Consider the following 144,179-nt stretch of genomic DNA (forward strand, 5'->3'; position numbering starts at 1 on the left):
CCAAGCATGGAGTCGTCTAGTTCACCAGAAAACGTTCTATGGTGTCAGCACAAATGACGACGGACACTTCACTAGATCCCCAGAAAGGCCTCCTCTGACTCAGAGCCACAAATTGTGCCTGTTATTTTCATTTTATTTACAGATGAAAGGGCCCCTAGAAACCATTGCTTCTTGGTGTTGAAAGGAGATTAATCCTTTCCTATAGGGCTCACCCCACTCTGGTTGAGAGTGTTGCAAAATCTTAGTTTTTATTTGCATTCTGTTTAAATATATGTGTAGAAAAAAAGGCTGAATTTTTCTTTTGTACCATTATGAATGAATAATCCAGGAAAGATGCTTGTTGTCAGTCACTGTTACGCATGTAGGTTCTCTGTATGTGCATTTGTGTTTTTCCCCTCCTACTGTTTCCCCAGGTGTCCCTTATATTCCTGATTCTGCTCGTTGGTGTTACGGGATTCGTAACAGTCACGGTGTAAGAGTTCCAACAGACCATTGCGTAAAATGATAAGCTCATTCATATTTGTTTTAACAATTTGAATTGCGCAGTATAATAATCACATTTCATTATTTTAGTATGTTTTTACTAATTATTTATATCTCATACCTAGAGAACGCCTCTCATTACGGTTATTGGTTGCACTGATTTCACAACCTTAAATAACTTAAAGGCATTAATATATCCCCATGTAGGGTGCTAAAAAGTTCCGGAATTATTTGAAATTATATGGGAGTGACTGTGTTTATCAGTTTCCAATAGTCATGACAAATCTTAAAAAGCTATGTTTAAAATGTATATTATGCCATTATTTAAATAGGTGACGTTCAAGAAGAGGAATAGGCTACAGCAAATGTCAACATTAACGGCCAATTTCACTAACGAATATTTCATTCATACGCGGAAGAGATCAGGGTTTATTAAATGCTAAGTTTCCTGTACGCTAGACAACAACCACTTAAAATACATCCGAAATTGTATTGGGTGTTAAACTGACCACAATGATTTCCACGCATATTGCTGTGTTTTCCATTTTATTTATAAGGAGATTCTCGACTTTGCTAAATACCAGATAACGATCGTAGGATTTGTGTATAAGGACAACACCCTATTTGTTAATAAAGACATAACTTAAATAAAAAGTAAACTATAAGTTAAGGGGAGTAAAACATTCTTATTTTAGCAGCAGGTTTCTAATAATATGGCCTTTGTGGTTCGGCAGTAGTATATTTGGTGTGATAAATAACGTACTTGTTGATTTAATCAAGCGAAAGCTATTAGGTAGCACTTATAACATCACAAAGAAATGTAAATAAATCAGCATTTGCTTCTCATGAAAGATGTATTGAACTGTATTTAATAACAGTCTATAAGTATTTATTATGAGCACATATATAAATAAAGACAAAACAAAATGGCAGCTGGTTTCTATTTACAACGCATGTTGCGCACTGTGCAAACTGAACGCATTCGCGTGCGTGTGGCCGTTAAAAAAGTTGAAATAGTGATGGTCAAGTCCTTGAACTGGTGATAGGTAGCCACCGTGGTGTTGTTGCGTTGGCGCGGAAAGCGGCACGGTTGGATACGTGATGGTTGGGCTGCGCGCCGTACTGTGCCACGAGAAGTGTCCAGGTGGGCTCTGCTGAAACACGGAGTCGCTGGGACTGTGACTCTGGTGAGATTCCGGTGAGGAGTGCAATTGGCACAGATAGTCTGTGGGGTCAGGCAACGCACCCAAGGAGCCGAACACCGGCTCTGTGATAAACCGAGACTTGGACTGGAGAAAGGCCAGGATCCTTGCGTACTTGATGTCTTTGGTCTCGACCCTTTCCTCGGTGGTCAAGTAGTGCACCAGATTTTTCATGCACTCATGGTAACCGTAGTGGAAATAGTTGGCAAATTCCGCTAGTAGCTCACCTGAAACGAGAAGGAAGAACGAACAATGAAAAATGGACTACAGTCATGATTGATATTCCAAGCATTAGCATTTGTTAACATGACAGTTGGACTATAGAAAAATATGATAGGGCCATGGCTAGATCGGGGTGCACCATGGCAATGAGAGCCCGGAGTCAGTGCGCTTTGGTTAAAAAAAACTGATAAGCACCTTTTTCTCTGCCCCGGGGGAAGTCCGCGGAGTGTAGCGCACGTAGATACTGAACTGTCATCTCCAGAATCTCGGCCTTCTCCAGCTTTCCCGAGTTCTATCATGAGGAAAATAGCAAACTGTAGAAATAGCATATAACTTAAAGTAATTTAAATAGCCTACACTAAATAAAATATCAGATAACAGATGGAAGACCTTCCGTAGAGTATTGACTCAAGCGTAATAAGGATTCAAAAGTAGTTTATACCTGTTTCGCAAGAGCCATTGGCACAGTTTTCCCCAATTCGTTTAGGCAGCGGTTAATACGGTCTCTCCTTCTTTTTTCTATCACTTTATGGGAGATGGGAGTTCTCTGTTGAAAAATAAGAAAGCTAATTATAAGACAAACATAATCAACCAAGTGGGACAGTTTTAAAGTGTTTTGCTTTGGAAAGCTAGAACCACATTTTTAATGAAACGAAGACGAAACTATTTGGAAACCGGACTGCAAATAGACGCATAGCTGGATGTACGTTTGTACCATGTTGCGCATTAAAGCCAAAGCGCATCATTACCAGTTCAAGGCAGGTGCAGTTGCTTGGACCCGACCATGGACTATAACATAAATTGGCTTCAATTCAAAACAGTTAATGTTATTATTACAGTCATAACTTAACCCACAATGTACTATTATAATTGCATTTATTTTGTATCTCATGTTGTATATCTTGTAAACTCCAAAGTGTAGTCTACTGTTTTCGCTTGAGCGCACAAAAAACAATTGTCTATCAATTTCCATGGAACCAGAAATTGCATTTGACCACAAATATACATAAGGAAGATTAGGAGAAGGAAAGTAAATCCTTCCAAATAATATTGGATGTACGGTTTCCAAATTGGTTTCCTTCCCAGAGCGCAGCATAAGAGCACCTACCTTGCGGTCCTTCATCTTGGATGCCATCCTTTGACAGTGCTGATAAACTTCTTATTCAAAATAGTTGTGCCGGGAGCCAGTTTGGATATGTGTTCCTCAGCTTGTAGACTAGGTATACTGATAGATGAATGAACAAGCTGATCCTTATAAAGCGATCCTGGGCATGGTCTAAATTATTCCACAGGATAAAAAGCAAGCTTTTGGTAAATGTGTGCCTTTAGGATGAGTTAAAGAAATTGTATAAAATCTGATGCCATGGGCTAGCAGGGGGCAGACCTGCTTTGTTAATCCACGTGGCTGTTCAAAAGACACGTGATTACTTTTAGAATATTATTTGCATAGTAACAACCCAGGCGGGAAATGTGAACTGAGCGTTGGGTTCGCCTGATCCGACCGGGCGCAGTGCGCGCACTGAAAACAAAGCCTCCAAAAAAAGACTTCTCTTTCTTCCATCTCGCGTTTGTTATACATCGCCTGTTTACAAATCCCAGCAAGCGATCTTAACTTCCATCCAAGCCCTGTCTGAGTTTTAAGGCCTGTCCAGTGCCATTAGAGTAATTAAGTAAGCCTTTAATAGGCTGTTCCGCCAAGTTCAAGGGAGAGCTTTTGGAGACGGAGTCCCCCCGTTTGTTCTCCGCCTTTCTCACACGACTTGGTGACACGTCCATCTTTTATGAGAGATGGCAAGCTTTTTGTTTACATTCTTTATTTGGTGGGAGTCCTCGGCAGGTGTGTGATGGGCTTGGCACACGAGCGTCGCCTGCGTCCCGGCCGGCGTCTCCAGCAGTTTTTGGCACACGAGGGTTACCCACCACCGGGGACTCTTTGGAGAGGCTCAATTTGTATCCTATTATCCTATAAGAAAATGTCTATTGAGTCGAGTGAATAGTTTCATTGGCCTAAATTTTAATAATGCTGTGAAAGAAAAGGGACAAATAAAGAAGAATGCAGCTGGCGTGAACGTGCATTATCCCCCGTCACCTGCGCGAGGGGTAGCCCGGAGACCCCTATTCATGAGTCTAATTTCGGTCAACTTAACAAACTTTGGGAGAAATTATTCTGGTATTGTTGTGACGGGTGAAGCTTTCTGATCGAATTAACAGCATGTTTTGATCCGGTAAATGTCATTAGAAAGAAAGAAACAATCGCGTTTAAAGGGGCCTGGGTAATGCGCCAAGTGGAGACGCCAAAGCGCAAACTTGACAAAGGGCTCTAGTAAATACCACAGGGGACTTTTGTACCCTCACATTGCTCAAGTTTTCCCCAACAAAGGGCATTATTTTATACTTGAATACATTTCGTTCAACAATTGTCTATTTTCTTCAAACATATTTTCACAGCAAGGTTAACAACAGGTTTATTGTGTACGCTCCGTCTCACAGATTCAGCCTTGGGTCTCATGCGCCAAAACCTTTTGCTCGTCTTCTTTTTTTTCCACCGGGAACGTTTTAATCTCGAAAGTTTCGCTGTGTTTCATATAATTGATCCTGTTTTGCAACTTAGAAGAGGAAAAAAAGAAATAAAAGAAACGGAGATTAAATAAAATATAAAGGATCCCAGGACTTCTAAAGATTGGAGACTTTTATAGCACCACCAGAGAAATGCGCCTGTGAAGAGGATTGGGGCATTAAATCCCATTACTTTCATTGTAGATTTTTAACACGTCTTTATACATATGGTCTTTGAAATAAGAACAACAAAGTTGGTATGACTTTTTGTGAAGTTTTATAGTGTGACTTTATGTAAAACGTCTAAAACACGACTAAAAGAAGAATAAGTGGTTAAAGACGATGCGCCATAGCGTTTTTCATCGACCATCGATATGTTATGTTGCTATATTTTTTAATCCAAACTTTAAATTACATATTTTGTCATTACCGTCTGTAAAATCCACTAAATTGTATACTAAATGTCGTAAAGCATTGTGTACCATGTGTATAGATGTAAAACAGCCATGGTGCACTAGTGGATGTTTGGTTTCACATCCTGAAGCTGTACTCCATAGTTTATAGTCCCACTACCACAATGCTTTATTGTACACATTTGTATGTTCCGATCACGTGGGATGATTAAAATAACAGTAAATGCATTCTGAGGGTATTTATACCAAGGGTCTTTTCACCACATACAACATTGAAAAATTAAGGCCAGTTCAGATGAGCTGTTCTAATTATGTTGGTAACCAGTTTATAAAAGCAATGAGGCACCTTGCGGAGCTGTACAGCCGGTATACTATGGGCCTGTATCCTGTAATGTCACAGTACTGTTTTAAGTTGAATGACATCCCAGTGTCCATTTTAAGTCAATCGCTTAAATACAACGTTTAGGCTAAAAACGTAGATACACGTTATATATTAACGTATGTTAAAGTATATTACATTTGTATACGTGTAAAAACCGTTAGAGTGAAGTGCAAAGTTTAAAATTGATTCGGTAGGTCTAAGGAAGAAAATGTATAATAGGTCTAAACCAGACACCCCTATTCTATTTTCTAAAAAAATCACAACGGCAGTGGTTACATGCATGATAACAGCTCAATTTCAGACACCTCAACAGCACAAAACATAAGATAATGTAAAATATATATATATATCTGTTGGTTTTTTATCACTTTATATAATGCCCATGCACAACTTTGTAATCATCCTACTTTTGCAATAGTGAAAAATAAGAATATGTCATCGTATTCTACCAAACAAAGCAACCACAGCAGGACAAACGTAAATAATCCAATTTATAGCCTTTCTCCAAAATCCATTTAAAACACTTATTAAACAATGGTAGTACTAGAAAATCCACAGAATATGTATTTATTTATTACAAAAATAGCACATTTGACTAATAGGATACAACCTCATTCTAATAACTGCCTATATGCCCATAGTTTAGTTAAATGTTTGGTTTTTGTTTGCCTTTGATCAGTACTTTGCAGTTGTAGGTACACTATACATTGACGATTCTGGAAAAAAGTGAGAAAAAAAGTACAATGTAAACCCATATGGTAATTAATGGGCAAGTGTCAACCACTAGGCGCTGTGTTGTCATGCACTGCGCTATGACCCGCGATGACCTGTGTTGAGTCCCAGACACAATCCTTTAGCTTCGCGCGCCACCCTGAGTCTGATCTGCCTCAGTTCACACGCTCGCCATTGTGTGTGAAAACGGAATAGACTATCGTTAAAATAATTGTAGATATTTGCAAATCACTGTAGCCTACAGTAGGCTTACGAGTGCATTAGTGTCCACATGAAAATGTATTACACACTTACGTCCAATGTGGTCCCATAGTTAGGACAAAAATACATATACAAAAAATACATAAACTGACAATACATCGTAAAAACAAATTATTTGCATTATTATTATAAGTTAGGCTCAAGCATTTTATTGCAAAAATAAAAGAGATTTGTGTAACAATTTAAATTTGGACATACATTTAAAAACATTAAAATGCCATTTGATGACCTACCATCATGATCTTTAATGTTTTAGGATTTAGATGAAACAATTTAGTCTTTAATAATATATTAAAATATACAATGTAACATCAAAGAGTCTCACTTATTTGTCTGATCAAATGAAATCATGAGCAAAGCAAATTATGGATTTCATCATTATGATATCAAATCATATTATGATTTAGTGTTTCCCATAATATAAATCATGGTTTGAAATTAAGGCAAAACAAATGCTTGTATTTAATGCATTAAAGTTTATTAAAAATAAACAAATGGACCAATTTTATATGAAGTGCAAATATTATGTATATGTATAAACAGATTTCAGTTCTAACCACCTTATATACACTAGAAGGCATGAATAGCCAACATTGCAAAGACAGTGGCCTCCACTAACACTGGCACCCTCGGTATATATGAGCAAAACTGGCTGAGGAAAAATGTGTGCTGTTTATCCTCTTGGTCTTTCATTCAAAATATTCAGAAAAATCAAACCTTAAATTTAAGTAAAATCATTGAAAATAATAAATCAAATACATTTTTTACTCCAATACATTTAAGTGCTGAGCCATTATTTCCTGATTCTCTTAAATATGAGGTGACACACCGGCAAAATTCTTATAGTAATCCAACACAATTGGAAAACCCCCAGAAAATGTTAACGTTGTTCGACAAAAGTTTGTTGAACTGCACAAATCAGGAATTGGTTTTAAGAAAATAATGGTTGAAAAGGCCCATTTCCACTATCAGGGCAATAATAAAGAAGTTTAAGCAACTGGAAATGTTGACAATCGGCCTGGAAGGAGGATGTTAGTCTATATTGTCCCTATGCAAAAACCACCAAAGATCCCAACTGGAGAATTGTCAACGTTAGTGGGGTCTTGGGGTCAGAAAGTCTCCAAAACTGTGATCAGATCACAACCACACATAGTTTGGGAGGATTGCCATAAAAAAAACTAATAATCAAACAACAAACTCAAGCTCCTACAGTTTGCCAAATGTTAAAAGAAATTTCACTGGGAGTGAGTTCTATAGTCCGATGAGACCAAATTAAAGCATTTTAGGGGAAAAACACCCCAAAGGTGGGTTTGGCATAGACAGAAACATGCAGAAAAGTGCCTCATATCCACTGTGAAATATGGGGGTGGCTTTTTTATGTTGTGGGGCTGTTTTTCTTCTTTTTTTGTTACCTGCACAACTTGTTAGAATACATGGTATCATGGACTCCATCAAGTACCAGCAGATATTATATCAAAACCCGACTGCATCTGCCAGGAAGCTTGAACTGTACCGTGGTGGAATCTTCCAGCAGGACAATGGTCAAAACATGCCTCAAATCAACACATAAATGATTCACTAACCACAGAATAAAAGTTTGCTATCATGGCTATCTCAGTCGGAGACGATTCAGAGCTGATTATCTTGGCCCAGAGTGGTTGCCCTTCAAGTATTATAGGAAGGGGTGACCATAACTGTGGCACACATGTATTTGAGAAAAGTATTTTTTCTACAATGACAATGTTTTTTTTCATTTCTTTCAAAAGGATAAAAAATAAAGAGATGTTTTTCACAGCCTGTTTTGCTCATATTTACCAAGGGTGCCAACATTAGTGGAGGGCACTGTATATCATCACATATTATCAAAATGTACACATTGTGGTAAGTAGAATTCAAAGCAGTTTTAGCATCTTGTGGGAAAACAATTGAAATCCATTCCATGTGCATAGTGAACCAACCTTCAAAAATACACCGCTATAAAAAAAGATTGGAAATGTTTACTGCAGTCACACCCCTCACCCTTTTAGACACAGAATTTGGTACATATATTAAAATGATTTGCACTTGACATGCTACATCAACAAAAAACAATGCAATAGATTTTTTGCTACTGCCTAATGAAGATTCAGGTGGGCACAGCCTGCCGCATCAATTCATATTGTTGCAGATTTACATGTCGCAAACACTGTCAAATCTTCACATATGCTAGAACATCCATATTGACCACACGGGGATGCTATAACCAAAACCTTTATCTGTACAGTACCAGTAAAAGATTTGGACACACCCAATTCAGAATAATTACTTATTTTCTATATTGTAGAATAATAATGAATACATAAAAACTATGAAATAACACCAGCTTCATTAGGTAGTCACCTGGAATGCATTTCAACAGTTGTCCCTTGTTAAAAGTCAATGTGTGGAATTTCCTTCTTAATGAGCCAATAAGGTGTGTTGTGACAAGAGTGTTTGTATGCAGAAGATTGTCATTATGCCAGTACTGTAAAAGGCCACATTATGACAACAACAGCTCAAATAAGAAAATAGAAAAAACAGCCCATCATTACTTTGAGTCATGAAGGTCAGTCAATCCGAAAAGTTTCCAAAACTGAAAGTTTGTTCAAGTGCAGTTGCAATAACTATAACCAGAGTAAAACTCTCATCATGTCTCATGAGCACCACCACAGGAAAGGAAGACCCAGAGTTACCCCTGCTGCAGAAGATTTTTGGAATCAAAAACTGCTATGTATTTGTGAAGCACAGAATGGTTGAATGGACGATTGTTGCATGTGTGGATCCCACTGTGAAGCATGCAGGAGGTGGTGTGATTGTGTGGGGATGCTTTGTGCTTTGCTGGAAACACTGTCGAACATATATTTAGAAATCACCGGAACTTAACCCAATTGAGATGTTTTGGGATTAGTTTGACTGCAAAGTGAAGGAAAAGCAACCTACATGTGCTCAGCCTACGTGAGAACTCCTTCCAGAAAAGCACACCAGGCACACCTCATTAAGCTGTTTCAGACAATTTCAAGAGTGTGCAAAGCTATCATCAAGACAAAGGGTGGCTACTTTGATGAATCTGAAATATAAATGTATTTTGATTTGTTTAAAACTTTTTTGGTTACTACATGATTCCATATGTGTTATTTCATAGTTTCATGTTTTCACTATTATTCAACATAGTAAAAATAAATACTGTTGAATGAGTAGGTGTCCAAACTTTCGACTGGTACTGTATATATATATGATGATCTGACTCAGTGTTGAAATTTTTGTGTTGAAAGGTTTTGTACAATGCATTCAGAAAGTATTCAGACACCTGGATGAAGAAATGTAGACATCATAAGCACGACCATCAGGATTTATACAATAAAATATCCAGTTTATATGAGAAATTAGGTTGGTCAATTTAATTATTCTCTGATAACAACCAACAACAACAATGTCCTCAAATTCTTGGCTGCATGATAATTGCTATGATAAAGACTTTATTACGCTTGAACAAAAGTGTACTCTTCTTTGTAGAGCAAGCATCTTTAATAATTAATTACAAGTTGCTTGACATCTTAACAAATGTAATCTTAAATATATTTGGTGATTAAATAGCTGTTTAATTATGTGACCTAAAATAAGTGCCATAGAATGTGCAAAAAAAGTATTATGTTAATCCTGAATAGAGAAAATCGACCAATGAAAACATGTGTTACATAATATAATGGCACTTGTCTTTTTACGGCATCCCGGATTGGACAAGCAGCTGCATTACGAGTTGTATGCACTGTAAAGCGCCACATCCTTTAAGATTCTGAATGGTTCACTGCTAGGAGGCTGCCTAACACAGGTTTGTTGAATGTTTAACTTTATGCTTTGTTGTTTAATTACAGTATTTTAGCTTTTGTGTCAACTGTGTAAGGATTATAAACGGTTTTGTTTTCGCATTTACATTGATAACTGGGTCATTAAAAGAAAACATCCGAGATGAACCAGAAATTGCCCACCTTTGAAAAGGAGTACACGTCTTGTGGTGTTTTAAATCGTTTAAATGTAGAGAATATCCATAATTTCATATGCCCAGATTACTTGCATTAATCCTGGATTGTCTACGGATGTTAAAACCGTATAGCTCACATCTTGAAAAACAACAATTATCTTCAAGGCGTTCCCTATTTCGTACGGTGCTTCGTGAATCAACACGTAGCTTTAAAAAGATGTGCTGTTGAGCTTTTTCCTGTACTACCAGCACATTGCGACTGACAATGTTAAATATATTACAGTTGCATAGCAGTTTGATTGCAGAGGTCTAAATCAATGCTAGCATGTTGGGGTCTGAACGGAGTAGCCTACGTTTGTGTAACACTGAACTTTGTTTAGAAACGATATTAGCTTGCTGCGCGCTTTTATGGCTGGTGAAAGGGGCCGGATGACGCCATTGATAGTCAATTAGCTAATATTGTAGTACATGTTTAGAAGGAGACAATGTATCCATTGTCAAACTCGTGTTGTGACATCACTGTCTTACCATTTCACCTAAATACAGTTTGCTGAGTTGCTATAATTGATTCAACTTAATTTGAGAAATATGCAAAAATATGTTTTTATATTTAAAACTATTTCTTTAAATAAGTAGTTCAAAGGAGACCTGATTCTTCATTATTAAAGGAATAAGAAGATGTAGAGCACAAGAAAAAAACTGGAAGTTATTTAAAAAATATATTATTTTGACTGAACAGTGACTTAATGCGATAAGTTATGCAAAGTTATGTTCGAATTTCTATGTAGTCAGTATTTCCCTAGAGTAACTCAATGTTATTACTCAAGTTTAAGATTCTGTCTGCTTGTTGTAGCTGTAAATCTGAAATCTTCTTGGCTCAAAGTTGTATGCAAATGTTTTGTCCCTACAAGTTCAGCTCAGGCAAAATGTCAAGTTCAAATCAATGTCAAACTTGTGCTTGCTTCCACTGCTTTCAGCCTTTTTATAAGGCAGCAGTACGTACTTATGGCTTATGAACTGGATTATTGAAACTTGGTTTGGTACATCACTATCATTTGAAGAAGCCCTCTGGCTTTTTCAGTAACTTTTTGTGTTTTTAAACCTCACATTTTGGGCTAGATGTGAAATATATTTATGTGCTTGATCTAGCAGAATCGCTATTATACCTCGGCCATGAAATTCAAGTTTGAAAACGAGTGGTTTTGATAACATGGGGCACATACTGGCACATGCATGACATTACACAATTTTGAAGGACCCCTTTTATGTGTCAACTGCACCACTTTCACAACCAGTGGCCAACATTCTCAGAATCCCTCTTTAAGGAAAACCTAAGACTATATAATTCATATTGCAACTGCATTTACACCAGCAGCACGATTCCAGACACATCAGATCTTCTGGCAGAAAATTACTTAAGTGGGTGGCTTTTAAACAATCTACCTGTCTCAATGTGGTACAGAAAAGACTGTGGCCTGGATTCTGTTTTTGACAAATCCTAAGGTTGGTCTACAAAAAGGGGATGAGAGGGTTATTGAAAGATAGCCATTTGAAAATTGACATCCACGCTCCCTTACCAACTGTCACACAATAACAGACACAAACAAGTGATTGTGATTATCATGTGGAGCATGCGTGAATTCTTGTCCGTGTCCTGTCAGCTTTGAAGTACAATGACAGCATTCATTCCTGAGCCATTCAAGGAAATCTGGAAATGGAGGCTTGTGGTGAGGGGGAAGGAAACTGTTGGTCATCTCTCTTGTCTTGAATGTTCAGCGTCTCTCACATGAGAATCTCTAATTTTGACAACAGATGACAGTTCTATCTCTCTCGTTCTCTCCCCACTATGTGGAGCAGAGCCAAAAGCACACTGCCTCCCCAACCGCAACATGCCTGCTCTACTCATCTTCATTAAGGGTTACTAACGGTCGAAGCCCTGAGGCCACAGAGTCGGTGAGCCTTTATTTACACAACACTTCCAAGTTGTAAGTCTCTGACCCGACTCAGTCAAATAGAGAATCAGCATTCTGAGCAGGGGCAAAGAAGGTATTAGTGCGTCTTTACCAAGAGCCTCATTCAGTTGAGTGGAGAGCCGGAGCTTAAAGCTGCCTCTTTATACGGCTAAACATGCTAAATCTGAAAGGCCTTTAATGCTTGCCGCCAATGATTAGATGCTAAATGGATATTAGTACAAATTGTTTTGAGTGTGTAGCCCTTTGGCATAAATGACATAGTAAAGGACATTTGCAGAATATTCAATATATTGTCCCATTTTTAATGCCGACACTTTATTCTCTCCTGTAAATAAGTGTTGATTTAAAAAAATAGATTTGAGTTATACTTTATAGTCAAGACAGCAATTTTGGTACTCAATGTGCTATATAAAAAGTCAGACAAATTACTTTATTATGCTCATGATGATATTCATGGTTTTAACAGAGTCCGCATTTTGACTTTTCTGGATCCCTTGTCCCTGGGGCTAAATGTCCTAACTCTTCTGCACATAGTCCGATGAAAGAGATGGAGATCAAATGCTTGGCAGGCATATGATATATGGGAATTGCACTGTTAAATATTAATTCCTGATTTTTTACAGTATTCAGGGGCAGAATAAGGCGGATATTTGCAGATTGTGGGTTTTAAATGGCCGTTTTATTTTTATTTCAAATGTATTGTATCTAACTTGGTAGATATTTGGTATAATTTACTTTAGGGAATTGTCATGTTTTTGCCTAGACTCATTACAACACACTAGTCAGGTGTATATATATAGTCAAATATTTACTTTTGTTGCTCTGTTCATGGTGGTGGTGGACCTTGGCAAATAAGGGGAATTATATTCCCTTTGTCTTAAGTTTTGAGGGGATTGCCGTAAAGAAATTAAATGCATTATTATTGTCAGTTTGTAGCTGTCAGTGACTGTCATTAGTGAGAGTAGGCCTAATTGACTCCAGCATGCAGAGTGATGGTGAGCGCTTCAATCTAGGCAGAGTAGGTTAGGTTTGGTCAGTAGTCTAGGTTTGGTTAGTCTGGTTTCCAATTGGTTTGTGCTGCATGGCTGTGTTTTGGCATGTTAGTGACCATGAGTTTACAAAACCTGCATAAACATCTGTAAACAGTCTAATTCTTGATACTCCTCTAGATACCCCTCAGTGAACTGCACACAACACACCATAGGCCAGTAAATGAGTTAGACCGTTTTGGGGTGACCTCCATCGAAATTGACTTCTACCGGAATGCAAATTGTTTGTCCTACCAGAATGCATGCACAGTAAGAAAAGGTACGTATAAAGATCTAGTCTGGAGGTTACTCTAGCAGATTGTCATTTAGTCACCATTAGGTCTTATTGAAAGATTGCATAAAGGGGCTGCAGTCTCAATGCCATGCTTGCAGTGCAGGTGACCTTTGCTCTATTTCTCGGTACCCCCCCCCCCCCTCTCCTCCAGCATCATAACCATTGTAGAGTCACCATACTTTCCAATTCATAATAACAAGAAGAGGAACCAGGCAGGCCTAGTTTTGCCGCCCTGTCATTAGAAGGGATGAATGTTGTTGCCCATGCTGAATTCAATCCGCGGTTTACAATGTGACTGACTGCATCTTTAACCACTACGCTATTTAAACACTGGGTGTGTGTGCAGGTGATACATGTGTAGAGATGTGGTATTGTTTACTTGCATTGTCAGGTATAACAGGATCGCTACACTACATTCAACACGTTAAATTAGAAAGACATTACTGTAGATGATTAGTTAATAGCTATATAGTACCTATAATGAAAATGATGACTTGAATCACTCCATGGCTGATTTTTTCTTTAGACAACAAATAGACAGTTGAATGGCTAACCACTACGACACGTGAACTACACTTTAAAATGAAAATGAGAGCATTATGAACACATCCCAATGCCTTACCAATGTGACCGTCCACGTCTCTAACGGCTACGCTATTTTAGGGATGGCTCGCTATAGCTACGTCATTTGAACTACGCTATGTAAGTCGAAAACAAGAGCACTTTGTTCATCGCCAGTGCAGTTATCCATCGCAATATAATGCTAAGTTCTAGTCTATACTGAACAAATCCTAATGCCTAATTTGTTTGATAATGTCATTATAAAGTTCATTTTGTTCCCATTTTAATTATGCTGCTGTGTAAAAAACCAAAAAAAAACACCATTCATAGATGTTTGCATGTCAGTCTTTTGAGAATGTGGGTAACTACAGTAAGACTATTTTAATTTAATGGACCACACATTTGAATAGGCCTAGTACCACTGTTTTCAATGCAAACATATATAATCCCTCATCACGTGATTCATTGGTATTACATGTGTGAATGCATTGTGATTGCTCAGCCTAAAACAAATCTTGTTTGATAAGCAGCCTACTGACAACAATCTAGCAATTGAATGGGGTCAGACCTAGTAAACTGTTTACTTTTACCCACCTTTCTGTTCATGACCTTGTACAGTGAGGCCATAGAGGCCTTTGAACAGCATGTTTGATTTCCTCTCAGGGGTCACTTGGTTCACACCTTTTTGATGCTTTTGTGTCCACAGCGGAACACCAGAGTGTGGGGGGGGGGGGGGGGGGGGGGGGGGGGTGGTGGCACACCAGCACAAATCCACACCAAAAGTATACAAAATGTTCTGGCAGCAGACTACAGTGTCTATTTTCTAATACAGGAGATAATTAATATGCTACAGGGATTGTGCTACTGCTCTTCTCTTCCGTTTAAGTGTACCTCATATATCACTATATGATTGAAACTAATTATCAAGTTCTCATTGAGGTTAATTGAATGTGCTTGTCCAGGGCTATAGCAGAAATGTGTGCTTTTAGGGGTACTCAAGGACCGGTTATATTTATTAAGTATATATAAGGTGAGTTCCTATTTGAACACTTATATGGTGGGGTGATCGCTCTTAAAACTAACAAAAAAAAGAAAAAAACATACCTTTCTCCTTATAGGGTATGTGATAATTCATCTAAATTCTGTACTGGTTTTTTAGTTTTTATCTGTATCTTGCAGTATGTTCATAACATGAATGGTTAAGATTTTTCATTCAGAAATGCTCCCCAGTGATGCAGTTGTCTTACACTTTGCATTGCAGTACAGCAGAATTATGGCAGCCATGTTTTCAAATCCTCATCATGGCCCTTGGTTCCCAAAGAGGGCAGTGCAAAGGATTATCCAGGGGGAATGGGTAGGATGCCAAACAGGGCTTCTTTGTCTCGTTACTCTATATCAACCCCTTGTGGTAGGTTTGGCACTTGCAAGGTCAACTGTGGTTGTTGGTGACCGAATGAGCCCTTCACCAAGTGCGTATGTGCCAGCGAGCAGTGTTAAGAGCAGAAAAGCACAGGAAAATGTAATTGAAGGACATATTTGGATCTTCAACTCTTCCAGACACAAATAAATAAGAATTTGTGAAACAATTAGCAAAATGTGGTGGGAAGCATTTGTTTCCCACCCCATTTTAGTTTGGTGTCATTAGCAACGTTATCTGGAAACAATGGAGCAATATTAGCTTCCTAAGGATTCTAGAAATAACTTTATTTTTATTGTGTACAGTGTGCTAACTTCGCTTCAACCTGTTACGACAATGGCAAGTAAATCAAAGCTTGATGATCCTTTTAGAAATGTCTGCTGGACCACAAGTGGAGCAGGCCAAGAAGAGTGAATGTTTTACTGACTGAGTGAGTGACTGACTCCCCCTTGTTTAATTGCGTAGTGGTTAGAGACGCAGACTGCTGTGTGGGCAACCAGTGTTCGATCTATTCCACCGACACAACAAAGTATGCATAAGGATTTGTTCAGGATAGATAAACTTTGTTGGCTACAAGCTTCAGAAGCTACGTTAGAGTAAGCCTAAAATAAAACTGTTTACGGTTATATTGCGTCTGTTATTGGTGGATTTTTGAAGTACGCATCCGTGCATGATTTTTGTGGTAATATAGACCACAACCCCTTGCGCAGTAATAGAGGAGGGGTTTCTGCGATTCTCATGGACGACCATCTACAGTAATTCTTATGGACAACCATCTACGGTAATCTTTGTACAAGAGTACACTTTAGTTCCGTTAATATATTTTCTGTTGCCAACATTTCAGCAAGAATGGCTGGGATAAAGGACTATACAGAGGTAAACTCACTGCCTGCAAACCCTGTGGTCTTGTGGGAACATCCCCGACCTTCAATATGTTGACCCTGATTCAATTGCCCTCTCAGATGTTAAATATTTTGTCTCAGAAATATTTATACACTCTGTGCTTTTCAGCTGTTGCACAACAATATGTCCACTCTGTTATACCATGAATCTCATATATTTAAGATAATATTTATATTACATGACCCTTTTACATTATTGTTTTCTAAAAAAAGAAACCAGCCATGGAGTGATTGGAGTCATTGTTTTCATTGTAGGTACTGTGTAGCTATTAGCTAGCCATCTACAGTAACCTTTGTACAAGAGAATCCTTTAATAAACGTTCTGTTTTCCATGTTATTTCAGCAAAAATGAGATGGCTGAGGTAAAAGTTGCATTCCCGCTGTTTAAATAGCGTAATGGTTAAAGACTGCCACATAGAAAACTGCGGATCGAAACCAGCCAGTGAAACAACATTCAACCCTTCTGATCGCGGGCCGGCTGAACGAGACTTGCCTGGTCCTTTTTCTGGTTATATCTAAGTGCCTGGAAGTTATCATTAATCTTCATATTCATCATTCAGTGAATCTCAAATAGTGTTCGGGTATAACCGCTCGAATGTCCAACTACAGGCACCTGTCTTGATCTGTAGTGACTGAATCCCATCACCCATCTACTTTTTAGCTGTTGGCAACACTTTATTCTTAGCATTATGCTATGTGTCAAACAGACCAGCTGGATTTGAGCACTCAAAACGCCCCCCCCCCCACCCCCCACCACCCCCTTTCGTTTTTCTGGACGAGTGGGGTGACTTGTTGCCGAGCTCTGCCATTGGCCTTCATCTTCCCCATGCCAAGTATGGAGGTGCCGGCTGTTGGAAGGGGTAGCTGTGGAGAGTTAACTTTTGCCTGGAAACAACAACGAGCCAACCCATCTGGTGTCATTGCCGTGTCCTTTCTCCCTGCTCTCCCCTGCCATCTGACATGAGATGTGGAGGGGTATGACCATATGTGCAAAGACTCATGCAATCACTCACACCTGATGTGCTCATGCATGCGTGCATGCATGCATACATACATACATACTAACAAACAAACAAACAAAAACAGTAATCTCTAATTAAAGACAAGCAAAAAAAAAAATCTAAGTGTGCTATGAACAATGAGCTACAGTGCTGTAAGAAATAATGGGTCCCTCTTCTGATTTATCTCTGTTGTGGCCATTGACATCTGACAATCTGATGTAGACTTGCTTGTGTGTTTTGGATTATTGTCATGTTGAAATTCCCGGTGTGCTTCAGCTTACGTTTGGATTGCCTGACATTCTCTTTTTGAATTTCTTGATACTACGCAGAATCCAATTCCACCCTGCTGGATATTTGAGAAGTGGTCAATGCTGTGGAATGTAGCTACAATTCTGACTTGTCTGTCCATAGAACTTTCTTCCTAAAGTTTTGACGAATGCTTCCAGGTGCGTTCTGGAGTTTTGAACTTTTGAACAACACAAATCTTGTTTTGTCTGGCAAATCCGTACTCTGCATTCCACAGTACTGACTACATTTTCTAGTTAAGGAGCTGGTTTTAGATTAATGTAATGGACTGAGCCCTGTTCAACCTGTAGTTGTAACCCCAATGTGTTTTCTCAGGTGTGCATGTATCATTCTTGTGTTTACGTGGTACATGAGGTTCGCTTTAAAAATTCTTAAAAAAAAACATTACCTGCACTTTCAATGAAAAAAAAAAAATAAAAATAGAAATTTGACTGGTGTGGCCACAGCATCTGACTTTTTCATTATCATTGTTGTCAAATAGTTGTTTATACAATGTTATTGATAGCCTAGCGGTTAAACATCTGACCAGTAACCAAAAAGGTTGCTAGTTTAAATTACCAAGCCAAGGTTAAACAAAAGGTTAAAAATGTGTCTTTGAGCAACCCTATCTTCTCTTGTAATTCTCTGGCTAAGAGCTTTTGTTAAATGGCTAAAATTCAGTTGGCTACATGCATACAGTCTACATGGTACAAAGACGTGCATTCCAGGATTTGTGAGCCTGTTACAAAGCTCCCCTTGTTAGTCGTAGTATTAAAAATTCAACAATTTGGTTTCACCGGCGAGGTGTCATGCATCTGGAGGTTGTTCAGTAATTCAGGAGCATTTACTGTTCTCAATTCTCTTTTTAAAAATATCACTGGAGGGGCCCGTCGCAGGACAAAATCGCACCCTATTACCTACAATAATAATTTGTGTACATTAATTGATCAGAAATACAGTGTAGATATTCTTAATATTGTAAATAACTATTTTAGCTGGATTCGGCCGAATAAAAAAAATATGGAATATCTACACAGGTGTACAGAGGCCCATTATCAGCAGCCAGTCAGCAAATCAGACCCGTGTTCCAATGGCACGTTGTTTGCTAAACCAAGTTTAACATTTGAAAAGGCAATTTTTGCAATTGTTTGCACAGCTGAAAACTGAACTAGAATATCTGGAACATCAGCAATTGTTGGTTCGATTACAGGCTCAAAATGTCCAGAAACAAATAACTTCCTCTGAAACCCATCAGTCTATTCTTGATCTGAGAAAGTGCCAATAAACCTAAGCTGTCGTACATCGCTGTGTACTACTATACCTATAATAGAAAGAGGAGTGTGAGGGCCCGGTGAACAACTGAGCTAGAGGACGATAACATTAGAGTATCTAGTTTGAGCAACAGACGCATCACAGGTCCCCAACTGGCAGCTTCATTAAACAGAACCTGCAAAACACCAGTGTCAATGTCAACAGTGAAGAAGCTATGCTGGCCTTCTAGCAGAGTTGCAAAGAAAAACCCATATTTCAGACTGGCAAATGAAAAGAAAATAATTAGATGGGCAAAAGAACAAAAACACCGGACAGAGAAAGATCAGAAAGTGTTATGGACAGTCGCATTTAAGTTTGAGGGGTTCGGATCACAAAGAAGAACATTTGTGAGATGCAAACCCAATGAAAAGATGTTGGAGGAGTGCTTGACACCATCTGTCAAGCACGATGTAGACAATGTGATGGTCTGGAAACATGGGGTGAAATCTCTTCAGATTATCACAACACATTGCCAAATGTCTGCAAGGCTGCAGAATGGAGGATTCTTTGACCAAAGCAAAATTTGAAGGACACTTTCAATTAAAAATCATTATTTCAAACCTTGTCAGGTACTATTTCCTATAAATGTTGCTCCTATTCAAACTTGTATGTTTTCATGTAAAACATGGACATTTCTAAGTGACCCCAAACTTTTGAATGGTAGTATCAATCTTTATCAATCAGTGTAAACTCGTTAAGAGTGGGTTTAAATAAATGTATGCTTCATTGGAGTGGAAAGTTGTAGAGAAAAGTTTTTCTGAAAAAGCAGTGGACCATGCTGAACCAATGCTACAGCAGTGGAATAATTTCTTCAGCACTTTTCAGTGCATGTGCAGAACCCTTTTTGCACCTGTATCTGTTGTATCTGATAATGATAATACATTTATATGATAGTTACTGAAAACACAAAGAAACACAGCATTTTTGTCTCATGGTCAAAAGTCAACAACACGTTACTAGGCAAAAAACACTGTTAGGCTTTGCATCAGTTAACACCATCTAAAATGTGCTTAACTACTGTAGGCATGGGGTTGTTTTTCTGTTCATGCATTCTCATTTTAATTTCAAACCTGCCGTTGGTGTGCATTACCAATGAGCTAGAGCCAACAGTAGTGGGTTTGGTGTTGTAATGAGATTGCATGAGCAGAAAGGAGGAGGTTGACACTTCAACCTGAGGCACATTAAATACCACTAGGGATGTCACAATACCAGAAATGTTGTAGTCGATTTCAATACTAGCAAAATTCCATGATCCTCTACCCATGTAGAAGTGTGTATGTAAGCTTGTTATGTAACACCCAATTCGATACTACAGTAAAAGATTTAAACAAAACAATCCCCTGTACTTAAGAAAATAGCAGAAGATACAAACACACACACACCTCTACTCTAAATTTACTGACATGGTGACAGACCTTTAGTCCGGAAATATTTATTTAAAACGCTAATGTTATATGTTGATGACACCGACTGTATGGTAAACCTACTACTACAAGCTATGGTTATGTTACGTTAGCCTTTTACCATTTTTTGTCTCGTGAGGGCCACACCTCCAATCTTGTCTGGCCTCCTTGGTCTCCTAGCGACATTCTAGGCCTGGTTTAAGAGGTTTAAGCCATTGCAATTGTCGTATAGAACCTAGTTGGCTAAACTACACAGCAATGTCAGCTGTCTCAAACAAAAATAATGGTACCGTGTATTTCCGCATAAGAATAATACTTTGGATACATTGTTAATGTATTGTGAATTGAAACTCGCTCCCATTGAATTCTTCAAATAAATCTGGATGTCTGTCTGAGGTGCTTCGCTACGTTGGAAGTGTTTCCTCCTTTAGTGTCAAGTTTGAAGGCACGGTTTGCATCGTGGTTTTTCGTTCTCGTGACATCCCTAAATACCACATAGAATATGTTCACTGGCAACCTTGGTCACCGGACTTGAAACCCAGGGAAAATCTGTGGTTTGAATTGAATTGGGTAGTCCATAGGTGCAGACCAAGGATCACGTATCTGCAGGGGCGACTGGTCCTTAGGGGCAGGTGGGGCCCTGCCTTGCTGCTTCAGACTGCGTTCTGCAGATTCGAGTTCGCAGTAGTAGGCCATAGGCTAAGCGTGAATGTGGGGCTAGCCCCTCTCTCACAATTGTACGTTTGAAAATATGAATGCGTATGTTCAATGTTACAGTGAAAATATGAATATGCATGCTCAGAATGTTAGTGAGATCAAAGTAGATCACACAGATTTGATGCCAAGTGGGGCTGACAGCCGGTAGCCCCACTACAGCGTCATTTCATATTTCAGACCTGATTGGCTGTCTGTCTGGCGCCGACATTAGTCGGCAAGAAGAGCGATGAGGGTAGATTGTCTTAGCTAGCTTGTTAGCTTCACAAACGCCAGATAACTTGAGAAAATGAATAAAGTGGATTTCATCCTCGAGCACCAATTTGAAACCCTTTATTTGGAGGAGAAACTTGAAGTAAAGCGACTTGGTACCCATCTGCCACGGGATATTGTCATCACTCAAACTGCTGGTAAAAGTAACTGCGGGTTTAACGTGGAGTGGTTTTTGAAGAAAAGGTGGCTAACGGTTAGCATACAAAAGAAGGCACTCTTCTGTTTTCCATGTGTGCTATTTGGTGGAGATGGTACTTGGTCGAGGACGGGTTACAAAGATTTGAAACATGTTTTGCAATCGTCTTAGAAAGATGAGAACAGCGGGAGTCATCTGGACAATGCTGTGAAATTGGGCTTACTTGGAAGGGTAAATGTCGCAGCCCAGGTTGACAGTGCTTACAGGCGCTATATTGAGCAGCATGGAAATCAGATACATTCTCAGTCCGATCATAACTTGTATTCAACATGTTATGATCGTGTTAGGGTGTGCAAAATGTGAAATGAGTCGGTGGATTCCCTGAATCCTGGAATATTCAGATGCATTTTCGACACTGTGTGAGGGTGATTCGAGACTTCAGAGGCACTATGACGCTCAGCCCATCTTCAAAGGGACATATAGCACTGTACAAAACAAACTGTTAGACTATGTATGAAGTGTACAGGGAGGACATAGCCAAGCAAGTGGATGAGACATAATTTGTTGCCATACAGGCAGATGAGACAACTGATGTCTCCTGTAAATCACAAATGGTGGTTGTGTTGTGATACATGTTGCCTGACAATACAGTGACAGAGAGTTTGTGGAAGTCAAAGATAAAACTGGACTTGGCCTCTCTAATCGCACCAAGGGGGTGCTCCCACTGAAGATGGGAGAAAAGCTGATCGCTCAGACTTATGATGGTGCGGCTGTAATGAGTGGAAACATACGTGGCGCTCCAAAACTTGTTGCGGCACTTGTTGAAGCAACACAGAGATGCATTCCAAGGCCACCCGCTGTACGATCAAACTTTAAAAGTAGAACTGTCAATGCAGTTTGGGAAACCCGTGCTGCGTTGCTCCTGTGTATGGAGGACATACGCACACAACCAGGATGGGATGAGGCCACCATAAGTGAGGCATACGGCCTGTCAAAAAAACTCCGGGACCGAGCTGCTGGATTTTTTTCTTTCTTCCTTATGCCAGAAGTTTGTTTTATACAACACTCTGCAAAAATGGAGCATCGATGCATCTGTGTGCATTAGCAGTGCGCTCATCCGTTTCAAGGAGAATGTCCAGAATATGCAGAAGCAAACCGATGAATGGGCTGCCACCGTTCACGATGGAACAGGTGATCCAGGCCGACAAGTAACCAACACAGCGCCGGTGATGAAGGAGGCATACGACACAGTAATCTCCCAGGTGGAGCAGAGGTTTTCACAAAGTGACCACCTGATCGCTGCCAAGCTGGTTGACAGCTCGCTCATCCCACAATTTGTCCTTTCATTCCCTACATCTGAGTTTGACTGTGCAGTGAAACTATGGAAACGAGGAAAGGTTGAAGTCTGAGCTGACCACTCTGTACCGCCACACTAAGCTTCACACTGGTAAGACGGCCCTGTCTCTGTTAAGATCCATCCATGAGAACAACCTAGAGGAGGCTTTTTCTGAGACCGTCACTCTGCTGAAAATTATCATAACTCCTATGACGACATACGAGTCAGAGAGGAACTTTTCCACCTTGTCATAGAATGGATCTGTATCCCTAAAAAGTTGTCTTTCCACTCAATTGTGGCCTTCAGTGGTGTTGAGCTCATTGCTGTTTGCGTATGGCCCTGTAGGCACCCTGGTTCTGAGCTTGGTTGCATTCCTAATTTAGGTGTGTGTGTGTGTGTGTGTGTGTGTGTGTGTGTGTGTGTGTGTGTGTGTGTGTGTGTGTGTGTGTGTGTGTGTGTGTGTGTGTGTGTGTGTGTGTGTGTGTGTGTGTGTGTGTGTGTGTGTGTGTGTGTGTGTGTGTGTGTGTGTGTGTGTGTGTGTGTGTGTGTGTGTGTGTGTGTGTGTGTGAAGGAGAGCAATTACACAAGAAGGTCTCTCTCTCTCCAGTATGTGTACTAAAACACCTGGTAGAACCAAGCTGCTCTGTCGTTAAGTGTTTTGTGGAGCCATGCTGTTTGTTGTTGTGTTAAATAAGCACATCAGTAGCAATACAGAGTTTTGTAGCTTTACTGATATCTATCCTATATTTTGAAATGGTTTGTGCCTCACCAATGTTTTACATATGAAAACGCCACTGCGTATCTGGAATGATTCTGAGCGCAGAAATGGTCTACAGTCCTTCCCAATGTCATCTTAAAGTCAAACCCTGTTTAGAAATTGTTCAGTATCAAATGTGCCTCTATTTTTGAACCAACAAAGGTGTACCTAAGTTTGACCTCTACTTTTTTGAGAGAAAAAAATTACTACTCTAAGCAGTTATGTGATTGTTTTTAAGCTTGCTTCAAATACTGAGCAAAATTGTATCTTTTTAATCACTGAGTGGACCATTAGCAAAATTGTATACTGTCAAGTATGTGAAACAACAAACACATCCACTGATGTGGTTTCTTATGAGCCCGTCTCTCCAAGCTGAGCTCCAATGAGCGACCCATGAGGTCAGAGCCTCACGCGCTCCTGTTGCTGTTTGGAAAGGAGGCGTTGGCCTTGCTATTCATAGTTGTGAGAACTAAGAGGTGTACTGTAGGTCAGTCCCACACAGAGCTACAGCAACTACTATTGCCATCAGGAATACAAGGTATGACTAGGACAAGCTGTACCGGCATGGAACATGTCACGTTTTTGGTTATCATCTTTCGTCTTGCTATTTTTATTTGATTGTTGCTTGATATGAGTATTAAATTGGTCTCTGCAGTACTCGAATATCAGCATAGCGCCTAGTATTATATCCCCAAAAAACTGCAGTTTTAACAACTGATGTCTCCTGTAAATCACAAATGGTGGTTGTGTTGTGATACGTTGCCTGACAATACAGTGACCGAGTTTGTGGAAGTCAAAGATAAAACTGGACTTGGCCTCTCTAATAGCACCAAGGGTGTGCTCCCACTGATGATGGGAGAAAAGCTGATCGCTCAGACTTATGATGGTGCGGCTGTAATGAGTGGAAACGTACAAGGCTAATGTTTTAGTACACATACTGGAGAGAGAAAGTGAGAGACCTTCTTGTGTAATTTAGACATCTCGCATGCCATTGAAGTTGTGTGCTGATGCAACCAAACCATGTGAAATGTGAAATTCTAATGCACTATAGTTTATAAAGGGCCTACATACAATATATACTTTGATCTTGCTCTGTTGGCCTACTTTGATATTTTTTTATATAAAATGTTCTTACCAGCTTAAAATGCATTATCATCACTCATTTATTCAATGAGTAAGCTATTTTCAGGTTACATAATGTTCTGTTTCAAGTGGGCATTTTCTGAATATTATGGGACATGTTGTGCAACAATGCAGTCTGGCACTTTTGCAATTAACAAAATATATTTCAAACAATTTTGGCTGTGTAATATTGTTTCTATATTCTATATGTACAATCACTATACCTCAGTTAGCCAAGAATTTCCCATTAAGGAGGCGAGTGGTTTTGCCTTGCGGCAGGCACAAATTGGAACATAACATTTTTGTGGACCCTTTTTCTCTAGACAGCCTCACTTTTAAAACCAATGACCAAAAATTACAGACTGTATCTTTAAGAGATATTAATAGATGTAGGTGAGAAGTCAATTGTAATGGCTGTTGGCAGTGGACTTTCGGTAGCAGGCTGTGGACATTGGGCCAAGGGTGGCTGAACAGATTTGTTCACTGAGGTTTGTAATTATTTGGAGTGACAGGAGTCCTCCACTTTAAACCTTAAATTACAAAACAACCTTATACATTGACTTTGTTTTTATATTTAATTAAAATACAGATCAAAGTATGAGTCAGTGTCGAATCAATAACCAATCTGATATTTATTAACTGAACATTCATTATATCAAAATTATAATTTGACCATGTTTTTAGGCTGTAGTGTTGACATTCAATTTCTTTACAAACAGTTGTATAACCTAAAATATCAGTATACGGGTGAAACCATTTAAGTTTCAAGAAATATCAGATAAAGAAAATCTATGGCTCAAAACGGCAAGAAATGTGAATTAAGATAAAAACTGAATCAGGAAATATGCAATGTGTACAAATACACAACAGCGTATGTTTGTATTGTATATTGGGGGGGGTCGGGGTCAATGGATCCCAGGATTCTCACTGTTTTCTAGGAGGGTCACATTGACCTGTCTGTAATATTATATTTCTGTAACATTGTCCTGCCCCCCCATTCTATGCCCATCCACATACATTAGCAAAACTCTGACAATATTTGGATAATCAACTTTTGCAAGATGTAAGATATTTGACTGAAATTTGATGGGTTGAAGTGGAGTCATTGTGTCATGTCTGACTTGAAATGACTCATTCTTCAACTGTGGCAGGCAGGGCCAGTCTAGGCAAGTGAGACTATTCACTGTTTTTTTTCTCTCCCTCTTAAGATTGTCACTACAGCGGTTTTGGTTTTTAAGAGAACAGGATAACTCAGATTTTTAGACAGCTATGCAGTGCAACTGCTTTATTTGTTATATATACCTCTCCATGAATTGCCACCTTAACGTGGTGGAGGGGTTTGAGTACCCGAGTGACCCTAGGAGCTGTGTTGTCTGGGGCTATATGCCCCTGGTAGGGTCTTCCAAGGCAAACAGGTCCTAGGTGACGGGTCAGACTAAGAGTGGTTCAAAACCCTTTAATGATGAAAAACATTTTGAGGACCATGACGTTGCCTGGTATGGCGCAGCCGGGGCCCCACCCTGGAGCCAGGCCCGGGGTTGGGGCTCGAATGCGAGCGCGTGGTGGCCGGGCCTTTCCCCACGGGGTCCGGCTTGGCTCAGCCCGAAGAAGCCTGAGATCGTGCGTGAGGTTGAGAGGTTCCTACTAGAGATAGTCGGGATCACCTTTACGCACGGCTTGGGCTCTGGAACCACACTCCGTGAGAGAGGATGGACTCTTCACCACTCTGGAGTTGCCCATGGTGAGAGGCGGCAGGCTGGTGTGGGTTTGCTCATAGCTCCCCAGCTCTGCCGCCATGTGTTGGAGTTTACCCCAGTGAACGAGAGGGTCTTTGCCCTGCGCCTACGGGTTGGGGATAGGTCTCTCGCTGTTGTTTGTGCCTACGGGCCGAACGGCAGTGCAGAGTACCCGACCTTCTTGGAGTCTCTGGGAGGGGTGCTGGAAAGTTCTCCGACTGGGGACTCCATTGTTCTACTGGGGGGACTCCATTGTTCTACTGTCGTTGCCCACGTGGGCAACGACAGTGACACCTGGAGGGGCGTGATTGGGAGGAACGGCCCCCCTGATCTGAACCCGAGCGGTGTTCAGTTATTGGACTTCTGTGCTAGTCACAGTTTGTCCATAACGAACACCATGTTCAAGCATAAGGGTGTCCATCAGTGCACGTGGCACCAGGACACCCTAGGCCGTAGGTCGATGATCGACTTTGTTGTCGTTTCATCTGATCTGCGGCCGTATGTTTTGGACACTCGGGTGAAGAGAGGGGCGGAGCTGTCAACTGATCACTACCTGGTGGTGAGTTGGATCCGATGGGGGGGAAGGAAGCTGGACAGACTCTGCAGGCCCAAGCGTACTGTAAGGGTCTGCTGGGAACGTCTGGCCGAGTCTCCTGTCAGAGAGCTCTTTAACTCCCACCTCCGGCAGAGCTTCGACTGGATCCCGAGGAAGGCTGGAGATATTGAGTCCGAGTGGACCATGTTCTCCACCACCATTGTCGAAGCGGCCGCTCGGAGCTGTGGCCGTAAGGTCTCCGGTGCCTGTCGAGGCGGCAATCCCCGAACCCGCTGTTGGACACCGGAAGTAAGGGATGCGTCAAGCTGAAGAAGGAGTCGTATCAGGCCTGGTTGGCTTGTGGGACTCCAGAGGCAGCTGACGGGTACCGACAGGCCAAGCGGACTGCAGCCTGGGTGGTTGTGGAGGCAAAAACTTGGGCCTGGGAGGAGTTCGGTGAGGCCATGGAGAAGGACTAACGGCTGGCCTCGAAGAGATTCTGGCAAACCGTCCGGCGCCTCAGGAGAGGGAAACGGTGCACTACCAACGCTGTTTACGGTAGAGGTGGGCAGCTGTTGACCTCAACTGGGGATGTTGTCGGGTGGTGGAAGGAGTACTACCCGCCGTCACGTCTTCCATTGAGGAAGCAGAGGATGAGGGCTCAGAGGTGGACTTGTCCATCAACCGGGCTGAAGTCACAGAGGTAGTCAAGAAACACCTCGGTGGCAAGGCACTGGGGGTGGATGAGATCCGGCCTGAGTACCTCAAGTCTCTGGATGTTGTGGGGCTGTCTTGGTTGACACGCCTGTGCAACATCGCGTGGCAGTCGGGGACAGTGCCTCTGGGATGGCAGACCGGGGTGGTGGTCCCTCTTTTTAAGAAGGGGGACCAGAGGGTGTGTTCCAACTACAGGGGGATCACACTTCTCAGACTCCCCGGGAAAGTCTATGCCAGAGTACTGGAGAGGAGAATACGGCCGATAGTAGAACCTCGGATTCAGGAGGAACAGTGTGGTTTTCGTCGAGGCCGTGGAACACTGGACCAGCTCTATACCCTCTACGGGGTGCTGGAGGGTTCATGGGAGTTTGCCCAACCAATCCACATGTGTTTTGTGGATTTGGAGAAGGCATTCGACTGTGTCCCTCGCGGCATCCTGTGGAGGGTGCTTCGGGAATAGTAAGTCAGACTTGTTCCCAGTGCATGTTGGACTCTGGCTTTGTCGCCGATTCTGTTCGTAATTTTTATGGACAGAATTTCTAGGCGCAGCCAGGGGCCGGAGGGTGTCAGGTTTGGGGACCACACAGTTTCGTCTCTGCTCTTTGCGGATGATGTTGTCGTGTTGGCCCCTTCAATCCAGGACCTTCAGCATGCACTGGGACGGTTTGCAGCCGAGTGTGAAGTGGTGGGGATGAGAATCAGTACCTCCAAATCTGAGGCCATGGTCCTCAGTCAGAAAAGGGTGGCTTGCCCACTTCAGGTTGGTGGAGAGTGCCTGCCTCAAGTGGAGGAGTTTAAGTATCTAGGGGTCTTGTTCACGAGTGAGGGAAGGATGGAACGGGAAATTGACAGACGGATCGGTGCAGCTTCTGCAGTAATGCGGTCGATGTATCGGTCTGTCGTGGTGAAGAAAGAGCTGAGCCGCAAGGCCAAGCTCTCAATTTACCGGTCAATCTACGTTCCTTCTCTCACCTATGGTCAAGATCCCGGATACAGGCTGCCGAAATGAGCTTTCTCCGTAGGGTGGCTGGGCGATCCCTTAGGGTTTGACGCTCGGTCACCCGGGAGGAGCTCAGAGTAGAGCCGCTGCTCCTCCACATCGAGAGGGGTCAGCTGAGTTGGCTTGGGCATCTGTTCCGGATTCCTCCTAGACACCTTCACGGGAAGGTGTTCCGGGCCCGTCCCACCGGGTGGAGACTCCGGGGAAGACCTAGGACACGCTGGAGGGACTATGTCTCCCGGCTGGCCTGGGAACGCCTCGGTCCCCCCCCAGAAGAGCTAGAGGAAGTGTCTAGGGAGAGGGAAGTCTGGGCATCTCTGCTTAGACTGCTGCCCCCGCCAACTGGCCCCGGATAATCGGAAGATGATGGATGGATGGATGGATGTAGTCAAAATGTTTTGGTATTGGACACCCTACACCCACCCAACATTTTGTATTCCTTGAGATTACCATTCTATAGGCTGTGACTTGTGATAAGGGAAGTACCTAGAGCCCAAGGTGCCTTGTCTTTACATTTCTTCCTTCATCACTTATTTCTTTCCCTTATTATCTTTAGTTCCCTCTTTCTTTTTTTCATTCTTTCCTTTTTATTTCTTTGCAAATTTTAGGTAACGTTTTAGGAAATGTTATTCTACATTGTCTGTAGAAAGTTCCCACTCCTCCTGGCATAGTTGTCACATACTGGTGCCTCACGACATGGACAATCAAATTATTATTTGTTCTAAGTAATCAAAATGCATAAATGTTGACTTCAAAGAAGGAAGTTTGTTTCATATTTGTTCCAACATAACGGTGAATAGTTTGTAGGGGTGAAAAGGGAGATTCCAGTGAGTTCTGGCAAAGCAATTCAGACAGGAAATGTCACCATGTTTTACTTCCCCACTAAATCGACATGTGGTGTTTGCGGGTCTCCTGAAATCACCATGGAAACCTGTTTTCAGGTTCACTTTATGGAGACTGAGTGTTGGATTGCCTCCCCCAGGGCGTTTACTAGATTTGCAACAGAAGTGTATGGTATTGAAATGTAATAAGTTGCATGAAGCCTTTTCTCTTTGGTGTGTTGTTGCACTAAAGCGTGTGTCATCTTTACAATTACAGTTAAGTCTCCCTTTTAAAATAATATCGACAGATATAAATGTGGAATGTAAATGGCATTTTTGTGATTTTATGTTTGCAGGGCTCTACGTTGGGATTTTTTTAAATGCTCAACTGAAATAAATTTAGGAGGAGTTATTTTTTTGGATTCTTATCAGCTAGACAATTTCAGTTATGTCCGACTAAATAAAAAAATGTTGGCCTGGATTATTCATTTGAAATTGTGCTTGTACATCTGTCCCTTTCATTGTGCTTCTAAAGAGTAATCTGTGGTCATTGATAAATGTAGCCTACTGCTGCTGTCTTAAAGGAGCCAAATGTAAAATGTTTTATACTATTTTTACAACTAGTATAAATACAAGCATGAATGACCAGAAGACATCTGCAGTAAATGTTTTACTGCAAATGTTTTACAAAATTGTTTCTGATTGCCTGAGATATTCCATATTTAAACTTTATTGCCGGTCCATCTCTTAGTTTACACTGACCTGTAGTTACTGTACCTCATACTCACATTTGACACTTGCAGAACTCCCCCACCCTAAATCACTCTGGACTAATTTCTATATCGGTCTTGTTCGGTAAGGTTGAGAGGAGACTAGTTGTGTTATTGTTAAAATTCATTCTTGTAAATGTTTGTCAGAATTCTACATAGTGTCCCTTTAAACAAATAACAAATGGGTGCAAATTATGTTATAATTCTGTGCACGGATAGTTGAATAATCGAATACCCAATATTGTGTGTGTGTGTGTGTGTGTGTGTGTGTGTGTGTAAAATTTCCATATATATATTTTTTTTTAAATAAATAGACTTTAATGTTATTTTTCTAAATACTTTTTAAATTTCAATCTAACATTTTTACACTTGATATACCATGACATTGGAAAAAAAAGTAGAACGTTTTTATAACATGCCCTCTTTCACACTTGTTTCTTATTTATGATCCTCAATCAAAGCAGTAGTAGTATGGTCGGGCCCAGTCAGTCAGAACGACAAAATATATACTTCTTAACCTACTGTTAGACACTCCTACTTTGTCTTGGCTGTGTGGTTGGGGTTCTTGTCCTGTTGGAAGTGCAGGTTGACCGATTTAATTCTTTGGCCGATTAATTGGCACAGATTGGACATTTTGCAAGCTATTGCTATCGGCAGAACTTTGCTCCGATTAGTGGCCGATGGCTTGCACAGCCTCAAATGGTCACTTGCACAGTGTTGCCAACTTAGCGACTTTGTCGCTAAATTTAGCGACTTTTCAGACCCCCTTAGCGACTTTTTTTCAAAAAAGCGACTACTGACAAATCTAGCGACTTTTTGTGGTGTTATTGGAGACTTGTTCTTACTCTTCTCAACAAGCAGCGGGTGCCGCCATGGGCCCATCCCCCATCTGAAAGCACTCACAGGCGGCCCAGTCCTCGCACAGCAGTTCCTCCGAGCTGCAGTCAGAACAGGAGATGTTAACTCCTCCATGTCCAGACTGAAAATTAATCATGCATGCCAGAGTGTCTCTTTTGGGTAACTTTTGCCGGTCCCAAGCCCGGATAAAGGAGGAGGGTTGGTTTAAAAAAACAAACAAGAATCGACAGAAGAAAGTTAATTTGTAGTTCTAAACATATTTAGGGTGTTTTTACTCACTTTTTGTCTCTCCTACGACGTTATTCCTCTCCTACAGGCAGCGTCCATCACGTGCAGTTCTCTTAATCCATGACCATGATGACATCGCCCCTTGTGTGTTGCTCTAAATGTATATATTTTTCTTCTAGCCTTTTGATTTTGACTTAAATAGCGCCCCCTGTTTTGATTTGTTCTTAGTTTTTTTGCTCAGGTGATTATTTTTTGTACATGGACAACATTTGTAAATATGCATGTATATTATTTTCCCCAACGAGAGTTTTGTATGTTAAAAAAGAAAATCCATTCATGATGCTGATGGGAAATTATGCAAATTAGGGGATGACATCATTTAGCGACTTCTAGCGACTTTTAGGACAGCCAATAGCGACTTTCCTTACTGAGGAGTTGACAACACTGCACTTGCGACTTACATCACCTTGTGATGAGCAGGATGCTCCATACATGAAGTCATGGTAATGTCACTGTAGAGGACCTGAGAATTTATATTTAAATGAAAGTTAACTTAAAAAATGTATAAGGCCATCTTAATGACCATGATAAGGTTGTTGGTTATAGGCTGATAGTATTAATGCAATAGACTGAAGATAACTGCTGCTCTGCTGAAAGCATGCTGGTCTCTGATTTGCTAGCAAGCTTGGCTGTTAGAATTTGGCTAGCCATAATTGCAAGCCTAGCATAGCTATAGGTCAATAGCCATATCTGATCATTTATCTAATCTAATGTCAGTTCTTGGTGCCCTGATGGCAAACTCCAAAAGCCGTTGTTTGGAAAGAATTCTGCACTGTAGTTTGAAATCGTACAGTAGTATATACAAAATTATACTGTATTTTAGTATATTGTGATAAACTGTACTGTATTGTATTGACCTATGCTTATCCTTATCTTTACTGCAGTGTTTCCCAATCCTGGCCCTCCTTTGGGTCCCGAGGACCAGGATTGGGAACCACTGCTTTACTGGACTGCACTTCTGTACTTTAATCTATTCCTTATAAAACAGACATTGTGGTAATATAAAAAGTCATTTTTAAAATCATGGCCAAATGTTGTGTGTATTTTTTAATCCTTTAATACAAAATTAATTAAAATGCAAAAGTGCTTGGATTCAAAATGTGGGAGGGCTCTGTGTGCAGGGTGGTTGAATGGGATGGAGCAGTAGTTCTCCTAGGCTGAAATTAGTAACAAAATGTATTGTGCATTGACTACAAATATGTTCGCGTAATCTCCCTTCCCTTTCTCATTTGCTCTCTGTCTCTACAGAAATGTTATTTCTCCCCCTTTTGCCCAAAGACTACTGATGTGTTTCACTAAATGCCCCTCTCTCCCTCCAGACGGCAAAGAGGTGTCATACAGATGCAGACCCAGGAGTTCTTGAGACAGCTGCGGATCCCTGAGCTGGAGGATCTACGCCAGTATATTCGCAGCCTGCCCGCTAATGCTTTAATGGGCATGGGCGCCATTGCCGCTCTGACTACCTACTGGTATGCCACACGACCCAAAGCACTCAAGCCGCCCTGTGACCTCAACATGCAGTCAGTGGTCATGCCGGTAAGAGAAATCTTCTGCCACTTTACTCCTGTGTTCATTCTTAGACATTACAGGCATTTAGCAGCCTTTGGGACCAGTTAGAAATGTCCTTGTTTTCCATGAAAACAAACATGAAATGGGTTTGAATAGGAAATATAGCAAAATGAATAGTAAATATAATAATTAACAAGGTTAGGAATAACAATTGTGTCCTTCAAACTTTGCTTTTGTCAATGAATCCTCCATTTGCAGCAATTACAGCCTTGCAGACCATTGGCATTCTCGTTGTCAATTTGATGAGGTAATCTGAAGAGATTTCACGCCACGCTTCCTGATGCGCCCTCCCTCAAGTTAGATTGGCTTGATGGGCATTTCTTTTACTATGCGGTCCAGATGCTCCCACCACAGCACAATTGGGTTGAGATCCGGTGACTGTTCTGGCTTCTCTGTTATAGACAGAATTCCAGCTGACTGCTTCTTTCTTAAGTAGTTTTTATGTTATGTAGTAGGAAATTGGCTCCAATCAAGTGCTGTTCACATGGTATGGCTGGGCATTGCAAAATGGAGTGATCTTCCTTTGTCTAGACCACAGCGATATATGAGATCTTCAGTTTCTTGGCAATTTCTTGAATGGGATAGCCTTCATTTCCCAGCACAAGAATAGATTGATGAGTTTTCAAAGAAACCTCTTCGTTTCTGCCCATTCTGAGCCTGTAATTGAACCCACAATTGCTGATGCTCCAGATACACAACTAGTCTAAATAAGGCCAGTTTTATTGATTCTTTAGTTAGCACAACAGTTTTCAGCTGGGCTAACAAAGGGTTTTCTAATGATCAGTTAGCCTTTTAAAATGATAAACTTGGATTAGCAAATACAACATGCCTTTGGAACACAGGACCGATGGTTGCTGATAATGGGCTTCTATACGTCTATGTAGATATTCCATTAAAAAAATAAGTCTTTTACAGTTACAATACTAATTTACCTCATTAACAATGTCTACACTGGACAATTTTTTTTATTTCTTTCAAAAACAAGGACATTTCTAAATTACCCTAAATGTTTGAACTGTAGTGTATGTCCTGTGAAAATGTAATAAAATGATTCTACTAAACAAACAAAAAAGTTTGCAAATTCATCAATGTTTGTTCTTAGCTCATTGGCCCAAAAAACTTTGATGTTTTAATCTATAGATCTAAAGATGTTGTACTGCCATGCATAGCTGATTGATAAGGACATTTATCTGCATCAGTATGTTTTCTGTCTGCAGTGTTTATTTCTGTTTGTATTATGTATGCTTTTACTTAATTGACAACGAAGGTTTTTTGATTTGCCTATGTACACAAATAAATGACTAGTCTGTATGTATTCTTGAAGATGGTTCTCTACATTAGGTGTTGCCTTGATGGCATCAAAGAGCAACTGGCTAGAAAGTGAGAGATTGGACCAGATGAGCAGTTCATCTGCATCAAAACACATTTCCTTTTTTTTTTTTTTTTTTTACTGCTGTCATCACATCCTGTAGCTAGCAAGACTTGTCCAGGAGCCACTTCAGCATTATCTGTCTGTATGCTTTGGGTTGTTGTCATGGTGAAAGATGATTCTTTGCCCCAGTCTGAGATCTTGTGCGCTCTTGATCTTTAAGGACCTCTGTATTTTGCTCTGTCCGTCCTGCCATCCTCATCCTGACCTATGGAGATAGAAATCTATCAAAATGTTGTAAAATTGTAAGTAGCAAGTTACAAATATATACAGCTAGTCACAAATATATAATTCAACTGTCAAATAAAAGTCACTGTCAAGAAATATGTTTCACAAACATATGTCAAACTCCAAAAACAAATGATGAGTCGTTGACAAAACAAGATTTTACCTGCATTTTACATGTTTGTGACTTGCATTCAATTTGTGAGTAGTCTTTCATATTTCTGAGTTGCTCCATATATTTGTGAGGGCCGCTAGATATTTATTGTGTAGCGTTGCATATTTGTGAGTCACATTTTATGCATCAGTTTTATACGGGATCCAGATTAGGACCTTCTTAGTTCTGGTTATGCTTAGGCTCCAGAACCCCTACATGTGGCATAATTACTTGAATAAATAATGTTGAGTAATAAGTATGATTTGTTTACACATTTTACAATTCAGCATAATGTTAGGCTGTACACTCACCTAAATGACCCCCTTTCGCCTTCAAAACTGCCTTAATTCTACGTGGCATTGATTCAACAAGGTGCTGAAAGCATTCTTTAGAAATGTTGACCCATATTGATATGATAGCAACTTGCAGTTGATGGAGATTTGTGGGATGCACATCCAGGGCATGAAGCTCCTGTTCCACCACATCCCAAAGATGCTGTATTGGGTTGAGATCTGGTGACTGTGGGGGCCATTTCAGTACAGTGAACTCATTGTCATGTTCAAGAAACCAATTTGAAATGATTCGAGCTTTGTGACATGGTGCATTATCCTGCTGGAAGTAGTCATCAAAGGATGGGTACATGGTGGTCATAATGGAATGGACATGGTCAGAAACAATGCTCAGGTAGGCCGTGGCATTTAAACGATGCCCATTTGGCACTAACGGGCCTAAAGTGTGCCAATTAAACATCCCCCACACCATTACACCACCACCACCAGCCTGCACAGTGGTAACAAGGCATGATGGATCCATGTTCTTATTCTGTTTATGCCAAATTCTGACTCTACCATCTGAATGCATCAACAGAAATCATCAGACCAGGCAACATTCTTCCAGTCTTCAACTGTCCAATTTTGGTGAGCTCATGCAAATTGTAGCCTCTTTTTCCTATTTGTTGTAGAGATGATTGGTACCCATTGGGGTCTTCTGCTGTTGTAGCCCATCCGCCTCAAGGTTGTGCGTGTTGTGGCTTCACAAATGCTTTGCTGCATACCTCGGTTGTAACGAGTGGTTATTTCAATCGAAGTTGCTCTTCTATCAGCTTGAATCAGTCGGCCCATTCTCCTCTGACCTCTAGCATCAACAAGGCATTTTCGCCCACAGGACTGCCGCATACTGGATGTTTTTCCCTTTTCACACCATTCTTTGTAAACCCTAGAAATGGTTGTGCGTGAAAATCCCAGTAACTGAGCAGATTGTGAAATACTCAGACCGGCCCGTCTGACACCAACAACCATGCCATGCTCAAAATTGCTAAATTACCTTTCTTTCCCATTCTGACATTCAGTTTGGAGTTCAGGAGATTGTCTTGACCAGGACCACACCCCTAAATGCATTGAAGCAACTGCCATGTGATTGGTTGATTAGATAATTGCATTAATGAGAAATTGAACAGGTGTTCCTAATAATCCTTTAGGTGAGTGTATATTGTTGATTTCTACACCTCACCAACATTGTGTGTTATTTTGAAACAATCAAGACACATTGACTTTGATCATGAGAGATGGAAGTCAGTCGCAGGTGACTTTCAAGTTTCCATCACCAAGTTAGCCTATTGATTATTGCCTGTCTTTCTACTCAAGTCACCAAATTGACAATATAATCTTTAGTGTATTATGGTGATGCACCAAGTGAGATATTCAGACAATAATAATAGAGAATTGCTTCTACGTTATTGCAAATGTGCAGACCACAATTTACAAATGTTTATTACTGATAAACTGATAAGCTGTTTACAAAACGTTAACTGCTTTATGTACTGTTAGCTATATTGCCTTATAAATTTCAATGATGGCTTTTATTTTGAAAAAATAAATCTGGGTTAGCGCTGCTGGCATTATATCCTGCTGCTAGAAGAACGGTAATGAAGCCTTGAATGGCCATCACTAGTGCTGACCCTGTGAGTTCTTCGCTGCCATCTCCTGCTGGCAGGTGCCTGCACATTCCCATGCCGGCAGCCACGGTGGAGGAGGGAGAGGGACATCTTTGAGGCTGCGCACTGGACAGCGTTAATGGAGACGTTGGTGCGCCAGAAGAAGGACCAGGAAGAGCGTCTCGGGCTGGCACCACTCTTGTATGTGAACACTCCTGACTGTGCCGTCTTTATGCTTTGCTCCTGCTGCCATTACGGATTACCCAGGGACCTAGTGTTCCAGAGGGAAGGCACACCGTCGTGCACTGTATCGCCGTGCTAGGTCAGCTGCATCAGAGTCTGGCCTGTGCATCTTCCTCTCCTTTTCGGCCTGGCCTTCCCCCTTAGGTGCGGTAGCTACAGAAGTGTACAGTCCGTGGCAGGGCACGGCTCCCCAGCTACACGCTTGACCACTCTCTCTGTATTACTCAGAGTGGCGTCATCTGTGAATGCTGGCGGCCTGGTTAGACATAACACTGAAGGGTTATGCATTGCATTTTCGTTGCCCGCCTCCACCTTTCTCAGGAATAGTGGAGATGGTGATGGCGTCCCCAGTGAAGATCTCCAAGGGGAGATTGCAGACCTCCTGGAAAAGGAGGCAGTGACGCTGGTCCCATTGGAACAGAGGGAGAAGGGGCTTTACTCCCCTTACCTCCTATTGCTTCCTTATTTCCTTGGAAATATAAGGCAGATTTTGGATCTGCAAGTTTTGTACAAATACATGTCCAAGAGGCCGTTTCGCATGCTCATGACGCTCACTTTCATGTCCTGATTCTGCCACTTTTACAAATTGGTGGAATTGGCTCGTGGTCACTCGTTTAGGTTGGTGACTCAGCTCGCTACTTTGTGCTGTGTGGTGTGATGCTGAGCGGCGTCACTGTGCGCTTCCCTGTTTTGATGTTTAGGGGTGCTGGGAACCCACCTTTGGATCATCAACAGGTATGTTCCTTTGAGGCGTGTGTTTGTCGGTCCTGCTTTTGTGCAGCGGTAGCAATGTGGTTAGAGTGTGTGCCTGATGTGTGCCGGGTTCGGGACTCTGCGTGTTTTTGGGCTGGCCTTGAGCGCTCCGATTCAGTTTTTACTGATTGAGGAGGTGTCAGGTGTGTTGCATTCATTTTGTCAGAGTTTTCAGTCCACATTCGTTTGTTCCAGCGGCGGAGCTGAATGGAAGTAGAACACAAATGTATGACTTAATTTTGGGAAGTAATACATACAGTTGCGCAATAATCCCTTGACAAAACTGAATCATGTATTTACCTATTTTTGAAGTTTAACAACATTTCTGCATTGTTATAGTGACTGAAACTTAACCGACCTGCTCATCAGTTGCATCTCTCGAAATGAGGAGCAGACGGCACCAACATGCAAATAGGGTAGATCACAAAATGTACAAACTCTTATATCGGATAAAACGATTGTATCCACCTATATAGAACGGTACATTTAAATTTTTTAACGCTACTGCGTTTATTAAAAATATTTAATAAAATAAAAGTTAGAGAAACTTTTGATTGCCCATCCCTCTAATGGAATGGTATGGTCTTCATACAGCAACACCTTTTTACTTACAACGTGATGTTACCTACCTGTCTACCTGCCAAAGTTTTTCGAATTTACTCTATATAAACTAATTGCTTAAATTTTACTTTAAGAGTTTACCAATGCAATATCTTTATCTGTTGACCTTTTACCCAACTCACCCCTGAACACCCGACGCTAAATACCATTACTATGCCTTATCACTGTAATAGTTGTAGCTACAACACAGAGGAGAGTTAGAGGCTTGGCTTCAGATACAAATGTCAGGCAAGGATTATGTTAGTGTAGAAATTGAAAAAACTGTCTGTGCCATCAGGAAGAAACGACAGTGTTGTTAGCCCCCCGGCATAGCTCATGCTGCCAGGCCAGAACTTTATCTTGGTCACTGGGAAGAAATGCCATCGACCAGTTAAACCTGTGTCGCTGCTAAAGCCAACAGACTTTCAAGAGATTTTCCCCACTGGAGTTGGAGTCATGGCCCAAGCCATCTTCGGAGGGTAATGATTGACAGGCATGTTCTACCGGTGGCCTGGAAAAACTGAAAACCTTAGTCATCGGCGATTCCATTACCTGCAGTATTAAACTAAAGAATCAGCCGATGATCGTACACTGTTTACCGCGGGGCAGAGCCACCGACGTAGCCGCAGATCTGGGGTTGGTGCTAGTGAAGTCTAAAACTGGCAAGTATAGAGAGTACAGAGATATTGTTATTCACGTTGGGACCAACGACATTAGGATGAAACAGTCCGAGGTTACGAATCAGAACATCAGCGTGTAAACTAGCTAGAAAGATGTCGGCATCAAGTAATTGTCTCTGGCCCCCTCCCAGCTAGGGGTAGTGGTGAGCTCTACAGCAGACTTGCACAACTCAATCGCTTGCTGAGTTCTGCCCGTCTCAGGAGGTAGAGTTTGTAGATAACTGGCTCTCTTTTTGGGACTCTCCCAGATCTTCTGAGGAGCGACAGACTCCATCCCAGCTGGAGTGATGCTCTTCTTTTATCTGATTGAGGTGAACAAAAACACCTAAATCAAAAACTCCTCAGCAATCTTCTATACAGTTGCAAAGTTAACAAAATGCAACGCTCAACAAGTGAAGTGGGACTTCACTTTAGTTGTAATAAATACATGAGCTACTTTGATGAAAAGATCACCATTAGAAACAAATAACTGACTCTTCCTTAAATGGTTATAGTCCCCAAAATGTCAGTTGAGATTGTACCTGACCATTTGTCAATGGGGAAACTTTTTATATTCTGTATCACTCGACGTATGTCAGTTCGTATGTGTGGATGGCATATCCTCTGACAAATCAAAGGTATGTTTTGGTGTTCCTCAGGGCTCGGTTCTGGGCCCATTATTGTTTTCACTATATGTATATGCTGCCTATGGGTGATGTAATCTGGAATCACAATGTCAATTTTCACTGTTATGCTGAGGGGAGTTGTATATTTCAATGAAGCATGGAGATGCCCCAAAATGTGTTACTTTGGAAGCCTTGGAAACCTCAGCATTACCCTTCACCCTGACCTCTCCTTTGGTGAACATATGAAATATGTCTCAAGAGGTGCTTCTTTTCATCTTCGAAACATTGCAAACAACTGAAACGTTCTATTAAAAACTGATGCAGAAAAACGAATCCATGCGTTTTTTACTTCTAGTTTAAATTACTGCAATGCTCTTCTTTACGGTTACCCTGACAAATCAATAAATAATCTTCAGTTAGTGCTGCACACGGCTGCTTGAATCCTAACTAGAACAAAAAAAATTGATAACACTACTCCTGTACTAGCCTCTTTACACTGGCTGCCTGTTAGGGTTAGGGCTGATATTAAGGTTTTACTCTTAACCTATAATCAATACGTGGACTTTCTCCTTCTTACCTTGCTGAAATGATCCAGCCATACATACCTTCACGTAACCTTAGATTGCAAGAGGCAGGCCTTTTAATTGTACCTAGAATTTCTAAGCAAACAGCCGGAGGCAGGGCCTTCTCTCATAGAGCTCCACTACTGTGGAATGATTTGCCAATTAAGGTTAGAAATGCATACTCAGTGCAAACTTTCAAGTGTGTACTAACGACTCATCTCTACAGCATGGTCTGTGATTAAGTGTAGTCTTGTCCAGGGGCGTGAAGGTGACCAGAAAGGCTTAATACTGTCCACCCTTGCTGTCTTGCCAGGTAGACTCTCATCGCCACTGGGATGCCCTCCCTCCAGTGCAATTCGGGGGCAGTCACTGGCTTGTTGTTGTTTCTCGGTTGCGCACTTTAGCAATTGGGCTGTACTCTGCTAGCAATACTGTTTCCTCATTCAGAGTGGTTGCGGTTGGTGAGGTGTCCCTTTGGTTGATGCTTGGCAATGTGGGTGGATTGATTTCCTGCCTTTTGGGCCCTGTCTGGGGCCTCCCCCAGATAACGCCACAGTGTCACTGGACCCCACTGTCTCAGCCCCAAGGTCTTACGCTGCTATATTATTGTGCTGGGGAGTCGGGTCAGTTTTCCTTCTCCACTATAAATCCTTGTAGATCTAAGGAATGCATTTTCAACATTTTCCCTGTCTCTTGCCCCCTGCCGTTTTAAGCTTAGGAGGACATGAGGTCCTGGCCCTTACCTGAGGAGTACCAGGCTTGAAAGACCCGTTGCTGTTCCTGTCCAGTCATCCTGCTTGTGTTGCAGATCAAGACGATACCTGACGATTTCAGATGCCACTGTGCTGACACCTCCCCCGTATTGTCCCTGTCCTTGTCCATCTGGTCATGCTTCCGACCTGGACTAAGTTTAAATAGACTCTGGCCTCAGCCCACATGCATTTATTAATTATTACAATTTGTACTCTTAATATGGTCACCCGGCACAGCCAGAAGAGGACTGGTCACCCCTGTGAGCCTGGGTCCTCTCCTAGGTTTCTTCCTTTATTTCGTCCCTTTAAGGGAGTTTTTCCTAGCCACTGAAATTCAACACTACTGTTGTTTGCTCCTTGGGGTTTAAGGCCGGGTTTTTTGTAAAAGCACTTAGTGACAACTGCTGATGTAAAAAGGGCTTTATACATACATTTGTTTGATTTGATTGATGGACTTGGCAACTACTGAAACACTTAACATGGGTTGATAGGATGCTTTACCATTTCACCCTATTACACTTGACTGAGTAGAAAGACTGGCATTGTTCAGTTAGCTAACTGGGTGATTAAAAACTCAACCTGCAAGTGACTTCCCATCTGCCGGTGTTCAAAGTCAATGTTCATCTTGATCATTTGAAAACTAAAATCCACAAAATGCTGTGTGTGGCAGAAATCAGCAACATACAGCCTAAACTTTTGATGAATTGTAGCAACTCACAAATACGAAAGGCCTCTCTCAAATGTAATGCAAGTCACAAATCTATAAAATGCATGTGACAAATACTGTAACATTCACAAAAACATTCAAACATTAAAACGGCCTTACATTTATTTGCTAATCATCCTTTGTTTTTGGATATGAGCATATGTTTGTGAAACCATATACAGTTCAAAAGTTTGCATACCCTTGGAGCATTGGTAATAAATGTACCATTTGTTAAGAAAACATGAGTGAGCAGGCAAAACACATATTTTATTTCCTATGAGATTCACATTCAACTGTAGGTCATCACAGAATTGCACAGTCCTAAAACAAAACATGGCAACTGACCTTTCTTCAAAAGTCTGCATACCCTTTGATCTCAATACTGTGTGTTGCCCCCTTTAGCATCAATGACAGCATGCAGTCCTTTGTAATAGTCTATGAGGCCCAGAATTCTTTCAGGTGGTATTGCTGGCAATTAATCTTGGCAAAATGCCTCCAGGTCATGCAAAATCTTTGGTTGTCTTGCATGAACCGCACGTTTGAGATCTCCCCAGAGTGGCTCAATGACATTAAGTTCAGGAGACTGTGATGGCCACTCCAGAACATTCACCTTTTTCTGCTGTAACCACTGGAAGGTCAAGTTGACCTTTTACTTAAGGTCATTGTAGTGCTGGGAAGTCCAAGAGCGTCCTATGTGCAGTTTTGAGCAGATTAATGCAAATTGTCTGCAAGTATTTTCTGATAACATGTTGCATTCATCTTGCCATACTTTTTCCCTATGCCTTTAGAGCTCACACACCCTCAAAACATCAGTGAGCCACCACCATGCTTCACACTGGGGATGGTATTCTGTTCGCTATTGGCCTTGTTGACCCCTCTCCTAACATATACTGCTCATGGTTGTGACCATAAAGCTCTATTTCGGTCTCATCACTCCAAATTACAGTGTGCCAGAAGCTGTGAGGCGTGTCAAGGTGTTATCGGGCATATTGTGACCAGGCTTTTTTGTGGCGTTGGTGCAGTAAAGGCTTCTGTCTGGCAACTTAACCATGCAGCTCATAGTTCAAGTATAGTTGTATTGTGGTCCACACAACCACACCGTCTTTTTCCAGAGCAGCCTGTATTTCTCCTGAGGTTACCTGTGGGTTTTTCTTTGTATCCTGAACACTTCTTCTGGCAGTTTTGGCTGACATCTTTCTTGGTCTACCTGACCTTGGATTTTTCCACTTCTTAAGTGATTGAACAGTACTGAGTGGCATTTGCAAGGCTTCGGATAGCTTTTTATATCCTTTTCCATCTTTATAATGTTCCGTTACCTTTTTATGCACATCTTTTCTGCTCCCCATGGCTATGTATCAAGCCTGCTCAGTGCATTTCTTGACAGTGATTTTTATTTGACTCTTGCATAATGTATTTATGACTCGCTGTGTAAAGAATTTAGGGGAACATTTTAGTCACAAGTCGGGGCTCGATGAACGAAATGTATTAAGGATCATTCACTTTACTGTACATTGTGTAATTCGTTGAGAATGAAATGACATAACAACGGTCAATGGAAACCAAAATCACCAACCAATTGTGGGCTGGATTCAAACTCACACCAAAAATCTAAGTTAACAATTGAAATCACAGGCTGTTCCAACTTGTGTGAATTTCATCACTGCAAATCATAATTTGATGTTTGTAGTGTGACTTTAGTTGTGTGTATGGCCTCCATGTACCTGTATGCACTCCTGACAACGTCTTGGCATGATCTTGATGAGACGGCGGATGGTTTCCTGGGGGATCTCCTCCCTGACCTGGATCAGGGCATCATTGAGCTCCTGGACAGTCTGTGGAGCTACTTGGCAGTGTCAGAACCGATACATAACATCTGAGAGGTTCTCAATTGGATTCAGGTCTTGGGAGCGTGAGAGTCTGTCAATGGCATCAATGCCTTCATCATACAGGAACTGCCTACACACTCTGGCCACATAAGGCCGGACATTGTCCTACACCAGGAGGAGCCCACGGCCAACTGCACCAGCATATGGTCTGACGATGGGTCTGAGGATTTAATCCCAGTACCTAACAGCAGTCAGGGTACCGTTGGCTAGCACATGAAGCTCTATATGACATTCCAAGGATATGCCTCCCCAGACCATCAATGACCCACTGTCAAACCGGTCATGTTGGATGATGTTTGCAGGCAGCATAATGTTCACCATGGCATCTCCATACTCTCTCACGTCTGTCACATGCTCAGAGTGAACTTGCTCTCATCTCTGAATGAGAGTAGGTGGCTTTCGCAGGGGTAAGTTCTCACCCGCCTGATTGAGCAGTGTGAAGTGTGTTTTCCTGATTGAGTCTGGGTCCCAACTTGCGGCCCATCTGACAGATCGCAAATGGTTGGTAAATCTTGTATATATTCAACAAACTTAATGTACTTAACTCATCACTACAAGGCACAAATACAAATATAGGCCTTTTGTCATTGTCTGATAAAATTGATGCATTCACAGAAATGTTGGCATAATCGATGGGCAAGCTAAAGGCAGCATTGTTGGAATGTTTCCAGAGCTGGAAGAATGTGTGGAGGGCAATGAAATGGATTTCAATAATATGATGGAAATTATCACTTCACATCTCCAAGGCCTCCTGGATCACTTCATAAAGTACTTCCCAAACGAGACAACTCTATGGCAATATGACTGGATACTACAACTATTCATGGTAACTGGAGATCACTTGTCATCCAACTTGGAGGACGCGCTGATGGAGATGTCCAGTGATCGGACCATAAGGGCAATGTTTGCCACAATGGCACTTGCTGATTTCAGTTACAGAGGAATGCCCATGACTATCCAAACCAAAGCAGCGATGGATGTACTGATTCTGTTTGGATTTCCCTACTTATGTGAGGCAACATTTTCCACATTGACAAGTTAGGTCTGAAAATAATTTGACACTGACACAGTGTTCATCAAAATATATTGATGTTACGTTAAATAATGAAAATGGGCTTAAAGTACGGTATCTCAGCTTTAAGTTGAGCATATTTACATCCAAATTGGAGGAAGGGTTTAGGAGTTACAGCCATTTTTGATCACCCCCTCGTTTTCAAGTGGCCAAAAGTAATTTGACTCAAAACTGTTTCATGAAGAGGTGTGGGCTATTCCTTCATTATTTTTTCTTTTAAGCAGGTAAAAGGTCTGGAGTTGATTCCAGGTGTGGCATTCACATTTGGAAGCTATTGCTGTGAACCCACAATATGTGGTCAAACAACAGTGGTGTATGATTGTAGGATCCTTTCCCTGATAAAGAAAAACCCCTTCACAACATTCAGCCAGGTGAAGAACACTACAGGAGATAGGCATATCATTATCCAAATCTACCATTAAGAGAAGACTTCATGAGAGCAAATACAGAGGGTTCACCATTCATAAGCCTGAAGTATAGAAAGGCCAGTTAGACTTTGCCAAAAACATCAAAAAAAGCCAGCCCAGTTCCGGAACCGCATTCTTTGTACACATGATACTAAGATCGACCTGTACCAGAATGATGTGGAAAAAACTATTGAGAAGGCTTGGAATGGCTCATGATCCGAAGTATTCCACATCATCTGTAAAACACAGTGGAGGCAGTGTGATGGCGTGGGCATGCATTGCTTCCAATGGCACTGGGTCACTAGAGTTTATTGATGATGTGACAGAAGACAGAAGCAGCCGGAATGGATTGTGAAGTGTATTAAGGATATATTGTCTGCTCAGATTCTGCCAAATTCAGCAAAATTGATTGGACGGAGCTTCACTTAACATATGGACAATGTCCCAAAACATACTGCAAAAGCAACCCAGGAGTTTTTTAAGGCAAAGAAGTGGAATATTCTGCAATGGCTGTGTCAATCACCTGATCTCAACCCGATCAAGCATGCGTTTCACTTGCTGAAGACAAAACTGAATGCAGAAAGACCCAACAACAAACAAACAAACTAAAGACAGTTGCAGTAAAGCCTGGTAGAGCATCAAATAGGAATAAACTCAGCGTTTGGTGATGTCCATGCATTCCAGACGTCAAGCAATCATTGTCTTTAAAGGATTCTCTACAAAGTATTCCAAAGTATTCCAAATTAAATAAATGGTTTCATATATATTTTTGTTCAACCCCTTGAATTAAAGCTGAAAATCTGCACTTCAGTTGCATCATGTTTCAACCAATTCTCCTTTGAATCATTCAGATGTTCATTGGCAAACATCAGACGGGCCTGTACATGTGCTTTTTTGAGTAGAGGGACCTTGCGGGTGCTACAGGATTTCAGTCATTCACGACGTAGTGTGTTACCAATTGTTTTCTTGGTGACTATGGTCCCGGCTGTGTTGAGATCATTGACAAGATCATCCTGTGTAGTACTGGGCGTTTTTCTGGATTTTTTGTTGTTGTTAATCTGTCTCTTACTGTTCAAATAAACCTACCATTAAAATTATAGACTGATCATTTCTTTGTCAGTGGGCAAATGTACAAAATCAGTAGGGGACAAAATAATTTTTTCTTCAAATACTGTATCGCTGTAACAGAATACTAGGCCTGGCTAGACCTTTTCATGTCTGAGCGTGTAGCCTATGACTCTATTTACATTTCTGAGTGAGTCACAGAATGTGTGTGAGTGCCAGTGCAGATTGAAGCATCTGGAAAAAATACTCCACTTAAGTTATTGGACCTTTTATGTGTTTATCCTAAAGGTTGATGGGTCCACATGTGAGGGTGTGTGTGTGTTTGTGCTCGTCAGTGTGAACGCATGCATTTAGTGGAAGGAATTAAAACCTGAGGAACCTGTTTTTGCCATTGTTTTTTTTTGTTTTTTCTGATTCAGTAGACAATTTCCTGCCTCTTTTCTTCTCTAACAATGTGCACGAGACACACGAGACACATGAGACAATAGCTACTAATGACATTTGCATCAACTACAAAAAAAGTGCATATAATCAGTAACATTAATGTAGATAACATGTAACATTAATGACTAGCCAAATCTAGTTTTGGGGCCTGGGTTGGTCTTGTGGTCTAAGCCACAACCTCTGGTGCCCATACATTGCCCACTATTTAAAAAATATGAATAACAATTACACCCCTTTCTTTCCCATCTGTTGTGTCCAATAAACCATAAAATATGGCTGAAAACAAATAGCAATTGACTCAATTGACATGGTTCTGTTCGATGTGTGTGTGGTCTTTGGTCAACACCGATGGCACCAGTTCAGAAATGGAAGAAGGTATATTTTCTCAGCTTTTTGGGCTTGCTTAGCCTTTACATGCACAAGAGGAAAGTTTAGATCCCATCTAGGCTTAATTGAAAATGAACCGAACAACCCGCCCATGTGTGCGGTCTGTGAGCATCTTTAGTGTTCTGGCCTACTTAAATACTTTTTTCTATACCTGCATTCCTCCGGTTTTCATCTTGTATTTTTTCGGTTTGTAAATGCGTGTATTTGTAATTGCCATTTGCCTGAAAGGCCATCAGCCTATTCACAATGGAAATGTGTACTGGAACTGGTTAGTGTGTGTTACAGTGAAAGACACTGTGCTTTCCGCCTTCTTTCAGACAGGCTTTTTCAATGAAGACGCTCATATAACTTACCTAAGGCACCTCATTCAAAGCTTTTTTCTCTCTCTAGATTAGAATCTACTGCAGTTCTTTTTTCTCGATTCTTTAAGGTAGTATGTTTTTCCACCTTCCACAAAGTACACAAATTTAAACATACTCTAATCTTAAATATTATATATAGCAACTCATTTTAAACCCAAATTCAATATGAATAAAGGAAGTAAGTGGGTGTGAGCCCTGACTAAATTGAAGTGGCCTCACCCTGTGTTGCTTTCATCAATGTGCAAAACCAAAATAATAGTTTTATCATTGGACATGGGGGCTCTCTGTTCCAGGCTATTGTGTTGATTAGCATATCTCCACATTTGCTTGAGGACCAAATAGCGAGAACACAAGGACGTGACTTGGATGGTCAGCATGGGCTGTTCTTCATTATAGCAAAGAAAAGGCTGGGTTCCATTCCAAATAACTTCCACTATATGCCTCCACACCTTACTATGCTTTCTGTCCTTAACTTCACTTTCAACTGAGATGCATTCATTCTGCCAAACAATTCTTCTAGGTTCCTCTTCAAATTTTGTCACGCAGAACGAAGCAGGGAAGGACTTGATTTTGTCTAACATACTCTTGCTATACTTGAAGTGTTATTTTGGCTGTTCCTATGCCTAAAGTATTTTAATTCACACCTGGATTAGTGAAAGGTATTTTTAACATTTGTTAATCAGATCCTCTATCTTTCCTACACACACTCACTATTCCCTACCCATTTGCTCAAAGGACATTTACCCTTTTCCACTTCTTGTGAGCTTGATTTTTATAGCTTTACCCTGACTTTTTCTTACCCATGTTTGGTCATTTCAGTCATCAAAATCGAGTGAGGACTAAGAAGTTTGCTGTTCTGTCTAGTGCAGCTGCTGACCTTACTTAACATAACATTGTGTCCAATAGAGTAATAGAGCATTTTATTTTCGTGGCTGACCACTGTAGAAATAGAGTTGAATTCCCAATGTCTATCTTTAGCCCATAGTTCTATCAGTTTTTTTCCACCGGCTGAAAAGTTTTTTTTCCTTGTGGGGCAAGTGTAGAGTGAGTAGGTTGGGAGGTAGGATAAATACAAATGACCTAATAATCAGTCTATTTTGTCTCCGTGTACACCTATTCAGGTTTTTTACTCTGAGGCAAAATAGGTGTATAAAAGTCTTTTGAAGACTGATCTAGGGGCCTGGGTCCAGGAGGAGGAAATGGGCTTGTCTGAATGTTTTGGTGGCACCAACTTGCACTATTATGATTATATTTATTAGTATAGAATCAAAAGCCTTTTTTCTTATGAATCATAATTGAAATAGTTGCCTAATATTAAGATACACTCTATTTGGGAAGCCATACAAAACATACATTTACGTAAAATAAGTATTTATATAGTAGCCTGTGATGCCTCTGTCGCCTCTGTCGCCCTAAAGACGTAATGTCTTTCATCTCGGAACCAGAGGCATGCTCAGAAATGTTAGTGGGTGGAAATTTGGATGTGAGGAATTTTATATCAATAAATTGTCATATAAAGCAGTGGTTCCCATTCCTGGTCCCTGGGACCCAAACGTGTGCACGTTTTTGTCTTTGCCCTAGAACTCATACCTGTTTCAAATGTCGCCCTACCACTTACACACTCGATTGACATAATCAACTTATCATCAAGTCTTTAATTTCAATCAGGTGTCTGAGTGCTAGGGCGAAAAACTAAAATGTGCAGCCCTTTGGGTCCTGAGGACCAGGATTGGGAAACACTGATAAAACGCATAGCATACCTTAATTACTAATTAATCACAGTATTGCACACAAACCATTCCACACCTTATTTTGCTGACATAACAGTGATTTATTAATGTAAAGCTAATTCTCCTGTACTTCACAAGTAACAAACTGATAACTAATTATGGGATGTATTTTGCAGGGTTAAGATTCTAAATTGATTTGTCTAACTTTGTCTATACTTGCACAACGGAAACAGGTGGATCTTCAGTTGGCATCACAGCTTAATGATTCAACAGGGTGCTATTCTCTTCATAATAGGTGTTGAAATATACACTGATCAGCCATAACATTATGACCACTGATAGGTGAAGTGAATAACTGATAATCTTGATATCATGGCACCTGTCTGTGGGTGGGGTATATTAGGCAGAAAGTGAACATTCTGTCCTCCAAGTTGAAGTGTTAGAAGCAGGAAAAATGGGCAAGCATAAAGACCTGAGTGAATTTGACAAGGGACACATTGTGATGGCTAGATAACTAGGTCAGAGGATCTCCAAAACTGCAGCTCTTGTGGGGTGTTCCTGGTCTGCAGTGGTCAGTACCAATCAAAAGTGGCCCAAGGAAGGAAAAGCGATGAACCGGTGGCGGGGTCATGGGTGGCCAAGGCTCATTGATTTATGTGTGGAGCGAAGGCTGGCCTCTGTGGACCGATCCAACAGACCAGCTACTCTAGCTCAAATTGCTGAACAAATTAATGCTGGTAATAATAGAAAGGTGTCAGAACACAGTGCATCACAGTTTGCTGCATAAGGGGCTGCGTAGCCACAGACCAGTTAGGGCGCCCATGCTGACCCCTGTCCTTTGCGAAAGCACCTACAATGGGCACGTGAGCATCAGAACTGGACCACGGAGCAATGGAAGAAGGTGGCCTGGTCTGATGAATCATGTTTCCTTTTACATCACGTGGATGGCCAGGTGCATGTGCGCCATTTACCTGGAGCACACATGGCACCAGGATGCACTATAGGAAGGAGGCAAGCCAGCAGAGGCAGTGTGATGCTTTGGGCAATGTTCTGCTGGGAAACCTTGGGTCCTGCCATTCATGTGGATGTTACTTTGACACGTACCACCTACCTGATCATTGTGTCAGACCATGTGCACTCTTTCATGGCAACGGTTTTCCCTGATAGCATTGGTCTCTTTCAGCAGGATTATGCACCCTGCCACAAAGCAAAAATGGTTCAGGAATGGTTTGAGGAACACAACAACGAGTTCAAGGTATTGATCTGGCCTCCAGATTCCCCAGATCTCAATCCAATTGAGCATCTGTGGGGATGTGCTGGACAAACCGGTCCGATCCATGGAGGCCCCACCTTGCACATTACAGGATTTAAAGGATTGGCGGCTAACATCTTGGTCAGATACCAGAGCACACCTTCAATGGTCTAGTGGAGTCCATGCCTCGACAAATCAGGGCTGTTTTGGCCTACACAATATTCGGCTGGTGGTCATAAAGTTATGGCTGATCAGTGTCCAGTTATCTATAGTTCACAGCATCAGGAAGTCAAACATTTCCCTTTTATCATTTAGGTACTCTGGATTTACCACATGTTTTGGCCTGTGTTTGCGATTTTAGTGTGCAGGCTATTGTTAAACATGAAATCCAGTAATCGGTTTTCCTTAATGCCTTTTCCAATTGGGCACCTTATGGGGACATAAACGGTACATTATCACTAGCAGTGAGCAAAACTGAGCCGTCTAATCCCTCTTGCTCGCAGAGAAGTTCTTGCACACCACTCCCCCCTTAACCTCCATATTCCTGTGCGCAAAAAAAATCACTCCATTCCCACAGATTTCTTTTTGTACATTGTTTTGTTTTGGAAAACATTATTTAGCAAATACCCCATCTACTTTTGTAATTATTTACAGTGCCTCTCAACCGTATTCACAGGATTTGGACTTAAATTTAATCACTTAATTCACAACAAATGTAACCGCTGATCAATACAACTTAGTTAATTAATAATGCAAAACAGAAAACCAATGGATTGCAGAAGTATTCACCATCATAATTAAATCATTAATATTTGATGTCACACTATAAAATGTGGAAAAGTCCAAGGCTACCATTTCATTTTCAATTAGACTATGCAAAAAGCACTCAAGATTGAATATTTAAACAGCATAGCATATGCCTAAATATATAGAAGGGTGATGAAGGAAACAAAAAATGCTGGGCAGAGCATGGTCAGAACTCATTGCTGAATGCTACTGGAGTGAAATTGGAGCAAGACAGATGGGTACCTTTCCAACATTTTGGGAACCTGATCCGTGCTCAAACCATCTATGCTCGCTCCGCTCCTTGCTTCCTTACATCTCCACTCCGCACACAAACTCTGTTCATGACAAATTGTTCAGTCGGCCTGTCAGCATGGATACCCTATTATACATCTATCCTATCAGAAAAGGGTCACATTCGGTTTTATACATAATAATTTAATAACTGCTGCTCAATCTGCGCAGGCAACCTACATATGTAGCCTTCTTGTTTGTCTGTCTCTGCTGCCTTCACAAAAGGGTTCTTGTCAAATAAAATTTCTTACAACCACCGCCAAACTCTTAGGATGGTAAATGTATTTAACATTGTACAGAAAAAAATTCATGTTAAAAACAAGCTTTTCATTTACATACAACTCTGTCAGCAGCATATATAGGCATTGGGCATGCATATGAATTGCTTGCACATTGGGGATGGTTGCAGCAATGATACTAGAGATTTTGTCACATGACTTTTACAGCACAGTGTTATTGGATCATTTTAGGCTTTGAAATGAATGGCCGGTACTCTATAGCAGATTTTTCCTAGACTGTCCCAAAGACTGTGTATTATCAATTAGTCATTGTTATAATTCCTATACCACAAAGATTGATCTGTATCAAACAAGCTGCAGCATCACATTCAGAGGACAGAGGAAAGCAAAATGCTCATATAAGAAATATTGTTTTTACTGGAATAGAAGGAAGCATGGCTGTACTTTGCTAAGATGATTCAGCTGTTAGCCACAACTAATAGAATACAGCTAGATTAGGCTGGAAGATTATACACTCGCCTTTTGTAGGATTTTTCCTAATGCCCATGATGCATCTACAACTGCCAAATTGAGCCACAGTTCCTCGGCCGTTCAAAGGAAACGCTTGACTTTATGTTGGCCCAAAGTTGCCCATTCGACATGAAAGTCCATCTTCTTCCGCTTATCCGGGGCCGGGTCACGGGGGCAGCAGTCTAAGCAGGGATGCCCAGACCTCCCTCTCCCCAGACACTTCCTCTAGCTCTTCCGGGGGGACACCGAGGCGTTCCCAGGCCAGCCGGGAGACATAGTCCCTCCAGCGTGTCCTAGGTCTTCCCCGGGGTCTCTTCCCGGTGGGACTGGACCGGAACACCTTCCCAGGAAGGCGTTCCGGAGGCATCCGAAACAGATGCCCAAGCCACCTCAGCTGACCCCTCTCGATGTGGAGGAGCAGCGGCTCTACTCTGAGCTCCTCCCGGGTGACCGAGCTTCATTTCGGCCGCCTGTATCCGGGATCTTGTCCTTTCGGTCATGACCCAAAGCTCATGACCATAGGTGAGAGTAGGAACGTAGATTGACTGGTAAATCGAGAGCTTCGCCTTGCGGCTCAGCTCTTTCTTCACCACGACAGACCGATACATCGACTGCATTACTGCAGAAGCTGCACCGATCCGTCTGTCAATCTCCCGTTCCATCCTTCCCTCACTCGTGAACAAGACCCCTAGATACTTAAACTCCTCCACTTGAGGCAGGCACTCTCCACCAACCTGAAGTGGGCAAGCCACCCTTTTCCGACTGAGGACCATGGCCTCGGATTTGGAGGTGCTGATTCTCATCCCCACCGCTTCACACTCGGCTGCAAACCGTCCCAGTGCATGCTGAAGGTCCTGGTTAGAAGGGGCCAACACGACAACATCATCCGCAAAGAGCAGAGATGAAATTGTGTGGTCCCCAAACCTGACACCCTCCGGCCCCTGGCTGCGCCTAGAAATTCTGTCCATAAAAATTACGAACAGAACCGGCGACAAAGGGCAGCCCTGCCGGAGTCCAACATGCACTGGGAACAAGTCTGACTTACTGCCGGCAATGCGGACCAAGCTCCTGCTTCGGTTGTACAGGGACCTGACAGCCCTTAGCAAAGGACCCAGGACCCCATATTCCCGAAGCACCCTCCACAAGATGCCGCGAGGGACACAGTCGAATGCCTTCTCCAAATCCACAAAACACATGTGGATTGGTTGGGCAAACTCCCATGAACCCTCCAACACCCCGTAGGTGTTGGAGGTCTTTCCCCAAATTATATTGAAGCTTATTCATTTGGCAGCCTGATTGGTTGTGTTTGATGTCTTGAACTCGTACATCTGAAGCAAGCTCTTGTTAGTTAATAGGTGATTTTGCTGTGTTCAGTTCTGTGGTTATAACGAAACACTTTTCTAACTGTGTGTTTTACAGAAACATGTTTGTTTGGGTTTGAAATATGTTCAGAGGAAGGGAAATAGTTATTAAATGGTGTTTATGGAAGTGTAATCCATTATTTTACAAATTATTCAGATAAATTGTCACAATCTGTTTTAAAATAATTCAGAAGAGTAGGCCTAAAGTTACACAGTAAAGATTAAGATTTTTTTGTTGTTGACACAACAGGTGTATAGTAACTAATTCCATATGTTGGTATAGAGGAAATCATACGTGTAGTACAAAACATTAAAAAGGAATTAGTGCAGGTATAAAAATGTGAACCCCCAAGTTTGTTTAAATCAAGTAAGTAGAATCAGGTGTGTAAATGATTGGGGTGAACCAATTAAAAGGGGGATCTTTAGGAACGAGTTTGGATGGATCTCTGATAGAGACAAGAATCCTGGTCAGTTTGCTTGACTAATACCATCAGCCAAAAAGCAGCTCTTGGCCCACTGAATTGACAAATGGCTAATTCAGTCTCTGCCAGATGCTGAGCCAGCACTTCACCTGATTTCCTTCTGTATGTCGCGGAAGTAAAAATTATGTACGGATTATTAGATAGAGACAACCTTTATGGACTTCCACTGTATTGTTGTCCTTTTCGTGCAGAGTAATTTCCTAATTTCTCTTAGATATTTCTTTTAGCCATCCTACATGATATTAGTTACCTTTTGGAGACAGGAAGTTCTTTAAAACAATTCTTTCAGCAGGCCTAAAACGTTTTCACAGTGCTGTAAATGGTGAAAAAAGTCAGTTTTCCATCCCTTGCAATTCTGTTTCAGCCAGTCTCCTTTTGCGAGGCGTACCCTCCAGCCAGTCACCTTCTGCAAGGCGGGCCTTACTCCTTGACATATTTTGTGAAAACACCTTTTATCTAGATGATAACAATAGCATAAGTAGGTCATTGGAAGCGAAGTTTACTTACTTTAAGGAACCGTAAAGCAGCTAGAGACCAGGATGGAAAAACTGCCACTACCTCCCTTGTCTACTACAGCATACACTACAAAAACTGCAAAGAAGTAAGAGAAGACTTTGACTAGCTCTCTATAGCTAGCAACCAGGAACCCTAAAAAAAATAATACACTGAACTCTGAGTTAGAGCTTTTTTTGGAACAGGTAATTTCTCATTTTTATTCTTCGTTCTCTATCGGGCATTGGTGCGGAACCACTTTCTGGCTGGTGAGTTATCAACCCACAGAATGTTGTTAGTATTACTGTTTATGGAACATCTACAGATTGAAATTGGGATGAATGGCGATGATTATTATATCAATAACTATTGACTCATCTCTTGTACTACTGTATACCCGAGATGCTCACAAGTCTCTGAGCTAGAGTCCAAGTCAAGTCTCAAGTCTCTTGTGGTTATAATAAGTGTTGCATCACGGACTCCCTTGTCTGTCGATGAATTATAATGAAAGGCCTTGGCTCCTATTGTGCTGGTCAATGCTGAGCTTAACATGTTTACTCACCTATCAGGGTGCGTTTTCAGATGCCTGATAAAATTAGATGTGGTTGAGCCAGAATCTTTTATCGTGATACTGCATATTTTGCATTGAGCGCTTCTTTTGTTTGGGCCGTCTTGTTTGAAGTTTTTGAACCCAAAGCTTACGATGAATGGCACAGCAGCGGCCGTTGCATTCGACATGTTTGTTTTCCTCTCACGTAGTACGTAACGGAGGGAGGCGTATAGCGAGCTCATCACACGTTTCCTAAAAATAAACATTGTTCACGAGTCCCGCAGCTCGAGTCCGAGTCGAATCTGAAGTCTTTCGAGGACGAGTCTCAAGTCGAGTCTCAAGTCACTGTGTGTGAGACTTAAGTCGCACTCGAGTCCGAATCTCAAACTCGAATCCCCATCTCTGCTGTATACTTCTATACTTGTCGTCTGACTGGTACTCTCACTGCTCTCAACTTATTTTCTGAGGCTGCTCAAAAAACTTGAATGTCACTGCCACCCTTCCTTTTGTTCATGGTGACACTGTGAACGAAGCTGACTAATAAAACGTATTGTACATTAATCAAACAAACACTAATTAACATTGGCGAACCATGACTATTGGAGCTAGGCCCTAAGTTGCGGAAAAAGAACGTTGTACATACAGATGAAGAACTCTGATGCCTGTGCATACAGAGCATGACTTGAGACCTTTCTTTTACTGACCTATGTAGAAGCAATTTTTTGAGGACAGAGTCAAACGGTCCTTTGCCACGCCCCGGCTGTGGCTCACAAAAACAGCACATGTACACAACGGTTGCAAATATCGATAGCAGGAACCGTGTTAGAAGGAATTACCTTGGAAGGAAATATGAAGAAACATTTGCCAAAATAGTCACTCAAGCAGTGGCGGAATAAATTCAACTATTCACATTGTTTCAAGACGACAGACAGTAAATGTTGTCAGAGAGAAAACAGTTGCACTGTATTCAATGTTCTCGAGCATGCTACTACAAAAACACCACAACAAGAGATGTACTCCCAATTGCAATGTCATTACCTATGGTTTTACCACATAACCCTGATCTAAAGTTGAAATAATATTTTATACATTACATATTCTAGAGGGCCTTGAGGCATCATATAATTGTCCCACGTATTACAAGTCAATTTGTGATTGGTTGGTTTTACTGTCATTCCAAAATTCTGCTCACGTTGAAGTTAATGTGAATGACATTGGCTGGGGCCTCCTATTCCCAGCCTGAGGGATGCTAGATCCCAGCCCAGCTAGATAATTTCTACCAAGAGACTACCAAAGAAATATTCTGATTGGATAGTTTTTTCTCTTGCATATTAACCCTTCTAAACTAAAGAAATGCAATGGGAAGATCATTACAATTAAGATGGAAAGCATGAAATCAATGAAAAAAATCTAAGTTGTAATAGATAAAAAATATATACTGATTTGTATCTATCCTTAGGCCTTCTCTGAGGGAGACCTGGCAGTTCCCCACTGCTAATAATGCTATTTATCATTAGCAAGTACAGCTATACAGTATACTATACACATATGCAATCAATGAAAGCAACTACTGTCTACATAGATTACACATTCTGCACAACATAAATTATTCACACTTTACTCAGACTTCACGTGAGCTTTTTGACAAATATAACATAATAAAGACATTAACATTATTTGAATACGCCCGTGAGCACCATTGCTGGTCGCTGGGTGAATGTGTGGCTAATTGACTTTCTAGGTAACATAGCTATGTTACTGATGGTTAGCTAATGTTAGTGATGGTTGAATGATTAGCGCTGGTACCGTGGCCCATTTTCACCATAAATGTTTGTTTCCACATACAATTACTGACACTTTTTAGCAAATATTATTTCCAAAATTACAGTTCCAGCGCAATATAACGTACTTTGTCATTAAAACTATCACATTTGTCAGTATATATTGCCTATGTAACTCTTATATCACATTCTAGATTTCCACTTTTTAAAACAATTGAAAGTAATGAAATAGAGAGACAGTACAGTGTTTGACATTGATTGATTGTAAATCAAGTAAGTAGGGGGGGGGGGGGATGTCCCCCGCAATATATATTAGAATTACGGCCTTGGTCTGCGTGTCTGTGTGCGTGCTTGTCTGTCTGTGCGTGTGCTTGCATGCATGTCGTTCTGTAGGCGTGCATGTCGTTCTGTAGGCGTGCATGCCTATGAATCTGTCTCAAGCCTCTCTGTCTGCTTTTCGTGCCGGTGCCAGTCTGCGTGCCCCCCTTGTGCCAGTATGCGTGCATGCCTGTGTCTGTCTGTGTGTCTTTCTGCTTAAAATCAGCTGTGTCGTTAGTCAAGTTGTCATAAGTATGGTTTTGAGCAAGTATTTTTGCTGGACTGCTTAAGCGGAGCCAGCCAAGAAGAGCAAATGTCTCTTACTGAGTGAGTGACTGACTGACTTAAATTATAGCCATTCCTAACTGTACCAGACTGATAGACTAGACTTACTTGGTCCTTGGATAGACAAAATGGGCTGGCTTTTGTTCTTGAACAGTACTACTAACCCACTCATTTCAAGGGATTGAGTCCTTAATTATTTTAATGTCTTTAATGATCCCACTATCTTCACAGGGTGAAGATTACATCAGGCGATCCATTCTGAATAGCAACGATGACCACATGACACACTACTACAGCGACGCACGGACCATGTATGAGGTTTTCCATCGAGGCTTGCGAGTGTCCAGTGAGTACTCTTAAAGAAATTAAGAGGGCGGGTGTCATTTTATGGATTGGACCAAATGAAGAGGAGACTAGGGAGAAAGGTATCTAGAGGGAGATTGAGGAAGTTTACTGAGCTGGGACTCGAACCTCTATCGTTATTGTAATCTGGCACCATTGAGAAGTCTTTAAAGCAACAAACATATACAAATGTATATGTTAATTGTATTTCTTCATTCACTAGATGCCGAAATAACAGACATGTTGCAACTGACCATTTGTTAGTAAACTGTCGTGTAGTTTACTTGTTAAGACCATAGCTCTGGTACTGCCAGGTTTCCAGTATAAAGAAAAAAATGATGCACTCGCTACTGAAATCATTCTGGATAAGAGTGTCTACTAAATTATTTAAATGTACATGTAAAAAGCTATGTACAATACCGTACAAAATGTTGGTGTCACTTCGAAAATTCATTGTTATTGAAAAGAAAGCACATTTGTTAAAATAACATCACATTGATTTGAAATACAGTGTAGACATTGTTAGTGTTGTAAATGACTATTGTAGCTGGAAACAGCAGATTTTAAATGGAATATCTAAATAGGTGTACAGAGGCCCATTACTAGCAGCCATCAGTTGTTGTTTGTTAATCCCAAGTTCGTTAGTTTAAAAGGCTAATTGATCATTATAAACCCTTTTCCAATTATATTAGAACAGCTGAAAACTATTGTGGTGATTAAAGAAGCAATAAAACTGTCTTTTAGACTAGTTGGATTATAATGTCTGGAGTATCAGCAATTGTGGGTTCGATTACAAGCTCAAAATGGCAAGAAACAAGGAACTTTCTACTGAAACTCGTCAGTCTATTCTTGTTCTGTGAAATGATGGCTATTCCATGTGGGAAATCGACAAGAAACTGAAGATCTCGTACAACGCTGTGTACTACTCCCTTCACAGAACAGTGTAAATTGTCTCAAACCAAAAGAGAAAGGAAAGTGACCCTGGGGCAAAACTAGCTTGGAGTCTATTTCCTCCTACAACAAGACAATGACCCAATGCACAGCTTCAAACTTCACAAAAACGATTTAGTGAAGAAGCGGTTTGCTGGCATAGTCACCTGATCTCAACCCTATTGAGGTGTTTTGGGAACAGCTTGACCATTAGTATAGTGCCCATCAAGCCAATCCCACTTGTGGGAGGTGCTTCAGAAGGCATGGGGTGAAATCACTTCACAAATTGAAGATATTTCAAATCTCTTGAAATTTCAACAAATTGACATCAAGAATGCCAAAGGTCTGCAAGGCTGTAATTGTTACAAATGGATTCTTTGAGGTTTGTAGAACACAATTACACTGCTCCAAAAAATTAAGGGAACGCGAAATCACAAGTGTAACACAAAGTCATTTTAACTTCAGGGGTAATCTGTCCATTTAGTAAGCATAAGCAATTGTAAATAAATGTCACCTGTTTTGGTGCAAATGAAAGAGACAACAGGTACAGTCAGTACAGTCTCAAGAGCCTGGAGGAGATTCCAGGAAACGTGCTGTTACGTGAGGAGAGCTGGACAGGGTGGTTGAAGGGCATCAACCCAGCAGCAGGACAGGTATCCGCACCTTTGTGCGAGGAGGCACAGGAGAAGCACTGCCAGAGCCCTACACAATTACCTCCCGCGGGCTACTGGTATGCATGTTTCTGACTTAACTGTCAGAAATTGACTCCATGAGGGTAGCATGAGGGCCCAACGTCCTCTAGTGGGACCTTTGCTCAAATCCCAGCACCTTGGAGCTTGATTGGCATTCTCCAGAGAACACCAGAATTGGCAAAAATCTGCCATTGGGGTCCCGTTCTCTTCACAGATGAGATTAAGTTCACACTGCATGTGAGAGACGTGAATGAGTCTGGAGATGCCATGGTGAACGTTATGCTGCCTGTAACATCATCCAGCAAGACCGGCAATGGGTCATGTTGGGCCCTGGGTTCCTCCTGATCTAGGTGTAGGAGGACACCATCCGCCGTCTCATCAGGAGCATTCCCAAACGAGTGCATTCAGGCACATGGTGCCATTGATTGTAACCGTGTCACTTTTTTTTTGCAGATGATGGACCCTGTTTAGGATCCAGAAAACCCAACCAACCTTATGAGTGGCTGTCCTACCAAGAGGTGAGATTGTACTGCCAAAATGTATTTTTCAATTAAATGTGGTTTAGTTTATCTTTGAGCAACAGGCTTTACCAGGGATCTACATGTTATTATGAACTTAATATAATATACACCCAACAACTAGGAGATTGATATGTACAAATGGTAAAACTGAAATATCTTTATGTTTTGAAAAGGTTGCAGACAGTGCTGAGTGCATTGGCTCAGCCCTTCTTCACAGGGGGCACTCCCAGACTGGTGACAAGCATATTGGCATTTTTGCCCAGAATAGGCCAGAGGTAAGTGGAATGAGCAGCAGTCTTCCTGCTCTCTCTTTTTGCCCAATACCTTGCACACTATGTGCACTAAACCTACCAGATCAATCTATAGCGTAGTTAAATATTTGCATAAGGTGTGCTACTGCTGGTTGTGCCTAGCTAGTGTGTTAGTAATTGTCCATTAAGTTTATTGCCAGCTCTTGGTGTTGACCCAAATGTAATTTCACTGTAGTCAGTAATTACTTTACCAGTTTCCTGATCCATGCGTTCCTCTACAGTGGACCATTTCAGAGTTGGCCTGTTACACATACTCCCTGGTGTGTGTTCCATTGTACGACACGCTAGGTCTTGAGGCCATTGAATACATCATCAATCAAGGTACGTCACAAAGAAACAACAAACACTATCTGGAACAAGATCATGCCAGTCTGATGGGCAATTCTACCCCTCAAACTTTCCATAGAAATCAAGTTACTAGAATTTCAAAATTCCATATATTCTTGCAATTTCACTGAATTCTCACTTAGTTGCAGCATTTTACTTAGTTTTGCTTCAACAAACGGGATGTCTTTAGATTGACCAAACCACGAAAAACATGTTGAGAACTTACAATTTTTTCAATGTGAACCATAAACTCACTACACATCTAGCTTGGGACTATCTAATTGCTACCTTTCCTATAGCTGTAACCGTTGGAATGTTGAAATGGAGGGAGTCCTGTGTGTGTCTCAAAGCAGAGTATCACTGGTTTGCGCCCAGTATGGGCAGACAAACTATCAGTGGAGGAAGCACAATTGTTAGCAGCAGCACATTGGTTTAGTTAGCTTGTAAGTGACTGTAGTAGCTGACATTATTCATTTTCTTATAATAGAATCAGCACAAATCAACTGCTACCTACATTACAATGTAGTGATTACGGAGATCATGCTGATCTACGTTCTGATTCATGATAGGATTCCCTCAGTTTTGTGGCAGCATGTCTACAACTCCAGGGTAATCAACAAAGTAAGATGTTTTTTTTTGAAGCAGAGGTGTCGCTAGGATCACAATACATTTGGGGGTTAGCCCTCCCACCCGCCACGCCCAGCACAGAAAGTAGAGGGTTTTGAATGTACATGCAAATAATTTTGATGTACACGCTAGAGGCCTACACGTCTACATTGTCATGAGATCGGAACTATAGATTGGGCTAATTTTTTATTATTTTTGGTCAATTTGAGATCCGGCTATTCTTAAAACTAGCTAGCTGATCCTTGGTGGCTATTTTAGTAAACTAGCTACAGCGAGCAGCTGACCAATTTGCTTGTATTGGCAACTGATGTGGTTGCACTTTATTTTAGCAGGAAGTTTTACAGTGGTGAAGTATTTGATACACTGCCGATTTTCCAGGTTTTCCTACTTACAAAGCATATAGAGGTCTGTAATTTTTTTTATCATAGGTACACTTCAACTGTGAGGGATGGAATCTAAAACAAAAATCCAGAAAATCACTTCGTATGATTTTTTTTAATAATGAATTTGCATTTTATTGCATGACATAAGTATTTGATCACCTACCAACCAGTAAGTATTCGGGCTCTCACAGACATGTTAGTTTTTCTTAAAGAAGCCTTCCTGTTTTCCACTTATTACCTGTATTAACTGCACCTGTTTGAACTCGTTACCTGCATCAAAGACACCTGTCCACACACTCAATCAAACAGACTCCAACCTCTCCACAATGGCCAAGACCAGAGAGCTGTGTAAGGACATCAGGGATAAAATTGTAGACCTGCACAAGGCTGGGATGGGCTACAGGACAATAGGCAAGCAGCTTGGTGAGAATGCAACAACTGTTGGCGCAATTATTAGAAAGTTCAAGATCTCCCTCGGTCTGGGGTCTGATCTCATCTCGTGGGGCATCAATGATCATGAGGAAGGTGAGGGATCAGCCCAGAACTACACGGCAGGACCTGGTCAATGACCTGAAGAGAGCTGGGACCACAGTCTCAAAGAAAACCATTAGTAACACACTACGCCGTCATGGATTAAAATCCTGCAGCGCACGCAAGGTCCCCCTGCTCAAGACAGCGCATGTCCAGGCCCATCTGAAGTTTGCAAATGACCATCTGGATGATCCAGAGGAGGAATGGGAGAAGGTCATGTGGTCTGATGGGACAAAAATAGAGATTTTTGTTCTAAACTCCACTCGCCGTGTTTGGAGGAAGAAGAAGAAAGATTCCATGTCATTCTATGCTGTTGCCTTCCCCTTTAGTGGAACAAAGGGGCTTTGCCTGAATCATAAAGCACTGCCCCCGACCATGACCACTCCAAATGAGGCCAAATTTTATAGTTGGCATTATTGATTTGGACAAGTATCTGCTGGCATCTAACAATTCCTGATTGGCCACATGGTGAAGCATTCCATCACTCTAGAGATTGTTTCCATTGCTCCAGAATCATAACTTGGCATTGTGCATGGTAATCTTAAATTTGTGTGCAGCTGCTCAGCCATGGAAACCTATTCCACAAAGCTCCAGTTCTTGTTCTAACATTGCTTCTAGAGACAGTCTGGGGCTCTGTATTGAGTGTTTGAACCAAGGACAGATGCTTTTTACCTGCTCTTAGGGCTGCACAATTAATCAAATTCATAATAAATTCACAATTTGCACACCATTTATAAACCGCAATGTTGGCTTTATTTTATTTTTACACTCAATCAAAATTATTTTTACTGGTATGAAATCCTCGCTATAATCATATTTGTATACAATTTATTAGGACTTGATTTGAGATTCTGTTTTTTTACTTAAAAATAATTTCCTGATTTATTAAAACGGTTGGAGCCTGGCAAGCAAACGTCACAAACTTGTCAATCAAAACATCTACAAGCATTCAAACATGTTTTCGTGTATGTTTTGTTATTTTGAGACACTATACTTTAACAATTCATGTCCAGCTGTATGTCTCCAATCGGTCAGTCAAACTATATAATACATTGTTCAGATCATGCCTCTCACTCAATTTAACTGAGTTTAACTGAGTATTCTTAATATATCCCAATTCTGTGATAGCCCTATACCTAATGTAAGTAATAACCACAACCCTATAAAATAACACACCTGGGTAGGGAGATGCTATATACAGGGGTGCAAACTTGTCACTTTTCGGCGAAATTCACAGTTTTTATTTCAAAATAGGTCATTCATGTGAATTGTGTAGATCTGCAAAAAAATTATTGGCGGCTGGTCTACATCTGATCTAGGTCATTTCCGAGTCGGAATAAAATATTTTCTGTTTCCACTTCACCCTGTGGAGATATCTTTATCCCTGTATGGCCTGTATGTGTCATCACAATGTGCGAGCTAGTAGAATCTTCCTGTCTGCTCTCGTGCTTTTTCTGCTAAACTGCGCTGTTGGTGGACAGAGTCTCGTGCCACAAACTCTGAATAACATTTGGCTGCTTCAGGCGACTAGCTACGCTTCCAAGCAACGATGAACAAACTCACAGTAAGCAACCTGTGGGGAGGGGGGTTACATCTTTGTCACCTTTTTCACGCCTGACGAGTTTGCACCCCTGTATATTACCTGTGCAGGCACTATGAATAGAAAAATCTAACCAGTTAAAAGCATCGAACATCCGGCATCGAGCATACTCCGAAAGAATAGTGCAGAGTAGGTCATGCTGTGAGGAAGAGGTTCGTTTAAGAAAATGAACCCTGATGACAATGTAATGGAGACTAGGGATGATCTGGTCCTGAAAAATTGTTTATCTTCTGTTGTGTGGGAGATGTTTCCAGAGAGATGTCAAAAACTAATGTAATATGTAATGTAATATGCAAAACCTTGAAGATTGTGGTTGGAACAATGCGTGGCAACAGAACAAACCTATTTCAGTGCCTGAGACAGCACCACAGGGACATTCATGAAAGATGCGTGGCAAAGAAGTCTCTTGACAAAATCAACAATACAACACAGAGCCTGCTCAGACAAGCAAAACCACTATTATTAATGAGGGGCAGCAGTACTGTTTTATGACAGGGTTGCAGGTTTTCCTATTTCAATGATCTTGCTGTATTACTAAAGATGTAATTCAGCTGTAAATATGCGCAGTCATATCAATAAATTATGTATTGATCAATAAAAGGTTTCATTTATTAGCAAAAGTCTATAGCAAAAGTGGAAAAATTGCCTATAGAACACAGAAGAAAATGGATCGTTTATGCTTTAGAAAAACATTGCCTACAGGCCATAAACATACAAAAAAATGGATCATCCGCAGGTTGGCAAAATTCGCAACAGATGGGAAAAGTGTGGTATTTAAAAATCATTAAATATTTAACAGTAAGAAATTGTCTGACAAACATGATTAGAATAGGCTATACACTATCCAATAATATATCTGGGCCTAAGGCATATACAAAATGGAAAAAAGCCCACAGAACACTAAAGAGAATGTCCTTACTTAATTATCCTAATATACATTGGAAGCTGTAGCCTGCTCATTCTTAACTGAATTGAATTCAGATTAAAATACTTAAATTAAATTACAATACCATATTTCAAATATTTGCCGGACCTGTTAGCGGAGCTGGAGGCAGTTTGCCATTACGAATGCGCAGCCATACCACCTGCAAGAATTCGGGGCCTCATAGACAACAATTACCGAAGACTGTACACTCTCATTGATGCTAAATGGGGCAATACACAGTATTAAGAACTAAGGGTATGCAGACTTTTGAACAGGGGTAAGTTCATTTTTTCTTTATTGCCATGTTTTATGATTGTGTCATTCTGTTATGACCCACAGTTGAATGTGAATTCCATAAGAAATAAGACATTGTGTTTTGCCTACTCATGTTTTCTTTGCAAATGGTACATATATTATCAATTCTCCAAGGGTATGCAAACTTTTGAACAATACTATACGTTATAGTAAGCCTACAATTAAACTGTTTCCAGTTATATTACAACTATTTCTGGTGGATTTTCTAATTATGCATCCGTGCATGATTTTTGTGTCAGGATAGGAAGTCTATTTCTGGCTAATAAGCTTTTAAAATGGCCAATGGTAAAAGCCATTCATTTCTTAGATGCTGTTTGTGGTGACGGTAAACTTAATAAGATACATTAATCAGTTAAATACAATGCTTAATGGTATCTAGTGAAAAATTCAAACTTGCCGTGATGTTAATGCTTGACAACATGATCTGATGTCGAGATGCTATACCGACACTGGGCAAAATTATAGCCCTGTGGTGTAGTGGTAAAAGACACAGCCACTCAAGTGGGAGACCCAGGTTTGAATCCAGTGAGCCCAACAAACTACATTTATCACTTTTAATTGCGGGCCCGCTGAACTAGGCTTGCCTGGTTCCTTTTCTGGTTTACTAAATATTTTCATCTTGGAGGAGCTGTGGCAGGGGTACTGTCACACCACACACATCCCTTCTTTTGCAAGCGTAACTCCATATGAAAAAAGCTCCCTGAAACATACAGTACAGAAATAACAGAGCCAATCGCATATTATTTTGCTAAAATACATGATCAAAACCACATCAAAAGGACCATTGCAAGGCAAATCGCAATGTCTCTAGCAAAAAAAATAACAATATGCCGACTGTAATTTAGCTCTCGGTGGTCATGTTTTTTGAGCTTGTTTAGAATACCACAGTCAGTTTGTCAAATTTCTTACCTGCTTCAGCTGGTATATCAGTGGTGTTATTCTGAAACGGAAACATCTATGAGCAACAACAACTCGGCTACAAAGTGGTAGGCCAGAAACAGTAGAAATGTTACTAACTGACTGTGGTGTCTGGTTTTTTTTTTACTATTTGAGATATTTGCTTGAAATAAGTGAAATAATCTGCCAGTGGAGCAAGACAAATGACTTGATATTCAAGGCATATTTTCTAAAACCAAGCGGTATTATGTAATGGACCTTTAGCTGGAATCGTCAGGTATCGTCTTGATCTGCAACACAACCAGGAGGACTTTGGACAGGGGCAGCAACAAGTCTTTCGAGTCTGGTACTCAAGACTTCCTGTCTTCCTAAGTTTAAATGGATGTTGGCTGCTATCCTAACTTAAAATCAAGTGGGAATCGAAATTGGCAGCATAAGCTAACGTCTGACACATATATGATAAAAAGCCTGCTGCTGCCTCTTGGGAATCCACAGCTGCATAGTGTGAAACAATCGCTTCAGCAAAAGCCTCAATTCAACACAGCCAGTAGTCTTTCCCATCAGTCATCATTACGTAATTGAATGGGTATGTCAGGTGACATCCAGATGTTGACCGATACTACATGGAATTCTTCTTTGTCCATGGAACAAAAGCAACACTTTTTCAAGTCTAAACCCACTTTGCTGCTGCTGCTGTTGTTTTCAGAGGTAGCCAGAATGAACTAGCTGAGAAGGGCTTATCAGCATGACTGACTGATTGAACTGAATCCATTAATCTGTACTCGATTCTCAGCTGTGCAACATATGTCATCAATTTGGGCATCAGATGGCCAAAATGCTGCAGCTGCTTGCTTCCAGTTTCCAGGCCTTTTAAACCAAGGCTAACCAACCCCCACCCCCGGTCATTCAATCAGGAACTGCACAGCCGACAGTTCCCTCACAAAAATCAACCTGCTTACTTTCGCAGCATTCTGTCAGTTCATGCACTCAATGGATTCTTCCAAACCGAAAAGATGAAGCTTTGCACTTTGCTTCAAAATATGAAAGCACATATTTGTTATAACAGGCATGTGCATCTTGCACCTGGACAAGCTTAACTTCAGCTTTAATTCTGGTTTGATGGTGTGGATCAGCATGTTGTTTGTGCAATGGCTTGTTTTGTCTCCGAAAGCCTATATTAAAATACTTTCCAAAATGTATTAACATTTAATTATGATCCCCAGAAAACACTAGTCATTTTTTTTTCATTTGCCCTGTTCTTACTATTACAATAGAAAATGTAAATACAACTTTTTACTTGAAACTGTAAGGTGAATGACCATTCAATGTTTTCAGCTGCCATCTCCACTGTGATTTGTGACATGGGGGATAAAGCGAGACTCATTGTGGACTGCGTGAGTGGCAAGGAGCACACGCTGAAGACCATCATGCTCATTGAGCCATTTGATGAGGACCTGGTGGCTTGCGCCAAGCAGTGCGGCATTGAGATACTCAGTCTGAAGGAAGCAGAGGTAGACTTTATGCACTTCAGTGTAGTCTTCCAGGAAACACTTTCATTCAGTGGCATTAAAAAAACACTTGTTGAGAAACCTGCATATCTGAGCTTGGTGAGGTGTTCAGTTGCTAGTTTACAAATTGGATGTTGGATTTGACATTCCCTGGCTATGTTTAATTATCTTAGACAAATATGGGAGAACTGAAACTGAATTCTTTTTTCTCATGTTTTCTGCTTCACCTTTTTTTTGCCATCCTCAGGCTGTTGGAAAGGCCCACCACCAGAATCCATTGGTAAGACAAAACATCCATTGCAATAATTCAATGGGGATTTAATAGTTTCCAAAGAAACCGTTCAGTAATGTTTTTGCTGTCATTAATCTGTTGTGACCATTTATTTTATGTCTAACTGTTAAAGGAAAATGTCTGTTACATTCAGCATGTTAAATACTGCTTCACCCTGAATGTAGTCTATGGGCCAAGAGAATGTAGTTGATTTTTAAAAAATTATAAACTTTGTTTGACTTCAGCACCACTAGCTATAATTAAATTAAGCAATACTTTTATAAAAGAACATGCTCGTTTGGTATTTAAAATCTTTGTGGTTGATTTATAGCCCCCAACACCAGATGACTTGGCACTCATCTGCTTCACCAGTGGAACCACAGGTAGGAGGGGATTTCTAGTTTATTTCAAAAAGAATACATCAGCAGTATGCACAACATGCTTTATATAGTAGATGCTAGGGGTGTAAGAGTTCACAATACACTTCAGTATGTACATATCCTCTTTATCAGCCACTAGTTTAAAAACTGGTTTTCAGTTAATCTGATGGATTAGCATTTTTAGGTGTGGGGGTGTCTACAGTACAGGCCTATACCATAGTCACAGTAAGTGACACTACTTGTGTCATGATAGTGCCCAAGATGTTCTAAACCCATTCCGTTGACCTTAATGTGATAGTTATTTTAATTCCCTGTCTGTCACCATGAAAACAGGGATTGAAGAGGGATTATTTAATTCATCTTGTAAATATTTTAGCCGAACTGTACATTCATAAATGTTAATTAATTGAAATACAATGAATACTCTCTTCCCTGTTTTTGTGAGGGAGGTCAATAAATTATTCTAGGCTCCAAAAACAGAACCTTTAAAAAAAAATTATGTATTAACCTTCTTGTCATTTATTTACTGCTTGATAAATCTCACAAATCCATTATTTTCCCCTAAATGTAACCAGCAGAATGTACAGCCTGGTTGCCAGCAAAATGCTTAAGGCAAGCACTTCATAACCTAGGGACGCCCACCCGAGCCCTGATCTTTTTTGTTTATAAAAGAAGAATAAGTATATAGCAAGCAATATGACCAAAGAATATGTTCACGGTCCACAAACATTATTTCAAAATGGTTTTATGCTAAACTAATCTAAGGACCATGAGGTACATGCATGAGGTCCACTACATCAGGCGTAGGCCTGACCAGAAAGAAATTGTAGATCAAATTGAATGGAGATATCTCCAGATTATTATATGCAAATAGATTTTTACAAGTTCTTACTCAAGTTGCGGATGTCTCCAACTTCATAAATACTAATTGTTATTCCCATCTTAAATATCAACTGTTTCCTTCTGACTTGTATCTACTCCAACTATAATTATCTAATCCAGTTTTAGGCCTATCTACACTGCTAAAGAAAAATATAGGGAACATGTCATCATCACCGTTTAACACCCAGTCAGTAACACTTCAGGGATATCAATCTCTCCAGTTATGGAACCATAAGTGATTGTGAATCAGTGTCACCTGCTTTGATGCAAATGAAAGTGATAACAGGTACACTGGAGCGGCAACAGCAAGACAACCCCCAAAAAGGGAATGGTTTTGCAGGTGGTGGGCAAAGACAATTGCTCTCTCATCTGTCCTGAATGATTCTTCTCTAGTTTTGCGTTTTGCTAGTGTCTTTATCACTACTGGTAGCATGAGGTGGTACCTGTAGCCCTTTCAGGTTGCACAGGTAGTCCATCTCCTCCAGGATGGCCCATCCATATGTTCCCTTTGCAAGAAGGTTTGCTGTCTCTCCCAGTACAGTCTCAGGAGCATGGAGGAGATACCAGGAGACGGGCCCTTACACAAGGAGAGTTGGATAGGGCCATAGAAGGGCATCAGCCCAGCTGCATGGACCAGGATCTGCTCCTTTCTGCGAGGAGGAAAAAGAGGAACACTACCAGAGCGCTAAAACATGACATCCAACGGGCTACTGGTGTGCATGTTTCTGACCAAACTGTCAAATGGACTCCATGAGCGGCATGAGGGCCCAACGTCCTCTAGTGGATCTTGTGCTCACAGCCCAACACAATGCAGCTCAATTGACATTCGCCAGAGAACACCAGAATTGGCAGGTGACTGGTTTGGCAGTGGGTCAGTGATTGTAGGGTCGCACAGACCTCCACCTGCTAACCAACAATACCCTAAGTGCTGTTAGGTACCAGGATGAAATCCCCAGACCCATCGTCACACCTTGGTGCAGTGGGCCCCGGGTTCCTCCTGGTGCAGGACAATAGCCTTGTGGCCAGAGTGTGTAGGCAGTTGCTGGATGATGAAGACATTGATGCCATTGACTGGCCCTCGCGTTCCCCAGACCTGAATCTAATTGAGACCCTCTGGGATGTTATGTATCGGTGAATCTGACACTGCCAAGTAACGCCACAGACTGTCCAGGAAGTCACTGATGTCCTGATCTAGGTCAGGGAGGAGATCCCCCAGGACACCATCGGCCATCTCATCAGGAGCATGCCTAGACATTGTCGGGACTGTATACAGGCACATGGGGACCATACACAATACTGAGTCACATTGAGTTGCCATGTGGAAATTTGGAACAGCCTGTGATTTCAATTGTTTATTTAGAATGTTCTCAACAAATTAGACAATGTACAGTAAAGATTTTGATCTTTAATATATTTAATAAATCAAGACCCGATGTGGGATATTGGTGTTCCCTTAATTTTTTTGAGCAGTGTATTATTAGATACTAGTACTTATTTTGTAGTTACCTTTTTATGAGTTAATAATAACTATTACAGTTGCTACTAGTAAAATGTTTAGTCTAGTAACAATTGCTTTTTCCCCCTCTGTAATGACTAGTCAAAAATAATATTAGTTTAATATTTTTTTTACCTGTAACAATAAAACTTATGATTGTAGCAATTATAATACATACTAGTAACTTTTGTAGAGGTATCTAATGAATAGTTTATTGCGAAACTGAAATAGATTCTAGTGACTACTTGAATAGATACTAGTAAATAACGAATAAGTATTACTGTCTAATGAATAGTTACTAATATTACTGAAATAGGTACTAGTATCTATTGGAATAGTTATTAGTAACGAAAGAACAAATTCTAGTCACTTTAAAATGGTTACAAGTAAGTCTTGAGGAATACATGTAAATGGCTTACCATTTTAAACAAAACAGTTGAAAAAGGGATTTTCTATTGGTCACATTTAGGCAGGTCCCTCGTTAAATTTTTTCTGCTATTGTTTGAATAGACTAAATTGACAACTTTGTGTATTTGTTATTGTTACCATTAAGTATGTAGGATACTACGATGTTTGCTGGAATGGGGAATTGAAGACATTTAAAATATGTCGCTTTGAGCTTAAATTTTGCTCTTGTATTGGCCCGGGCAGGATCAAATGTGACGGGCTGCCTTCTCACGAAGGAGTTGCAAGGTGGTTTTTATTCTTTGCATTTTGGTAATATAATACTGGGGTGATGTGGTTTAAATGTGTTAACATTCTTTAAGTTTTGACAGCTGCATAGGCTGAGTAGCTTGGTTGCGACATATACAGGTTTTAGCTCTGTCAGTCGTTTGCAGATGATTTTGTAATCTACAACAGTGATTAACTTAACTCCAAAATATTTGTGTAGCAAATTCTACATGAAAGGTGAAAACTAGACCTTAGACTGCCGGACCACCTTAACCAATTAATAAGTCTCTTTCACCGATGGCTTCATTGACTGCATTAGTGTGGGTTAAAATTAAGCCCAACTCTTATTCAGCAGAAAACTGTCCTCTATCTTGCCTCAGTGTCTGTATCAAGTAAGAAATGTAATCTTTAAGAAATGAGAGTACCTATTAAATGCACTTTAATACCACTCCCAGAAATGCAATTTGAGTTTACACTACTGTTCAAAAGTTTGGGGTCACATAGAAATGTCCTTGTTTTTTTGTCCATTAATATAACATAAAAATGATCAGAAATACAGCATAGACATTAGTAATGTTGTAAATGACTATTGTATATGGAAACGGCTGATTTTCAATGGAATATCTACATGGGCATACATAGGCCCATTATCAGCAAACATCACTCCTGTGGTCCAGTGACACATGTTTGCTAATCCTAGTTTATCATTGAAAAGGCTAATTGATCATTAGAAAAGCATTATGTGATTATGTTCACACCACTGAAAACTGTTGTGCTGATTAAAAAAGCCATAAAACAGTTCTTCTTTAGACTAGTTGAGTATCTTCAGCATCAGCGTTTGTGGGTTTGATTACCAGCTCAAAATGTCCAGAAACAAATAACTTTATTCTGTAACTCGTCAGTCTATTCTTGTTCTTAGAAATTAAAGGGATCGTTCGTCTAAAATTCATATTTATTCAAAAATGCACTTACCAAAAGTTAGTCCAGAATCAACTCTGTCCCCGGCTGTAATTAGCTTTCTTAGCATCATCCAACTTGCAGTGCAGCTTTGTGTAGGGGGACCAACAGTTTACATTCATTAATTTGGATGATGCTAGAATGCTAAGAATGCTATTTCAGCTGGGGACAGAGCTGAATAATGGATGTTTGGAAAAAATTGCTCTATGTGCATTCCGGACTAACTTCTTGTAAGTGCATTTTTCGATAAGTAGGATTTAGATGAACTATCCCTTTAAGACTATTCCGTGAGAGAAATTGCCAAGAAACTGAAGATCTCCTACAACAATGTGTTGTATTCCCTTCACAACAGCACAAACTGTCTCTAAACAGAATACAAAGTGGTGTGGGAGGCCCTAGTGCACAACTGAGCAAGAGGATAAAAACATTAGCGTCTAGTTTGTGAAACAGACACCTCATAGGTCCTCAGCTTGCAGCTTCATTAAATAGTTTCCGCAAAACATCAGTCTTAGCATCAACAGTAAAGAGGCAGCTCTGGGATGCTGTCCTAGGTATTGTTCTTCCTCTGTCCGGTGTCTGTGTGTTTTTGCCCAACATAATATTAATCTTTTTATTTGCCAGTCTGAGATATGGCTTTTTCTTTGCAACTCTGCCATTCCGGATCCCCCAGAACTCTGCCTTCTTGGATCGGACTTTTTTCCAGCACATCCCACATATGCTCGCTTGGATTGAGATCTGGGGAATTTGGAGTCCAAGTCAATACTTTGAACTTGTTGTTGTTCCTCAAACCATTCCTGAACAATTTTTGCTTTGTGGCAGGGCACATTGTTCTGCTGAAAGAGACCAATGCTATCAGGGAATACTGTTGCCATGAAAGAGTGCACATGGTCTGTAACAATGCCTAGGTAGGTGGTACGTGTCAAAGTAACATCCACACGAATGGCAGGACCCAAGGTTTCCCAGCAAAACAATGCCCAAAGCATCAAACTTCCTCTGCTGGCTTGCCTACTTACCATAGTGCATCCTGGTGCCATGTGTTCTCCAGGTAAGCGAAGCACATGCACCTGGCCATCCAAGTGATGTAAAAGGAAACGTGATTCATCAGACCAGGCCACCTTCTTCCATTGCTCTGTGGTCCAGTTCTGATGCTCACGTGCCCATTGTAGGCGCTTTCAGCAGTGGACAGGTGTCAGCAAAGGCACCCTGACTGGTCTGCGGCTATGCAGCCCCATACGCAGCAAACTGCGATGCACTGTGTGTTCTGACACCTATCAGTACCAGCTTTAACTTGCTCAGCAATTTGAGCTACAGTAGCTCATCTGTTGATTCGGACCACACGACCGGCCCTTCACTCCGCACGTGCGTCAATGAGCCATGACCCTGTCGCCGGTTCACTTCCTTGGGCCACTTTTGATAAATACTGACCACTCCAGACCGGGAACACCCCACAAGGGCTGCAGTTTTGGAGAAGCTCTGACCCAGTTGTCTAGCCATTAAAATATGGCCCTTGTCAAAGTCGCTCAGATCCTTTTCCTGCTTCTAACACATCAACTTGGAGGACAGAATGTTTACTTGCTGCCTAATATATCTCACCCACAGACAGGTGCAATGATAACGAGATTATCAGTGTTATTCAGTTCACCTGTCAGTGGTTATAATGTTATGGCTGATTGGTGTATCTGTGTAATGATCAGTAATAGCATGAAACAACACTGTCAGACTTAACTGAGTAACAAGTATTTTAATTGAGAATAATTTTGAATCAGGCTGCATTTTATTGCGAAACTGTAAGAAGAGTTTATTTGGACGCGAACAGAACATCTTCCTTAATTAATACCTTTTACTACATTCATTCACCAGACACTTTATTTCAGTCTTACTTTTCAGCTTCTTATGCTGTAGAGGATACTCACCCACCCGAAGGCTTGACCTTGTGCCGACCATGCACAGCAACCATAGAAACAGAACTAGGTCTGCGTACTGGCTAGTCCTTCAACAACAGACCACAGAGTGTTAACAGCTGGATTAAGGTGCCCCCTTACTCAGACAAATATCAGTACTAAGGGAAATCTTTTTTACATCAAGCATTTTCTATAATATTATATTGTTTCCTAACTGATAGGTTGTTATTTGAATGTTATATTGTATGATATTTTCATACAAAACAGTGCCACCTCCTGGATGAATTAGCCCACTCCCAAGACTACCACTCTACAATGAAATGTTCCCAAACTGAAGATTGAAATGTTGGAGGATTCTATTTTATTTTATGTGTGGCCAAAAAAGGCTGTGTGTGTTACACTTGGACAACTTATAGACAAGCTTGTCTGTGAACAACCAAACAGGTTATGCCTGTTTCCATGAACAGAAACTTTCCCAAACACATTACTTTTATTACAGAGGGTGTACTGGAAATATGGGAGGAATTAATGAATATCCCAGCAAGGTTTGATAAATCGTCACTTGTTTTCTTTCACTTCCTAGGCAATCCAAAGGGTGCAATGCTTACACATGGCAATGTTATTGCTAACTGTGCTGCTTTCATCAAGATTACGGAGGTAAACTAAACAATCCCTCTGAATTTCTTCCCTAAATGGAAAATGGCTTTATGAATTTTCAAAGGAATATACACATTGAGGAAGTAATACTTTGTCTTTTTTGTTATTTTTTCCTGTCTTTGTTACTTGTCCCTTAATTTTTCTCTCTTTCGTCTATTTCTGTTCTGTCCACTCAGGACACACTCAACCTTGGCCCCAAGGATGTGCTAATCTCTTTCCTACCATTGGCCCACATGTTTGAGAGGGTAATCGAGGTAATGTAATGTCTTACGTGTGTGTGTCTTCCGCAGGTGCACAGCATGCTGAGCCTCCACGACATTCACATGTCCTACCTTCCTCTTGCACACATGTTTGAGAGGGTAGTGGAGGTATGTACTAAAACTGACTGAGTGTTTATCTCAAATGGCTATGTATCAGTCAGATGTAACAAAAATAAAGCTAGGTTATAAAACTACAATGCATTGCAGTGAAAAAAAAATATTTGGCAAAATTGAACTGGCGATGATATCAAACCAACAATGTCTTATATATTTATTTCAACAGGGGCCCATTTCTTTTACAATTACTTCCACTGCACATTTAAAGAAATCCACATACGCTCTAAAGCGGTACCCTTTAAGAAAGGTTCCAGATAAAACAATTTAGGTCTGACCTAAAATTCCTAAGGTCCTGTTTGGAAATAATAGCTCTACATTTTGACCTTAACTCTAGGGGGAGCTGCCATGGTGGTGAAGTGGTCGTATTGATTGTATTTATTTTCTTCAGTAAAGGAGTAGTCACATGAATAGGACAACACATAAAACTCTAAATGTGGTTAAACTGTCTTATAAAAAAATAAATAATAAGCTTATTAGTTCTGGCACAAATTACATAATGTTACAGTTTTTAAAAGAGACTAGCTTATACAGCTCTGGAAAAATTAAGAGACCACTGAACCTTTTTCTTTACTTTCCAAAAAAGTTGAAAAAGGAACGTTTTGAGTGAGGAACAGAAGGGTTAAAATTAAGAGATATATAGATGCCGTTGGCTTATTGCAATATCAGTAAGAATGTAATTTTTAAGAGTGTAACTTGTTGAATATAATTTTTTAACTCAAGCTAGTGCAACTGCAACATTTCAACTTTGGGGATCTTGACCTCAGGAGCAGATCTGGGTCAATTGTAAATACATGTTATTTAAGTTTAGCTTGATTTTATTTGTCTGGTACGAGGAACCAATTAAATAGTTACAAGTGCCTACTCAGGTTAGGTCTAATATCAAAAATTATTTGATACATATTTGACCCAGGTCAGTTCAGGACAAGTACTGTAAGATTTAGGTTTTTAATGCAATTAATTCAAATTCTTGCTTTCATCGTCCTCTTCACTGTTACATCCACCATTCTTAAGGGAGTGATCCTGGTGCATGGTGCCCGTATTGGCTATTTCCAGGGAGACATCCGGCTCCTTATGGACGACCTGAAGACCTTACAGCCCACCGTCTTCCCTGTGGTACCCCGTCTACTCAACCGCATGTTTGATAAGGTCAGATATATAACTCTAGACCCTGGGCAATGTTTTTGTCTGTAATGTGACTAATGTGACTCAATCATAACATGCGACAATTAACATTTTTAGCAGTTTACACTCTTCATTGTTTTGTATCTTCAACGCAAATCAGGCTACAAGTCTTGTTTATCTAAATAAAACTAAAAACACTCTTACTTACAAAAAATATAAAGCAGGACTAGGTAACATTCTGAAAATAATTCAAATGTGAGAAATTGTGCCCCAAATTCTTCCGTCTATCTCCTTCTCCCCCAACCTGAGACACATTATACATATTACTTACATGCCCACTAGATATAGAATGAAGCTATGTATATAATACTGTGAAAAATCTGATCATCCTTTTCAATTCCCAGCTAATGATAGCTAGCCTAGCTACCTCCACTGGGAGCTACTGTTGCCTAGTGTAACACGATGTCAAGCTAAACAATCTGTATAATAATGTACATAATATTTTTGGCTGTCCAGAAAGAAAGAGCTAACTCTTTCAATGTAATGTCCAACTTATCATTTTTCATTGGGTAACTAGCCAAGGTATGTTAGCGTAGCAGCACTGGGAGCTACCTATTAGCTATTCAAATACGAAGCTAAACAATTTGTATTATCATGTGAATAAAACAATTTACCTGTCCGGAAGCAAAGGTGCTAAATCAGAGTCAAACAATGCTTATTCTTGTTTTCGACCCTGCTTTATCCAGCACTTTTTTTTACGAATAGTGCTACTGCTATATCGCAGACATTTTTAGAGATTCCAGGAGCGGGGAGCTGTCAGTGGTGATAACCGTCTCTCCCAGGTTCTCAAACATCCAACCTTTAATGGAAGTACATTGTATTATCAGAGAGAACAAATCTCATCAATAAATACTTTTTTCTAACAAACCATGAGTGGCACCCCTAGAAAATCTTATGAACCAAATGTAACTAGAGCATTTTTTCCATTTAGATTTAATCAGAGTTTTTAGGAACTTTCCAGCAGTAATCAGTGACTTCCTCTTTCACTGGGGTATACATATGAAGTGACACAGAGGCTGTATTCCATGATTCATACATCAGCATGTGACAGATAAGAGACCACATGAATCAAATTAAGGAAAAGTGTGTTGAGCTTTGTAAGTCAGGGAATGGCTATAAAAAAAATTGCTACTCACCTGAAAATGCCCATATCTACTGTTAGGGCAATACTAAAAAAGTTCAAGGCAACTGGAACTGTTCTAAACTTGCCTGGAAGAGGACCCAAGTTTATTTTGCCCCTCTTATCATCCTCCTCACTGTGCGTGGGGGCAAAACAATCCCTGAATATCACTGTTGGAGATTTACAGAGGAGAGTAGCATCATGGGGTCACAAAGTCTCCAAAACTACCATTAGACGCCACCTCCATGCCAAGAAATTATTTGGAAGAAAACATTTAAATGCCAGATAAAAGTCATTACACCGCAAACATAAGCGCCAGGAGAATTGCTAAGCGCTACTGGAACTTTGACTGGAACCAAGTGCTATGGTCAGATGAAACAAAAAAATATATTTTTGGCAACAACAAACACTCAATGTAGGTTTGGTGGTAAACAGAATGTCTATACCGAAATGATCCCCACTGTTTATTATGGTGGAGCTTCTGTGATGTTGTGGGTTTGTTTTTCCTCCAAAGGCCCTGGGAACCTTGTTACGGTAGATGGCATCATGAACCCCAGAATGTACTTTACAAATTGTAGCCACCATCGAATATAGTTTTCTCTCTGAGCATGTCATATAGTAAAGAGCAGTGCAAAAGAGAAATATCCTTCACAAGATCAAACATACAATAGGATATTTTGTTTTTCTTGTAATAGATTTTTGGACAGGCCAACACACCACTGAAGAGGTGGATGCTGGACTTTGCCACTAGGAGGAAGCAGGCAGAAATGATGAGTGGAGTGGTCAGGAAAGATAGCTTGTGGGACAAGCTCATCTTCCAAAAAGTCCAGGTATTCATGAGTAGTCACCCTATGGTCATTCTAGGATGGACAAACATTGAATATGAATTGACTTTAAGATTGGTACTTGCGTAAACAAAATGTAAAGTTTGGGTTCTGGGTAAGGGTTCAACTTTTTGGGCTAGTGATTCGATTTTGATATTAAAAAATATATTAATATGAAATGGTGAATAACTGTTTACTTTCCTAACTGAGCTATGGTAGTCGATTCATTATTACATTTTTTGGCTGATTTGCAATAATATTTAAGTGAGGTACCACTATGAATGTCAAAGTCATCTTTTTATTCATTGTGCACTCCAGAACAGTCTTGGTGGTCGTGTGAGGTTGATGATCACAGGAGCGGCCCCAGTGTCTCCAACTGTTCTGACCTTCCTCCGTGCCGCTTTGGGATGCCAGGTAAGTTAACACTCCTTATCCTTCTGTGTTGTGTTCGAATCAGAAGGAATGGAGACCTGCGGACTATAAGGAAGAGTAGGAACTGAGGCCCAGGTGCAAGAATATTTTATAAAATCATGCCCAAAACAAAACGTATGCACAAAAAGCGCATTAAAGAAAAGGATATTACTAACGTTCAGTTAGTAAAGATAAAGACAATCTCTATTGAATGCATAATTTCACGTCACCTGATCAAGACAATATCTTTATATTTTACAAGTGCTACCTTCACATTCAATGGCAGAGAATCAGAAATCAGCAGATAGGAGTTGTTTTATTGAAAATTCTGCCTCTTCTTGACAGTTTTATGAAGGCTATGGTCAGACAGAATGCACAGCCGGCTGTACAATGTCAATGCCCGGGGACTGGACAGCAGGTAATACACACTGAAGCTACCAACATTCCATTGCTAACAGCTCACACAAGACTTCCCACCACATGCTTATTCCAACAAACAAGTCACACAAACAATTGTACATCATCCACACTAAACTAGAAAAGTTTTATTTCCGTTTCTTGAGTGGCTCACTGGAACCTTCATGAAAGCATATGACATCCTGTTGATATTTGGAACAAACGAATATTATTTTACTGAAATGTGACAACTTCTATGTCTGCCTAGGTCATGTGGGGGCTCCATTACCGTGCAACTATGTGAAGCTGGTGGATGTGACGGAGATGAACTACTTTGCCACCAATGGGGAAGGAGAGGTGAGGGGTAGAGACCATTTGTTGCACCACATTGGTTTATGAACTGCCTTAACTAGAAAAAATGGTTGCAATCTGTTCCCTACCCATTTACCCTTTACCCCTTGATTAGGTATAATTGTGTATTAGTAATGCTGCCACCATATTGATTCCACCATACAGATATGAAAATATTGAATGATTCGGGTGAGTGGTAATCATAGATTGAATAATGGGATAAAGTTGGGTTTGGGGATATTCAAGTTTGCCTTTTAAATGAGGTAGGTGTAGTCTGGTAGCATATTTGTATTTGAATAGTATGCGTTTTGTTCTCTTAACAAGGTGTGTGTGAAAGGACCAAACGTATTTAAGGGCTACCTAAAGGATCTGGAGAAGACAAAGGAGGCCTTGGATGAGGACGGCTGGCTTCACACGGGAGACATTGGAAAATGGCTGCCTGTGAGTAAAATTACATTACGCTATTGATAAGAAGTTAATTTTACATGTTAGAAATCATCCGTTTTGTTTACTGGTTGAAATAATGAGTGGCATACCCAGTTGTCAAGGGAGAGAGTAATTCAATTATTTATTGCAGCATTTGATAGTCTATTAACTCATTATGTTACAGGCTCAATCTCTTTTCTTCTCACTGTAATGCTGATTAAATGGCAATACTAAATGTGCAATAAGGCAAATAGAGGAGGGCAGAAAATGTATTTGGTATAGTGTTTGTTACAAGTGGGATAATAATTGTTTGGGTACAAATGCCAATTTCTAAATGGCGTTCAACATGCAAACAAGGAAAATGGTATTCAAGATGCAACGAGTGCAAACAAGGCAAATGAAAGAGTGATGTATTAAGGTAGCATGTGCACCCGAGATGCAGAGATGGCAGCAGTGAGGTGCCGAGGTAGACATGCGTGTGTAACAACTGTAAAAATGCAAGCACAATGGCAATTGTAAATGTGCAAAGAGGCAAATTGAATGTACAAAGGTGTATGTTCAACTGAAATGCAGGGATAGCAGGTTCCTGAGGTAGACTTGTACCTTTATCACCTGAAAACTTCAATTTTCAGGCATAGCAAGGCAGTGTCAGAGAAGTACAAAGGAGTAGTGCAATTGGTCCCAGAGAGACTGGGGGGTATGGTTAGTGATGGGTCACAGAGTTCAGAGTTTACTGGGTCACAGAGTTCAGCAGTATAACAGTAGATGGGAACAAACTGTTCCTGAGCTTGCTGGTGCGGGACCAAAGAGACCTGTACCGCCTGCCTGATGGAAGGAGGGCAAACAGTTGGTGGCATGGGTGTGAATGATCCCTGAAGGTCCCGCGTGTCCTGCGCAAACACCGCTTCCGCTGGAGGTCTGCGATGGCTGGGAGCTGGGCACCAGTGATGTGCTGGGCAGTTTTCACCACCCGTTGCAGGGTCCTCCGGTCGGCTATGGAGCAGCGGCTAAACTGTGGCGCAGTTTGTCAGAATGCTCTCGACTGTGCAGCGGTACAAGTTCACAAGGATCTTGGTGGACAGACGGGCTTTCTTCAGCCTTCTCAAAAAGTCCTACCACGTGGTGTCGTCCACTGTGGTGTCTTCTGGGCACTTGACAATGGTGTTGGAATTGTGTACAGGAAAGCAGTCGTGGGTGAAGAGGGAGTACAGGAACGCTCCGCACACATCCTTGTGGAACATCAGTGTTCAGGATCAGGGTGTAGGAGATGAGGTTGTCTAACATGACAGACTGGGGTCTGTTGGTTAGGACGTCCAAAGTCCTGTTGCAGATAGAGGGGCTGATCCCCAGGTCATGGAGTTTGTTGACAAGCCTAGAGGGGATGACCGTGTTGAATGCTGTATCCACATGTATATATCATTAAGATTGTTATATGGGTTCCCTTCTACCCTAGAGTGAATTAGAAACCCAAAGTACATTTGTGTATCACTGTTTTCCACACTCCTCCCTGTCTCTGCTAGGCCTACATTAGCGTCCTTCCTCACAGCACTGGTACTAGAAGACCAGGGGACACTGGCTGTACTGATTCCTGCAATATCCTGTACTGATTCCAGTAAAACTTTTTTTAATACATCCATGCTATGTTCCTATTGAACCATAACAATGTTAAAAAATGTAGCAACAAGTGTCTGGCTGTCAAAGCCTGTTTGTCACATGCCCATAGTGTAGGATATAAATATTGCAGTGAAATGCTTTCTCACTGACTACTCTGGAATACACATGAATACAAACAAGTAGTCATAACCGTACTAAAGGCAATATATATATATATATATATATATATATATATATATAGGAATGTGTAGAATAATATAGAAAATAAATTCTACAAAATATACAAAAACTATAAATAGTAGCAGCAGTAATAGTTCTGTGTTTTTGTGTGCTTCAGCAATCTTTAAAATGTTTAAATCATTTATGCTATGCAGTTATTTGTGATTTAAAGTATGTTAAAGTGTTTGTGAGTGCTAGTGTGAGCTGCGAGTGCATGCATGTGGTGTTATTTGAGATACTGGATGTTTGATTTCCATGCCGTCACTTTGATTTGCATTACGGGAAAATGAACTTTGCCACGATATTCAAATGTTTTGAGATGCACCTCTATATTGCAAGTAGCCTAGTCTGTTTACTCCCAAATGCCACCTTATCTGCTGATATTTCAATCATGCGATTCAGTAACATGCTAACTGACACTAGCAACTACATAATCAATAATGACTAAACAATGAAATATTGATATGTGGGAGTTCTATGCTAATTAGCCTAAGCAGTTTAATACAATATACAATTGTGCTCATAGGTTTGCATACCCTGGCAGAAATTGTGAAATTAGCATTGATTTTGAAATAATGACTGATCATGCAAAGAACACTTATTTAAAGATCGTGATCATATGAAGCCATTTATTATCACATAGTTGGTGTTGCTCCTTTTTAAATTATAATGATAACATAAATCACCCAAATGGCCCTGATCAAATGTTTACATACCCTTGAATGTTTGGCCTTGTTACAGACACAAGGTGACACACACAGGTGAAAATGGCAATTAAAAGATGAATTTCCCACACCTGTGACTTTTTAAATTGCAATTAGTGTCTGTGTATATATATTCAATGAGTTTGTTAGGTCTCACATGGATGCACTGAGCAGGCTAGATACTGAGCCATATGGAGCAGAAACTTTTTTTCAAAAGACCTGCATAACAAGGTAATGGAACTTTATAAAAACGTAAAAGGATATAAAAAGATATCCAAAGCCTTGCAAATGCCAGGCAGTACTGTTTAATCACAGTAATAGTAACCGTAATGGATGACCTTAATATAATCGAGCCACTCTGGGGATATCTCAAACCTGCGGTTCATGTAAGATGACCAAAGACTTTGCATGACCTGGAGGCATTTAGCCAAGACGAATGGGCAAGCTATACCACCTGCAAGAATTCAGGGCCTATTACAAAAGACTGCACGCTGTCATTGATGCTAAAGGGGGTAATACACAGTATTAAGAACTAAGGGTATGCAGACTTTTGAACAGGGGTCAGTTAATATTTCTCTTTTTTGCCATGTTTTGTTTTATAATTCATCCATTCTCTTATGACTTACTTTTGAAAGTGAATCCCATAAGAATTTAAATGTTTTTCCTGTGCACTCATGTTTTCTTTACAAATGGTACATATATTACCAATTCTCCAAAGGTATGAAAACTTTTGAGCACAACTGTACCTTAAAGAAAACTGTTGTTTGCTTGTTAGCTGTCTTTTCTCTGTTTTCTTCCTACCTCCGCTGCATTGCTGTCCCTGCTGCAGCTTCAGCAGAAACTGATCTTTCATCTGTCTCAGTCTCAGACACCGCACTCGAAACAGACAAACATATACCTCTCAAAAATATTCAATTAATTTTACGCATTTGGCAGCGTCAGACTTTAGAGCTCTTTTTTGCATTCTCAAACTTACATCAACGTTTTTGAAGTGTTTCTAATGTTTAATTTAATAGCTGTAGTATTTCAACCATGTGCAGCAGAAATATGCGCATTGTACTTTAGCCTAACAGAGGAAAATGTTAAAAAATGAATTCCAAGTGTGAGATATGTTGTACTGTGTTTCTAGGGTATTTACATAGTTGTCTTAACTTGCTTTTTGGTTTTCAATGTTAGTTTGCAACTTCTAGTGCAAACATCACATGACTACTGTAAAGTTATTCAAGCTGGCTAGTGATTGGCAATAGACAGCATTCTCTCACAGACAGCTGATCATGTCGGGGGCAGCTGAAAACATCTGATCTGTGATATGTGGGCTTAAACTGATAGTGTTTGGAAAATTAGTTGTAATCATGTACATTTTTACTAGAAATGCTTTAAAAATATATATTTTGTCATTGGCTGCATTTTGTTTAATTCCTGCATCCAAGTAAGGTTTCTTAGTAGCCCAACAGCTCCCCTCAGATGAGTTAAATGAACCCAGTTCTTAGTTTTCATCTCCACAAATAAGTTTGAAATGCATGCGATTATTTTCTTTTATTATAAGATGTATTTGATTGTTGCAATATTTGTCCTTATGTGTGTGATTCTAAATGAAGAACATTTATTCCAAATGAGAAAAATATATTATGAGTTGCCTTATCGAATCACAAAACATACAGAATCTCAGCCTAATTGTATCATATATTAGGATGATATAGTATTGGGAAGTCCCATGTAATTCACACCCCTGAAGTGAATATTGTAGATTTTATAACACGGTGACAATCTTGGGTAAGACAAAAAAATGTACATGTTTTGAGCCTGGTGTCTCAAAGTAACCTTAACCCTAGACAAAGTATTGTTGATGCATATCTTTACTCAATGAAGCATCAGATTTAATTGATCGCTGGTATGGACATTTTCTCCTTTCGTTCTACTTCCAGAATGGTGTTCTGAAGATTGTGGACAGGAAGAAGCACATCTTTAAGCTGGCTCAAGGAGAGTACATTGCCCCTGAGAAGATCGAGAACATCTACAGCCGGAGCGACCCAGTGGCCCAGATCTTTGTCCATGGTGATAGCTTGCAGGTGTGTGACAAACCGAATCATATGTTTTCTGTTTTTGTCAAAGAATTTCAAATATTTCAGTCAATCAAATATGTTTAAAAGCCCTTTTTACAACAGCAGTTGTCACAAAGTGCCTTTACAAAAACACCCGGCCTAAAACCCCAAGAAGCAAACAACAGTAGTGTTGAATTTCAGTGGCTATGAAAAACTCCCTAAGAAGGCCTAAATTTAGGAACAAACCTAGAGAGGACCCAGGCTCAGAGGGGTGACCAGTCCTCTTCTGGCTGTGCCGGGTGAGATATTAAGAGTCCAATTTGAATAATTAATAAATGCATGTGGACTAAATCCAGAGTCTATTTAAATTTAGACCAGGTCAGAAGTATGACCAGATGGACAAGGACAGGGACAGCAACGGGCCCCCCAAACCAGGTACTCCGCCGGTGTGGACCAGGATCTCATGTCCTCCTAAAGTTTAAACGGAGACTGGGAAAATTCTGAAAATGCATTCCTCATATCAACAACGATTTATAGTGGAGAAGGAAAACTTAGTGGGGAAGGAGAACTGACCCAATCCCCCAGCACAATAGTATAGCAGCGTAAGACCTTGGGACTGAGACGGGGGTGTCCGGCGACACTGTGGCCCCACCCGGGGGAGGCCCCGGACAGGGCCCAACAGGCAGGAAATCAATCCACCCACATTGCCAGTCATCAACCAAAGGGACACCCACCAACCGCAACCACTCTGAATGAGAGCCGAGTATTGCCAGCAGAGCCCAACTGCACAAGTGCGCAATTGAGAGACAACAACAAGCCAGTAACTCTTCCCCCCGAAAGGCATTGGAGGGAGGGCATCTTAGTGGCAACGAGAGCCCACCTGGCAAGACAGCAAGGGTGGACAGTATCAAGCCTACTGGTCACCTTCACGCCCCCGGGCCAGGCTACACCTAATTATAAACCGTGCTGTAAAGAGGAGTTTTTAGTAGACACTTGAAAGTTTGCACTGAGTTTGCATTAATAACCTTGATTGGCAGATCCACAGTAGTGGAGCTCTGAGAAAAGGACCTGCCTCTGGCTGTTTGTTTAGAAATTCTAGGTACAATTAAAAGGCCTGCATCTTGCGATCGTAGGTTACGTGTAGGTATGTATGGCTGGATAATTTCAGCAAGGTAAGTAGGAGCAAGTCCATGTATTGATTTATTGCTTAACAGTAAAACCTTAAAATTAGCCCTAACCCTAACAGGCAGCCAATGTAAGGACGCTAGTACAGGAGTAATGTGTTTAAAAAAAAAATTATAGTTAGGATTCTAGTTGCCGTGTGCAGCACTAATTGAAGTTTATTTATTGATTTGTCAGGGTAACCTGAAAGAAGAGCATTGCAGTAATCTAGTCTAGAAGTAATGAAAGCATGGATTCGTTTTTCTGCATCAGTTTTTGATGGAAAGTTTCTGATTTTTGCAATGTTTCGAAGATGAAAATAAGCAACTCTTGAGACATATTTTATATGTTCATCAAAGGAGAGGTCAGGGTCAAGTGTAACGCTGAGGTTTCTTACAGTTTTTTGGGATACGACCATGCAGCCATCGTGGTTCACTGTAAGATCTGCTAACAACGCTCTTTGTTTCTTGGGTCCTAAAACAAGCATTTCTGTTATTCTTTTAAGAGAAAGAAATTCTCTGTCATCCACTTCCTAATATATGGAACGCATGCTTCCAAAGTAGCTAATTTTGGGGCTTCTCCATGCTTCAGTGAAATATATAACTGTGTGTCATCAGCATAACAGTGAAAATGTACATTTACATTTCGGATTACATTGCCCAGAGGCAGCATATATAGTGAGAACAATAATGGGTCCATAACCAAGCCTTGAGGAACACCAAAGCATACCTTTGACTTGTCAGAGGATATGCCATCCACACTAACAAACTGATATCTTTCAGATAAATAAGATTTAAACCAGACTAGAACATGTCCATGTAGCCCAATATGGGTTTCCAGACCCTCTAAGAGAAGGGAGTGATCCATCCATCCATCCATCTTCTCCCGCTTTATCCGGGGCCGGGTCGCGGGGGCAGCAGTCTAAGCAGGGATGCCCAGACTTCCCTCTCCCCAGACACTTCCTCTAGCTCTTCCGGGGGGACACCGAGGCGTTCCCAGGCCAGCCGGGAGACATAGTCCCTCCAGCGTGTCCTAGGTCTTCCCTGGGGTCTCTTCCCGGTGGGACGGGACCGGAACACCTTCCCAGGAAGGCGTTCCGGAGGCATCCGAAAAAGATGCCCAAGCCACCTCAGCTGACCCCTCTCGATGTGGAGGAGCAGCGGCTCTACTCTGAGCTCCTCCCGGGTGACCGAGCTTCTCACCCTATCTCTAAGGGATCGCCCGGCCACCCTGCGGAGAAAGCTCATTTCGGCCGCCTGTATCCGGGATCTTGTCCTTTCGGTCATGACCCAAAGCTCATGACCATAGGTGAGAGTAGGAACGTAGATTGACTGGTAAATCGAGAGCTTCGCCTTGCGGCTCAGCTCTTTCTTCACCACGACAGACCGATACATCGACTGCATTACTGCAGAAGCTGCACCGATCCGTCTGTCAATCTCCCGTTCCATCCTTCCCTCACTCGTGAACAAGACCCCTAGATACTTAAACTCCTCCACTTGAGGCAGGCACTCTCCACCAACCTGAAGTGGGCAAGCCACCCTTTTCCGACTGAGGACCATGGCCTCAGATTTGGAGGTACTGATTTTCATCCCCACCGCTTCACACTCGGCTGCAAACCGTCCCAGTGCATGCTGAAGGTCCTGGTTAGAAGGGGCCAACACGACAACATCATCTGCAAAGAGCAGAGACGAAATTGTGTGGTCCCCAAACCTGACACCCTCCGGCCCCTGGCTGCGCCTAGAAATTCTGTCCATAAAAATTACGAACAGAACCGGTGACAAAGGGCAGCCCTGCCGGAGTCCAACATGCACTGGGAACAAGTCTGACTTACTGCCGGCAATGCGGACAGTAGTGGGAGTGATCAATACTGTCAAAAGCAGCACTAAGATCAAGAAGCAACAGGACGGATGTGGAACCTTTGTCTGAGGCCATTAGAAGGTAATTTATTACCTTCATGAGTGCAGTTTCAGTACTATGATGGGATCTGAACGGGAGGTTCAATATTGGCCTATAATTGTTTAATATGTCAGGATCAAGATTATATTTCTTTAGAAGAGACTTAATTTCTGTGTACCAGGGAGCACGTTTCTTGTTGCGTATTTCTTTTGTTTTTAGTGGTGCAACCGTATCTAATGTATTTCGCAGTGTTGAGTTTAGATCCTTGATTTGATTGTTTACAGATTTATTTACTCTGTCGTTAATGAGCAAAAAGATCAAGGAATGTATTTGTAGTCCGAGAATTTATAGTACGGCTTTTGAAACTTATTGTTTGCGGAGCAAGTGGATTTCTTGTTTTAACTGTAATGTAATAAGACAGTGATCCGATAATCCAAGATTTTGGGGGGAAATTATTAGATCTACAATATCTATTTCTCGTGACAAGACTTAAATCTAAGGTGTGATTGTGGCAGTGTGTTGGACCTGAGACATGTTGGATAAAACCCGTTGAGTCAATTATGGCTTCAAAGGCTTTTTGAAGAGGATCATTGTACTTTTCCATATGAATATTGATATTGCAAAAATTTGAATACTGTCTGCCATGACTACAAGTTTAGACAAGAATTCTGGATACTCATTGAGGAACATTGTGTATGGCCCGGGGGGCCTATAAATAGTAGCTATGTAAAATGATTTATCGGCCTGGTTAACTTTCATGAGCAAAACTTAAAAAGAATGAAAATCAGTGATGTGTTTGAGAGTAACTCATGGTGAGGCTAATAGGAGTGAGACTCCTGTCAATGTTCCTTGATAAAAGAAGAGCACCACTCCAGCTAGGATGGAGTCCGTCGCTTCTCAGCAGATCAGGCCTGGCCCTATTTCTGGGAGAGTCCAGTTATCTACAAACTCTACCTCCTGCGACGGGCAGAACTCAGCAAGCAATTGAGTTGCGCACGTCTGCTGTAGAGCTCGTCACTACCCCTAGCTGGGAGGGGGCCAGAGACAATTACTCGATGCCGACACATCTTTCTTGCTAGTTTACACGCTGATGCTATGTTCTGCTTCGTAACCTCTGACTGTTTCATCCTAACGTCGTTGGTGCCAACGTGAATAACAATATCTCTGTACTCTCTATACCTGCCAGTTTTAGACTTTGCTTGCACCAGCCCCATATTTGCGGCCCCGTTGGTGGCTCTGCCCCCCGGTAAACAGTGTACCATCGCCGGCTGATTCTTTAGTCTAATACTTCGGGTAATGGAATTGCCGATTTCAAGGCCACCGGTAGAACATGCCTGCCGATCAAAAAAAATAAATATATAAATATATAGCTTTTTCATCTGTTGACCTCTTACCCAACTTTACTACACCGGGACTCTTTTTGATACCATGGTACATGCTGCCAGCTGCCTCAGTAGATCCTTGCTTCTTCTGTTCACAACGTATAGTTGGTTCGAAAAGGAATCAGGGGTGCTGACAATGGTGGAGCTTGGGAATGGATGGATGATGCATGCCTGTCGGCAGTAGTGACAGACTGATAAAGAGATTCTTTTGTAGAATAATAATGTACAGAACAAGTATTTGATTCACTGCCGATTTTGCAGGTTTTCCTACTTACAAAGCATTAGAGGTCTATCATTTTTATCATAGGTACACTTCAACTGTGAGAGACGGAATCTAAAACAAAAATCCAGAAAATCACATTGTATGATTTTTCAATAATGAATTTGCATTTTATTGCATGACATAAGTATTTGATCACCTACCAACCAGTAAGAATTCTGGCTCTCACAGACCTGTTAGTTTTTCTTTAAGAAGCCCTCCTGTTCTCCACTCATTACCTGTATTAACTGCACCTGTTTGAACTCGTTACCTGTATGAAAGACACCTGTCCACACTCAATCAAACAGACTCCAACCTCTCCACAATGGCCAAGACCAGGGAGCTATGTAAGTACATCAGGGATAAAATTGTAGACCTGCACAAGGCTGGGATGGACTACAGGACAATAGGCAAGCAGCTTGGTGAGAAGGCAACAACCGTTGGCGCAATTATTAGAAAATGGAACAAGTTCAAGATGACGGTCAATCTCCCTCGGTCTGGGGCTCCATGCAAGATCTCACCTCGTGGGGCATCAATGATCATGAGGAAGGTGAGGGATCAGCCCAGAACTACAGGCAGGACCTGGCCAATGACCTGAAGAGAGCAGGGAAACCATTAGAAACACACTACGTTGTCATGGATTAAAATCCTGCAGCGCACGCAAGGTCCCCCTGCTCAAGCCAGAGCATGTCCAGGCCCGTCTGAAGTTTGCCAATGACCATCTGGATGATCCAGAGGAGGAATGGGAGAAGGTCATGTGGTCTGATGAGACAAAAATATAACTTTTTGGTCTAAACTCCACTTGCCGTATTTGGAGGAAGAAGAAGGATGTGTATAACCCCAAGAACAACATGCCAACCATGAAGCATGGAGGCGGAAACATGAGGATGCTTTTCTGCAAAGGGGGACAGGACGACTGCACCGTATTGAGGGGAGGATGGATGGGGCCATGTATCGCGAGATCTTGGCCAACAACCTACTTCCCTCAGTAAGAGCAATGAAGATGGGTTGAGGCTGGGTCTTCCAGCATGACAACGACCCCAAAACACACAGCCAGGACAACTAAGGAGTGGCTCCGTAAAAACCATCTCAAGGTCCTGGAGTGGCCTAGCCAGTCTCCAGACCTGAACCCAATAAAAAATCTTTGGAGGGAGCTGAATTGCCCAGCGACAGCTCCAAAACCTGAAGGATCTGGAGAAGGTCTGTATGGAGGAGTTGGCCAAAATCCCTGCTGCAGTGTGTGCAAACCTGGTCAAGAACTACAAGATACGTATGATCTCTGTAATTGCAAACAAAGGTTTCTGGACCAAATATTAAGTTCTGCCTTTCTGATGTATCAGATACTTATGTCATGCAATAAAATGCAAATTAATTACTTAAAAATCATACAATGTGATTTTCGGGATTTTTGTTTTAGATTTCGTCACTCACAGTTGAAGAATACCTATGATAAAAATTACAGACTTCTACATGCTTTGTAAGTGGAAAAACCTGCAAAATCGGCAGTGTATCAAATACTTGTTCTCCCCACTGTATATTGAAAGATGAAAATATAAATATTACATTAAAATGCATTGAATGGAGAGATCCTTCCCCTTCATGACAAATTGTGATTTTTACAACATGAGATCTCACAACCTTTAGTTTTCCTTTCACGACATGTCTCCATCTATTAGGAGAAGTTTGGCGTATTTAGTGGGTTCATGAATAATTAAAAAAATAATCTTTGCTTAAATTGTTAATGTTTAATTAATGTAATTTCACATTTAAAAGATTGCAACAGTAGGATCAACTTTCATTATAATTTTCAAAAGATATTTACACAAATCGGAGCATATTAATGTGTAATAACAATTTTGATCAACTGAAAATGTACAAAATATCAACAATTGAATGATTAAAATGTATGTTTACATAAACTAGAGCATAGTAATGTGCTACAACCACTTGATCAACTGGATATATACAAGAACAACATTTTGATCAGCTGGATATATACAAGAACAACCATTTTTATCAACTGTCTATTTAAAAGACATCAGCAATGTAAAAAAATATAAATGAGAGCAGAAAGTTTTACTCCGTAAACGCGTCTTGATAGCTGTAATCGCAGAAAAAACAGCTTCAAACATATAGGTGGTTGTAAAAGTATATGTACTGTCCATACATATAGGTACAGGCAGTGAAAACAGTAATGTTTTCACTGAAAATAATAATGTTTTCACTGAAAACAGTAATGTTTTCACTGAAAACAGTAATGTTTTCACTGCCCGTACAGACAGTTCAGGATATTCAGCTTTGGTCTTGAACCAAAACGATGCAAGAGATGAAGTTGTATTGAACAAAAGTTAAAATGGCTCATCAAAGCTATTACCCATAGAATTGCTCATCAAATTAGTCTGCTTTTTGTTAGCCATTTTGTTTGCTTTGCAACACACTACAAAATCATGCTCATGTGCTACATCCAGGGATTAACATCGTCATCACTCTGTATAATTTCAAAAGAAGCAATGTATGTGACCGCTGACTCTGGAAGGTAAAAGGTTTTATTTCAGCTACCCGGTGGGCAGTGCTTTGCGGCCAGGCACCGGTCCAGGGCCCGGTTGTTGGGAACCCCTGCCATAGAGAATGACTGGGAAAAGTTAAGGGAAGTTAGATGTACTATTTTTGACTCCGGCACCTGGGCGAGCCCGGTTCGAATCCAGTAGGGGCAAAAACATTCATCACTTTCACTTGTGGACCAGCTGAACTGTGCTTGCCTGGTTCCTGTTGTGGTTTATTTGTTCCATTATTATGTTGTCTCTGTGCTTTAGTAACCCACTAGAGATATTTCTGTCCCTTTCTAATTAGTCATCTTATACAGTATATAGACTCCTTGGAATGCATTTTATGAATGAAGTTTGGTTATTAATCTGATAGTCCAATCACTATCCAATGTTTAATTAAACTGAATGCATTTTGCGGTACACTTTTTAATGATTTTCACAATAAGTTATTGAAATATTATTATAAATGTTTTAAAATGTACATAGCTGTATTTTTGAAAAATATCTTTTTGGCACAGGCATGCCTTGTTGGAATTGTGGTGCCTGATCCAGACTTCCTACCAGGATGGGCAAAGAAGAAGGGCATTGAAGGTTCTTATTTGGAGATGTGCGCAAGCAAGGTTAGCTAGCTTAATTGCAATACAGTGTATTCAGTGGCTATTTTCCCTTGTTGATGCTGACGTACCTCTGAGGCTGTGTTTACACTCTTACACTCTGAGGCTGGGTTCACAAGTAAAGCAATTTGAAATGGAACAAATCTTAAGCCCTCTATGGGGTACTTGGGTTAGTCACAAGTGGTGCTTGCAAAGACACTAAGCTTATGGAGTGCATTCTGAATAGTAAGTTTGTTTCAATATTGGAAATTAGCCACTCGTCAGTTTTTGTTCTGTACTTCATGTGACATCTAATGTCTCCTGTGTGTGTGTATATGTGTATATGTATACAGTGGATACACACCCTTGTGAAAATGCCAGGTTTTTGTGATGTAAAAGAATTAGACAAAGATAAATCATGTCAGAACTGTTTCCACCTTTAATGTAACCTATAATGTGAACAATTCAATTGAAAAACAAACAAATCTTCGAGGGGGAAAAATGAAAAATTAGGGTTGTGCTGACACCACTTTTCTTTCAGTACGATTACTTATATTTGGGTACTTGCCGATACAGAGTACCGATAAGTGTGTGTCAGTGCATCCCTAGCTATTACCTATCAAAGACTTTGGCGCAATAGCTGTTCCGCTAAGCTAATCATATGCATCCCTAGCTATTACCTATCAAAGACTTTTGCGCAATAGCAGTTCCGCTAGGCTAATCATATGCTGTCTTCATCTTCTTTCAAACTGCATGCAGAAGCATACAATTGATGGGCCTGTTAAAATATATTGTCTGACTGGCTTGTTTAAACTTCCTTTCTAGGAACTGAAAAATGCAATACTGGAGGACATATTGAGGCTGGGAAAAGAAGGGGGATTGAAGTCTTTTGAACAGGTAATGAATGTCTCCACACACTACTCATAACACTGCAACCTGGTCTCATTGGAATTCGTAAACTATTTTACGAAAGTCATTCACAGACAAATTTGTAAAATATATTACGTTAGGTGAAGTAAAGTTAGAGTAATAATCCAGAAAGAAAAATAACGAGTGGCAGGCGGTGTTTCAAACCCACATACTTCAGTTCTGCAAAAGTCAAATGTTGCACTACCCACTGCAGCAAATAGGGACATCCTGTTAGGGATGGTGAGTAGTAGTGTTACCAAGGCCGCTACAATATGCAGGGCTCAAGGTTAACATTCTTCAGCAGTGGCCCAGTGGTGTACTTCAAATGTACCATTTGTAAAGAAAACATGAGAAAGCAGGCAAAACACGTCTTTTATTTCTTATGGGATTCACATTCAACTGTAGGTCATAACAGAACTGTAGGCCACTTAGGGTCATTGTTATTCTAGAAAATCCAAGAGTGTCCCATGCACAGCTTTTGTGCAGAAGAATGCAAATTGTCTGCCAGTATTTTCTGATTACATGCTGCGTTCATCTTGCCATAAATTTTCACAAGATTCCACATGCCTTTAGAGCTCCCTCCCCACCCCCACAGTATCGTCGTATTGTGCTCCTTGAAACAACCACACCGTCTTTTTCCAGAGCAGCCTGTATTTCTCCTAAGATTAACTGTGGATTTTTCTTTGTATCCCGAACAATTCTTCTGGCAGTTTTGGCTGAAATCTATCTTGGTCTACCTGACCTTTGCTTGGTATCAAGAGATCCCAGAATTTTCCACTTCTTAATAAGCGATTGAACAGTACTGACTGGCCATTTGGAAGGCTTTGGATATCTTTTTATATCCTTTTCAATATTCATAAAGTTCCATTACCTTGTTACGCTTGTCTTTTGACTGTTCTTTTCTGCTCCCCATGGCTCAGTATCTAGCTTGCTCAGTGCATCGACATGAAAGCTAACAAACTCATTGACTATTTATACACAGACACAAACTGCAATTTAAAAAGCCACTGGTGTGGGAAATTCACCTTTTAATTGCCATTTTCACCTGTGTGTGTCACCTTGTGTCTGTAACAAGACCAAACATTCAATGGTATGTAAACTTTACATTAGGGCCATTTGGGTGATTTCTGTTATCATTATGATTTTAAAAGGAGCCCAAAACTGTGTTAATAAATGGCGTCATATGATCACTATCCTTAAATAAAAGACTGTGTTTTGCATGATCAGTCATTTTCAAAATCAATTCCAAAATGTCACAATTTCTGCCAGGGTATGCAAAGTTATGAGCACAACTGTATAACCACATACTTTTGATACTTACTTGTTTAATCCTTTATGAAATGCATTCTGGATATAAAACACAAAACATTTTTTGTATGTCTTTCATCACATTTCTAATTATAAAAATGAATGAAAAGATAAGTCAACAAAACATTTGAGTTTGAATCCCCAGGGGAACAAAGATAGGGGTCTGGTGAATCTTAGTTACTAGGTATGCGGTTGTTATAAGTCGTGCAATCACCCAATGGGCATCTCCATTTAAATTCCTGACCTGTATGGTCAAGGGCCCTGAAGACGGATTGTCAGCCACCTGCTTGGCTGTCATGCAGACCAGATGCTGTTTGCTATTGGTATGGCAGGTCAGGGACTGTTTGGGAAAATTGTCAGTGCCTTTGTAAAAAGATCCACATTTGTCAGCTCTAGCTGGGAACTTACAACAGACGACAGTGCAAGTTGAAACAGGTACATTATTTTTTTCACTGAGGTAAAAAAAATTGTTTGAGCTCATAGTTATTCTTCGCTACCTTCTTCTCTTGAGTGACTCGTGAGTTTTTAAATGTTTTATTGAAAACATTTGTCACATCACTGCTCAACTCTTGACTGGCCAACACTGTGAGCAAGGAGCTGCAGATGAGTGACAGATGATGAAACAACCTGATCATGTCGAGTTTATAATGCAATTATTATTTTTGCTAGTTTTATTAGTCCCGACTTTTTGCTGGTCCAGGGCCATTGCTATTGTTGAGCCCTGATATGTTACAAGATAATTTTTGTTCTAACCATTACCCAAACTTTAACATTAACAGTGCCGTGATACCTGATGTTAACTGTAACATTAAAATGCATTTATTACATATTGTAGCGACCTTGGTACGGCCATTACTCGTCCCTGTAAATCTGTTATCCTTATATGGAGCAGTGGGTAGGATGCTTGTCTGCACGTTGCCAGTTTGAGACATGGCTTATCATTTGTTTTCGTAGATTTCAAACATATGATACATTTCAATAGCATTCATAACATATGTTCCGTTTTAGCGTTTCCGTTTGTATTATACGTTTTGCAGCGCAGTGTAACATATCATACGAAATCGGGGGCCATTGATTTACGTGTAATAGTTTCCGTATTTTCCAATGAGACCAAGTTGAGCATTTAGACTAGACAAAACTTAAAGCAATGTATTGACTATTAATTTGGTATTCATGATTATAATTTAGCTTCTTGACCAAGACACTTGTTGAAAACCATTCAGATATCAATGGCACCCTCCTTGTTAAATAAAGGCTAAACACACAAGATCATAATAAGAAATTATATCTCTGTGACCCTCTTTCCTGTGCAGGTAAGAGACATCGTGCTCCACACAGAGATGTTCTCTGTTCAGAATGGACTTCTGACGCCCACGCTAAAGGCTAAGAGGACCGACCTCCGCAAACACTTCCAGGAGCAGATCGACCTGCTTTACACCAAGATCAAAATGTGAACCAACTGGCAGAGGATCGACAATCATCTGGAAGCCACAGCCCCCTCTCCCTGATCACAGTGCTCATCGGAGGAAAGGATCACCAAACATTCTTACCCTGCCTTGTTTACTGTGACTAAGTGTCTTCGGTCCCCTTGTTTCAAACTAACCAACAGGCGACTGACAGTGTAGAAATGAAAGTGGTTGAGAGAGGGATGCAGACAGTTGCGATGGAGTCCTAGGTGGATATTCAAACAAACCCAGATAAACGACCCCTGCATAGCGATAGACCTTTAAAAGTTGAATTCCATTGTTTTTGCTAATCATTTTCACCGTGAAGTGCAGTGGATGTCAGCTCAATGACTTTTAAAAATATATATTTTTCCAGGCATTTAGGCTTTATTGGGACAGTGGGAAAAAGAGTTTCTCAGACTGCTGGACCACCCTAGGCCAGAAGTCAATCACTTTTTGAAGTAAATAATGGTGCACAGGTCATTTATCCACATTTGTTTGTGTCTCAGTTGTAGCAAACGGGGAAAAGGATGCCTTACTGTCCATGTAATTCTGTGTCAACCATTTCTGCCATAGCTGTCTCCAGTTAGGAAATGTCTGCAATTTTTGTACCACTATGATTGGTAATTCCTGAATCGTGTTATAGTTCATTTCAATTAACCCAGTGTCAATAATCATCTCTCTTATCTTTGAGAAAATAAGTTTGGTTTATCCTCGATTTTTTTTAATTGTTGATCTGATGTTTTTGTTGTTGTATGACCACATCCTAGCAGACATCAGTAAATGCAGACATCCCAACCTGCAAATACTAATTTCAGGGAAGTGGCTTCACTGGCTACTGCGCAACCCCCTCACCCCCCCAGACACAATTTCATGACGAGATAGAATGTCTGAAATGGTTCAAAATACTGACATAACCTACTATATACTACACAGTACGTACATCAGAATCACCCGTAGTATGCCATTTAAGATTCATTCCTTAACACACTCGCTCGCTCTCAAAAATAATTGATAAATATCAAAATTGATACTTTATATAATTTGTGGGCATCAGGGAGACTCCCGGAACTTCCAGGAGAGTTGGGATGTCTGTTACTGGAAGACTGAAACAACATATTAATACTGTCTTGTTCAACTTTGACAAATACAGTAGCTATTTATACCAGTCTGTTTGATGATTTTTTTTATTTAAGAAGATATTTAACGTTGATGGATGTTGCTATACATACCTATCTGTAACAACAAATCTGGAGGACATTCATGGTTGAGACAGTGGAATTGCCATGTTGTTGTTTTTAAAATGATTTTTCTTTGCATTCCCCTACTTTTCAACATTGTACTGGCACAAAACCTAGTCTAAGCCTTTCTGAATCTGTCCTGAACCATTTTAGCACCTAGGCAACTAGGAAGACTGGTATTGTGACCTTATGAATTGTGAACCACTAGCTAATAGCACAAAAGCCTGTTAAAAGAGACATGCCTTCGGCAGGGATTAAAGACGAGGTCGTTTTTTTTCGTTCTGGTATTGCACTTGCAAACACAGTGCCACCAATGTCTCTGGTCTTTCACAGAAACATTTTGTCCTTTTAAAATATTTTTGTCCTTTTAAAGTGTCCTTTTAAAACTACAGTGGCCTCAATGTGCCAAAATGCACATGCTAGGACCTTTACTGTCCACAGTCAGCTTAGTCATGTCAGCTGATGGGAACCAGTGAAGTAATTCCCGCTAAACCATGGGTTTGGCAAATTGTTGATATTCTATTCTCTAGCCAATAAATTAAATGGCTATAAGATTGTTTTTTGTAGCCCATCAATGCAGTTCAAAAATTGAGGCAGTAAAACTACCCTTGGTCTCAAAGGAATATGCACTAACCATATTTCATCATATATACATCCCCTAATGAATGTGGAGAAAGTACAGTTTAACTGGCTCAAGCCAGAAGCAAACCATGGCTCACTGCAAGAGTGTTTTCTTCAGACAAAGAAGTTACTTTGTGCTAGACCTAACCATCATTTACCTCTATATAAGGAACCAACTTCTAGATATGTCAGTGTCTTGTGATCTAACGAGCTACAAAAAATGTTCCTTTGTGAATTCAGGTTATTTAACAATAAGTTAAGTGCTTAATAAGCACATTCACCTGTTTAGGATTGTTGTACATAATTGGGTTTGTTTGCTTGATGAAATGCTTGAAGACAACTTCACAGATACCAGGAACTTCAGCTCTCCTTAAATCAGCAGAGCAGTGTTCAGTTTTGATGTTTTGTACAGAGGTTAAAATTCATACCTTTCTTTTACTCAACTGCACCAAATAAACACTGTTGTGCGTTTCTCCCAGCTCTGTCTCTACTGAAGATATTTTTGTAGTCTACCAACACTGTTGGAAACTGTTAACACTGGTCATTATGAACAGTACTTTTCATTTCTCTGTTTTGTCATTTAGCAGATGTTGTTATCCAGATTAACAGTAAGGGCATAGATTTTAAGAAAGCTAGGGGAAACAACCACACCATGCATTTTTTTATTCCAAAGAATGCATTGTGATTCTTATAACGTGAGAAAGACAAAAAAGATTCAAAATACTACGGCCTCCTTTGAACTCCATTGATGATTGGACTTGCTAACACTGCATTTCCACTAGTGCCGCGTTTCCACTGTTGCTTTACCCAGGCACCAGGGTCACTCCGGTGATTTATGCTAATGTTGGCTCCTGACTTTCCTGTTTCCACTATAATTTTGGTACCAAGGACTTAAGGGGGGGCTCTGGTGGGGAGGGAGGAGTAAACTATCAACGCAATTTATTTTTTATAGTAGTAGTAGTAAAATAAAATAAACAATAATGCCATGCTCGGTTTGTTTATAATATGGGGTTTGAGTAATCATTTTTGTAACATTTCTTCCTCAAACTCCTGCGACCGGCTCCTTCTCCACCTACATTCGTAACACTCGGTACTGTAAGCCAGTGTATTTATTATTTAGTTTGATAGTTTAGACAAAATGCTTATCTACCTTTAAAAGAAGGATTTAGGATAATTCTGAGGTAATTTTATGTTGTAACAGGGTCTGCTGGCAACGCCTCGGTCTCAGCGCTTCATTTTTCTGTTGAGTCAATGGCATCGTATCACCTTCGGTCGTTCCTACTCTACTGCGGTGAAGTTAGTTTTAAATTGGACATTCGACAGATATTCGGCTCTTCATATCTCAATAGCTCTTTAACGAAGTATTCATGTAATCCAATATTGGTCTCATTGTGATTACAAAAGTGTATACGATGTTGCACAGCCCTTATTTACCCATATTTTAACCGAGCATATAGTTAGCGGGCCACGGAGAACTAACCGCTGTGTATCAGAGCCGAAACGGAAAAGGAAGCGATCTCCGGCTTGTGGGAGCGTTCAAAGTGTGTACAAATGCAGCCATCTTTTTCAAACTTCTCGTTTCAATAGCTCTTACAACAAGTATACAATAAATATGAAAAGTATATATTATTGAACAGGGGAGGGTGAGGAACAATGCAGACCTTTTGTTTTTCAAGATTTGATGGAACTTCTTCATTTCTATAGCTCCAACAGTAAAAACCTCAGATTATGAAAAAACAAAAGGAGTGCATTGTATATTGTTATTATATTTTTATTCATTAAAGAGTAGGACACCATTTCCGCCAGTCAATCATTGTCCCCCTGTCAATCAAAATACATAGTACCTACATTTTCCCAAACTCCCACAGCTATTGATTCTCAACTTTACCAACACATTCAATGGGTTTAGCTCAATCTGAACTATATTTTCATTCATTAAAGAGGGGGACACCATTTCCGCCAGGCACCAGCGAAATCTGTCTCTTTGTCGATCAAAATACATAGTACCTACATTTTCCCGAACACCCACAGCTATTGGTTCTCTTCTTTACAAACACATTCAATGGGTTTAATTCAATCTGGAGTATATTTTCATGCATTAAGGTGGGGGACACTATTTCCGTCAGGCACCGGCGAAATCTGTGTCCCTTTGTCAATCAAAATACACATGTTTGCCAGTGCCTGACGGAAATGGTGTCCCTCTCTTTAATGAATGGAAATATTATCCAGAATGAATTTAAGAGATTGAAAGTTTGTAGGGGATCAAGGTAAGGTAGGGGATCAATAGCTGCAAAAGATTTGTAAAATGAAGGTGCTATGTATTTTGATTGATAGGGGACAGATTTTGCCAGTGCCTGGCAGAAATGATGTCCCCCTCTTTAATGAATGAAGATTTACTCCAGATTGAATTAAACCTATTATATATGATGGTGAGGGAGAAGATAATTAACTCAATGAGTTTGGTAAATTTAGGTACTATATAATTTGATCGACACTGGGGCACAGATATTGCCGGTGTTTGGCAGAAATTGTGTCCACCTCTTTAATGAATGAAAATATTATCCAGAGTGAATTAAACACATTGAATCAATCAATCAAATTTATTTATAAAGCCCTTTTTACAACAGCAGTTGTCACAAAGTGCTTTACAGAGACACCCGGCCTTAAACCCCAAGGAGCAAACAACAGTAGTGTTGAATTTCAGTGGCTAGGAAATTTTCATAAATGAATCATAACGCAAATTTTACAAACTGCTGTTGGTTGTGGTTACATTTTACTGAAAAATTTTTACAGAAGTTCTCTTAAAACTGTTCATTTGTCCAGTCATTGTCAAACTAAGTTATAATGGAAAAAATAAACACAGTCTAGGATCTCTGTTCCTTTGCATCCATCTTGGTTTTTAAGTGTGGGAGAGTTTGTGCAGGCGCATTGCTGGTGAATACCATTTATACAGGAACACAGTTACACATCACATGCTTGTATCATCGGGAGAACACACATCAAGCACTGTAGGAGATCTGCCAAGTTCATGCCTTGTTGTCATTTCAGAGATCTCCCTTATTCCCCTTCAGAGTACTGAATTTCAAGTGACTCCACAAGAATCTGTAAAGTCAAACGCCATTTCCTTCCACAGCAGTCCTCTAACATCTTGTGTGGCCAGAAACCACCAGTCGCCTCTTGAATGTGTGAGTAAGGTAGAGAATCAATATCTTTAAGAGATTTGGAAAAGGTACGTGCTATGTATTTTGATTGACAGGGGGACACATATTGCCTGGCAGAAATTGTATTGTCCAGACTTAAAGCATCTGGACAAACTACAGATTGACACTAATGGGTTATACAGATAGGCAGATTTACGACTAACCCTATAATCTGATGATACCAGTCAAGGATGCCCCAATAGACAAATACCAGATGCCCCTCTCCCAAATTGCTCTACTTATCTAAACATGAGGACTCAGTCCTTTAACCAGTAAGAATACATCAGTTTAAGAAATTTCCCTGACACAGGTCAGGACTGCAGTCAGGATAGTTTTGCACAGAGCCATGCTGTTGTAATAAGTGCAGAGTTTGGTTTGGCCTTGTCTCCCTGAAAAAGACTTGATCTGGATGGCAGCATGTGTTTCTCCAAAACCTGTATATATTGGTCAGAATTAATGGTACCTTCACAGATGTGCAAGTCACCCATGCCATGTGCACTAATGCATTCCCGTACCATCATGGAGGCTGGCTTTTAAACTGTGCACTGATACAAACCTGGATGCTCCCTCTCCTCTTTAGCCTGGAGGATGCGGTGTCCATGATTCACCAAAACAATTAAAAATGTAATGTATTTACAGACCACAAGAAAGTTTTCCACTTTGCCTCAGCCCATCATAAATAAGCTTGGGCCCAGAGAAGACGGTTGTGTTTCTGGATCTTGTTTATAAATGTTTTTTCTTTTCATGGTAGAGTTTTAACTTGCATTTTTTCAATGCAGAAATGTACTGAGTTCCCAGACAATCGTTTTCAAATGTGTTACTGAGCCCACGCAGTGATGTCTACTACAGAACTGTGTATGTTTTTAATGCAGTGCTGCCTGAGGGCCAAAAGATTACGGCCATCCAATACTGGTTTTCGGACCTTTCTCTTGTGTACAGAGATTTCTCTGAATGTTTTAATGCTATTATGTACCATGGATGATTACATCCCCAAACTCTGCAATTTTATATTGAGAAACATAATTTTTTAATTGTTGCATTATTACACAGTGTTCCAACTTTCAACCTGATTCAAAATACATTTCAGGTATCAAAATGTATTTCACTGACAATCATGGTCTCATTACAATATGTATTTTGTGTGGAAAATACATTATGAATGCATTTTTCACAATGATTTGTATTTAGGGTTAGGGTTAGAGTCTTTGCTTCGCTGTACTTTTGCTTCATTTTCTTTATTTTATCATGGAACTGTTTGTTAGTTTGGATGAAAAACATTACGAGAAGCCTAAAGCAAACGATACACATCACCATTCGAATAGAACAACATTTTCACATGGTTTTCACACCATGTCATGCATCAATCCACAAACCCTGCCCTAAGTCATAAAGTCTGGGGCTTACCACCCAGTCAGAGCCAGGCTACTCTGCCATGGCCTAGTGGCCAACTGGCCCTGGCCCGTGTGAGTGGAAACAGAAAAAAGTACTTTAGGGTAAAACACCAGTGTTTGGCACCAGTGGAAACGTGGTATAGGTGTGTGTGGTTTTCGCTGTATTTGGACAGTGACACTTTGTTTTGGCTCTGAATTCTTGCACTTGGGATTTAAAATTATACAATGACTGTGGGGTTTATGTGACTGTAAGCTTTGAGGGTATTTCCAACAATATCATTTAAAATGTATAGGATGTTTTAGTCTATTCATTTTAAGGTATTTTGCATGCAATGATTTCCTTAAGTTTGTGACCCAAATACATCAACAGAAGCTAAATTACTTTCCTGGTGATGCTCTGCCGTTCCATTGAAGGTTCATAAACTATAGACTGTTAATTGGCCTAATGTACATAATTCTTTTTCATTAACCCTCAAAACAGTGTAATGAACTGTTCAAATAGAGATCAAACTTAGTTTATTTCATAAGCTATCCAAAATGTAAGCTGTTAAAGGTGTATGTGTTGGTGACAATGTAAACTAGCTTAATTTGCATAATTGCTATTAGTTAACCCTAAAACAAAATTTACTGAACCATGCAAGCTTTTTTTCATATGTTAAAATTTGTGAACGTATATATTGATTATGCCTTCTAATTAGCCTACTTTGCATCTCATCTCATTTTCTTCATCCGGTATCGGGTCGCGGGGGCAGCAGCTCCAGCAGGGGACCCCAAACTTCCCTTTCCCGAGCCACATTTGCCAGCTCTGACTGGGGGATCCCGGGGCACAGCTCTCACTTTGGACGTACAGGGATTGGATAGCCCTCAGATGGGACCTCCTCACCCCATACTCCCGCAGCACCTCCCACAGTATCTCCTGGGGGACCCGGTCATACGCCTTCTCCAGATCCACAAAACACATGTAGACAGGATGGGCATATTCCCAGGCCCCCTCCAGTATCCTTGCAAGAGTAAAGAGCTCGTTGGTTGTTCCGCGATCAGGATGGAATCTGCATTGTTCCTCCTCAATCTGAGGTTTGACTTTCCCAGGGAGGCTGAGAAGTGTGATACCCCTGTAATTGGCACACACCCTCTGGTCCCCCTTTTTGAACAGGGGAACCACCACCCCGGTCCGCCACTCCTTAGGCACTTTCCCCGACTCCCACGCAATGTTGAAGAGGCTTGTCATCCAAGACATCCCCTTGTTATAGTCATTTTGAACTAAGGTACATTTGAGAAATGTCTGTCTTTCCATTTGGCTGATATGTAGATCTTTACTTTGATTGTGACACACATGTCTGTATAATATCAGAGGATTAACAGTTATTTGGGCCATGTCCTCCTCCCTAGAAGAAGGGTATCAGTCTTTTGTTCCTCAGGAATGTGGGGGAGCTGGTATTTGCATAGGGGGCATCTATTGTCTTTCCAGATGCTGTAAGAACTCTTAGAAGTGAAGAAGTTACTTATGGCGGGAAGGAGAGCTGTCCTTTGTGTGAAGCTTAGGTAAACACAACAGTAAACATTATGGCAGGAAGGATAAGGTGGGGGAAGATAGCATTTGACTTGTGTGATAGAACAAAGGTGTTTGATTGACATGAGACAGATGGCAGCATCTTACCACACCCCTTTTTCTATGTAATAAATACTGTTGAAGGACATGTTTTGAGTTAGAGACTCCTCAGACGATTATGTGTGTGTAAGCGGTTGACGTGTCTCTCATATGTGCATAATAGTTAATAAAACAGTTATAATGTACAAAGAGAACTTTGTCTCAGTGTCCCCTACTCCGAGTGTCGATACATGGAATTACCATCACACCCTCCACACCCAAAGCTTTCAACATTTCTGGACGGATCTCATCAATCCCTGGAGCTTTGCCACTGTGGAGTTGTTTGACTACCTCAGTGACTTTTGCCATGGAGATTGATGATGCTTCGCCATCAGCCTCCAGCTCTGCCTCCACTATAGAGGGCGTGTTAGTGGGATTTAGGAGTTCCTCAAAGTGTTCCTTCCATCGCCCAATTACCTCCTCAGTTGAGGTCAACAGTGTCCCATCCTTACTGTACACAGCTTGGATAGTTCCCCGTTTTCCCCTCCTGAGGTGGCGGACGGTTTTCCAGAAACACCTTGGTGCCGACCAAAAGTCCTTCTCCATGGCTTCCCCAAACTCCTCCCACACCCACTGTTTTGCCTCTTTCACAGCAGAGGTCGCAGCCCTTCGGGTCTGACGGTACACTGCAACCATCTCCAGAGTCCTCCGGGATAATATATCCCGGAAGGCCTCCTTCTTCAGTCGAACGGCTTCCCTGACCACATGTGTCCACCAGGGTGTTCGAGGGTTACCGCCCCTTGATGCACCTAAGACCTTTAGACCACAGCTCCCCGCCGCAGCTTGGGCAATGGAAGCTTTGAACATCGACCACTCAGGTTCAATGCCCCCAACCTCCACAGGGATGCCAGAAAAGCTCCGCCGGAGGTGTGAGTTGAAGATCTTTCCGACGGAGGCCTCCTCCAGACGTTCCCAGTTCTCCTGCACTACCTGTTTGGGTTTTCCCGGTCTGTCCAGAGTCTTCCCCCACCCCCTGACCCAACTCACCACCAGATGGTGATCGGTTGACAGCTCCGCCCCTCTCTTTTCCCAAGTGTCCAAAACATGCGGTCTCAGGTCCAATGACAAGATCACAAAATCAATCATCGACCTTCGGCCTAGGGTGCTCTGGTACCACGTACCCTTATGAGCATCCTTATGTTCGAACATGTTGTTCGTTATAGATAATCCATGACTATCACAGAACTCTAACAACAAACGACCACTCGAGTACAGATCAGGGAGGCCGTTCCTCCCTATGACGCCTCTCCAGGTGTCTCCATCATTGCCCATGTGTGCGTTGAAGTCCCCCAGCAGAATTATGGAGTCCCCTACTGGAGCCTCATACAGGACTCCATTCAGGGTCTCCAAGAAGCCCAAGTACTCTGAACTGCTGTTCGGGGCATATGCACAAACAACAGTCAGAGATTCCCCCCCACAACCCGTAGGCATAGGGAGGCGACCCTCTCATCCACTGGGGTAAACTCCAACATAGCGGCACTCAGCCGGGGGCTTGTGAGTATCCCAGCCCCAGACCGGCGCCTCACACCCTGGGCAACTCCAGAGAAGAATAAAGTCCATCCCCTATCCAGGAGTACGGTTTCAGAACCGAGACTGTGAGTGGATGTAAGCCCCACCAGATCTAACTGATAGCGCTCCACCTCCCTCACAAGTTCCGGCTCCTTCCCCCACAGAGAGGTGACATTCCATGTCCCCAGAGCCAGCCCCTGCCGCCCAGGTTTGGTCCGTCGAGGCCCCCGGCCTTCACTGCCACCCATATGGCAGCGCACCCAACCCCAGCGGTTCCTCCCATGAGTGGTGGGCCCATAGGATGGAGAGGGGGGGTGCCATGTTGCTTTTTCGGCTTCCTCCGGGCAGTGTAACTCCTCCTCTTCCTCGGTTATACATAGGGTTGTTTTGAACCATTCTTAGTCTGGCTCCTCCCCTGAGACCCCTTTGCCATGGGAAACCCTACCAGGAGCACTAAGGCCCGGACAACACAGCCCTCAGATTCATAGGAACACACAAACCTCTCCACCACGATAAGGTGATGGCTCCCGGAGAGGCCTAGTTTGCATAATAACCATAAATAAAGCCTAATGGATAATCGATTTAACCGTACAAGTTAGAGATCAAACCTACTTTGCTTCACATGGTTTGGCTATCCCAACTTTAATGTCTTAAACTTCTTTTAATGTAAACAAGCTGGCAAGCCCACCACATTTACTGCAGTAAATATTTTTGTAGTTTCCTTTTTGTAGGCAAAAGGGATACAGTAGTTTAAGGACTGTAAAACTTTGTTAGGAATGGTTCCCAATTTAGGCAATTGGTACCGGAGGAAAATAAGGATGGGATGCGCTTTTCAGTTTTTTTCCCGGGAGGGGTTTATATTTTATATATTTAGTGCTGGGGAGGATCATTTGTTACAGGGTAGGGTCAATAGATTACACTGAGACACACATTGTTAAATGGTATGCACAGCAAATTCTGAATTTCTTTTGCCAGGAAGACCTGGTGTAATGTTGTAGTCTCATTTTAATACATTAATGATTTTCACTTCCCACCCTTGTTTCAATGTGTTCAGCCCATTACCTGTCATTCCTTAATTCAGCAAGCAACTGAGTTTACTTTAATCAAACAGGATCCGTCGACTTTCATTTTCTTCTGGCACCTATTTTGCACAGATCTAGTATCTGTTGCACATTATTTTTCATTTTCCATAACTGTGTGTGCTTTGAGAGGATTCATCCACACGCTATGCCATTTCACAAATGCAGAAACACATTGGAAAACTGCAGTGTGGGTATACTTCCGGTAAATAATTTCTCTAAACTGTTGAATGTCTTATCTAACATTTCAATTGATTCCTACATTTTCGCTCTAAAGTGCATGAAACAAAAAGCTTGTTCAATATTTCAGCAAAGTAAGAATTCTGTCGGAAATGCCTTTCATTAATGTTCCTTATACTTTTTCATGACTTTTAAACCAAACATAGCTTTATGTCGTGTAAGGAATATTCCATTCTCAGTTCTTAGTTGATTAACTAGAATACATTATTTTAGTGAACGAGATATGAATAATTATGGTCTTACTCATTTATCAAATATCAACATTATTCCAAATAAAATTATTGTGTGGAGTTTTTACACAAATCACTTAATCCAGTTCACCTTTGTAGTCTGAATAAACAGTGTGAAAAATAAAAAAATATGATCTGCATCGCAAACCTTAACCCACACAATATTTCCTAATCTTGTGGCTTGATTTTCCAAATTAAATTGTATAACAATCTGTCAAGAGTAGTACATGTTGACTTTTGCAAGAATGTAAAAAGATAAGAAGCTTGAGATAAACCTTCTGCCATTGACAGGAGAACTCTACTCTACAGAGATAAATCTCTTGCCAACCTAACATTTCTTCATGAATTCAATCACAGAATTTACATTGTCTTTAATCTCATTAACATTTTGAATTATAACATCTTCCACAGAATTTCACATATAGCCTACTAATACTCACTATATGTTTAAGAACTAAGATCATACATTTTACAATGTTCAGAACACAGTTGTATAAATAAGCTAATTGGGAAATCTTCATCTCTTTACCACATACAATAATTCAGTGAAATATACTGCTAGTAAAGTAAGTAAAGATGAACACTGCTGTTACCAACATTACATAGAGTTGTAATAGCTGTGATAAAAAAAAGTTTGTTGTACCACACATATCTGATCATTAACTCCCCTTAACTTAAAAACTGTAATTTTGTGATCCGTCAATATCTTCATGGCAGTGTTAATTTTGGCACACTATTTATTTAATCTTGTCTGTTTTAGTTAAATTTTTATCATTTGAATAATGATTTAGTCGAGTTATTGTCAAAAAGATGAAAACAGTGAGCTATTTTAATCAACAAAATGCCCCTATGTTTTAGTCACATTTTAGTCAAATCAAAGGTATTCACTCATTAACCTATAGTACTGTAAACATAGAACTGCCATGTACACAAACATAAATAGTGTTCTACCAACACACTTTCCTGCATAAACATTATTGGAGGATTCTATTCTCAAATTGGTGGAAGAACACATTTATAGTATCTCACATTTTTGTAAACATTTGATTATATCTTTTCATATGACAACACTGAAGAAATGACACTTTGCTACAATGTAAAGTAGTAAGTGTACAGTTTGTAGAACAGTGTAAATTTGCTTTCCCCTCAAAATAACACAACACACAGCCATTAATATCTAAACCGCTGGCAACAAAAGTGAGTACACCCCTAATTGTACTAAATATACTTCTCACCCCAGTGTCATGTGACTTGTTAGTGTTACAAGGTCTCAGGTGTGTTAAATGTGGTGTTATCGCTCTCACACTCCCTCATACTGGTCACTGGAAGTTCAACATGGCACCTCCTGGCAAAGAACTCTCTAAATTAAGAGTGCCTAGGCTATAAGAAGATTGCCAAGATCCTGACACTGAGGTAGAGCACGGTGGCTGAGACTATACAGCGGTTTAACAGGACAGGACAACAGAGGTTGTCTTTGGGAAATAGACATACGGTGAGGAGAACAAGTATTTGATACACTGCCGATTTTGCAGGTTTTCCTACTAACAAAGCATGTACAGGTCTATAATTTTTATCATAGGTACTCTTCAACTCTGAGTGAAGGAATCTAAAACAAAAATCCAGAAAATCACATTATATGATTTTAAGTAAATAATTTGCATTTTATTGCATGACATAAGTATTTGATACACCAGAAAAGCAGAACTTAATATTTGGTCCAGAAACCTTTGTTTGCAATTACAGAGATTATACGTTTCCTGTAGTTCTTGACCAGGTTTGCACACACTGCAGCAGGGATTTTGGCCCACTCCTCCATACAGACCTTCTCCAGATCCTTCAGGTTTCAGGGCTGTCGCTGGGCAATACAGACTTTCAGCTCCCTCCAAAGATTTTCTATTGGGTTCAGGTCTGGAGACTGGCTAGACCACTCCAGGACCTTGAGATGCTTCTTACAGAGCCACTCCTTAGTTGCCCTGGCTGTGCGTTTCAGGCCGTTGTCATGCTGGAAGACCCATCTTCAATGATCTTACTGAGGGAAGGAGGTTGTTGGCCAAGATCTCGCGATACATGGCCCCATCTATCCTCCCCACAATACGGTGCAGTTGTCCTGTCCCCTTTGCAGAAAAGCATCCCCAAAGAATGAAGTTTCCGCCTCCATGCTTCACGGTTGTGATGTTGTTCTTTCTTTCTCCAAACACGGCGAGTGGAGTTTAGAACAAAAAGCTAAATTTTTGTCTCATCAGACCACATGACCTTCTTCCATTCCTCCTCTGGATCATCCAGATGGTCATTGGCAAACTTCAGACGGGCCAGGACATGCGCTGGCTTGAGCAGGGGGACCTTGCGTGCGCTGCAGGATTTTAATCCATGACGGCGTAGTGTGTTACTAATGGTTTTCTTTGAGACTGTGGTCCCAGCACTATTCAGGTCATTGACCAGGTCCTGCCGTGTAGTTCTGGGCTGATCCCTCACCTTCCTCATGATCATTGATGCCCCACGAGGTGAGATCTTGCATGGAGCCCCAGACCGAGAGAGATTGACCGTCATCTTGAACTTGTTCCATTTTCTAATAATTGCGCCAACTGTTGTTGCCTTCTCACCAAGCTGCTTGCCAATTATCCTGTAGCCCATCCCAGCCTTGTGCAGGTCTACAATTTTATCCCTGATGTCCTTGCACAGCTCTCTGGTCTTGTCCATTGTGGAGAGATTGGCTTCTGTTTAATTGAGTGTGTGGACAGGTTTCTTTTATACAGGAAACAAGGTCAAACAGGTGCAGTTAATACAGGTAATGAGTGGAGAACAGGAGGGCTTCTTAAATAAAAACTAACAGGTCTGTGAGAGATGGACTTCTTACTGGTTGGTAGGCGATCAAATTCTTATGTCATGCAATAAAATGCTCATTAATTATTTAAAAAAACATACAATGTGATTTTCTGGATTTTTGTTTTGGATTCTGTCTCTCACAGTTGAAGTGTACCTTTGATAAAAACAGACCTCTACATGCTTTGTATTTAGGAAAACTTGCAAAATCGACAGTGTATCCAATACTTGTTCTCCCCACTGTAAAGGGCAAAAATGAATGCAAAAAAAGTTTATTTAAACAACTCTAAAGCACGAACATGTATTTATCTAATGAAATCAGTTACAACAGCGTTGACTGTAGTGATGTGCAGTTCACAAACGATTTGTTTGTTTTGAACATATCTTTTCAGAGTCTTCTGAACATGAGTGGGGATTAAGAATCTAAATGGTTTATGATAAACAATTTACACAAAAAAGATCCAGTAGCTCACATACAGTTGTGCTCAAAAATGTGCATACCCTTGGAGAATTGGTAATATACTGGTCATAAAATTTGAATATCATCAAAAAGTGGATTTATATCAGTAATTCCATTCAAAAAGTGAAACCTGTATATTATATTCATTCATTACACACAGACTGATTTATTTCAAATGTTTATTTCTTGTAATTGTGATGATTATAACTGACAACTAATGAAAATCCCAAATTCAGTATCTCCGAAAATTTGAATATTACTTAAGACCAATACAAAATTTTTTTTTTTTGAAATGTTGGCCAACTGAAAGGTATGAACATGAAAAGTATGAGCATATACAGCACTCAATACTTAGTTGGTGCTCCTTTTGCCTGAATAACTGCAGCAATGCGGCGTGGCATGGAGTTGATCTGTCTGTGGCACTGCTCAGGTGGCACTGCTCAGTCCAGGTAGCTCTGATTGTGGCCTTCAGCTCTTCTGCATTGTTGGGTCTGGCGTATCGCATCTTCCTCTTCACAATACCCCATAGATTTTCTGTAGGGTTAAGGTTGGGCGAGTTTGCTGGCCAATTAAGAACAGGGATACCATGGTCCTTAAACCAGGTACTGGTAGCTTTGGCACTGTGTGCAGGTGCCAAGTCCTGTAAATCTGCATCTCCATAAAGATGGTCAGCAGCAGGAAGCATGAAGTGCTCTAAAACTTCCTGGTAGACGACTGAGTTGACCTCAGAAAACACAGTGGACCAACACCAGCAAATGACATGGCACCCCAAACCATCACTGACTGTGGAAACTTTACACTGGACTTCAAGCAATGTGAATTCTGTGCATCTCCTCTCTTCCTCTAGACTCTGGGACCTTGATTTCCAAAGGAAATGCAAAATTTACTTTCATCAGAGAACATAACTCAGCAGCAGTCCAGTCCTTTTTGTCTTTAGCACAGGCGAGATGCTTCTGATGCTTGTCTTGTTCAAGAGTGGCTTGACACAAGGAATGCGACAGCTGAAACCCATATCTTGCATACGTCTGTGTGTGGTGGTTCTTGAAGCACTGACTCCAGCTGCAGTCCACTCTTTGTGAATCTCCCCCACATTTTTGAATGGGTTTTGTTTCACAATCCTCTCCAGGGTGCGGTTATCCCTATTGCTTGTACACTCTTTTCGACCACATATTTTCCTTCCTTTCGCCTCTCTATTAATGTGCTTGGACACAGAGCTCTGTGAACAGCCAGCCTCTTTAGCTATGACCTCTTGTGTCTTGCCCTCCTTGTGCAATGTTTCAATGGTCGTCTTTGGACAGCTGTCAAGTCAGCAGTCTTCCCCATGATTGTGTTGCCTACAGAACTAGACTGAGAGACCATTTAAAGGCCTTTTGCAGGTTTTGGGTTAATTAGTTGATTAGAGTGTGGCACCAGGTGTCTTCAATATTGAACCTTTTCACAATATTCACATTTTCTGAGATAATGAATTTGGGGTTTTCATTAGTTGTCAGTTATAATCATCAAAATTACAAGAAATAAACATTTGAAATATATCAGTCTGTGTGGAATGAATGTATACATTATACAAGTTTCACCTTTTGAATGGAATTACTGAAATAAATCAACTTTTTGATGATATTCTAATTTTATGACCAGCACCTGTATGTACCATTTGTAAAGAAAACATGAGTTTGCAGGCAAAACACGTCTCTTATTTCTTATGGGATTCATATTCAACTGTAGTTTATAACAGGCAGTAGTAAATGTAGGGTATAATGTGTCAGGTGGGAGGGACATCCGGTTTGTAGGTTGGGACTTCCTGTATGACGTGTGTTAGGGTGGGACTTCCTGATTGACGTGTGTTCAGGCGGGACTTCTGGAGTGACATATGCATGTCCGATGACTTTGTAATTTATGATTACATTGATGTGTCTGTGTTTGATGTTTTACTATGCCCAATGAGCAAACCAGACTAGTGTTAAAACAGGTGGGTTATGTTTGATGATTAACATATGGGCCTTAGGGTTCCGGAATGTTAAATTCCCAGGCAATAAATAAGTGTTATGTCAGCGGTGAGATGTTTGGTGTTTACCAAAAGGGTGCCAAGGGTCCACTGCCAAGTGGTACAACAGATGTAAACTTCCATGTTTTACAATGTGAGTGTAGCATTGGTGTTTTTCCCACGAGGACAGAATTGCATGTGGGGGACATGCTTTTTGTGAGATATAAAGAAGGGGTCAGGACTTAGGATTTGAAGCGTTTTAGCCCATGTTTTCATTTTAACAAGAGATGGGCCTTAAAATCAGATCTGCCCTGTAGTAATGGTCCCTTAATAACCACTATTACAAACTGTAGTATATGCAGGTTGAAAATCATCCCATGCTTCACGGTTTGTAGTCCAACACAGCACTACAGTAAACAAACATCGCATGAGCAATGCTATTATTTTGAAGGAACAGTCATAGCCTGGGCCAACCACTCATTACGCATAGGTGGATTTTGGTACAGGTGTATGTATCAGCATTTTTTGTAATAAAACTGGTTGTTTAAATCAGCATAAACTTTTAAGTTGCATTATATGTCAAAACATTACAAAGTTCCCCGAAGGTAGCATATAAATGTACATGAACAACAGTGAATCGTTGACGGGTCAGGATATGTTTTTTCAGGTAATTAAAACATTCGTAAAGGCGTCTTCTGAAATTGTACAACGGGGATCAACGCGAGATTGTTTTCCACACATTGGTATAAATGTTTAATAATAGGCAAGGTTGGTTAAAAAAACTGTAGTATTTGCGATTACCGGTTTGTGTTAGTATTGGCGTATGCTGTCACTTCCGGGTAAGATGTGCTGCATTCTCTTAATGAACAACTTGTGAAATCAGATTTTTGATTGCTGTATTATGGTCTTGTGTTTGTTAAATGTTGAACAGATAAATGGCGATATGGTGACAATAGCCAGCGTTTATATGTAAGCAGATGAGTTTATCGTTCATACATAAAATTATATGGCATGACATCAGGGCTGAGCCACGATAACTAACGAGAATGGCGTTTCTACAAGACAGGAAGTATCAATATATTTGGTTGTCAAACGTCAACAATCATCAGAACTAAAAGTTTTATCCAGAATTTTAATCATTGCAGCCTGTATAGTTCTAACACAATTTTAATCTAACATGAAGAACAATGACATGTAACCAATGACAAAGTTAGGAGGTGTGACCTGCTGGAGGCGCCCCGGCTGCAATGTAAAGACAGTATTTAACCCTGAAGCATCCACAGAAGTCAGCTGTTGTTTCAAGCACGGAGCATATCGTTTCTGTTGTAAGTACAAGTTATTTTATTTGAAGTAATTGATTTGAATTGTGTTGCAATAACAAACGCAAAAAAACTACACATTTGAACTTTTTAAGAATGTTTAAATACATTTTACAATTGCGCAATCCATGCATTTTTAGCTGGTTTATTGGAAAGGAGAATAACACACCAGGAGTCAGGTCAATTACTGTACCGCATATTCGGTTTTTACAAAAGCTTTTGGAGACAAAGTGTCGCCGCACAATGTCTAAACATGAACAGTCATAACAGCATTATTTATACTTCAAACACGCCTAAAAAGTGGGGGCGTTAAGGTAGCCAAGCAGTGTGCCATTGGTCCAATTTATGTTCTATACCTTATATGTGTAAATGCAGCACAAGCGTCATATTTGGGCTTTATGTCTTCAGCTTGAAGTTCCTCAGTATGTGTGTGCGTTGTCAATCTGTGTCCTGTTCCCTGTGTGTCTGAGACACACAAGCTAAATCTACTTCCTCTTCCTAGCAACCGCCTAAACAAGATTTCCTGTTTTTCTACTTGCAACTTTCAGCAGACATCCAACATTCTGCTTCAATGCTCACAACAGTTTAACAGCTTATACAGTCAATATATCCACAATTCCCCCTTTTGATCTCTCCCCAGAAAGATCACCCCTATTCGCCCAGCTCCAGTTCTCCCGGGTCGTGCTGTTCCATCCCCGGTGGCGGTCCTGGAGCCTTCTCAATGGCTGTAGAGATCACTCTCATGGCGAGCCCTCTCATGCATGGGATACAACAACACCCACAAGTAACCATTATAGCACAAAATGTAGCAAGCGATAAAAGAACAGACATTATCAAACCTTTCCACTGGCCGAACATCGAGGTCATCCATTCCTCCAGCGGATTATCTACCCCAGAATGCTCGTATGCGACCCCTTGACATAATCCAATTCGATACCCCCGCCCTCTTTCAGGCAGGCATCCTCTTTTTGTGTCATATGCCTTCTCGCTGGGGAATTGGAGACCCGATGCCAACCGGGGAAACCTGTAGCAACATACAACACTCATATCATTATTCCACCAATGCCCAGGTACCATTTCATTCTACTATCATCTCCCCAGACCTTTCTCTGTAACCCTGTCATCTTGGTACGAGTGGTAGGAGCCACTCAGTGTCCTAAACCTCTTTTTGTTACAGTATTCTTTTGGTTCCTTCCCCTAAAAGTCTATTCCCCTGGTGCCGTCCTTTGTCTCCTTCTCTCGCTCGTAGTCCCGCAGTATCCTGGGGTCCGCTCTGGGCACCGATCCGGCTGGTTTTGGTCCTTCTTCCGTCCACACTGGGGCGAGCTCCACCTTCCCAGTTTGGATGAGGTCTGTCAGTGATCTCCCTGGCTCCTGCGCTGGTGTACACTGGCTCCAATGGTACCATGTCTCTCCTTTGCCCCTCAGGCGGACCGCATGACTCGTTCTCTCCACCACCTGATGAGGACCCGTCCACCTTGGCTCCGACCACTTTCGTTTGATGACCTTCAGCAGCACCCACTCCGCCTGGGGCAGATTCTGGTCCAACAGGTGCAGGTTCCTCCGTTCTCCGACTCTGCAATTAATCGAAATACACTCTGTGATCTTTGGGCCACTTTTCCCCTTCCGGGACCGCAGCCCCCTGGCTGGTCCTGGAAACTGTCTCCCCGTCAGCAGCTCGTATGGGGTGAACCCAGTGGTCTGATTTAACGAGCATCGAATAGTCATGAGTGCCAGTGGCAGTGCATCCACCCAGTTCAATTTAGTTTGTGCACATATCTTAGCCAACTTGTTTTTTACATTTTGGTTCATCCTTTCTACCTTTCCCTGGGACTGTGGGTGGTATACAGTGCCAAAAGCATGTTTTATGCCCAATAAGCTCTCTACCTTCTGTAAATCACTGTTCTTAAAGTGAGTCCCATTGTCTGACCTGATTTTCTCTGGGAAGCCGTGTCTGGGAATGTACTGGTTCACTAAACACTTGATCACTGTCTGACTGTCCTCCCTTCTTGCCGTCCAGGCTTCTGGCCACCCCCGTACAGTTTCCCCCATGTCCGTGTAGTCTATCACTATCTCTTGTCCAGGTCTCGTCATCATGGGGAACGCCCCCATCTCAGGTTTAATCGTTGGTTTTGGATTGTGGTGAGTGCAGATGGTGCATGTCCTAGTGTAGTTGCGTACCATGTCTACCATAAACGGGTGCCACCAGTGGCACAAGTTTCTTAACATTTGAGCCGGCCCTACATCGCCCAACCCATGAGCTTCTGCAAATGTATCTCCTCACATGGCTGGTGGAAGTATTACTTTACCGTCTGGCCCTCTCCAGAGCCCTCTCGTCTCTGTTGCTCCTCTCTGTCGCCAAATTGTTTTCTCTTGTGGGGAAGCCCCCTTTTGATATCTCACTAGCTCTCACTAGCCTGCTCCCCACCCCACTTCCTCTTCTGCTCTTACCATCATTACTCGCGGAGTGTACCCTGCTGCCTGTTTCGCTGCTGTGTCTGCCGCTTGATTTCCCTGAGCTACTGCACTATTTGAGCTATCGTGTCCTTTGCATTTTATGATTGCTACCTTTTCGGGCAGGTCCAGGGCCTCGGCTAGTTCTCTCATCTCCGCCTCGTGTTTAATCGGTTTGCCCCCTGCTGTTCTAAACCCAGCTTTTAACCACTGTTCTAGCTCCACGTGCGCTGCGACTACCACGTATGCCGAATCTGTGTAAATGTTTACTCTCTTCCCCTTGGCCTGCCTGAGTGCCTCTATCACTGCTCTCACTTCTGTCCTTGGGGTGACTGCAGCCCCTGGAGCCTCTCTGTTTTTGCTGTGACTAGACCCTCTGGTGTTAGTTTCACTACCGCAAAGGCCGCCCTCAGCCCATCTTGTTCATGTCTGAAACAACACCCATCAGTGAAGAGCTCCTCTGCCCCTTGGAGGGGTTCTGCCTCCAGATTGGTTCGTGTCTTACTCTCCCTCACTACCTCTTGCGCGCACTCATGTGGTAGCCCTGTCCCCATCTGGTCTGCCATATTTATTCCCTCGTGTGTGAAAGTCAAATTTTGAGGCCGGAGAATTTTGCTTAGGTGTTGTTACCTGAGGGAAGTCATAGTGAATATCTGTGAATTTACAAATGCCACTACACTGTGTGTTGTAAATATCTGAAGTTGATGTCCCATTACTATGTGTGCGCATTTTTGAATGAGTCTCGGCACCCCCGCTGCATGCTCTGTGCAGGTGGGGTGCCTTTTTTCGGTTTTGTCAAATCCTACGCTTATGTACGTAAGGATGTTCCTATCTCCCCCTTTTTTCTGAAACAGGACCCCGTTCATGACTTGTCCTGTTTCAGAGACATCTAGAAAAAAGGGTTTTGTGTAGTCGGGAATTGCCAAATCAGCTGCGGTGGCTAGTTGTCATTTCAGCAAAATGAAGGCCTGGTTGGCCGGGCAAATCCAATTGAGTGTGGCTTTAAGTTTACGCATTCCCTGCTCTTTAACTAGCGCTCTAAGTGGCCCTGTGAGCCCTGAGTAGTTTGGGATGTAATTGCGGCTGTACCCCGTGAGCCCCAAGAATGATAGCATTTCCTGAACTGTAGTGGGTTTGGGATGGTGGAGAATGGTTGTGCGGTGTGCCGGTGAAAGCCCCGCTCCCTTCTGCAAGATTACTCTGCCCAGAAAGGAGACCTGTGTTCTTACCAACTGTAGCTTATCTTTCGACACCTTGAACCCTTTCTCAGCCAGTCTGGTGAGGACCGTCATTGTAGCTTGGATGCAGGCGGCCACCGCAGCAGCTCATCTACGTACTGGACCAAAGTTACCCCTGTCGGCAGGCAGCATCCCTGCAGCGCTTCTCTCTGTACCTGGTTGAATATGCCAGGGGAAAGCGCGAACCCCTGTGGTAGTCTCGTGTATCGCCATTGTCGACCCTTACGTGTGAAAGAAAAGATGTCACGAAGTTCCTCTGCTAGTGGGAGACAGGAAAAAACATTAGCCAGGTCAATGCAGGTGAACCATTTTTGATCAGGGGTCAAATCAGTGAGTGCTACATACGGGTTAGGTACCGGTATGGTGGGTGTGAGTATAATGTCGTTAATGGCTCTGAGATAATGGGCCATACGGTATTTCCCTGTCCCTTTCTTTTCGACCGGGAGGATAGGCGTGTTCCACGCGGAACATGACTCCTCCAACACCCCTGTGGGCCACAAACCATTCAGTGTTACATCCAACCCTTCCTCCGCCTCTGGTTTGTGTGGGTAATGGGGCAGCCATATGGGGTCTCCCAGGCTGGACCACAGTAAGTCCGGCAACTCATTAAGTCTTGCCATGGCTACAGGGTGATCCATCTTTTCCCTCCCATGATCCCGGGTTATCTCCCTTCGTTCTAAATATACCCAATCAGTCCCTGGTGCCTCTCAGTCCCTGGTGTCTTACAGCTGGATGAGTACCATACGTTTGGCGCCTGAGTGGATGTCCAATCAGTGCATTCGACCGCCCTTTTAACCATGGGCCCCAGGTCTTTTGCTTGATGTTTAGGATGCAGGGCCAGTGACACATGCGGGACGAACTCCTCCGCCATCATGTACCACTGTTCCTGCTCGTCTGTCAACTGTACATCTGCCGCAACCCCTTCAGGGCCTACATATATGAAAATATATGACCTGCCACGTGTCCCCACACACTACATCCCCAAACCCCTCTCTATACACCTCATCGCCCTGTCGATCATAAAATAGGGTTACATGTGGGGGGTCTGGCGGAGGAAAGTACGGCTCAAGGAGGGAGATCCACGACCTCCACTTGAAGTACTGGGACAAAATGCCCTGTTTGTCTGGCTCTTCCGGTACCAATAGTCCCCAATATATTTCCGCTATTTCACCCTTTACCGGTTGTACCAAGTCCCTCCCGTCGACATTCAGGGACAGCATAGGGTCTGTCTTCCCCCGCTGTCCCCTCCCCTCCCTGTAGACCGTCATTCCTGGTCCCACCCTCCGTCATAAGAGAGTGGGTACAGGCCAGGTGCACTAGGTGGTGGGACGGCATGTGGGTTGGGAACTGGAGCTGCCCCTTGGTTTTGGTATCCTCTGCCTCTTCTGGTATTCTGTGGGAACTCCCTGGACCAGTGGTTCGGGTCCCCACACGTAAAACAGGCTCTGTATGGGACTGCGTATTGGCTGTGAACCAAATTGTGAACCTGTGGAGATCGTATTGGGACACTGGTTTAAATTCAGGAGGTCAGAGTAACAGTGTGTGAGTTAGAGTCTCACTGTAAGTCGGGTTAGAGGCCCGTTAATCGTTCTGGGGTTGACTAAAACAGATTCCTGAAGCCCCTCTGCCTCTACCCCGCCCCCTATCGTAACCTCCCCTCGGAGTCCCTGATCGATAGGGCGCGGTGAATGCCCCCCGGCCACCGTGAGGTTGGGGTGCCCATGTGGGAACAGGGTATAATTCGGGTGTGTCAGGTTCTACCGAGCCTAGGGCTGCCATCTGTCTGTGTTTCTTTTTCCCTTCATTGACCCTCACTTTGGCTTCGCCCAGCTGTAAGCGCAGCAGTTTTTCTTTCAGTTCATCTATCTGTTTCTCTTTCTCTGTCTCCTCATCTTTAGGCCTCTGTAAATGATGCACTATGTGTCTTTCCCATACGTGTGATTCACTGCCCGGCAAGTCAGGATTTTCCATCATTGCCTCTTTTATTTTCTCTGGAAGTCCCTCTAAGACCACCCTTCGAAACCACTCCTGCTGCAGACCTCCCTTCCCCGGGTGGTGCCCTGTGTGTTTGGCCCATGTGTCTTTACATGCATCTAAATACTGTCTAGGGTGTTGGTCTTTTTCCCAAGGTAACTTGGGTACCGGGACCCCAGCCGGCAAGGGGAAGAGGTCCCTCAAGGCTGCGGCTATGCGTCCGTCCATCTGACTGAAAGGGGTGTCGTCAGGGTTCCGCCTAGTGGCGGCCCCTTTTTCTATCTCAGTCATAGCCCGGGCGGACATGGTTCGGGCGGCTACTGCCCTCCAGTCCCCCAATGCCAACATTTGACCAGCTGTGAGTTTGTCAAATTGTGCCAACCATAGTCCACCTCCCTCTCCCATCAGGGGTAATTTATCTACCAGCACCTGTACGTCTCCCAGCCCCAGTGGTTAATACCGCGGTTCGCCGCCTCCCACTCTAAAGAGAGGCAGCTGAAACTGCTTGTGATCGCGTATACATTTTATTTTTAGTCTTCTGAGCCGATTCTACTGCGACATGGTGTTGTTTTTGTTCTGGTGGGGGTGAACACGGCAGAGGTTCTACATCTACGTTTCCCTTCCCCCAATCTCTACCACTGTCTGAGTCGGTGTCTTCGTCTGAGTCAGTCCATCTCCCTACTGCTTTCCCCGTAAGTATCACCCGTCCTCTATGTGAATTTCCCTTTTCCTGCTTATTTTTTGTCTTTCTCACTGTGTCACTCCCATCAGACCCCGACCCTGTGTCCTCACCTAACTTGCCTTTAGCACTGCCTGACCTTTTCTTCCTGATTCCTTTAACCTCACTCTGTTTGTTCACTTTCTTGCTCCTCTGCTGATACCTTCCGTACTCTCTCTCTGCCCTTGCCTTAAACGGTTTCACTTCCTCCTCAGTGTCTGTCTCGCTCTCTGACTCTGCCTTCCTACTCAACTTCCTCTTATCTTGCTTTCCTGTGAACTGAGGTACTGGCTCGCTGTTCTCTGTGTCTAGGCTCAACGTTCCTTGTTCTATGCGCAGCACTGGATACAGTGGTGCGGGCGGTGCGGTAGGCGACACCGGGTCGTCTTCATATGCTGGGGGTTTCCCTCTTGTCCCTAACCCTATCTCGATTCTTAGCCCAATCCTTCTCTTTATCCCACAAAATTACATGTAATGATCTCCTTTCATCCATCCTTAGTCCTGCCTCACTCACCACTTGTCGCAATTTCTCTTCTATCTTTCCCTTTTCTTTCTGAGTTGGGTCCATCCTGCCTACAACTGTCAGTACATTTGCCACCTGTATTCCCAATTTCTTCCATCCCCCGGAACCTGGACCCCACCCATTATCGTCCAATTCTCTCTCAAACTCCCCGTCCATTCTAAACTATTTGACTGTACTTCACGCTAAATATTTCGAGGTGCCCCTAAGTCCTCGGGCCTTTAACCCGACTGGTTGCCGAGACTCTAACTCGCTACCTCCACCATCCCCGTCGGGGAGTGGTGTGGGGTAGTCAACCCCAGAACGATTAACTGGCCTCTAACCCGACTTACAGTGAGACTCTAACTCACACACCGTTACTCTGACCTCCTGAATTTAAACCAGTGTCCCAATACGATCTCCACAGGTTCACAATTTGGTTCACAGCCAATACGCAGATTTAGATATAACAGGCTCTGTCTAACACTTCCCCGAGTTGGTTTATTGGAAAGGAGAATAAAACACCAGGAGTCAGGTCAATTACCGTACCGCATATTCGGTTTATTACAAAAGCTTTTGGAGACAAAGTGTCGCCGCACAATGTCTAAACATGAACAGTCATAACAGCATTATTTATACTTCAAACACGCCTAAAAAGTGGGGGCGTTAAGGTAGCCAAGCAGTGTGCCATTGGTCCAATTTATGTTCTATACCTTATGTGTAAATGCAGCACAAGCGTCATATTTGGGCTTTATGTCTTCAGCTTGAAGTTCCTCAGTATGTGTGTGCGTTGTCAATCTGTGTCCTGTTCCCTGTGTGTCTGAGACACACAAGCTAAATCTACTTCCTCTTCCTAGCAACCGCCTAAATAAGATTTCCTGTTTTTCTACTTGCAACTTTCAGCAGACATCCAACATTCTGCTTCAATGCTCACAACAGTTTAACAGCTTATACAGTCAATATATCCACAGCAGCTTGACAAGGAAAACATTGTTGTAAACAGTGCTAGGCAATCTTTGGCTAAATTGGCAATGAATAGTCTTTTGGGTAAGATGGGTGAGCGGACTAACCTTATGAACACAATGCTAATTACAGATCCAAAGGAGTTTAGCCACTACCTTTTTTCCAGTGAAATAGAAGTTGGTTATTTCTCTCTCATCTCAGACACAGTTGCCGTGGTACAATTGCGTTACACAAAACAGACACCAATCAAACCACGTAATGGCTGAATTTTTATTGCTGCGTTCACAACCGCTTATGCTAGACTCAAGTTATATTCACTCTTGGAGAAGTTGGATAGATGTGTACTCTACACAGACACTGATTCAGTGATCTTTGTCACACGCCATGGGGATTGAGTGACCCCACTAGGGCCATTCTTGGGTGACTTGACCGATGAGTTACCGGATGGTGACAGCATCGCTCAATTTGTTAGTGGCGGGCCAAAGACATACGGTTACAAAACTGTTAAAGGTCTGACCTGTCTCAAAGCAGAAGGCATTACACTCAACAGCTACAACAAAACCATTGTTAACTTGGAGACGCTGACACGACTGGTTGATAACATTGTACTGGGCGAGAGTGGTGATGATGATCATGTCCTTGCTAATGCAGACACAATTGCTAGAGATAAAAGAACATTCACATTGAAAAACCGAGTAGTGTCTAAGCATTTCAGAGTTGTGTACAACAAGCGTGTACTGCTCCCTGATTACAGCACAAGACCTTACGGGTTCTAAACCACATTCTAGGATGGATAGCGGTTTTGACCCGCGACTTCAACACCCGTTCAGCTGTGTTATTATTGGGCCCAGTAACTTGGGTAAAACATTTTTTTGAAGATGTTGTTGGATAATGGTGACATTGTTTTCTCCAAAGAAATTCAAAATATCGTCTGGGTTTATTCATGTTGGCCACCGCTGTATGACCAAATGTTGAAGGTGAGGGAGATTACTTTTATAGACGGTCTACCAACATCACTGTGTGATGACAATCTGCTACCGATTCAGAAAAACAACCTTTTAATTATTGACAATTTAAGTGCATCAGAGAGTTTGGAGATGGAGAGAGTTTTCACACAATATTCACACCGAGTGCAATTTACCTTGTCCAAAACATGTTTGTTAAAAGCAAATGTAGAAGAACTTAACTTGAACACAAACTACCTCATCTTGTTTAAAATCTCCCGCAACAATCAGCAGATTAGTATTTTAGGTAGACAGATATACCCTGGTATTTCTTGATTCTTCATGGAGAGTTTTAAAGATGCAACACATCTGCCTTTTGGTTATTTACTTATTGACTTTAAAACTACAACACCAGAAGACTACCGTCTGAGAACTGGGTTATTTTCAGGGGATTGGCCTGTCGTGTACGTTCCTAAGAAAGCTTGATCATGTCTAAACGCATTTGTGGAAATGTACAATTTTTAAAGATATTTAAGGCACCGGCAAGTCAACGAAAAGTTATTTTAGAGTCAGACCTTTATGTGTTGGAGTTTACCCCGGTGAACGAGAGGGTCGTTTCCCTGCGCCTACGGGTCGGGGATAGGTCTCTCACTGTTGTTTGTGCCTACGGGCCGAACGGCAGTGCAGAGTACCCGACCTTCTTGGAGTCTCTGGGAGGGGTGCTGGAAAGTGCTCCGACTGGGGACTCTATCGTTCTACTGGGGGACTTCAACGCCCACGTGGGCAACGACAGTGACACCTGGAGGGGCGTGATTGGGAGGAACGGCCCCCCTGATCTGAACCCGAGCGGTGTTCAGTTATTGGACTTCTGTGCTAGTCACAGTTTGTCCATTACGAACACCATGTTCAAGCATAAGGGTGTCCATCAGTGCACGTGGCACCAGGACACCCTAGGCCGCAGGTCGATGATCGACTTTGTTGTCGTTTCATCTGACCTGCGGCCACATGTCTTGGACACTCGGGTGAAGAGAGGGGCGGAGCTGTCAACTGATCACCACCTGGTTGTGAGTTGGATCCGATGGCGGGGGAGGAAGCTGGACAGACTCGGCAGGCCCAAGCGTACTGTAAGGGTCTGCTGGGAACGTCTGGCCGAGTCTCCTGTCAGAGAGATCTTTAACTCCCACCTCCGGCAGAGCTTTGACTGGATCTCGAGGGAGGCTGGAGATATTGAGTCCGAGTGGACCATGTTCTCCACCGCCATTGTCGAAGCGGCCGCTCGGAGCTGTGGCCGTAAGGTCTCCGGTGCCTGTCGAGGCGGCAATCCCCGAACCCGGTGGTGGACACCGGAAGTAAGGGATGCTGTCAAGCTGAAGAAGGAGTCCTATCAGGCCTGGTTGGCTTGTGGGACTCCAGAGGCAGCTGACGGGTACCGACAGGCCAAGCGGACTGCAGCCCGGGTGGTTGTGGAGGCAAAAACTCGGGCCTGGGAGGAGTTCGGTGAGGCCATGGAGAAGGACTATCGGCTGGCCTCGAAGAGATTCTGGCAAACCATCCGGCGCCTCAGGAGAGGGAAACAGTGCCCTACCAACGCTGTTTACAGTAGAGGTGGGCAGCTGTTGACCTCAACTGGGGATGTCGTCGGGCGGTGGAAGGAGTACTTCGAGGATCTCCTCAATCCCGCCGTCACGTCTTCCATTGAGGAAGCAGAGGATGAGGGCTCAGAGGTGGACTCGTCCATCACCCGGGCTGAAGTCACCGAGGTGGTTAAGAAACTCCTCGGTGGCAAGGCACCGGGGGTGGATGAGATCCGCCCTGAGTACCTCAAGTCTCTGGATGTTGTGGGGCTGTCTTGGCTGACACGCCTGTGCAACATCGCGTGGCAGTCGGGGACAGTGCCTCTGGGATGGCAGACCGGGGTGGTGGTCCCTCTTTATAAGAAGGGGGACCGGAGGGTGTGTTCCAACTATAGGGGGATCACACTTCTCAGCCTCCCCGGGAAAGTCTATGCCAGGGTTCTGGAGAGGAGAATACGGCCGATAGTAGAACCTCGGATTCAGGAGGAACAGTGTGGTTTTCGTCCAGGTCGTGGAACACTGGACCAGCTCTATACCCTCTACAGGGTGGTGGAGGGTTCATGGGAGTTTGCCCAACCAGTCCACATGTGTTTTGTGGATTTGGAGAAGGCATTCGACTGTGTCCCTCGCGGCATCCTGTGGAGAGTGCTTCGGGAATATGGGGTCCTGGGTCCTTTGCTAAGGGCTGTCAGGTCCCTGTACGACCGAAGCAGGAGCTTGGTCCGCATTGCCGGCAGTAAGTCAGACTTGTTCCCTGTGCATGTTGGACTCCGGCAGGGCTGCCCTTTGTCACCGGTTCTGTTCGTAATTTTTATGGACAGAATTTCTAGGCGCAGCCAGGGGCCGGAGGGTGTCAGGTTTGGGGACCACACGATTTCGTCTCTGCTCTTTGCGGATGATGTTGTCGTGTTGGCCCCTTCAAGCCAGGACCTTCAGCATGCACTTGGACGGTTTGCAGCCGAGTGTGAAGCGGTGGGGATGAAAATCAGTACCTCCAAATCCGAGGCCATGGTCCTCAGTCGGAAAAGGGTGGCTTGCCCACTTCAGGTTGGTGGAGAGTGCCTGCCTTAAGTGGAGGAGTTTAAGTATCTAGGGGTCCTGTTCACGAGTGAGGGAAGGATGGAACGGGAGATTGACAGACGGATCGGTGCAGCTTCTGCAGTAATGCGGTCGATGTATCGGTCTGTCGTGGTGAAGAAAGAGCTGAGCCGCAAGGCGAAGCTCTCGATTTACCGGTCAATCTACGTTCCTACTCTCACCTATGGTCATGAGCTTTGGGTCATGACCGAAAGGACAAGATCCCGGATACAGGCGGCCGAAATGAGCTTTCTCCGCAGGGTGGCTGGGCGATCCCTTAGAGATAGGGTGAGAAGCTCGGTCACCCGGGAGGAGCTCAGAGTAGAGCCGCTGCTCCTCCACATCGAGAGGGGTCAGCTGAGGTGGCTTGGGCATCTGTTTCGGATGCCTCCGGAACGCCTTCCTGGGAAGGTGTTCCGGTCCCGTCCCACCGGGAAGAGACCCCGGGGAAGACCTAGGACACGCTGGAGGGACTATGTCTCCCGGCTGGCCTGGGAACGCCTCGGTGTCCCCCCGGAAGAGCTGGAGGAAGTGTCTGGGGAGAGGGAAGTCTGGGCATCCCTGCTTAGACTGCTGCCCCCGCGACCCGGCCCCGGATAAGCGGAAGATGATGCTATGCTATGCTATGCTATGCCTCCACCGACTTCTATCACTCTCTGAAATAGCACTTAATCTAAGGTGCGGAAATATACCCTTAACAGAATCGCAGCTCCGAAAAGTAAAGAGACAAAAAAACACAATTATATACATGTCTAGAAAGAACACTTCAGTCGCAAGGAAAAGAAAAACCATCAACCAGTCTGGGGGTTTTCTACAACCTACTTGCAGTTCCGTTCCTAACCATTCTAATTGCATCGTGACAGGGTTAAACAACATGGATAATGCTCAGAAATGTTTTCTGGTGCCACAACATCAGTTAGAAAAACTGCGAGAATCCAAAACGACTAGCAACGATGTAAGACAATCTGTTGAAAATGATTTGGACTCATCGATTCGCAATATACTGTTGAAGCCTGATATGGATTTACATGAGAAAATACAAATACACTGACTTTAAGTCTACCCGGGTCTGAGACTGGGTCTGATGTATTAAACGTGACTGAGACTAAGCAAACTGTGGATCGAAATGTTAACCTTGTTGATGACATTTTGGATTATGTGCCTGCGAGGCATAGAAAGAATGTTGAATATATTTTTAATAGAATGCACAGGTCTAAAGATTTGACTTCATGGAATTCAAATGGTGAATTCATTTTCAAAGGAGAGATAATCAAAGGCTTGCAGCTGTTGGATCTTGTTAAAAGTGTGACAGCAACCAATACAATTGATGATGATAGAAGACTGTTGGGATGGGGGTTGTTTTTAGAGGCCATGGCATGTCTCAACATGCCTTTTACAACTATTCCAAATGCGCTTGTAAGGCGTAAAATCTATTTGTATAAACAAACGTCTGGCGACACAATGGATGATTTAGCCACTCCCCCAGCAACTGGTTTTCAACCAGCCAAAGCTTTCTTTGTACCCCCTACCAAAGGACCCCACAAAATGGCTTCCATTTTAATGTGTTTTTATTTTATGCTTTTTTATAATTTGATTCATTGTCAAAGTGTATGTTTTACTTTGTATGAAAAATACTATGTAAACATTGATGTGGTTTTACAAATGGTTTAATTTTTGAATAATAAAGTTGACATACACATGATTTGCTTCTCTATTTCTTCAACAACTATGACACAAATTAAACGATTCACAAGATTGAGCATGTTGTATGCAATTAAATAATAATAATAATAACTTATACTTATTTAGCGCCTTTCATAATACCCAAGGTCACTAACAAATGAGGGGGGAGGGTGGACTTTAATAAAATACTTATTAAAAAGAAAGGTTTTAAGGTGGTTTTTGAATATGGGCAATGATGGGGCAGAGCGGATGTGGAGTGGTATACTGTTCCACAATTTTGGAGCATTGGCAGAGAAAGCCCTGTCTCCAAAAGTCTGCAGCCTGGTACGGGGATGTCCAGTAGGTCTTTGTCAGAAGACCGCAAGGAACGTGACTTTGTGTAGGGGTGGAGTAGTTCTGTGAGGTATTTAGGTGAAAGTCCATGGAGAGATTTGTAGGTAAGCAGGAGGATCTTATAGATGATGCGAGACTTGACTGGCAACCAGTGGAGCTGTTTGAAAATGGGAGTAATATGCTGCCAGGGCTTTGTGGGGGTTAGAACCCTGGCAGCAGAGTTCTGGACATACTGGAGTCTGCTGAGGGTCTTGGTGGGCAGTCCGGACAGGACACCATAGAAGTAATCCAGACGGGAGGTGATAAATGCATGGTTGAGTGTCTTGGTTACTGAATGTGTGAGTGAAGTATCGTGAAATATTTCTGATGTGGTAGAAGGCAGACTTGGTGATTCTGTTGATGTGGGACTGGAAGGAGAGAGTGGAGTCAAGGATGACACCCAAGTTGCGCACCTCCGATGACGGGGAAATGAATGCACAGGTCTCCTGAGCAGTGGTGCAAGAGCCAGTGGTGCAAGAGTTCTGTCTTGTTACTGTTGAGTTTGAGTAGGTTTGTGGTCATCCATGATTTGAGTTCCTGCAGGCAGTTGACAAGTTGTGTGGGTGGAAGCTGGGAGGAGGGGTTTGTGCTGATATAAAGCTGGGTGTCATCAGTGTTGCAGTGGAAATTAAGTCCAATATGACCAAGGGCATAGGACCAAGCACAGAGCCCTGGGGCACGCCATGGTTGGCGGGTGCTGAATCAGAGTTGGAGCCATTTAGGGTGATGAAATGTTTTCAGTTAGTGAGATAGGATCAAAACCAGGACAGTGCTGTGCCACTGAGGCCAATGAGATTAGCTTATCACAACTTACTCTGGTACATCTTAGCTACAAACTTTGAGACTAGGGCATAATTTTCTTGTAAATCATCAACAAAAAAAGACATAGCATCTTTATAACTCAAACCTTTTGTCATTAGATAGAACACAAAATGTTGTCCACACGTGGTTGAAACCAGGTCCTGTACTTGTTTTGAACTGTATTCCACATTCTCACAGGTTTGCAGAAAGGCATTGATTGACTTGGAAAAATCAATAAATTTCCAAAACTGACATAAAACCTTCCAATACCATTGTCCGTTATGTAATTAGCCAGCCAATGCTCCCCGGTGTGATTGCTCAGGTTTGTATTAACAGTCATCATTGATGCAGCATCTTAGACTGGTCCCTTAGGTAGTTGGTCACATGCCAGCACACCATAGAATATTTTTTTTTTCATCATCTTTCGCTTATCCGGGGCCGGGTCACGGGGGCAGCAGTCTAAGCAGAGATGCCCAGACTTACCTCTCCCCAGACACTTCCTCCAGCTCTTCCAGGGGGACACCGAGGCGTTCCCAGGCCAGCCGGGAGACATAGTCCCTCCAGTGTGTCCTAGGTCTTCCCCGGGTCTCCGACCGGTGAGACGGGACCGGAACACCTTCCCAGGAAGGCGTTCGGGAGGCATCCGAAACAGATGCCCAAGCTACCTCAGCTGACCCCTCTCGATGTGGAGGAGCAGCGGCTCTACTCTGAGCTCCTCCCGGGTGACCGAGCTTCTCACCCTATCTCTAAGGGATCGCCCAGCCACCCTGCGGAGAAAGCTCATTTCGGCTGCCTGTATCCGGGATCTTGTCCTTTCGGTCATGACCCAAAGCTCATGACCATAGGTGAGAGTAGGAACGTAGATTGACCGGTAAATCGAGAGCTTCGCCTTGCGGCTCAGCTCTTTCTTCACCACGACAGACCGATACATCGACCGCATTACTGCAGAAGCTGCACCGATCCGTCTGTCAATCTCCCGTTCCATCCTTCCCTCACTCGTGAACAGGACCCCTAGATACTTAAACCCCTCCACTTGAGGCAGGCACTCTCCTCCAACCTGAAATGGGCAAGCCACCCTTTTCCGACTGAGGACCATGGCCTCGGATTTGGAGGTACTGATTTTCATCCCCACCGCTTCACACTCGGCTGCAAACCGTCCAAGTGCATGCTGAAGGTCCTGGCTTGAAGGGGCCAACACGACAACATCATCCGCAAAGAGCAGAGACGAAATCGTGTGGTCCCCAAACCTGACACCCTCCGGCCCCTGGCTGCGCCTAGAAATTCTGTCCATAAAAATTACGAACAGAACCGGTGACAAAGGGCAGCCCTGCCGGAGTCCAACATGCACAGGGAACAAGTCTGACTTACTGCCGGCAATGCGGACCAAGCTCCTGCTTCGGTCGTACAGGGACCTGACAGCCCTTAGCAAAGGACCCAGGACCCCATATTCCCGAAGCACTCTCCACAGGATGCCGCGAGGGACACAGTCGAATGCCTTCTCCAAATCCACAAAACACATGTGGACTGGTTGGGCAAACTCCCATGAACCCTCCATCACCCTGTAGAGGGTATAGAGCTGGTCCAGTGTTCCACGGCCTGAACGAAAACCACACTGTTCCTCCTGAATCCGAGGTTCTACTATCGGCCGTATTCTCCTCTCCAGAACCCTGGCATAGACTTTCCCGGGGAGGCTGAGAAGTGTGATCCCCCTATAGTTGGAACACACCCTCCGGTCCCCCTTCTTAAAAAGAGGGACCACCACCCCGGTCTGCCATCCCAGAGGCACTGTCCCCGACTGCCACGCGATGTTGCACAGGCGTGTCAACCAAGACAGCCCCACAACATCCAGAGACTTGAGGTACTCAGGGCGGATCTCATCCACCCCCGGTGCCTTGCCACCGAGGAGTTTCTTAACCACCTCGGTGACTTCAGCCCGGGTGATGGACGAGTCCACCTCTGAGCCCTCATCCTCTGCTTCCTCAATGGAAGACGTGACGGCGGGATTGAGGAGATCCTCGAAGTACTCCTTCCACCGCCCGACGACATCCCCAGTTGAGGTCAACAGCTGCCCACCTCTACTGTAAACAGCGTTGGTAGGGCACTGTTTCCCTCTCCTGAGGCGCCGGATGGTTTGCCAGAATCTCTTCGAGGCCAGCCGATAGTCCTTCTCCATGGCCTCACCGAACTCCTCCCAGGCCCAAGTTTTTGCCTCCACAACCACCCAGGCTGCAGTCCGCTTGGCCTGTCGGTACCCGTCAGCTGCCTCAGGAGTCCCACAAGCCAACCAGGCCTGATAGGACTCCTTCTTCAGCTTGACGGCATCCCTTACTTCCAGTGTCCAACAGCGGGTTCGGGGATTGCCGCCTCGACAGGCACCGGAGACCTTACGGCCACAGCTCCAAGCGGCCGCTTCGACAATGGCGGTGGAGAACATGGTCCACTCGGACTCAATAACTCCAGCCTCCCTCGGGATCCAGATCTTTAACTCTGCCGGAGGTGGGAGTTAAAGATCTCTCTGACAGGAGACTCAGCCAGACGTTCCCAGCAGACCCTTACAGTACGCTTGGGCCTGCCGAGTCTGTCCAGCTTCCTCCCCCGCCATTGGATCCAACTCACAACCAGGTGGTGATCAGTTGACCGCTCGGGTTCAGATCAGGGGGGCCGTTCCTCCCAATCACGCCCCTCACTGTCGTTGCCCACGTGGGCGTTGAAGTCCCCCAGTAGAACGGTAGAGTCCCCAGTCGGAGCACTTTCCAGCACCCCTCCCAGAGACTCCAAGAAGGTCGGGTACTCTACACTGCCGTTCGGCCCGTAGGCACAAACAACAGTGAGAGACCTATCCCCGACCCGTAGGTGCAGGGAAACGACCCTCTCGTTCACCGGGGTAAACTCCAACACATGGCGGCAGAGCTGGGGAGCTATAAGCAAACCCACACCAGCCCGCCGCCTCTCACCATGGGCAACTCCAGAGTGGTGAAGAGTCCATCCTCTCTCAAGAAGTGTGGTTCCAGAGCCCAAGCCGTGCGTAGAGGTGATCCCGACTACCTCTAGTCGGAACCTCTCAACCTCACGCACGATCTCAGGCTCCTTCCCCGCCAGCGAGGTGACATTCCATAGTCGACATCCGCGATACCGCGGACAGTGCTCATTTGCATAAAATGGATTCGCCATAATCGTCCGCTTCCAATGGTATATTATTTGTAGCCACTTTCCTGATGTATAATTGGGGTTTTCCGTGTATAATATGGGTTGTATAGTTTGGGTTGCTATGATAACGTTTCACCAGGCAACGACATTGCCAATGCATCTTAGAAAGGCTCATTTGTAGACAAGGATAGATATTATACGCATGTACATCACTATATATGATGTTTTGAACCATAATACATCGTTTGTATTATATATAAGATATACAAATTAATATTTAGTCAAAATAGTATGGGGATGTTCTTGAGTTTTTGGGAAGAAGTTGGTTGTATCTGATATTAAAGGCATGAAATTTGATATTAAAGGCATGAAAGTATGAGGAAATACCATTGACACAAAATCTCATAATGCATTAAAAAAAAAATCTTGATGCTGAATGGCAGAAATGTTTTCCGAAAACAATTTTTTTCCTTTCAAACAGATGTTTTATAAATAGTGACCCAGAAGTCTGTTTTTATGTGTTTTTATTGTAGCCAGAGGGGTTGCTATTACCAGGATACATCATAATAGGTTGTATCTGTTACAGAAATGAATCAAGGACCCAAAATGTCCCAGTAGTGAAATCCGGCCGAAAGCCCCATAGGCTACCAAGGGTTAAGGTGGCAGTTCAAGGAGAGGTCAATTATAAACATTTTATTAAAACAAATAAAAACAATAAAAATACTATTACAAACAACTACAGTACCACCACTGCTATCTGAACATTCTGTTTTTAAATATATTTATATATATTTATTTTAAATTGTAAGCAATTTGTAAGTTCATCTGTATATCCAAATGTTTTTTTTGCTGGTCCGGTGTGCTGTCCATGTACGCCATTTGAAATTCTGTATAACCACAGCTTGGTATAGAGGGGTAGTCCCAAAGTCTTAGAGGAGATCTTGCCCTGTATAGATAAGTTCAGTGAAACAATGTTGTTTAGTATACAATTACTGGACTTGTCACTGACAATAACAAAAACAACTGTGAGCATAACTATTTTTATAATTTACCATTGTCTGCTCAAGTTTTATGGAAATCATATTTCATACATCCTATTATGATGACACCAGTTTGTGCAAATGTTGTAAAAAACACTTTGTTGTTGAATACATAACAGAAACATCTTTAATTGCCTTATGTGCTGGTCATACAAAGGGCTGGATTCAAACACACTCATCTGAAATCACAGGCTGTTTCAATTTGTGTGAATTTCATCACAGCAACTCATAATGTGACTGAAGTGTATGTGTGGCCCCCAGGTGCCTGTATGCGCTCCTGACAACATCTGGGCATGCTCCTGATTAAACAGCAGAAGGTGTCCTGGGGGATCTCCTCCCAGACCTGGATCAGGGCATCATTGAGCTCCTGGACAGTCTGTGGCATTACTTGTTGTCAGGCATATTGTAACCAGGCTTTTTTGTGGCAATGGCGTGGTAAAGGGTGCTTTCTGGCAATTCGACCATGTAGCTCATTTTTGTTCAAGTATCGTTGTATTGTGTTACTTGAAACAGCCACACCATCTTTTTTCAGAGCAGCCTGTATTTCTCCTGAGGTTACCTGTGGATTCTTCTTTGTATCCCAAACAATTCATCTGGCAGTTTTGGCTGAAATCTCTCTTGGTCTACCTGACCTTGGCTTGGTATCAAGAGATCCCCGAATTTTCCACTTTTTAATAAGTGATTCAACAGTACTGACTGGCATTTTCTTTGGATATCTTTTTATATCCTTTTCAATCTTTATAAAGTTCTATTACCATGTTACTCAGGTCTTTTGAGAGTTCCTTTCTGCTCCCCATGGCTCAGTATCTAACCTGCTCAGTGCGTCCACGTGAGAGCTAATAAACTCATTGACTATTGATACACAGACACTAATTGCAATTTAAAAAGCCACAGGTGTGGGAAATTCACCTTTAATTGCCATTTTCACCTGTGTGTCACCTTGTGTTTGTAACAAGGCCAAACATTCAAATGGCATATATTGTTCTTTGTTAATGTTAACAAAGGCAGTTATACATGTAAGTAATAATGTAAGTAAATGTATTAGTTTAATTGTATTAACATTTACTATGTTCATTTAATAAGTGAGTGTTCATGTTTATTTCTGTTGAAGTAAACATCTATACATACAATAACTAAAGATTGTAATTTACCTAGCTTTTTTAAGACTGTGCATTTTACTTGCTCATATTCCAGCATCACATCTTCCTCTTAAGAACAGGTTGAGAACAGAAGACAAACTTAAATGTACTCATCATTGAGATATTTCTATACCTTATAAATGCTTGTGTGCACATACGATACAATAAATAAATAGTCCGGAAATATTTACTAAATGTACTTCATACAAGACCATTATGGTATATTAGAAACCAACAGCAATGAGGTCATGATCTCAGTAATTATAAAAAATATATGTATATCTATAGGCCTAAAAATGTTTCTAATAAAAAACTATTGGCGCTATACAACTGTATCACTAGGAGTTGAAACATCTGTGCGCAATGCATATGTCTATGTTGATTGGATAGCTGCTCAAGTTTACAGCCGGCCCGGGACCAAGCATTCCAGCCACACTCCAACGTTGAACTGACCTGTCATGAAGCAAGGTATGTAACTACGACAGCTAACAATCATGAATTAAGTAACCCAGGGTGTTTGCTATAAACTAACTATATAATATTAGTTTTGAATAAATGCTCTGTAGTTTTGAGTAAATGCTCTGTAAAGACCATAAAGGAGGCCCCATCTCCTCAGAACAAGTCTGAGCTACAGTCATTTCTAGGGTTGCTCAATTTATGCAGCTGTTTTCTACCTGGTAAAACTACTGGGTTGGAATCTTTGCATAACCTACTGGACCAGGCAGCTCCTTGGAGCTGGACAGACACTCATGAGATGGTCTATTAAAAGGCTTAAGCAGCTGCTGCAAGCGGGGGGAGTGCTCATTCACTAAACTCCTGGTGCTTGTGTGTGATGCTTCCACGTATGTGCTTGGGGCCTTATTGAGCCATCTGGAACCAGATGGCCATGAAGCACCTGTTGTTGTGCCTCAAGAACCTTCGCTGCTTCTGAGAGAAACTATTCACAACTGGACAAGGAGGCCCTGGCAATAGGTTTTGCTGTTAAGAAGTTTAATCAGTACATCTTGGGTTGTCATTTTGTGGTTTACAATCACCATAAGCCTTTGCTGGGTTTGCTCCACCATTCAAACCCCATGCCCCAGATTTTCGCTCCTTGAATGGTCAGGTGGAGCCTAATGCTTGGGGCCCACAGTTATGAGCTCTGCTACCGTCCAGGAAGGCAGCTAGCGAATGCAGATGCCCTTAGCCACCTTCCACTTCCTATCTCCTTGGCTGATACACCTCTGCTGTTGGAGGTAATGCTGTTGAAAGTTGGGTTGTACTGACTGTCTTGGTAAGGGGGTCCTTTCGGTATTACATGATGTGCATCCTGGAATAGTGAGGATGAAGGCATTGGCAAGAAGCTGTGTGATGGCCAAGAAATTACATGGAAGTTGAAACGGTGTTGTGCAACTGTGCAACCTTTCAGACGTGATGTCATGCTCCACCTAGAGAAGCCTTGCATCAATAGGAGTGGACAACAAAGAAATGGTTTTTTCTTCATTTGGACTTTGTGGATTCCCACTCAAAGTGGAAGGAAGTTGCCACAGTCAGCTCCATGTCCTCTGCTGTAGTAATAAGCACCTTGTGGCTGCTCTTTGCCAATCATGGATAGTCTGATATTATTGTTTCCGATAATGGAGCAGTATTCACATCCTCTGAGTTCAAAGAGTTTGCAAGGCGGAGTGGCATATGTCAAGTTACTAGTGCACCCTATTACCTATCCTCTAATGGACAAGTTTAACACATGGTACAACGAAGGCCCTAAATGTGACATTGTAACCAAAGTCACTGGGCCTGTCTCCAACAGGGCCAGGACGCCTGATGAACAAATGCATCAGCGTAACGTAGTTCAGCTATGAAGGCGCAGCTTCTTTTTACTGCGTCCTTTCCACCTGACCTTGAGGCCTTGGGTACCGAATCGTTAGAGGTAGGGGCAACACCCCAGCAAATCTCCTGCTCACATCTGGTGAGTCAACTATGGTCCCCTCCGGACCACCACGGCAGCGCACCTTTATTAACATTGTAAACTAAACATTCCTGATATGTTCCATGATACAAAGTCTTACTCCACTACACTTCTGACTTATCACTTTACTATTCAGTGTTTAGGCCTACATGCAATACCTGTGTATGTCACCCACTACACCACTTTCTGGTTAATTCTTTGTCAGGGAGTCTTCCAGTTGCATTACACATATTTGACCAGCAGATGTTGCCAGCATATGATGTTTCCGTTGGCTCAGAGTTTTGGAAAGCTCTGTTTCTCCCATCATGACCATATACAAGACACCCATAATCGATGTAATACCTAATCAAACAACATATAAATACTTAAGAACGACATCTAAAGTCCCCAATCATAACGTACGATTGTCCTCATAAGATCTAACATTCTTTTTTGTCTCCAAATAACTGTGGGATCTTCTTCTTTAGGATTCTGTTGGCAGATTGCAGTCAACATTATAGTGCACATACCGCCACCTACTGTTCTGGAGTGTGGGGTCAATCACGACAACCTACACATTCTCCTGCCTAAAGCGGTCCCCCTAATAAAATATAATAGTTCCCTACAGACCTCACCACTTCCATCTTCTTCTTCCAGAAAACCATCCAAACCCCATCTCTGTCCCACCCTCCTTAGGCTGTCGAACAATCTCTCCCTCCCTCGCATTGTACCACTCACAGCACAATACATGCTCTATCCTCCCCACCAAACATGTATCACACAACTCATTTCCATGCTTCTCTATCAATTTCAATGAAGAATTCAGTCCTGTATGACCAAATCTTCCCAGTACCACTTCCTCTCCTCTGTTTCTAGCACAACCGTTATTCACTACGTCTGTTACATTCTTCTTAACATTGAAGTAAAATCTTCGTTTACCATAAGTTTTCCATATCCTTTTCCATCTATCTAAACCTTTTTTCTGAATCAATGTTTTAATTTCCCTTCTACTCAACTTATTATCAAAATCTACTCCTGTTTCTTTTGCTATTAAATCCACCTTGTCATTTCCCTTTACTCCGACATGAGCAGGAACCCAAACTGGACAACTACCCCACTTGTCTGTATTCCCATCAACATTGTCATTATTTCTTCCAAAAGATCTTCCCCTCCTGACTTTCCAGACCATAAACTACTTAACACCACTGTGAGACCTCCCTGAAATAATGTGAAACACATTCATTGCTCACAGATGGACTACATTAATGTAATTACATGACTTCTAAAGACAATTGGTTGTATCACACCTTCCCAGTGCTTTCAGACAGGAAACAGAGTAGAGTAGAATTAAGCCCCATTTTTACAGTGACTTTATATAGTGAACCTTGTAAATTAAAACAATGTTTCCCTACTCCGGCCATAGAGAACCCCCAAATGGTACACATTTTTACTGTAGTCCTGAAAAAACACACACTATTAAACTTCATTACCTATCAGGGCCTCAAGGATCAGGGCTTCAACAAAACGTTCTTTTGTTAGTATTGCTTTACGACCAGAGTTGGGAACCACTTGATTGAGGTAGGAAAATGACCAATGGTAGAATGATAGTAAGAATAATTGGGCAAGTTGTCAAGTAATTTATTGTATGTTCCTTTTTTCGTCACCAGATGGAGAAGTTGATCAACAAAATGTTTCTGTTCCAGCCTCATGACCAGTGGTTCCAGAAAATTAGAGGTGAGTCAGCATTGGTATTTGAGCAGATTTTCGTGAAGCAATTTGGAAACAGTTTTTGTGGGTGTGTCTGTCTGTCTTTGTGCACAGGACTGTGTGTGTTTATTTATATATATATATATGTGTGTATATATATATGTGTGTGTCACCCATGCATGAACATGACAATTACCTCTCTACGAGCAGACTTCTGCCCTGTATACTCTGCCCTCTGCTTCTGGCTCCAGGCACTTACAGAAGCACTGATAGACAGAGTCATTGACTATCTAATTATTGTAGCATCAGTGCTCATCCCCTGGCACCCGGATACAATGTGAAAATCGTTATGCAATACAAAAAAACACATTTCAGCTATCTCCTACACTCATCAATATCCCTACACTTTCAACTCTGCTAATACATTGTCGATCTTTCCTCCATGTTCTATCTTTTCAGCATTTTTGCTGGAATGAAAAAAGAAACTGTCGGAGTTAAAAGAGATCAAGATTAAGCAGGGATAAATTTAGTACTGGGCAATCATACACTGCTCAAAAAAATTAAGGGAACACTTAAATCACACATTGGGTCTCAATGAACAAAATATATTAAAGATAATTTTTTTTACTGTATGTTGTGTAATTTGTTTAGAACAAAACGACGTAACAACGGTCAATGGAAACCAAAATCAACAACCAATTGGGGGCTGGATTCAAACTCACCGAAAATCAAAGTGAAATTGAAATCACAGGCTGTTCCAACTTGCGTGAATTTCGTCACGGAAACTCATGCTGTGATTCAGTATTGTGCATGCCCCTCATGTGCCATATGCACTTCCCGACAACGTCTGGGCATGCTCCTGATGAGACAGCAGATGATGTCCTAAGGCACAGGTGTCAAACCGGTTCCACGGAGGGCCGAGTGTCTGCAGGTTTTCGCTCTCACCTTGTACTTGATTGATTAATTAGTTCACTAATTGGTTAATTTCTATCCCCACCTGGTTGTTCAGGTCTGACCTGGGAACCAATTTAAAGGAAAACCCAAAGACCTGCAGACACTCGGCCCTCCGTGGAACCGGTTTGACACCCCTGTCCTAAGGGATCTCCTCCCAGATCTGGATCAGGGCATCAGTGATCTCCTGGACAGTCTGTGGTGCTACTTGACGGCGTCGGGTACATCCCAGAGGTTCTCAATTGGTTTCGGGCATTATCCTGCACTAGGAGGAACCCAGGGCCCACTGCACCAGCGTAAGATCTGATGATGGGTCTGAGGATTTCATCCCGGTACCTAACAGCAGTCAGGGTACCGTTGGCTAGCACGTGGAGATCTGTGCGACGCTCCAAAGATTTTCCTCATCAGACCATCACTGACCCACTGTCAAACCGGTCATGCTGGATGATGTTGCAGGCAGCATAACGTTCACCACGGCTTCTCCAGACTCTTTCACCTCTGTCGCGTAATCAGTGTGAACCTGCTCTCATCTGTGAAGAGAACAGGGCGTCAATGGCGGACCTGCCAATTCTGGTGTTCTCTGGCAAATGCCGATTGACCTGCACGGTGCTGGGCACAGTGCTGGTCCCACTAGAGGACGTCAGGCCCTCATGCCACCTTCATGGAGTCTGTTTGGTCAGAAACACGCACACCAGTAGCCCACTGGAGGTCATTTTGTGGGGATCAGGCAGTGCTCGTCCTGTTCTGCTGCTGGGTTGATGCATTTCTACGGCCCTGTCCAGAAATGCATGTAATGGCCCGTCTCCTGGTGTCTCCTCCATGCTCTTGAGACTGTACTTGAAGACACAGCAAACCTTCCTGCGACGGCATGTATGGATGTGCTGTCCTGGAAGAGCTGGATTACCTGTGCAACCTGAATGGGCTGCAGGTACTGCCTCATGCTACCAGTAGTAACAAGGACACTAGCAAAATATAAAACTAGAGAATAATCAGTTAGGAAGGATAAGGAGAGAGAAATTGTCCATGGCCACCACCTGCGAAACCATTCCCTTTTTGGGGGTTGTCTTGCTGTTGCCTCTCCAGTGCACCTGTTATCATATTAATTTGCACCAAAACAGGTGACATTGATTCACAATAGCTTATGTTCCTAACTGGATAGATTGATTTCCCAGAAGATTACTTGACTTGGTGTTATACTGAGATGATTACATTTTCCCCTAAGCAGTGTATAATTTCTTGCACGCATTCTTCAATTTTGCTTCAAATCTGTGCACACTTGCCCAGGCAAGATATATAGACCCGGGGTTCATATAATGTCTGCTACAGCACTATAGCTCATGGAGCTTTCTAGTGAAAGACCAGCTCAGCTGTAAAAATGTTATATAAGTTACTGTATTCTCCATTTGTGGTTCCTTTGCAAATGTGGTGAACACTAACAGAAAATATGAGAAAATATTCCATTATTTCCAATGGGAGTTCAATATTTTATTAATTTCCATTTAAATATTGTTCAATATATTATTGCCATGTTATGTTATTGGTAGAGATAGTTCTGGGAAATTTCTTGTAATATAAATGACAGTCCTACTTGTTTTGTTAGAATTTTCCCAAAGTGAAAACCCCACCAATCTGGCACTTCAAGCAAATTCTCTTTGAATGTGGGTCTGATCAACAGAGAGCAGCTTTGATGTGCTCATAGAACATGAGTGCATTTATGGCTGGGACACACTGCGGACAGTGTTTTGTAGTGTGCTGTAGTACATTCATCCCATTCAATAATTTATTTATGCCAGGTAAAATAATCAGAAAATTGAAATTTCTGGAAGTCCTTAAAATGCTTTGATAAGATCTAGCTTTTGTGTCTCCGCTCAGCTGGCTGTTTTAATGAACACAATACCCTGTTACTAAGTAGTTCCTTTCAGAAATAGATAACATGCTTAAAAAAACTATTTGTATAATATGCACAGAATGTACCTTTTTTCATCTAAATGAAGTAAACCCATCTTAGACACTGTTTAAATCAATGAATGTTGTTGGTTAATGTTTTCACCATCACCTGGAAATGGGGGTAGAAATGCAAGTTTCACCTGGAAATGCAAGTTTACCCCTCCCTCCTCACCCCATGTTCCTTCCCTAAGTCTTTAGTGTCAAGCTTCTAATTGAAACACAAAACCAGGAGCCAACATTGGCATAACACACTGGTTCCACACTGGGGTCAGTTTAAAGCACTAGTGGAAATGTGGAATAAGTTACCAAGTGCTGATGCAGCAAGGTGTAAAAACCTTTGCAGTAGCCTGAAATGTAACAATGTCAGACTCCCATGTGGAGAGAGGAAATGAAACATGCTGTGTGTAATGGTGAGTTATGAGTTGTGTGGGCCTGCTAGCATTGTTACTGGTTAATGTCATTGCCGGGATGACTTTCCAGCTGTTTTACATGTACTAGTAACAGCCTCAATGGTCTTTCTCACCACAACAATAGAGAATGGTCCAAATTCAATCACAGCAGAGAGAGGATTTTATGCATTGCTTTTTCTGCCAAAAGCAGCAGCTACTCTTGAGGTCCTCAAGTCCACATGCTTCAGTGCAAGTCAAAAACACTTGTAAAATCACTGTGCGGAAGACTCAGTACTTTGCCTCATGCTTATAATGTACACTTTCACTGAAATTTATCAGAGCAATGACAAATGGCAACAGACCAATATGCGTCTCTCTGCAAAAAAAGAAAAGTAGCTTAACCATACCAGAATGACCTTTGTTTAATAATGCAACCCCTCCCACCAAGCATCTAGCCACCATGTGATGCAAGGATGGCCTCAACAGGGGTTTGCTATTTGCACATGCTAATCCTCCTAGCCCAGAGATGTTGGCCTAACTCACAATGAGAGAGATGGAGACAGATTGAGAGGATTGACCAGAATAACAACATCTATCCCCTCTGTGTGCCAGCTGGCTAGGCTGTAACATCCTCACATTATCACTTATTTTCACCAAACCATCCAGTTTGATTGCCACGTTACCAACTGCAGTGTATGCAGTCCATCACATACATGCACTGGAATGGCCTAAGAGACCAGATTTCTCTAAACCGCTGTTTTGATTCAATTGCAGTGCTTGCCCACAGCAACACACCATGTTGAACCTTGACGTTATTAAAAGCCCATCATTAAAATACATAATTAAAAGCCCATAGGATGACCTACAATAATATCTGCCTTATATTTAATGATCTGTAGCTCAACAAGGTTGTTATCATCAGTTGGCATGTGTTGTTTTTTCACATTGACTATTATTAAAAGCTTCCTTCTCAAAAAAGGCTTGTGTTATAAGGAGGTTCAGCAGCCACAGGAGCGAATATATTACTGTAGCAAGGGTGCTTATCCGGCCCACTGCAAAGACACTTTATTTTTCAGCCTTTCCCACCCATAAAACATTAAAAAGAAAATCAGGATAAGGCAATGAATAAGAAATGCAAGGAATCATACATTTTGTCTTTGGATTGATGATTCTCCACTATATTGTCTTTTAAAAACATTGAAAACCGAGTCATTTCATGAAAAAGACCTTGATGTAAAGTAAAAATTTGCCCTCACATTAATCTACAGTGACTGGATGGATAGGAATTCTCCTGATAGGACTTCCCTCAGGGCAAATGACCGGTGTTCTTTTTTTGTCTGTGAACCTTGCACTGTTCAGCAAACATGCCTTGTCCACACATACATTTCCAGTACCTTCAATTTCTTTCAGTCATGGATGTTGGGTTGCTATTTGTGGATGCTGTCTAGGTTTATATTGTTTAGCTCAGTCATTCCAGTGTTCAGTATGCAATGGAGGCCACAATGTATTTCACACATACCTTTTTAGACTATGTGCTGAGTTTTACATGACATCGTAGAATACAGAATACACACACAAATTGATAAAAAATGCAATGGAGCTCAAGATTTCCACATCGTTTTTTGTCATAAATGGGCAGGGTTATCTCCTCCGCAGATTTCAGCGGCCTCAAAATAGTAACACAACACAAACGGATACACCGACAACGTACAATACCATGCACATGCCGGAGGGGCAGTATAGACTGAAATTGTTGACACATCTTGATCTCCTTAAAGCCTCATGGGAAAATGTGATACTGTTTCTTTTTGCCCTCCAGGAGGAATTTTCGAATCACTTCAGATATGGCCCTTGTTTTGTTTAGGCTTGCTCCAGCTAGGCGATTTAACAACCATGTAAACGTCATCAGTACAAGGTAACGTTTGTCAACAAATTTGCTTTAGTTAACTTTACAAAATATATCTCTGCATATATTCACCAAATATTGAGTCATCTTGTCCAATAGATTTTTACACAATTATGAAAATGGCAAGATAGTGTAAGCCAGGGCTGCCCAACCCTGATCCTGAAGATCTACTGTTATGCAGGTTTTCTCTTCGACCCCATTTGTGATTAACCCCGATTAAGCTTCTCATTCAGCTAATTATTAGAATCAAGTGTGTTAAATTAGAGTTGGAGAGAACCTACTGGACGGTGGATCCACAGGAACAGGGTTGGGCAGCCCGAGTGTAAGCCTGCACAAAACACAGACCTTATTTGTTGTGTAACTGAAATGGAAGAATGGTGTATCTGAAAGAGACGCTGTTCCAGACATTTACTCATTTTATTTTTATTGCTTTTTGCCAGACCGCTTAAGTGCCTAACCGCTTAACATGTAAGCCTATTGCTCAATCAGCACTTGAATATGGACTATCATCACTTTATTCTTTATGTGTACATTCTTTTTTACATGTAAGGATAACACACTTCCATTTTAATGCATGTGTCACAGTGATTCATCATCTAAAACACTAGCTAATGGATGTAAACAATGTTCTCCCCTAACAAATATATAGCTATTGATAATAAATCATGTTTTTAACTGGGAAAAGTGGCCAGAAAAAAGCTAGCTGATAGTGGATGGAAACGATGTTCTCTCAACAACAACAAAACCCCGATCAAAACAACATCATCTGTTTCATTTAAGCAAGCATTTCAATACCAAACATAATTTGAAGAAAAAAAAAAAAATAATGTGGTAATGTTGAAGCACAGACTATAGCCGCTATCGACGTTAGCTAGTCAGCTTTGGCGCAACAAGTTTAGCAGGCTAGCTTGTTTGTTATACTATGTTATTGTAGTATTTTTATGTGCTATGCTGTTAAGCAATTTAATTTGTTTCTGCATTGTCAAGGTGCTGTTAAGGTGCATGCCCATGTTGACTACATCATCCATGGTGTCCCCCACAGACAAAAGCTAGCTAACAGGGATTAGCTTCTCCATCATTTTCCTCCTCGAGAATGTTTTGGTTTTCCATGCTTGGCAAGCAGGGTTCACGGGCACTGTCAATGTCTCGGTCTAGTTAGACTGGAATGTGAATCCAGCTGTCTCCCAGACAAGCTAGATTCATGTTCCAATCTGCCGATACTAACTGCAGAATTTTTTAACAGAAAGGCATGGCTTAAAGTTTTAAGTTCCAGACAGACAATGCTGGATCCACAGGTTAGCAAGTTGAAAAAAAAATAATTGTCCTGTTCTACACAGTACTCATGCATGTCTTTAATAATTCTGAAATTGTGCCTAGTAACTATTGAATGTTCAGTAACAAAGTGGTTAGAGATATTATTTTTTAATTGTAGCTGGAAACGACTGATTTTTAATGTAGTATCTACATAGGCGTACAGTGACTCATTATCAGCAGTCCTGTGTTCCAATGGTACATTGTGTTTGTTTTTCATTTAAAAAGACTAATAGATCATTAGAAAACACTTTTGCAATTATGTTAGCACATTTTAAAACTGTTGTGCTGATTAATGAAGCCTTCTTTAGACTAGATGAGTATATGGATCATCAGCAATTGTGGGTTTGATTACAGGCTCAAAATGGCCAGAAACAAAATACTTTCTTCTGAAACACGCCAGTCTATTCTTGTTCAGAGAAATTAAGGCTATTCCATGAAATTGAAGTTCTCATACAATGCTGTGTACTACTTCCTTCAAAGAACAAACATAAACTGGATCTAATCATCGTAGAAAGAGGAGTGTGAGAAAAAGCCATATGTCAGACTGGACAATAAAAAGAAAAGATTAAGAAGGGCAAAAAAACAGACTCTGGGCAGAGGAAAATTGGAAAAAACTATCAAAACTAAGTTTGAGGTGTTCAGATCACAATTAATAACCAGAGTTGGGGAGTAACCAATTACAAGTAATCCATTACATGTGAAGGATTACAAAAAAAACTGTAACTGTAATCTGTTACATTACCAACAAAAATATTGTAATCTGATTACAGAAACTTTTGAAAAAGATTACTTTTGGATCAATTGAAAAAGAATAGGTGTGAAATAATTATGACCTTAGTATGTTTGAGTTTATTATGTAATGTTATAAAAACAGTCGTTATTTGAACCAAAATATGAATTGCGCACCTCAGTTGTATGTGTAATCATCATGCGCGCAAAACTGGATTATATTGGTCTCATGCGCGCAATATTGGTCTCATTGTGATTA

The 144,179-nt window shown here is 41.8% G+C and overlaps 2 protein-coding genes across 6 annotated transcripts; one reads left to right on the plus strand and one right to left on the minus strand.

Moving 5' to 3' along the window:
* Positions 1-1,388: 1,388 nt before the first annotated feature.
* Positions 1,389-3,105, minus strand: helt (helt bHLH transcription factor). The gene is made up of 4 exons (XM_010888569.2): positions 3,016-3,105; positions 2,350-2,454; positions 2,103-2,199; positions 1,389-1,912 (listed from the first exon to the last, which is right to left on the minus strand). Exons 1-4 carry the CDS (start codon positions 3,040-3,042, stop codon positions 1,428-1,430), a joined length of 714 nt encoding a protein of 237 aa, XP_010886871.1. The 5' UTR covers positions 3,043-3,105; the 3' UTR covers positions 1,389-1,427.
* A 6,913-nt stretch (positions 3,106-10,018) lies between these two features.
* Positions 10,019-98,028, plus strand: acsl1a (acyl-CoA synthetase long chain family member 1a). 5 transcript variants are annotated; one of them, XM_020043865.2, is made up of 22 exons: positions 10,021-10,098; positions 12,106-12,201; positions 32,807-33,023; positions 57,631-57,745; positions 59,817-59,881; positions 60,058-60,159; positions 60,417-60,516; positions 67,136-67,311; positions 67,556-67,588; positions 67,911-67,962; positions 74,450-74,523; positions 74,814-74,891; positions 75,912-76,046; positions 77,898-78,032; positions 78,345-78,440; positions 78,783-78,855; positions 79,102-79,190; positions 79,509-79,625; positions 84,073-84,216; positions 91,952-92,053; positions 92,852-92,923; positions 95,557-98,028. In XM_020043865.2, the coding sequence occupies exons 3-22, from the start codon at positions 32,829-32,831 to the stop codon at positions 95,695-95,697; spliced, it is 2,094 nt and encodes a 697-aa protein (XP_019899424.1). In that variant the 5' UTR covers positions 10,021-10,098; positions 12,106-12,201; positions 32,807-32,828; the 3' UTR covers positions 95,698-98,028. The 5 variants fall into 5 exon arrangements, with proteins under 5 accessions (XP_019899425.1, XP_010886867.1, XP_019899424.1 ...); XM_020043866.2 differs by lacking the exons at positions 12,106-12,201; positions 74,814-74,891 and adding an exon at positions 74,700-74,777 and having other exon boundaries at positions 10,019-10,098; XM_010888565.3 differs by lacking the exon at positions 12,106-12,201 and having other exon boundaries at positions 10,019-10,098.
* Positions 98,029-144,179: the final 46,151 nt, after the last annotated feature.

This window comes from Esox lucius, chromosome 25 (genome assembly GCF_011004845.1).
Source record: "Esox lucius isolate fEsoLuc1 chromosome 25, fEsoLuc1.pri, whole genome shotgun sequence".
Lineage (NCBI taxonomy): Eukaryota > Metazoa > Chordata > Actinopteri > Esociformes > Esocidae > Esox > Esox lucius.

Coding starts and splice junctions, on each gene's coding strand:
- acsl1a (XM_020043866.2), top strand. CDS start 32,829: ATGCAGACCCAGGAGTTCTTGAGACAGCTGCGGATCCCTGAGCTGGAG. Junction 59,882..60,057: donor AGTGGCTGTCCTACCAAGAG/GTGAGATTGTAC, acceptor TGTTTTGAAAAG/GTTGCAGACAGTGCTGAGTG. Junction 92,924..95,556: donor GATTGAAGTCTTTTGAACAG/GTAATGAATGTC, acceptor TTTCCTGTGCAG/GTAAGAGACATCGTGCTCCA.
- helt (XM_010888569.2), bottom strand. CDS start 3,042: ATGGCATCCAAGATGAAGGACCGCAAG. Junction 2,200..2,349: donor CAATGGCTCTTGCGAAACAG/GTATAAACTACT, acceptor TCCTCATGATAG/AACTCGGGAAAGCTGGAGAA. Junction 1,913..2,102: donor CCCCCGGGGCAGAGAAAAAG/GTGCTTATCAGT, acceptor TTCTCGTTTCAG/GTGAGCTACTAGCGGAATTT.